This window comes from Acomys russatus, chromosome 19, assembly GCF_903995435.1.
Source record: "Acomys russatus chromosome 19, mAcoRus1.1, whole genome shotgun sequence".
Lineage (NCBI taxonomy): Eukaryota > Metazoa > Chordata > Mammalia > Rodentia > Muridae > Acomys > Acomys russatus.
This window is the reverse complement of record NC_067155.1, coordinates 18318956-18456247: the sequence shown is the minus strand read 5'-3', so window position 1 is coordinate 18456247 and position 137292 is coordinate 18318956. Positions and strand designations below refer to the sequence as shown.

The 137292-nt window shown below is 54.6% G+C and overlaps 5 protein-coding genes across 9 annotated transcripts in view; 2 read left to right on the top strand and 3 right to left on the bottom strand.

Annotated features, from left to right (window-relative positions):
* Positions 1-17703, bottom strand: part of Map4k1 (mitogen-activated protein kinase kinase kinase kinase 1) — a 24304-nt gene extending 6601 nt beyond the window's left edge. Inside the window, 27 exon segments of the mRNA XM_051162051.1 lie at positions 641-721; positions 1652-1736; positions 2859-2865; positions 4229-4305; positions 4307-4337; positions 4423-4541; positions 4544-4579; positions 4694-4700; positions 5228-5269; positions 6025-6069; positions 6283-6299; positions 6301-6327; positions 6419-6480; positions 8429-8470; positions 8473-8506; positions 8696-8812; positions 9650-9731; positions 9824-9886; positions 11279-11410; positions 12746-12818; positions 12936-12978; positions 13217-13264; positions 13368-13423; positions 15804-15868; positions 16769-16859; positions 17015-17072; positions 17244-17703. Coding sequence (XP_051018008.1) covers positions 641-721; positions 1652-1736; positions 2859-2865; positions 4229-4305; positions 4307-4337; positions 4423-4541; positions 4544-4579; positions 4694-4700; positions 5228-5269; positions 6025-6069; positions 6283-6299; positions 6301-6327; positions 6419-6480; positions 8429-8470; positions 8473-8506; positions 8696-8812; positions 9650-9731; positions 9824-9886; positions 11279-11410; positions 12746-12818; positions 12936-12978; positions 13217-13264; positions 13368-13423; positions 15804-15868; positions 16769-16859; positions 17015-17072; positions 17244-17342 — 1639 coding nt within the window. The 5' untranslated portion in view covers positions 17343-17703.
* Positions 17704-18700: 997 nt separating this feature from the next.
* Eif3k (eukaryotic translation initiation factor 3 subunit K) lies at positions 18701-29749 on the top strand. Its single transcript, XM_051162750.1, has 8 exons — positions 18701-18829; positions 20936-21034; positions 24266-24386; positions 24993-25067; positions 25798-25864; positions 26382-26459; positions 28228-28353; positions 29685-29749. Exons 1-8 carry the CDS (start codon positions 18771-18773, stop codon positions 29714-29716), a joined length of 657 nt encoding a protein of 218 aa, XP_051018707.1. The 5' UTR covers positions 18701-18770; the 3' UTR covers positions 29717-29749.
* A 6741-nt stretch (positions 29750-36490) lies between these two features.
* Positions 36491-101308, top strand: Actn4 (actinin alpha 4). 5 transcript variants are annotated; one of them, XM_051162786.1, is made up of 22 exons: positions 36491-36670; positions 78947-79061; positions 79179-79298; positions 81048-81134; positions 82032-82119; positions 83231-83309; positions 84213-84294; positions 84954-85039; positions 89251-89343; positions 90675-90905; positions 91493-91640; positions 94044-94194; positions 96192-96300; positions 96406-96546; positions 96650-96832; positions 96960-97094; positions 98138-98317; positions 98813-98959; positions 99511-99591; positions 99818-99883; positions 100281-100439; positions 100555-101308. In XM_051162786.1, exons 1-22 carry the CDS (start codon positions 36506-36508, stop codon positions 100711-100713), a joined length of 2805 nt encoding a protein of 934 aa, XP_051018743.1. In that variant the 5' UTR covers positions 36491-36505; the 3' UTR covers positions 100714-101308. The 5 variants fall into 5 exon arrangements, with proteins under 5 accessions (XP_051018743.1, XP_051018742.1, XP_051018741.1 ...); XM_051162785.1 differs by lacking the exons at positions 84954-85039; positions 99511-99591 and adding an exon at positions 86752-86837; XM_051162784.1 differs by lacking the exons at positions 84954-85039; positions 99818-99883 and adding an exon at positions 86752-86837.
* A 559-nt stretch (positions 101309-101867) lies between these two features.
* On the bottom strand, positions 101868-114338 carry Capn12 (calpain 12). Its single transcript, XM_051162790.1, has 21 exons — positions 113751-114338; positions 113318-113387; positions 112986-113104; positions 112600-112733; positions 110172-110340; positions 109500-109574; positions 109321-109406; positions 109107-109181; positions 107982-108145; positions 107653-107888; positions 107036-107047; positions 106521-106729; positions 106208-106250; positions 106063-106122; positions 105508-105565; positions 105232-105302; positions 105073-105135; positions 104094-104172; positions 102207-102323; positions 102075-102133; positions 101868-101993 (listed from the first exon to the last, which is right to left on the bottom strand). Exons 1-21 carry the CDS (start codon positions 114003-114005, stop codon positions 101967-101969), a joined length of 2181 nt encoding a protein of 726 aa, XP_051018747.1. The 5' UTR covers positions 114006-114338; the 3' UTR covers positions 101868-101966.
* Positions 114339-131815: 17477 nt separating this feature from the next.
* Lgals7 (galectin 7) lies at positions 131816-133638 on the bottom strand. Its single transcript, XM_051162050.1, has 4 exons — positions 133552-133638; positions 133315-133460; positions 132447-132648; positions 131816-131951 (listed from the first exon to the last, which is right to left on the bottom strand). Exons 1-4 carry the CDS (start codon positions 133636-133638, stop codon positions 131838-131840), a joined length of 549 nt encoding a protein of 182 aa, XP_051018007.1. The 3' UTR covers positions 131816-131837.
* Positions 133639-137292: the final 3654 nt, after the last annotated feature.

Sequence of the window (137292 nt, the reverse complement as noted above, 5' to 3'; positions counted from 1 at the left end):
CGCCACCCCACTCCCCGGCGCTGACCCCGCCACCCCACTCCCCGGCGCTGACCCCGCCACCCCACTCCCCGGCGCTGACCCCCACCACCCCACTCCCGGCGCTGACCCGCCACCCCACTCCCCGGCGCTGACCCCGCACCCCACTCCCCGGCGCTGACCCCCCACCCCCACTCCCCGGCGCTGACCCCGCCACCCCACTCCCCGGCTCTGACCCCCCACCCCACTCCCCGGCGCTGACCCGCACCCCCACTCCCCGGCTCTGACCCCGCCACCCCACTCCCCGGCTCTGACCCCGCCACCCCACTCCCCGGCACTGACCCGCGCCACCCCACTCCCCCCCGGCGCTGACCCCGCCACCCCACTCCCCGGCGCTGACCCCGCCACCCCACTCCCCGGCTCTGACCCCGCCACCCCCCTCCCCGGCGCTGACCCCCCCCCCCCCCTCCCCGGCACTGACCCCGCCACCCCACTCCCCGGCGCTGACCCCGCCACCCCACTCCCCGGCGCTGACCCCGCCACCCCACTCCCCGGCTCTGACCCCGCCACCCCACTCCCGGCGCTGACCCCGCCACCCCACTCCCCGGCACTGACCCCGCCACCCCACTCCCCGGCACTGACCCCGCCACTCCACTCCCAGCACTCACCATTTCCAGTGTGGCTTCCTGATCGCTCCTGTTCAGTGTGAAAATGGCCTTCCTCGCAGCCATGAGCAAGTGCTGGTCTGGGTGGGCCAGACGAGGAGGGTGTCTGGGGCTCTCCTCCCAGAATCTTTGTCCAAACTGTCCTCTACCCCCAACCCCACCCTTTCATACCAATTCTCCCTGCAGACTGACGCCCCCTGCTTCCGTCTCCTCAAATCTGAACTTAACCCCTACCCCTACTCAGGCCCTTAAACAGTCTCCATAGTGTCCCCCACTCGTGACTTGCCAACACCTGGCAGCTCTTTGTCACTGACCCTCCAGCCCTACTTTCCCACAGCAGCTCTCTGAGCCCTGCCCCTCCTTTCCATGCTGCTCTCCGGTTACTGACCTTTGACCCTGGATCCCCAATATGGCCTTTTCTATCCAGTGTAACTGCTCAACCCTGGTCTCTCTCATTTTGTTTTGTTTTGGTTTTTTTGTTTGTTTGTTAGTTTTTTTTGACCCAGGGTCTCTCTGTGTAGCCCTGGCTGTCCTGGACTCACTTTGTAGACCAGGCTGGCCTCGAACTCACAGCGATCCGCCTGCCTCTGCCTCCCAAGTGCTGGGATTACAGACGTGCACCACCACGCCCAGCGCTTAATAACAGCATTTTAAAAAGACATTTAAAAATAAAAACATAAGTCTTAAATAGCAAAAATAAAATAAAATAAAAAGAGCCTCCTGGGTGTGGTGGCTCAGTGGTTAGTTAACAGCACTTGCTGCTCTTACAGAGGACTTGGGTTCGGTTCCCAGCACCCATGTCAGCCAACAACCAGTTAAGTTTTAAGTGCAGTGCCGACACTGCATGCATGTGGTAGACACTGCATACATGCTGGTGAAACCACTCGTATATAAAATTAGAACAACAACAAAAAATTGTTCCTGAAGCCATTAGTGCTTTCACTAGGCCCTTGTCACTCCACCCCCCAGCCCCCTCACCCCAGGCGATCCTGGGCCTCCTGAGCACCCACCTTTAGTAGAGGGATGTGTCCAGGCGACCGTGCTGTGGATCTGGAGGGGGCAGCCATTGAACAGTTTCACAAGATGGGCACATCCCTGCGTGGCCATGGCCAGCGGGCAGCAGCAGTGAGCAGAGGAGGACAGGAAGGTGTAGTGGTTAAGACTCAAGAAAGAGTACAGGGTTCAGACTCTGCTTATGCCTCAGAGGCACATAACCCTGTGCCCCCCCGGCCTCAACCCCCCAAGGCCTGAGGCCCCCTAAGGCCTCACCTCCCCAGGCCTCACTCCCCCCAGACCTCAACTCCCCAGGCCTCATTCCCCCAGGCCTTATCACCCCAGGCCTCACACCCCCAGACCTCACCTCTCCCAGCCCTCAACTCCCCCAGGCCTCACCCTCCCAGGCCTCACCCCCTAAGTCTCATCCCCCCAGGCCTCACACCCCAAGGCCTCCCCCTGCCAGGTCTCAACTCCCCAAGGCCTCGCCCCCCCAGGCCTCATTCCCCAGGCCTCACCCCGCAAAGGCCTCACCGCCCCCAGGGCCTCATTCCTCCCCCCCCCAGGCCTCACCCCCTCCATCTGTGGTTCTGGCCCCCTACCTTCTCATTAACCATGGCTAGGCATGGTCCAAAAAATGTTACATGAAAGATTTTTTTTTTAATTGTCTTGTCAGGGACTAGAGAGATGGCTCAGCAGTTAAGAGCACTGACTGCTCTCCCAGAGGTCCTGAGTTCAATTCCCAGCAACCACATGGTGGCTCATAACCATCTATAATGAGATCTGGCTCCCTCTGCTGGTGTGCATGAAGACAGAGCACTCATATGCATTAAATAAAAAAATAAATCTTAAAAATTATCTTGTCATATATATGTTTTTATATGTTGCATGTATTTTGGAGTATAATATGATTTTTAAAAGACAGGGTTTCTCTGTGTAGTCTTGGCTGTCCTGTAACTCACTCTGTAGTCCAGGCCGGACCTCACAGAGATCTGCTTGTCTCTGCCTCCCGAGTGCTGAGTATTACAGATGTGCACCACCACACGCTCACCCTACAGCAAACCTTTTACTATGCCTATCAGTGAAAACTGCCTCATAGGTACGTACAGCCGTGGAAAATATAGGACTGGGTACTAGCCAGTTTGAGGTACCCGCTGGGGGTCCTGAAATGGCTCCTCCATGGATAAAGGGGATGCCTTCTATACAACCCGAGTAAACTCTTACCTCTCGGCTCTTCTCTTTCTCCAATCTGTGGACGGAAAACAGTCTCGTTATGTACCCCACTTGGCCTAGAAAGCCCCCTCCCAGTTCCTACCTTTGTGGGTACTGGGGATAAAAGACAAGGCTTTGCACGTGGAAGTCTAAGCGTTCTTCTGCTGGCCCCGCCGCCGGCCCCGCCCCCGGCCCCGCTCTCTCTGTCGAACTAGGCAAGCTTGCTAAGGTGAGCCATGGCCCCAGCCTTTGACTACTGGTCAGTCTGTTGTCAACCCAACACAAACGAGAGTCATTTGACAAGAGGGCTCTATACCTAAGCAGATGCTTCTACCAGACTGTGGGACATGTTAACAAATTACTCACTAGGGTGAGAGGGCCCAGCCCGTACTGGCTGATGCCACTCTCGGGCAGGAGACCTGGGTTGTATAGAAAAGCAAGCTGATGGTGGCGCATGCTTTTAATCCCAGCACTTGGGAGGCAGAGGCAGGGATCGCTGTGAGTTCGAGGCCAGCCTGGGCTACAAAGCGAGTCCAGACAGCCAGGCTAACACAGAGAGACCCTGTCTCAAAAAAACAAAATAATAATAATAATAAATAATAATAATAATAATAATAATAATAATAATAATAATAATAATAATAATAATGGAAAAGCAGTGTCCCTCCTTGGCCTCTGCCTCCTGCCTCTAGGTTCCTGGCCTGACTTCTCTGGACTGTGGACTCTGAAACCCAAGTGTGACCCATCTTCCCGTCTCGGCACCCCGAGGGTGTGGCCACCATACGGAGAAGCTGGCGTCTATTTTTACACATGGAGGTCTGCGCTTCATGAAGACCCGAGACCAGGGCTCAGCAGGTAAGCGTACTCACTGTACAACTGTGAGGACCCGAGTTCGGGTCCCTAGCGCCTGAATTTAAAAAGCTGGACACAGCTATGTTTCTCTGTAACCCCGGGAGAGGAGGATTGCCGAGGCTTGCTGGCTCCAGCCTGGCTCCAAGCTCAGGCTGAGACTCTGTCTCAGAGAAATAAGATGGAGGGCTGCAGAGATGGCTCAGAGGTTAAGAGGCGCTGACTGTTCTTCCAGAGGGTCCTGAGTTCAATTCCCAGCAACCACATGGTGGCTCACAACCATCTATAATGAGATCTGGACGCCCTCTGCTGGCCTACACGCAGGCACACATGGAGTGTGACAGTGTGGGACACTGGTGTTCTCCTCTGGCCTCCATTTACCCATCCACTCGTCCGCCTGTAAATACACCCCCCACCCACTTGCACACACATGCCACAAGACCAGTGGTCTGGCCCAGAGGAGGGACTCAATAAATATCACCTATCAGATGTCATGCTATCTTCCACTGGGCCAGCCCAGCCCGTCTTGAGACCGGCAGCTACCTCTCACCTCTCTCCTCATCTTCTCCTTCTTAGGGGGTAGGAGTGGGGGCCGGCCTTGCGCCGGGGCAGGCTGGGCTCCACAGCGAGGGATCTGACAGGAAGGGACATCAGACTAGGAGACTCGCCCCTGCCTGTCTTCCCCCCCCGCTCCCCGCCCCCAGGGCTGTCCTGGTACCTGAGTGGGGCCGTGAGATGGGGGCTGCGGGTGGCTGGGGGAGGTCCGGGACGGGGGGTACGGGGAGGAGGTCCACTGGCACACCGGACCAGCACCCCTGGGCTCAGCTGCCCGTCGTCTACCCCCCAGAGCCAGAACCATCATCCGAGGGAGATCGGAACTTGGGCTATGAGACAGGAGTGAGAGAAACAGATACCAGAAGACAGTGTACTTTGCACCCCGATTCCTGCCTCCCCCAAGACCAAGAATCACCCTGCCTTGGTCCTAACCATTTCCTGACCCGTATCCTCATGAGAAGGGATATCGGCACAACACCAGAAAACAAAGGGTTAATGCTGGACGGGAGGCCAGCTGCTTGCCAGATCTCACTGTACCCACTACTCCAGATACCCAGATACCCAGCCTTGCTTTAAAAAAACAAATTTTGAAGCCGGGCGTGGTGGCCGCACACCTTTAATCCCAGCACTCGGGAGGCAGAGGCAGGTGGATCGCTGTGAGTTCGAGGCCAGCCTGGTCTACAAAGTGAGTCCAGGACAGCCAAGGCTACACAGAGAAACCCTGTCTCGAAAAACCAAAAAAAAAAACCAAAAAAAAAAAAAAAAAAAAAAAAACAAATTTTGATTTTGAGACAGGGTCTCACTATGTCACTGTGTAGCCCAGGTTGGCCTTGAACTCACAGAGGTCCACCTGCCTCTGCCTCCCCGAGGGCTGGGATATCCTGGTTTTGTTTGTTTTTTTTGAGTCCTGGGTTTCTCTGAACATTTAAAGCACCCCAGCATCAAAGGACTTGGCCTCAGGATCCCCAGGGCCTTACCTTGGGGGCAGGGGAGGAGGCATGTCCTCTGTGGGGGCAGGGCTGAAACACAAAGAAAGGGTGAGCAGGTGTGGTATCCCAGGCTGGTGGCCTGCAACTGAGGGATAGTGGGGAAGGGGCGCCTTAGAGTGACTGACAGCCATGTCAGAAACAGCAGTGGCAGCTCTGGGCTGTTACACGGTGTCCACACCCTCTACCCCCATGTACCCATGCATAGGTGAGGCGCAGGCTCGGAGACTGTCCCTGAGCCAGGCCAGGGAGGATGTGGGGTTGGCAGGTAAGCAGAGGCGGTGGAGCCTGGGGAGTGGGTGAGGCACCAGAGTGTGTGATGGTCAGGCCTGGGCTGAGGGCAGTGAAGGACTGAAGGTGGGGGTCAGATAAAAAGCTGTGGAGGATGAGGCCTACTTGGACAGGTAAATACCAGTTACTTAGAAAGCCTAGCCAGAGCCGGGCGTGGTGGTACACACCTTTAATCCCAGCAGAGGCAGGCAGATCGCTGTGAGTTCGAGGCCAAGGCTACACAGAGAAACCCCTGTCTCGAAAAACCCGAAGAAGGACGAAGGCTTGGAATTGGGATTGGGGGGCTCACAAGGGGGGGTCTGAGGTAAAGAGGGTCAATGGGATGTAGGGGACCAGGCACTGTAGAAGAGGAGGATTTGGTAGGGGGAGCTTGCACTGGGTCATCGGAGCTCAAACACTGGGGTGACAGGAAGGTAGGAGAAGCAGGGTTTTGGGGGGATGTTGTGGGGGGGGTTAAGATGCCGAGGGAGCTGCGGTGAGCGCTCACGGGGTCTTACATGTCCACGTCATCATAGTCGTCATCAGACTCTGACAGTTGGGCTCTGAAGAAAGACAGGAGCATAGCCCTCGGAGCGGCTCCCACATAACCCATCGCCCTCCCCTCCAGCGCGGGGTGGGGGGTGAGGTAAGCGGGTGGGGCTGCCCTCCCCTCCAGCCCGGGGGCAGGGGTGGGGTGAGATAGGGGGGTGGGGCTGGCCCTCCCTTCCAGCCCCAGGGTGGGAGGATGGGGGTGAGGTAAGGGGGTGGGGCTGGACCTGGGACTGGTGCAACCGGAAGTCTCCAGGGGGCTGTAGTCGAACCTGTGGGATGAGGCGGGAGTCGTGGTCATGGCACAGGGCAGAAAGCGTGAAGAGGGTTGCCCTGGGGTGCGCATTGGAGGCAGAGTCTCACCGTGGTGTCAGCCGGAGGTCTGGGGTCCATTCCTCTGAGCCTCTGGAACTCCATGTGCTGCCCTGGGAAGTCGGGGTGAGGCGATGCAGTGAGGGGTGGGGAGGGGGGCGGGCAATTGGAGGGGGGGGGGGCCGCCTAGGGGTAGCGACTGTCCTTTGTGGGAGGGGCTTTGTTTGCAGGGGTCTTGCTGTAGGACAGGAGTGGTCTCAGAGAGGTGGAGGGGCTTTATTCAGGTACTAGGGGTTCTGATAGGCTTGGTGTTGGTTCTTTTGGATTTTGAGACAGGGTTTCTCTGTGTAGCCTGGCTGTAGATCAGGCTGGCCTCGAATTCAAAGATGCCCCTGTCTCAGCTCCCACCGGCATGCGCCACCACTGGCAGCCTTTTTTTTTTTTTTTTTTGGTTCTTCGAGACAGGGTCTCTCTGTGTAGACCAGGCTGGCTTCGAACTCACAGCGATCCACCTGCCTCTGCCTCCCGAGTGCTGGGATTAAAGGTGTGCGCCACACCGCCCGGCTAATGCCTATTTATTTTTAAGACAGAGCCTCCGGTGGTCCTGGCCTCTAACTTGCTCCTCCTGTCTCCTCTTCCCATGTGCTGAACTCCACCACACCAGGTGTATTCAATGCTGGGGACCCAACATATGCAAGGCAAGTATGGCAGGCTTGTCAGTGCTTGGATTTGGTTTTGGCAGTTGCCCTTTTTGGGTTGGTTTGATTTGGTTTTGCTGTCATTGTTTTGAGACAAGGTCTCACTGTGTAGCCCCGGCCTGGCTCTCACTATGTAGATGGGCAGCCTTGAGCTCACGGTGGCTATCCTGAGTGCAGGGTCAATGGTGTGTGCAGCCACGATTCTAGATAGAGAGATTCTCAAGGTCTGTTTAGGGGCAGAGCTGGGGTCTGGAGGACTGAGGAGAGAGGACTCGGAGCCGACCCTCGGTCAGTCTGAAGGTTACACGGCTGCACATTTCTTGGAATTGAGCCCCTGCTGGTCAGACAGTGGGCTAGGGAGGCCAGACCATAGGGTTCTCAGGCAGTGGGCTAGGGGGGCCCAGACCGTAGGGTTCTCAGGCAGTGGGCTAGGGGGGCCCAGACCGTAGGGTTCTCAGGCAGTGGGCTAGGGGGCCCAGACCATAGGGTTCTCAGGCAGTGGGCTAGGGGGGCCCAGACCGTAGGGTTCTCAGGCAGTGGGCTAGGGGGGCCCAGACCGTAGGGTTCTCAGGCAGTGGGCTAGGGGGGCCCAGACCGTAGGGTTCTCAGGCAGTGGGCTAGGGGGCCCAAACCGTAGGGTTCTCAGGCAGTGGGCTAGGGGGGCCCAGACCGTAGGGTTCTCAGGCAGTGGGCTAGGGGGGCCCAGACCGTAGGGTTCTCAGGCAGTGGGCTAGGGGGGCCCAGACCGTAGGGTTCTCAGGCAGTGGGCTAGGGGGGCCCAGACCGTAGGGTTCTCAGGCAGTGGGCTAGGGGCCCAGACCGTAGGGTTCTCAGGCAGTGGGCTAGGGGGCCCAGACCGTAGGGTTCTCAGGCAGTGGGCTAGGGGGCCCAAACCGTAGGGTTCTCAGGCAGTGGGCTAGGGGGCCCAGACCGTAGGGTTCTCAGGCAGTGGGCTAGGGGGGCCCAGACCGTAGGGTTCTCAGGCAGTGGGCTGGGGGGCCTAGATTGTAGGGTTCTCAGGCAGTGGGCTAGGGGGGCCCAGACCGTAGGGTTCTCAGGCAGTGGGCTAGGGGGGCCCAGACCGTAGGGTTCTCAGGCAGTGGGCTAGGGGGGCCTAGATTGTAGGGTTCTCAGATAGTGGGCTAGGGGGGCCCAGACCGTAGGGTTCTCAGGCAGTGGGCTAGGGGGCCCAGACCGTAGGGTTCTCAGGCAGTGGGCTAGGGGGCCCAGACCGTAGGGTTCTCAGGCAGTGGGCTAGGGGGCCTAGATTGTAGGGTTCTCAGATAGTGGGCTAGGGGGGCCCAGACTGTAAGGTTCTCAGACAGTTGGTAAGGGGGCCCATAGCATAGGGTTCTGCACTCACGACAGCAGTCTGTGTCTGGGATCCCCAGTGAGCTGGCCCGGGGGTAGATTTGATCCGCCGAGGGACGGCAGGAGGTGGCTGCGCAGAATATATCCGTGTCAGGGCTCACGGCCTCTAACGTCCTCCATCACCTCACCCCCTCGCTCTTCTAACCTTCTGCATCCAGCCGTGCCAGGCCTCCCGTCCTTATACCACTGCCTCCTAATGTGAGCCCCCAGAGGCTCTCCTGGCAGGAGGGAGGTCCCCACTTCCTTCTCTGCCCCTCACCTCAGGCTCCTCATCCTCAATCTCACCGGCGGGCGGCCCCTTCCCAGGATTCCTCATTTTGTCAAGAAGATCCAAGACCAGACCTCTGTTCAGCCCTGGCTGGGACACCAGCTGATGCTGAGAGAGGGGGTGGGGGTCAGAGGACTGGCAAGGCGGGGGAGAGGGGAGAGGACGGTGGCCTGTAAGGGAAGGCTCTGAGGAAGGTGCCGGCTGAGGGAGAAGGAAGGGGAAGCTCGGAGGCTCAGGGGCCCAGAGATTCTGAGAGGTTTTAGGGGATTAGAAGAATTTAGGGTTCTCAGGGTGGAAGGGAGGAATTGCAGGGTGACATAGAAGCAACCAGGCTTGACGAACCCTCTCAGAGACAGACACATGGAGGCCTTTGGGACTTGGCGCATTCCAGCAACTCAGGGAACTTGGAAAGGTCTGGGGTCTGGGGTAAGGCCAGTATGTGGTTTCGTGCCTGTAATCCTGGCCCTTGGAAGATGGAGGCAGGAGTTCCAGGAGTCCAAGGTCATTCATGGCTATATAGCAAGCTTATGTATGAGGCTAGCCTGGGCTATGTGCATATGAGACCATAAACAAAACAAACAAATGAAAAAAGCACACACACACATACCTACAAAACAAGCAAACAGAAAAGAAATAGTCCGGGTATTAATTTGGTTTGAGTTCCATTTTTTCCAGACAGGGTCTCGCGTAGCTCAGGCTAGCCTCGAACTCTCTATTTAAGTAAAGGTGGCCTTGAACTTCCGACCCTCCTACCTCTGCCTCCTCAGTGATGAGACTTGGCTTGTGCCACCAGGCCTGGATCTCTTGGTACAGTCTGGAGGGACTAGGGGTTTTGAACGGGTCATATCTAGATCTTGTGAGCCGTTATCTAGATCTTGTGAGCCGAGGAATATTGGGTAGCCTGGGGTTGGGGACGGGGGGACAGGGAAGGGAGAGGTGGCTTACAGTGAGCATCTTGGTGGCACCGGGACGTTTCTTAGGGTTCTTAGTGAGGGTGACTTTGACAAAGTTGTGGAAGGCGGATGACCTTGAAGGGAAGAGGCCACGTCAGGGTTGAGGGGATCGGAGTCCTTCTTATACCACTCACTCCTCCGCCCGCCCTCTGGTCACCTCCCTTACCATCTCCCCTTTTCCTTTAGCCGAGGAGGCTGGTAGCCGCTCTTGGTCATGAGGAACAGAACCCTAGATGAGCAGGGAAGAACATGGGGTTCAGACCTCATAGCTTTAGGAATTCACACACATACAGGTGAGTTGGGAGCGATGCCTCAGCAGCTGTCGTGCAAGCTGGAGGACCTGAGTTCAAATCCCCAGGCCCCCTGTAAAAAGCCGGGCATGCCTGTGCCTCTAGCGTTGTAGGGGCAGAGACAGGAGGATTCCTGGGACTTGCTGGCCACCAGCCTAGCTTCAAGATCAGAGAGAGAGAGACCCTGACCCAAGGGAAAGATGGTGAAGTGGGATAGGACAGGTGTGTGTGCTCACGCGTGAGCCAAATGCACAAAATGAAGACAATTTTAAACCATTTTGGGGAGCTGGGAATATGGGCCTGTGACACGGCTCAGTGGGGAAAAAGCACCAGCTGCCATCTGAGGACCCCGAGTTCAATTCCTGGGGCACACAGAGTGGAAGCAGAGAATGAATTCTGTAAATTGTCCTTCGACCCCCACCTGGGTATAAACAAATATCCCTGGTGTGGTGGCGAGCATATAATCCCAGCACTGGGGAGGCAGAGGCAGGGGGATCGCTGTGAGTTCGAGGCCAGCCTGGTCTACAAAGCGAGTCCAGGACAGGCAGGGCAAGTCTCAAAAACTAAAAAGAAAAGAAAAGAAATACAGCTCCTGCTTTAAATTCAATATGCCCAACCCCCTCTTTGTTGGTGCATTGTGTTATGTAGGTCGGGCGATCCTCAAGCCTTCTGCCTCAGCTACCTGAGTGCTGGGACCACAGGGCAGCCATGCCTGGATATGAAGGCTCCTTCTGAGAGAAGCTGTTTATGACATGCCTCCAGGTTGGGGATGGAGGGCCACCCCTGTAATACCACCATGTGGGAGGCTGAGGCAGGAAGATCAGAATCCAAAGCCAGCCTGGGCTATCTAGTATAGGTCAGCCTGGGCTACACAGTATAGGCCAGCCTGGACTATATAGTATAGGCCAGCCTGAGCTACATAGTATAGGCCAGCCTGGGCTACATAGTATAGGCCAGCATGGGCTATATAGTATAGGCCAGCGTGGGCTACACAGGAAGATAGGGAGACCCTGCCTCAACGACAAACAGAAGATAGACATCCCTAGACCTGCAAGAGGCCAAGGCGAGAGGATCTGGGATGTATAGCCACGTAGGGAACTGGAGGCCAGCTGTGCCTCTAAACACCCTGCCCCCCAAAAGATGGCACCCACTGAGCTGGAGGCCTTGCCGTGCAAAGCTGAGAAAAGGCTTTCTGTGCTCGGGCGGCCACAGGAGTGTCCCTAGGAATGGAACGTTTGATATGACATGGGGACACGGACTGAAGGGCGGTCTGAGGGTCAGGCCCGGGCAGGGCCCCGTGAGCAGCAACCTCGGGCCACCCCAGCCTTTACCTGAGAGGGTGCACGTCAAAGAGAGGGGGCTGGAGCTCGGCCAGTTCGATGGCCGTGATGCCGAGAGACCAGATGTCACAGAGCTCATTGTATCCACCCTTCAGGGCCACAGCTGCCACCTCTGGGGCCATCCTGTAGGCACAGACCCTCAGAGATCAAGGAAGGAGGGGCCCAGGGACAGGAGAGCGGTGGAGCAAGGGAAAATGGGGGTACAGACAGAGCCAGGGGAGAGGGACACCAAGGCAAAGTGGCAGAAGAAGTTAGGAAAGGAGAGTGGGGGGAGGAGGAGCTAGAAGGATGGTTTAGCGGGTAAGGGCACAGACTGCTCTTCCAGAGGACCTGGGTTCAAATCCCGGCATCTACATGGCACCTCACCCCTGTCTGTAATTCCATGATCTGACAACCTCACACAGACGCACATGCAGGCAAAACTCCAATGCACATAAAATAAAAATAAATGTTAAAAAAGAAAGAAAAGGAAAGGAAAGGAAAGGAGACTGTAGGAACACTAAGGGTCCTGGCACTCTAGAGGCTAAAGCAGGAGGTTAGGGCCTGAGCTACAGAGTGAGACACTACCTCCAGAAAAGGGAGAGAGCTGGGCGTGGTGGCGCACGCCTTTAATTCCAGCACTCGGGAGGCAGAGGCAGGCGGATCGCTGTGAGTTCAAGGCCAACCTGGTCTACAAAGTGAGTCCAGGACAGCCAAGGCTACACAGAGAGGCCTTGTCTCAAAAAAAAAAAAAAAAAAAAATATGGGGAGAGGGAGGAAAGGAGAAAAAGAGGCTGGGAGTGCGGCTTAGTGACACAGCAATGGTATTAGACAGGCTCTACCTTCAGTCCCTACAACAAATTAGAGCAAATCTGGATCTGTAATTGAGAGAGACAGAAACAGACAGAGTCACAGGCCCAGAAAACACAGAAATAGATGGACTTGGGGACAGATAGGATCAAGGTAAAAAAAAAAAAAAAAAAAAAAAACTAACCCAAGCTGGGCGTGGTGGCGCACACCTTAATCCCAACACTCGGAGGCGGAGGCAGAGGCAGGAGTATCGTTGTGAGTTCGAGGCCAGCCTGGTCTACAAAGAGAGTTCCAGGACAGCCAGGTCTATTACATAGAGAAACCCTGTCTCAGAAAAGAACAAAACAAAACAACAACAAAACCAAGCTGGGTGCCATGGTGGTAACATGCCTGTAACCCTAAAACTCAAGGAACTGGAGACAGGCGAGTCAGGAGTTCAAGGCCAGCCTGAGCTATGGGACACACAGACAGACATACACGCACAGACACAGCACACAGACAGGCACACACACAGACACACACGCTCACACACAGAGGCACGGGTGAATGGAAAACTCAAAACGGAGTCAAGTAGAAGGAAAAGGTCTTTACTAGGAGGCGGAGCCAAGACCTCCGCGGGGGACCGAGATGCCACTATTCCCACCCAGCCGCCCAGCCAGCACCCCTCACCAGTACGGTGTCCCAATGAAAGAGAGGCGCCTGGCCAGTGTCGCCCCGATCTGGGCTGAGATCCCAAAGTCGGCTGGAGGCAGAGACAGAAACAGGGTGTGTCTACGTCATCCCTTCCTCAACCTCCCAGGGCTCCCTGGGTGCCCCCCCACATCCCCCACCCCCCCCAACCCCCATGAGCCACACTCACCCAGCCTAACCTCCCCGAAGTCATTGATGAGGATGTTGGCCCCCTGGGGACCACAGGAGGGATGAGAAACTGTCAGCAGAGAATCCCCTCCCCCAGCTCCGCTCCAAGGCTCCCACCCTGTGACCCCAGCGGAAAGCCCAAACTCTCATGGGTTCTAGCCCCGCCCCGCCCCGCCCCACCCCCAGCGTTCCACCTTTCGCATCCCCTGACCCCACGTAAAGCCCAAACTCTCATGGGTTCGAGCCCCGCCTCCCCCAGTGGCACCCTTGTCCCTAGTCCACCTTGATGTCTCGGTGTATCTTCTTCTGTGAGTGCAGGTAGGCCAGTCCCTGGGGAGAAACGTGAACGCGGGGTTGGCGTCCACTAACAGCATCCTGCTCACTTTGCGGGGGGTGGGGTGGGGGGGGGGAGCGGGCCCTGGCGCCTTCTTACCTGGAGCACTTCCCGGCATACATAGCTGATCTGGAGCTCAGACAGAGAGCCAGTCACTGCAAAAGTCATCCCAGCCGGGCCAGGTGTTGGGAGAGGAGTCAGGAATCCTGGCTCGCTGGGGTCCCCAGCCTCCCTCCACCCCTGGCATCGGAGAGAATGACCAAAGAGGAGGGGACCCTGGATGGGACAAGTAGAAAGGGGAGAGAGAGGGTGGTGGCTGCCTGAAAGGTGATGAGCCAAGCATGGTCGCTCTTGCCTGTCATCCTATCACTTGGAAGGCTGAGGCAGGAGGGTTACCCTGAGTTTGAGGGCTAGCCTGGGTCATATACCAATATCCAGGCCAGTGTCAGGGCTACAGAGATAGGCCTGTTCCCAAAACAACCAAGAGTGTGTGTGCATGGCAGGGGAGAGAGAGATAGATGAATATGCAGCTACAGGTGGAGAGAGGCCGTCACTCAGCAAAGTCACACCAGTCCTACTGTGTGCCGGGTCCTGGAGACACAGCTATAAACCAGATAGTCATCCCAAAAGGCTGGGGGCGTGGCTCAGTGGTAGAGCCCTGCCTAGAATCCCCCAGTGAGGGGCTGGGGTGTGGCTCAGTGGTAGAGCCCCTGCCTAGAATCCCCCAGTGAGGGGCTGGGGCGTGGCTCAGTGGTAGAGCCCCTGCCTAGAATCCGCCAGTGAGGGGCTGGGGGTGTGGCTCAGTGGTAGAGCCCCTGCCTAGAATCCCCCAGTGAGGGGCTGGGGTGTGGCTCAGTGGTAGAGCCCCTGCCTAGAATCCCCCAGTGAGGGGCTGGGGGTGTGGCTCAGTGGTAGAGCCCCTGCCTGGAATCCCCCAGTGAGGGGCTGTGGGTGTGGCTCAGTGGTAGAGCCCCTGCCTAGAATCCCCCAGTGAGGGGCTGTGGGTGTGGCTCAGTGGTAGAGCCCCTGCCTAGACTCCCTAGTGAGGGGCTGGGGTGTGGCTCAGTGGTAGAGCCCCTGCCTAGAATCCCCCAGTGAGGGGCTGGGGTGTGGCTCAGTGGTAGAGCTCCTGCCTAGAATCCCCCAGTGAGGGGCTGGGGTGTGGCTCAGTGGTAGAGCCCCTGCCTAGCATGTGAGAGTCTCTGGTTTCATTCCTAGCAGGAAACATGTGTGGGAAGTGTTGTAACACATCACAGGTGCTGGTCAGCATGGCTACTCCACAAAGCAGGAGCGAGGACATGATGGGTCGCATTCTGCAGGAGGGAAAAGAGTGAGGGCCTGAGGCAGGGGACAATGTGAAGCGAGCAGCAGCTTCCCCTGAGGACACTGGGAGTCCTGGAGTCTCTGGCTGGGGTGCTGCCAGGGCAGGCAACAAGAGCAAGGGCAGAGATAGAGAGGCGGACCCAGCGGTAGGGCAGAGAAACAGACAACAGAGACCAAATGCAGGCAGACAGCCATAGTCTGGGAGAGAGAGACAGGCAGGGTTAGTGAAGGGACAAGAAAAAGATGAGACAGAGGGTGCTGGGCCGACAGCAGGTTTTGCACAATGGCTGGAGGAGTCACTTCTATCCGCGGGCCTCAGTTTCCCATTCTGAGGAAGGTTTTGTGTTGGCCGGATAGAACCAGAACCTCAATCCATCCTGCCAGGCAAGCCTTCTACCACTGAGCTCTAGAGCTCAATCTTTTCAGACATTTGAGGCCTTGGGCTACGGAGGCAGTTAGACAGAAAGACAGAGGTGAATGTCAGAACTTCAGAGAGGGCTGAGGTGGCAGCTACACAAAAGGCCGGGGTAGTGAGATCTCAAGTTCAAGGCCAGCCTGGGCAACTCCATTGAGATTCTGTCTCAAAAGAGTAAGTCAAAAGAGGGTTAGGGCAACATCTAAGAGAAGATGAGGGAATGTGATTAAAAAAAATTGTATACCTATAATTCTCAAAGAATAGATACATTAATTTAAACTTAGATTATCAGCTGGATGGTGGTGGCGCACACCTTTAACCCCAGCACTCAGGAGGCAGAGGCAGGTGGATCACTGTGAGTTCCAGGCCAGCCTGGTCTACAAAGAGAGTCCAGGACAGCCAGGGCTACACAGACAGACCTTGTCTCAAAAAATAAATTAAAAAGAAAAAGAAAAGAAAGACAAAGAAAATGCAGAAATGTCAACCCAACCCAGGAATACATTTTGACAAGGAAATATAGACACCCAGACAAAGAGACATGTAAGTAGAGGGGATTTGTTGCCTGGGGAGAGATAGGCAGGACCAGAAGGTGCTGGAGGCCAGGGTCATCACAGGGTCTCCAGCATCACTCTCACTCAAGGGGGGGGGGCAGTCGGGGGGAGTGGAAGGAGGCGGGGCCCCAGGGAGGGGCTCAGGTGTAAAGTGTGGAGCAGGAAAGCAGTTCCCAGGACACAAGCACAGAGAGACAGGAGGGCAGGTGGTGAAGGGGGCCTGGGTGCCCTTGTCTTTCCTCTAACCTTGGTAGATGTCCTGGAGGGAACCAGCTCCACAGAACTCCATGCAGATCCAGAGCTTCTGCAGCCTACGGGCCCCGGCCCAAAAGAGCAAAGATGGCAACCATAGTGACGCCTTCCCTGCCTCGAGGCGCTCTCTCTCTCTCTCTCTCTCTCTCTCTCTCTCTCTCTCTCTCTCTTTCTCACACACACACACACACACACACACGCCACCCTCCCCCCCCCTCCAGCCCACCAGAGAAGTGTCCTCTTCTCATGACAGAGGACGGGATGTGCCAGGAAGTATGCGCACTCTGGAGCAATTCGACTACAACTTAGGTCTTCGGGTTCCAAGCCCAGGGCGCCCCTCTGCCATCCCAGGCTAACTGAGGGAACGGAGCTGAGAGCTCACGGAGAAGCAGACAGAACAGAGAGCCCAGGGTTTGAGGAGCAGATGTCATTTTGGGGGAGGGGGCAAATTCTTTGGAGCCAAAGAATTTGGGAGTTCATGTTAAAGAAGCAGAGTGAAAATGAGGGATGCAGCCGGGCAGTGGTGCCGCACGCCTTTAAACTCAGCCCTCCGGAGGCAGAGGCAGGTGGATCGCTGTGAGTTCGAGGCCAGCCTGGTCTACAAAGTGAGTCCAGGACAGCCAAGGCTACACAGAGAAACCCTGTCTCAAAATAATAATAATAATAACAATAATAAAATAATAATAATAATAAAAAGAAAAAGAAAATGAGGGATGCAGGGAGCAGACCAAGAACAAAGAAGGTTCTAGATTAGCCCTTAAATTAGGGAGTACTCAGTAAGAAAAGTGGAGTTTCAGATTATGAATAAGGCCAGGATGCCCCAGTTAAAGGTGAGGGTCCTGGGGTTGGAGGTCAGTCAAGTTAGGGTATCTGGGTCACGAATGGTAGTTTAGGACTGAGGACCTGGCTAGGGGTGCCTAGTCAGAAATAAGGGGCTGGGGTTGGGGGATGGGCATCACCAGAGGTAACTGCCATGGTAAGCCACGATGTTGGCATGCCGGCAAGTTTTCAGCATGAGGATCTCCTTCTGTAGGGTGGAGACGTCATCATCTGTCAGGAGGGGCAGGAGAGAAAAGGTGGCCACTGGCGGGGGGAGGGGGCCTTAAAGGAGTGATCCCCCAAGTTCCTTGCAAGTATTTAGGGTAGGGCCGGGAGGGAGGGGGAAGGGAAGGTGGGGGGAGAAGAGTTTCTGAGGCCTTTCTCACCAGGCTCCATCTTCACCATCTTCAAAGCCACCAGGTCCTTAGACACCTTGTCGCGAGCCTTGTAAAGGGGGAAGTTGGCCATCAGGCAAGCTCCATAGTTTACTACCCTCAGCATCTCCCAGCCGAGAGGCCAAGGCCTAGCATCCTCTTGCACGCCCGTTCGTAGGCCTTCGCCCCAGCTCTCTCTCGGGGTTTGACGGGGCTTGAAGGAGCAGAAGGGCTTTCTCACCTTGAAGACTTCTCCATAGGTTCCGCCACCCAGTCGCTGCAGGAGATCATAGTGTTCCCGGGGGTCCTTAGTAAAGATGTCGGGGTCCACAAGGGCCATCCCTGGAGGCCGGGGCTGGGCCAGCGCCCAGGGTTGAGGGGGTGGGGGGCCAGCAGGGGCCTCAGGGCTGGAGCTTTGGTTATTACCTTGTGTCTCCACAAGTCTTGGGCCCGCCTTGACTCTGCGGGCTGTGGCCTTCCCCCTCCTCACTCTCGCTTCCTGCCCCAGCTGCAGGGCTGTACAGAGGGCTCCACCCCCCAGGTCCCTTGGGTTCCTGGGAGCCTGATTGCTTAGAGACCCACGGGACTCCCTTCCACCCCCCCTGAAGGGCACTATGTAAAATAGTATGCAAAAGACCTTAATTGCAACCCAGGGCTAACCTAGCACCCTCTCCGCAACACTCTCCTATTCTGGGAGGAGTGACAAGGTACTTGAAGCTTTGGAGTCAAGCCAGAGCGTTGCGCGTGTGCACGGCGCTGGCCAAGTAGCACACAGGCCTGTTTGTACGCGTCACTTTTAAGTGACAGCTATGCTCAGGGCACCTGCCCACATTGGCACATGCAGGTGCATCGCGCCTCGAGTGTGTGCAGTCTGTAGCAGGCGTAGGACACTTGTGAGGAGCCCCTACCAGGAGCCTGATGGAGACTCCGGGGTGCCACACGGCGGCCCCGCCGGATGCAGGGACCCATTCGCCTTCCTGGCCTCCTAGCAGAGCAGTGTGGCATCCCAGGGGCTGGGACCACGGTCTGGGACTTAATAGTGAGGAAGTGAGAATACTGGATTCTGTCTCAAGCACCCAAGCCCAGGCCAAGAAGGGATTCGGAGAGCACATCGCACCCGGCTGGACGCAAAGAGAAGGCGCGCGCGCGCGCACACACACACACACACACACACACACACACACACACACACACACACACACACACCACACACACACACACACACACACACACACCACACACACACACACACACACGCCTTCCCGCGCCAACACGCGTTTAAGGCTACGCATGCGCCCGCACAACCCTGACGCCTTTGCCTAGACTTCCAGCGCACGCGCGTCCGGAGCTTAAGCACAAGGTTTTGCGCGGCCCGGGACAACTTGGCCCCGCCTCCCTGCGCCTGCGTAGTAAGGCAAACGAGACCTTTTCTCACGCCGTCGGTCCCAAATAAACGGAATGGGAACCGGGAGATAGGGCCCAGGCCAGGGCAAGCCAAGTATTGGTTCAGAACGGGATCCAAGAGGAGGGAATCCTCTTGAACGAAACCAATGTGCGTGTTCTAATTGCGACTGCTGGGGAAAGAGATCACGCGGCAGCCGGAAAACCGGGCGGATGCCGGAAGCGGGTTTCCTATTGCTTTCCTGGCGCGAGGGCGTGACGTAGTTTCCACTTCCTTCGCGTCCTTTTCTTTCCTTCCGGCCCTGGGGAAGTGCACACGGAGCCTGGTGTTCGACTCCCGCCGGGGCTGCGGAAGACGACAGTGATCATGGCGATGTTTGAGCAGATGAGAGCGAACGTGGGCAAGTTGCTGAAGGGTATCGACAGGTCTGAGCTCAGCTGGAGGGCGCGCTCAGGCCAGGCGGGGTGGGGAAGACGGGGAAGCCAGGCAGGGCTGGCCAGGGCTCGACGCTCACCCAGGGGTGGAGTTTCTCCGAGTTTCTCTCCGTTGCTCCCTCAACCTTCCCTTTCCCGCCGCCTCTGACTCTCAGTGTCTCCTTAGTGTCATCCTTCTCCGCTCTTCTGGTCAGGTCAAACATCCAACGTAGTAATGTTCGCTGGTGTCTACCTCGGCTGGTGGGAACCGGGGGTGATGGAGACAGCCGCCAGCCCTGCTGCCCTGCACCCATGCCCCCCGTGCGACAGCCGCTGTCAACAGATAGTGACAGCAAGGGGTGGGGGGCGGCAGTCAGGCCAGGGCAAGGGGTGGTGGGGGTGGTGGTGGGGGGCAGTCAGGCCAGGGCAAGGGGTGGTGGTGGTGGGGGGCAGTCAGGCCAGGGCAAGGAGCGGCGGGGGTGGTGGTGGGGGCAGTCAGGCCAGGGCAAGGGGTGGTGGTGGTGGGGGGCAGTCAGGCCAGGGCAAGGAGCGGCGGGGGTGGTGTTGGGGGCAGTCAGGCCAGGGCAAGGGGTGGTGGGGGTGGGGGGCAGTCAGGCCAGGGCAAGGGGTGGTGGGGGGTGGTGGTGGGGGCAGTCAGGCCAGGGCAAGGAGGGGCGGGGGTGGTGTTGGGGGCAGTCAGGCCAGGGCAAAGGGGTGGTGGGGGTGGGGGGCAGTCAGGCCAGGGCAAGGGGTGGTGGGGGGTGGTGGTGGGGGCAGTCAGGCCAGGGCAAGGAGGGGTGGGGGTGGTGTTGGGGTCAGTCAGGCCAGGGCAAGGAGGGGCGGGGTTGGTGGTGGGGGGCAGTCAGGCCAGGGCAAGGGGTGGCGGGGGTGGTGTTGGGGGCAGTCAGGCCAGGGCAAGGAGGGGTGGGGGTGGTGTTGGGGGCAGTCAGGCCAGGGCAAGGAGGGGCGGGGGTGGTGGTGGGGGGCAGTCAGGCCAGGGCAAGGGGCGGCGGGGGTGGTGGTGGGGGCAGTCAGGCCAGGGCAAGGAGGGGCGGGGGTGGTGGTGGGGGCAGTCAGGCCAGGGCAAGGGGGTTGGGGGGTGGGGTGGTGGTGGGGCAGTCAGGGCCAGGGCAAGGGGTGGCGGGGGTGGTGGTGGGGGGCAGTCAGGCCAGGGCAAGGGGTGGTGGGGGTGGTGGTGGGGGCAGTCAGGCCAGGGCAAGGGGTGGTGGGGGTGGTGTTGGGGGCAGTCAGGCCAGGGCAAGGAGGGGCGGGGGTGGTGGTGGGGGGCAGTCAGGCCAGGGCAAGGGGCGGTGGGGGTGGTGTTGGGGGCAGTCAGGCCAGGGCAAGGGGCGGCGGGGGTGGTGGTGGGGGGCAGTCAGGCCAGGGCAAGGGGCGGTGGGGGTGGTGTTGGGGGCAGTCAGGCCAGGGCAAGCCACTTACTGGTCTAGGCAGGTGGAGGATGGGACTGGGTCAGAGCTGGATCCAGGAGATGGTGGTGGATGTACAGGAAAAAGGCACAAAAAACGGGCAGCAGAGACTGGCAGAGGTTGGAGGCATCCTAGACGCATGACCCGGGGCTTTCGGTAGGTTTGAGTTTTGAGCGCGGTTTCTGGAGATTGTACAGTTGGTCAGCTATCTAAAGGTAGGTCCAGGAGGCAGGCGGATCGCTGTGAGTTCGAGGCCAGCCTGGTCTACAAAGTGAGTCCAGGATGGCCAAGGCTACACAGAGAAACCCTGTCTTGGAAAAACAAAACAAAACAAAAAGGTAGGTCCAGTGGGGAGGGGGAGGAGGACTAGCTTTATTTATTCCCAAGATCGAGTGGATGTCGACTTATTAAAAGAGATATTAAGAGGAGGAATACCCCCTTGGGCCAGATTTAAAGCTGTCGGAAGAGAGTGATTTCAGGTTAACATTACGGTGTCTTGTTGGGCCCATAATGGGACTGGCCTTTGTTCTTGGCATCGCTCTGTTTACCCAATCTGTCTGTCTGTGTTGCTGTCTCCCTCTTTCCTTTGAGACAGGTTTTCACTGTATAGCCCAGTCTCAACCCTGCAATCCTCCTGCCTCGGCACGCACCTCCACGCCTGCCAGTTTACTTCGTCTTGGTTCCCTTCCAGGTATAACCCAGAGAACTTGGCTACCCTGGAGCGGTATGTGGAGACACAGGCCAAGGAAAACGCCTATGACCTGGAGGCCAACCTAGCCGTCCTGAAACTGTGAGTGCCCGCCCCCCTCCCTGCCCTCGCCCAGCAGCTAGCCAGCGGGGTGCGGAGACGCTGCAGGATGTGGCTTCTCCGTGGTGCGCAGGCTAGGAAGCCGAGAAGGTCAGGGCAGGGTTTTTTGTTGTGTTTTGCCTTTGACTTCAAAACATACTAAGCAGTTCTGTTGCTTGACGCATTGCCGTGAACAAATCTTTTTCTCGCTCACATGCCCGGCCCCATCAAACCCCCAGCTTAGGTAACAAGCACCGTTGAGCCCTCATGGCTTGCCTTTGGGTCCTTGGGTCCACATCAGCTGCTTGCACACCTGCTTGCCTCCAGATCAGCTTAGCTCAGCCGTGCTTGCTTTCAGCTCCGCTGAAACCGTGCAGCACAGGGCCTTCTGCACCAGGCATCTTCCTCTTGGGGCTGGCTAATGCGGCCTTCCTTTGTTCTTTATTTTCATGTGTGTAGGAGGAGTAAGTGTGTGCCTGTGCGTGTGGAGGCTTTTTATTCCTTGAGTTGGGGGGGGGGTGCCTCATGAATCCCAGAAGTCACCAACACAGCTAGTCTATGCTAACCAGCTTGTTTGTGTGTGTGTGTGTGTGTGTGTGTTTTTTTTTTATTTAATTTTAATTTATGTATGTTGGTGTGAGGGTGTCAGGTCTTGGAGTTACAGGCAGTTGTGAGCAGCCATGTGGTTGCTGGGAGTTGAACCCGGGTCCTTTGGAAGAACAGGTAGTGCTCTTAACCACTGAGCCATCTCTCCAGCCCGTAACCAGCTTGTTCTTGGGGTTCCCTTGTTTCTACTTTCAGAGACTGGAATCCCAGCCAGGCTGCCATGCCTACCTGGCATAAATATTTGCTTTATTCCTTTTTGTTGGTGGTAGTGTTTTTGTTGTTGTTTCAAGACAGGGTTTCTCTGTGTACCCTTGGCTGTCCTGGACTCACTTTGTAGACCAGGCTGGCCTAGAACTCACAGCGATCCCCTCCCTGCCTCTGCCTCCCAAGTGCTGGGCACGCAACTGCTTTATTCCTTTTAATTCGTTCTTGCTTTATGAGTGAGGGTAAGCATGGAGGTCCAAGGACAGCTTGGAGAGGTCAATTTTTGCTTTCTACCTGTTTTGTTTTGCTCTTTGACACAGGGTCTCTACATATCCCTGGCTGTCCTGGACTTGTTTTGTAAGGAAAACTGGTCTCCAGCTCACAGAGATCCACCTGCTTCTCTTTGCTTCATGAGCACTGGAGTTAAAGGCGTGCCCTTGCCCAGCATTTGGGAGGCAAAGGCAGGCGGATCGCTGTGAGTTCGAGGCCAGCCTGGTCTACAAAGCGAGTGCAGGACAGCCAGGGCTACACAGAGAAACACTGTCTCGAAATCCCCCCCCCCCCCCCCACGAGTCCAGGATGGCCAAGGCTACATAGAGAAACCCTGCCTCGAAAAAAACCAAAAAAAAAAAAATCCCCCCGCCCCCAAAAGAAGGAGCGTGCCCTCCACCTCTTTCAGTTCCGGCCTCTGAAGGCTAACTGGCCTACATACTTCTAGAAGATTTTTTTCTTTCTTTCTCCCCCCTCCCCCAAGACTGGGTTTCTCTGTGTAGGAAGATTCTATTTTCTATCTCACTGTTTATAAGTCCTGAGATTGAACTTGAGTCACTGAGGGATTTACACAGCAAGAGTTTTGACTGGCGGAGCCATCTCTCCCATCCCTTTTCTGTTTTTGGTTTTGGTTTTTTTAAGGAAGGGTCCTGTCGCTCTCACTGGCTTTGAACCTGCTATCAAGATGACTTTGAACTCTTCTTCTTCCCTGGGACTGTGAGCGGATGCCACCAGGCTTAGCTTCCCCCTAGACCTGCCCTGTATTTTACTGTATCGCTGAGGCTGGCCTTACACTCCTGGGGTTCTCCTGCCTCAGGCTTGCACTGCTGTGATCATAGGCGTGGGCTAGCACACCTAGCCGTCCTCCTATACTTTCTCGACACACTACCAGCTGTAGAACTTAGTTTTGCTGTTTTGGTTTGAATTGGGGGGTCTCTCACTATCAGTTGTTGGTTCTACAACTTTTTTTTCTTGGTTTTTTTTTTTTTTTTAAATTTTTAATTTATGTGCATTGGTGTAGGGGTGTCAAATCTTGGAGTTACAGACAGTTGTGAGCTGCCATGTGGGTGCTAGGAATCGAACCCGGGTCCTCTAGAAGAGCAGGCGGTGCTCTTAACCACTGAGCCAACTCTCCAGCCCCAACTTTTTTTTCTTAAAGACTTATTTATTATGCATACAGTGCTCTGCCTGCATGTTCCCCTGCAGGCCAGAAGAGGGCACCAGATCTCGTTATAGATGGTTGTGAGCCACCATGTGGGCTCTGGAAATTGAACCCTGGTCCTCTGGAAGAGCAGACTCTTAACTGCTGAGCCATCTCTCCAGCCCCCCAGAACTTGTTATGTAGACCAGGCTGGCCTTGAACTCACAGAGGTTCACCTGCCTCTGCCTCTGCTGTTAGTATGTACCAGTTTATGTAGCCTTAGCTTTCATGTCTTTAAAATGGAGACGTCACAGCCCGGCTAAAGAGCCTTGACTCCCACTCCAAAATGCCGCTTCTGTTTGTGTTCCTTTGAGAGTTACGTGGCTGGGTCCACCCTGTTGTGTGGCTGTGAACATTACCTGCCCCCCTGGTCCAGAGCAGGGAAGGAAGTTAGTTACATAAACAATGCAGTTGGGGCCCTGGAGAATGGCTCAGCAGTTAAGGGCACTGACCGCTCGTCCAGAGGACCCGGTTCAAACCCCAGCACCCACATGGCAGCTCACAACTGTCTGTTACTTCAGGATCTGACACTTTGCCGTAGACATACATGCAGGCAAAACACCAATACACATAAAGTAAAGGTAAATAAGGGAACTGGAGAGACGGCTCAGCCATTAAGAGCACTGCCTACTCTTCCAGAGGTCCTGAGTTCAATTCCCAGCAACCACATGGCTCCTCACCACCATCTGTAATGTGAACTAGTGCCCTCTTCTGGCATGCAGCAGAGCACTGTATACATAATAAATAAATAAGTCTAAAAAAGTAAAATAAGCCAGGCGTGATGGCACATGCCCTTAATTCCAGCACTCGGGAGGCAGAGGCAGGAGGATCGCTGTGAGTTTGAGGCCAGCCTGGTCTACAAAGTGAGTCCAGGACAGCCAAGGCTACACAGAGAATCCCTGTCTTGAAAAACAAAAATGTACCATTGCTGTGTCTCCGACTGTCCTCCTCAGGTACCAGTTCAACCCAGCCTTCTTTCAGACCACAGTCACCGCGCAGATCCTACTGAAGGCCCTCACCAACCTGCCCCACACCGACTTCACTCTGTGCAAGTGCATGATTGACCAGGCACACGTATCCTTCCAGCGGCGCGGCGTGGAGGAGGGCTGGGAAGCAGGCCCTGGTGGGGTGTCTGTGCACGCCTGGGATGGGGCGGGGGTGGGTGGGCGGGGCTGCTGCCTGTCCTGGCATCAGCTGGATGCTGGCCAGCCTCGGGTGCTGTGAGGTACTGCTGTGTCTCAGGAGTGTATATCAATGTCAAATTCAACTTGTGGCAGTTCTCCACACCCCCTTTGGGTTCCAGGGTTGCAGTCACGGTGTCTGCCCCAAGTGTTTGCCCGTGCTGGACCATCGTGCTGCCTCAGAATTTTTCATTTATTCCTATTGCTGTGTTTATTTTGAGGCAGACTCTTGCTGTATGACCCTGGCCGGCCTGGGACTTGCCATGTTAGCCCAGGCTGCGCCTGAACTCAGAGATGCTCTGCCTCCCAAGTGATGTCAAAGTGTTGCCCAAGCCCTCATCGATGTGAGGCGAGAAGGCAAGGGCCGTACTACCGAGCCTTGTCCCCATGCTGATAACCAGTTCTTGCGGGGAGAGGATGAGCAGCGGCGGAGGGGTGAAGAGGGTGGGGCTAGACCCACTGGTTCCTCTGCTGTTTCTTTAACGCCTCCTGACGGCAGCAAGAAGAGCGGCCCATCCGACAGATCCTGTACCTCGGTGACCTGCTGGAGACCTGCCACTTCCAAGCCTTCTGGGTAATGTCCTCTGGCTCCATGCTGGCTGGAGTGCTTGTCTAGCACGTGGGAGCCCCTGGCCACCATCCCCACCCAGCACTTCATAGAGCAAGGCATGTCAGCACAGGCCTGTAATGGCAGAGCGTGGGGAGGAGCATCAGAACAGCACAGAGAGGCCAGCCTGCGCCGTATGAGCACCTGTCTCAAGCAAGCAAAAGCAGCGGTGTCTGCTGGGTAATGGGCCCTGCCCTCACTTACTCTCTCACATAGAGCCAGGACTGAGCGAACACGTGGCGCAGGCTGACCCCGTCCCATTGCCCGGTGTCTTCAGTTCAAAACAAACCCTCTCTCATCTGTCTGAGCACGCTGCCTACCCAGCCTTGACATGGGCAGCCACCCAGGGCAAGGCTGTGCTGGGCGGGAGGCCCCGGCCTGAGACGTCAGAGCCCCAGGCCAGGGCCCACCTCACAGGGTTCTGTGAGAGCCTGCACCCAGGTTGGTCGCTCCTGCTATGTAGCTGAGGCTAGCCTTGAGCTCCTGACCCTGCTTCTGTCTCGGTACTTGCAGCGTCGCTGCCACAGCCAGCAGTAGGTTTGCTTGCGTGTTTGGTTTTGAGGTGGCTGTGCTGTTCGCCAGGCTGACCTGGAGCCCGAGATCCTCCTGCCTCGGCCTCCAGAGCGTCTGTGCGCTTGCTGAGAGCACTGGCGGTAACCCTGCTAGTGTTAATTCCGTGTCATTGTCCCTTGTGCAGCAAGCCCTGGATGAGAACATGGACCTGCTGGAAGGCATAACTGGCTTTGAAGACTCTGTCCGAAAATGTGAGTCCTTCTCAGTCCTCCTGAGCCTGGGTTCCTGAGGGGCCAGGGAGGGCGGCAGTGGCAGAGGGTCCTGAGAGATGGCCTCTTGTCACCATTCTAGAGATGGTGGGACCCGGGAGAAGGGAGCCTAAAAATGAGGCAGGCTTAAGTCTCATGCAATAGCCAATTTTATTTAGAGCATCAGGCAATTTACATTTTGAAAGTTAAGCAGGATCTATGAGCAAAGTTCACACAGTTCAAGCCATATCCAGTCACAAGGATAAAGTGTGCTTGGAAACGCTTTTTGAATAAAGAAAGGAAGCCGCTGTGTGTAATCTGAAGCAAGCCCTTTCCTATTTACGTACCTGGGAGGGGCAGGAAAGCACATTCCAAGACCAAACCCGAGTTTAGAAGGAACCGGAACAGGCCACAAGCCTCTTCCGGGTTCCTTGTAGTCTTCTCACAAGCATTCAGAGTTGTCACACAGCCTGGCGCCTGTGCCCGCCGCCCCTGACAGTCTTCGTTTTGGCTTCTGCAGTTATCTGCCACGTGGTGGGCATCACGTACCAGCGTATCGACCGCTGGCTGCTGGCGGAGGTGCTTGGAGATCTGACCGGTGGGTGAGGCCTGGTGCCGAGTACATCTGTCTGAGAGGCACGGGGGGTGGGGCCCAGGGCCGCAGCTCAGAGAAGCCCGGCATGATGCTTCCAGGCCATTCTCTGGTCCAGAGACTGGGTAAAGGTTTGGGATAGCGTGCTGCCCTCTGCGTGTCCTGTGAGTCCAAGGCCAGCCAGGGCTACGTAGCGAGATGCTTCCCCAAAGACGTTGCTGCCCTCACCAGGTGTGGTGGTGTCTACCTGTAACCCCAACAATACGATGCAGGAGGATTGTCTGGTGTTCCAGGCCAGCCTGGGCTATCACCTAGGACTGCACCAACCAGTTCCTGAGTTGAGTGACTGGGTCAGACAGTGGTCCTGATGCTGATCCTCGTAGTGAACACAAGAGCTCGGCCCTTTTATCTTTTTGTTATGAGACAGGGTTTTTCTGTATAGCTCTGGCTATCCTGGAAGCTCATTCTGTAGACCAGGCTGGCCCAGAACTCGCAGCGATCCGCCTGTCTCTGCCTCCCGAGTGCTGGGATTAAAGGCGTGTGCCACCGTCCAGCTTAAGAGCTCAGGCCTTTTTCATAGATGGAGCACAGTGGAAGTGGTGGGTGTTTGCATCTTGAAGTAGCTGATACTGCACAGGGCAGAGGCTGCTTTAGAGGGACAGCATTTGTTAGGGCCCCCGTGCCTTGAGGTGGGCACCCCGAAAGGAAAGCAGGTACTGCTTCCCTGCCTATTGTGTGCTGAGGACCCAGAGCAGCATGACTGGGTGAGAAGGCAGGCTTCCTTCCCGTCCTGTGGGGCGCTTGGGAGGACTGTGGTGATCTGTAGTGATCCTGAAGGCTCTAAGGGGGTTGGCCTTGGTCACAATGATGTCCTTAAAGGGTCCCTCCAAACAGGGGCTGGACAGATCGCTCAGTGGTTAAGAGCACTGTCTGTTCTTCCAAAGGGCCTGAGTTCAATTCCCAGGCTGTAATAATCTGATGCCCTCTCCTGGCCTGCAGGTGTATAGGGCAGAGCAATGTATACATAGTAATAAATAAATCCTTAAAAAAAATAAAGTCCCTCCAAATAGAAAATGTTGACATATTTGAGCTTGCAAAAAGAAACAGGGCGGGGCTGGAGAGATGGCTCAGTGGTTAAGAGCTCTGCCTGCTCTTCCAAAAGACCTGGGTTCAATTCCCAGCACCCACATGGTAGCTCACAACTGTCTGTAATCCAAGATCTGACACTTTCACACTAATGCACATAGATTAAAATTAAAAATAAAAATGTTGAAAAGAAAGAAAAAGAAACAGGGCAGCTGGTAAGAGGGTCTAGTGGGTGGGAGCTACCCTAGCACCCATGGTGGGCAGTTCACAAGCTCCAAGGAGTTCAGCACACTCTCTGGCCCTGAGAGACCTGTGTACATTCACACTTGCACACACACACAGGAAGGTTGTTTAAAAGAAATAGAAAGGGGGCTGGAGAGATGGCTCAGAGGTTAAGAGCACTGACTGCGCTTCCAGAGGTCCTGAGTTCAATTCCCAGTAACCGCATGGTGGCTCACAACCATCTATAATGTATACATAAATAAATCTTAAAAAAAAAAAAAAAAAAACCCACTCTATAATCCCCAGTGCCCACCTACATGGTACTGGGCTACATGAAATTCCCCTTCAGAAACCCTATGTGAATAGGATAGAGGCCAATGGCGCCCTCTGGTGGCCACGTGGGGAACGCGCCCCAGAGGGCCGGCTTTGCCCTGGAGCCCTGATTGCCCTGCCATGTGGCCTGCAGACAGCCAGCTGAAGGCGTGGATGAGCAAGTACGGCTGGAGCGCCGACGAGTCCGGGCAGATCTTCATCTGCAGCCAGGAGGAGAGCATTAAGCCCAAGAACATCGTGGAGAAGATCGACTTTGACAGTGAGTGGCCTGGGGCCGCGGGACATGGCGCCCTCGGCAGAGCCGCGTGAGGGGGCTGAGATTGTGTGCACCGCACCGTTGGCTGCCGGGCGGCCTGCCCTGCTCTGAGGCCTCCCCTGGCTTGCTCGCTGTCTTTGGTTTGGGTTGGGTTTTAAGAGGGTTTCCCTGTGTAGCTCTGGCAATCCTATAGGCCAGGCTGGCCTTGAACGCAGAGATCTGTCTCCTCTCCTTCCCCAGTGCTGGGGTCCCACCCCACCCTTTCTAGGTCTTTCTGGGACTCAGTGTCCTGTGCCTGCTGGGCCCAGGGCTGCCTTAGGCCCGAGGCGCTGCTCCTGCTTCCCAGCCTCCTGGGCCAGGTAGCCTTGCTGCTCTGTGCCTCCTTTGTCACCTCAAAAGGCAAGCCTCCCGTTCCTCATGAGTCATCCGGGAGCTGACAGAAATGTCGTGGCGCCTGTCTCCTATCGTGTAGGGCGCTCAGCCAAGGGCACAGAGCTCAGTCAGTGTGGGTGACAGCAGCCAACGTCATACCTTGAGTAAACAGACTTACCCAAAAAGAGCAAAAGGCAGGTGCGGTGGCAAGTGACTTTAGTCTCAGGAGGCGGGAGGTTCAGGGCCAGCCTGGGTTACCATGTAAGCTACTGCCTTTAAGTAGTAACTAAGTACATTTAGCTAGGTGCCTGCACCACCCTTCTGTCCGTCTGAGCAAATGTCACAAAGGGAGGAAGGACAGGGCCAGGCTTCCTCCTGGGTCTCCTCATTCTCCCAACTGTGGCTCTAGTGAGTGACCCAGCCAGGGTGAGCATCAGTGAGCGGTGTCACTTCCACTGGGCACCCTGACCTGTACAGGCCGCGTTCACCATGTTTGGGTCTCAGCGTCCATTGGCAGCTCGGTCTGCACTGCAGGGAGCTAGGACAGGGCGAACTGCGCACAGTGCTTGGTACTAGACGTGTGTTCCAGCGCTTGGCTTGGCCCTGTGATCCTGTACGGTAGACCCTGTATGCAGATGGGGAACTAAGGCGATGAGCTAGTAAGTGACAGATCCAAGACCTCCAAATGCCTTTGTGCTGACCGACCTGGCCCTGAAGGGTGTGTGGCTCCTTGGGAGTGGCTCTGCCCCCCACCCCAACACATTTACCATTTTATAGCCGGGTGGTGGTGGCGCAAGCCTTTAATGCCAGCACTCAGGAGGCAGAGGCAGGTGCGTCTCTGTGAGTTCCAGGCCAGCCTGGCCTACAAAAATGAATCCAGAATAGCCAAGGCTACACAGAGGAACCCTGTCTCAAAAAAACAAAAGGAAACTAAATTTATAATGTTCTCTCCTTCTCAACAGGTGTGTCCAGCATCATGGCCTCCTCCCAGTAACTGTGTGCATTTAATAAAGCTGTGCTCACTCCACCCTGTTGTCCCCCGCCTCTGTCCTCAGAAACCCAGCTTGTGCCCCAGCTGGGTCCTTCCCTCTCGGGTGTCCCCCGTGTCACTTCCTCCTTTGCCCCACCCTGCCGCCTCTCCCTGCCCTCCTTCCTGACCTGTGAGTCACCGCAAATGAGGTAGGCAGAGGGAAGTGAATGACCTGGAGAGCTGCCGCCCTGGGGCCCTGGGCTCTTGGAGAATGGAGAGCAGGCTTTGTGTCCATGACAAGTCACCCTGCTTCTGAGCATCTGTGTCCTTATATGGCAAAGAGTACGGAGCCCAGCTGGGTGGCGCACGCCTTTCACCCCAGCACTCGGGAGGCAGAGGCAGGTGGATGGATGAGAATTCGAGGCCAGCCTGGTCTACAAAGCACATCCAGGATAGCCAAGGCTACACAGAGGAACACACACACACACACACACACACACACACGGAGAGAGAAAGGCATCTCCTTAGGTAGCAGGGGTGGCTTCTGGTGAGCTTAGGGCTGGGAGCAGCAGCACTTGGAAGGTGCAGCCAGGGAGGTCAGAAGTAACAAGTTACCTTTAGCTGCGTCAGACTCTCTCTTTCAAAGGGGGGGGGGGAGGGGGAAGTTCAGTCCGTAAACTCAACTGAATTAAAAAGATGTGGTGCCTTATGCTTTTTACCCGCCAGCACTTGGGAGCCTGAGACAGGAGGCTCCCTGTGTCTCTGACCCAATTGGTGAGCTCCCAAGTTAAGGGAGGGACCCTGATTTAACTGGGGCCACAGCTGTAGTTGACGTGGGTTCAGTCCCTGGCATCACAAGGAACACAGCTTTATTAATTCCAGTCTTTGGGAGGCTGACCCCCATGTGCCCGTGTGTGCACACACGTCACACTCGACTCGAAGTCCCTCTATCGGCCCCTTTGCCTGATCCAAAACTGGAGTCACCAAGGAAACAGACCAGGAAGCAAGCCGGAGCCATCATGCCTTTTAGACTGAAGATCCCTCACCAGGGTTGTTGGCTGGCCTTTACGGTAGGATTGGAAAGGTTACCAGACTGCCCGCCGAGTCAGCTACCTAGTTCTTGTCACACCCAAAGCATTACAGGAATTCTGACCAAGTGACCTTGAGCAGTTTGAACAGTTGATTTCTGTGTATGCAGGGACAGGGGTGACATGAGTGGAGATAAAAGTGACCCAGTAGATGTTCATCCCGGGCCACTCCCACCTCCACTGGGCCCTGCTCCGTTGTCCTCACACCTGGGAAAGGACTGCTCGCCTGCGGAACCCTCCCTTGGAGTCAGCACTGACCCAACATAACTAGGAGGATCCCGCCCTGGAGAGCCAGGGTGGGGCCAGCACCCTTTGCTCAGGTCTTCAGACCAACCTGAGCAGCCACCAGGAACTAGAAGGCGCCCTCCTAGCCTTGGGGACAGTAGATATAGGACTGCTGTTCCTGAAAGTCAGCTGTGAGGAGCTATAGGAGGGAGGCCTGGCATGCTGCACCGCCCGCCGCCAGCCATCTTTGGAGCCATCTCTGGGCGGGGTTGACAGCCAGGCCTCCGCCCGCAGGGACTTGTGTAGGATGTAACTGGAACAACTGGGCATGGCTGCTCAGCTGGAGAAATGACCTCCCGTCCTTGGGCAGTCCCGGCTGGTCCTTTCTCTAGCCCTGACCAAGGACTGCCTGAGCAGTCACAGACCGGTGGCTTGTGAGCTTTGGTTTAATGGCTGGAGTGGTTGTGTGTGTTCTTTTGAGTTAGTTCCTACGCCACGCCGGGAGCAGTGGCGCGCACCTCTAATCCCAGCACTCGGGGTGGGGTGGGGGGAGAGGTAGGAGGATCGCTGTGAGTTCGAGGCCAGCCTGGTCTACAAAGTGAGTCCAGGACAGCCAGGGCTACACAGAGAAACCCTGTCCCAGGGGAAAAAAAATAAAAATAAAAAGAACATTCATTTGTGTGTGTGTGTGTGTGTGTGTTTACTCGCAAATGTGTACCCATGCCAGACATATGGAGGTCAGAGGACAATTTGCAGGAATCACTTCTCCTTCCCCTGTGTAGGTTCTGAAAATCAAACTCAGGTCATTAGGTACACTGGATAGTTTCATGTCACCTTGACACAAGCAGGAGTCATCTGAGAGGAAGGAAGCCTCAACTAGGGAAATGCCTCCTAGCCCATCGGTGGTGGCGCACACCTTTAATCCCAGCACTCGGGAGGCAGAGGCAGGCGGGACGCTGTGAGTTCGAGGCCAGCCAGGTCTACAAAGCGAGTCCAGGACAGCCAAGGCTACACAGAGAAACCCTGTCTCAAACCCCCTGCCAAATAATAAATAACTAAAGACAGGAAGATGGGGGGGGGGGGGAAGAGAAGAAGAAGAAGAAGAAGAAGATGTCTCCTGAGCCAGGAGTGGTGGCATATGACCTATAATTCCAGCATTCAGGAAGCAGGTGGATCTCAGTGAGTTCGAGGCCAGCCTGGTCTACAAAGTGAGTCCACGACTACACAGAGAGACCCTGTCTTCAAAAACAAAAATAAATAAATAAATAAACTCCAAGAAAATGTCTCCTTAATATCAGGTTGTAGGCAGGCTTGTAAGGCGTTTTTCTTAACTAGTGATCCATGCAGGAAGGCCCAGCCCATTGTGGGTGGTGCTACCCCTGGGCAGGTGGTCCTGGGTTCAGATGCCAGGCAGTGGTGGCGCACGCCTTTAATCCCAGCACTTGGGAGGCAGAGGCAGGTGGATCTTTGTGAGTTCAAGGCCAGCCTGGTCTACAAAGTGAGTCCAGGACAGCCAAGGCTACACAGAGAAACCCTGTCTCAAACCAACCCCTCCCCCAAAAGAAATAAAAATAAAAAAGAAATGTGGACAAGACTGGTCCTGGTATGGCTGAGGAGGAGGTTTTTTGTTTGTTTGTTTGTTTTCCAGCATAGCCTTGGCTATCCTGGAACTCACTTTGTACACCAGCTGGACTCGAACTCATCACAGAGATCTGCGTCCTCAGTGCTGGGGGTACAAGTGTGCGCCATCTTGCCCAGCTAGAGGGAAAGTTTGTATATGCAGTTATGAGGGAAGAGTACAGCTGGAGGTGTCTGGAGGAGTCCAGAGCTGGGAGAGAAAGTCGTAGATTAAACATGACTGGTAGATGGAAGCAGGCCATGGGGCGGGGGGCGGGGAGAGGAGAGCAAGAGAAGGGGACGCAGAGAGGACCAAGAGCCAGAGGACACGGACTCAGCAGGCCGAGGTGGCAGGCTTGGAGAGAACCTGGAAGCTGGTGGAAGGGAAGGCCAGCAGCTGGAGGAGTTTAGGGTCCGGTGAGGGTGAGAAGAGCCACAGGACTAACTACTGAGTCTACACAGAGAAACCCTGTCTGGAAAACCAAAACAAAAGAAAAGAGCCGGGCGTGGTGGTGCACGCCTTTAATCCCAGCACTTGGGAGGCAGAGGCAGGCGGATCTCTGTGAGTTGGAGGCCAGCCTGGTCTACAAAGTGAGTCCAGGATGGCCAAGGCTACACAGAGAAACCCTGTCTCAAAAAACCAAAAAAAATCAGCCGGGCGGTGGTGGCGCACGCCTTTAATCCCAGCACTCGGGAGGCAGAGGCAGGGGGATCACTGTGAGTTCCAGGCCAGCCTGGTCTACAAAGCGAGTCCAGGACAGCCAAGGCTACACAGAGAAACCCTGTCTCGGAAAAAACAAAAAAACAAAAAAAAGAAAAGAAGAAAGAACTGACTGGGTCTACAGGCCAGGTGCCCTTTGGTAGGCTAATTGATGCCATGGTTAGCCATTTGCCCTTAGTTTCTCTTGGACTTGACAGAAACCCATTCTTCTTGTGCAATTACTACTATTATTATTATTATTGTTTTTTTTTTTTTTTTTTTTTGAGACAGGGTTTCTCTGTGTAGCCTTGGCCATCCTGGACTTACATTGTAGACCAGGCTGGCCTCGAACTCACAGCGATCCGCCTGCCTCTGCCTCCCGAGTGCTGGGATTAAAGGCGTGCGCCACCACGCCCGGCAATTTTTTTTTTTTTAATTTAAAATTGTTATGTGTTTCGTTTTGTATAAGAGCACATGTGGAAGTCAGAGGGCAACTTTGGAAAGTGGTTCTTGTACCTTACGTGTCTCAGAAATTGAATTATGGTTGTTAGTCTTAGCCACCAGTACCTTTAATCTGCTGAGCCAGCACACCAGAGCATCTTATTTATTTATTTATTGGTTTATCAAGACAGGGCTTCTGTGAAGCTTTGGCTGTCCTGGATTCACTTTGTAAACCAGGCTGGCCTCGAACTCACAGCAATCCACCTGCCTCTGCCTCCTGAGTGCTGGGATTAGAGGCCTGCTCCACCATGCCTGCCTGGCCACACACCACATTTTAAATAATACAAAAAATTTTAAACTACTAAGGAAGGTGGGCCTAGACCCGTAGCCTGCCCAGCGTACCTGTACCTGACTTTGATTTCTCTAACTATAGAGACACACAGGGCTCTGATCTGAGCAGGGAGGGTCATGGTCTGACTCCAACGTGAGCAACCAGGCAGTGGACCCAACAGCACTCTGCTGAAAGCTAAGGCTGTTCTGAGTTCCCTGCTAGCCAGGGCCAGATACTGAAATCCTGTTAGAATAAAAGACAGAGAACACTCTGGAGGCAGAGGCAGGTGGATCACTATGTGTTCAAGGCCAGCCTGGTCTACAAAGCGAGTCCAGGACAGCCAGAAACAGCCAGGGCTACACAGAGAAACCCTGTCTTGGGGAAGAAAAAAAAAAAAAAACAAAACAAACAAACAAACAAAAACCCCAGAGTGTGCTTTCATTTTAATCCCAGGTGTGGAGCTACTTCGGACTGTCCTTAGCAGCTGACTAAGATCGGCCTGGAGCTCCAGCAGAGGTGTGGTTTTGCCAGCTGCAGATAGTTTCTGAGATTGTGTGATGTTTGGAATTCTGGGAATTTTTCAGAGGGTAGCTAAATGCTAAACCCCGTTAGGCAGGGTGGGTTGGTCCTTCAGGGTGATTGTTTGCGGTTTGTCGTTTCTTTCTTTCTTTTTCTTATCTTTTCTTTGTGTGTGTGTGTTTTGTTTTGTTTTTTTTCAAGACAGGGTTTTTCTGTTTAACAGCCCTGGCTGTCCTAGACTTGCTTTGTAGACCAGGCTGGCCTCAAACTCAGAGAGATCTGCCTGCCTCTGCCTCACGAGTGCTTGCCGTTTGTTAGTAGTCATACTCAAGAAAGAAACAAGAAGAAGAAGGAAAAAAAAAATAGATTCAAGGGATCTCCCTCTCTCCCTCTCTCCTACCTCTATCCTCCTTTCTCTCCTATCTACTGATGGGGGGTGAGAGGGTTGAGAAAAGTAGAACCCACAAAGTTGCAAAGTTCAGCTACAAGCCTGGGCTATATAAGACCCTGTCTCGAGTTCGAGGCCAGCTTCCTCTACAAAGTGAGTGCACGACAGCTAAGGATACACAGAGAAACTCTGTCTGGAAAAAAACAAAAACCAAGAAAAAAAGAAAGAAAGAAAGAAAGAAAGAAAGAAAGGAAGAAAGAAAGGAAGAAAAAATAGACCCTGTCTCAAAACAAAACCAACACCTCAGCTGGCAAAAGCATTTGCAGCCAGGCCTGATAACTGGGTTTTGTCCCCAGGACCTGAGGTCACAGATGCAGAGTACCAACTTCGACCTCCGCAGGTGGCATGCGCAGCCTTGTCCCCCACACAATAAATAAATGTAAATTTAAAAAATCAAACCCAGAGCCAGGCGGTGGTGTCGCACACCTTTAGTCCCAGCACTCGGGAGGCAGAGGCAGGCAGATCTCTGTGAGTTCGAGGCCAGCCTGGTCTACAAAGCGAGTCCAAGGAAACAAAGGCTACACAGAGAGACCCTGTCTCGGGAAGAAAAGTAAAAATCTACCTTTCCCATGAAGTCTACCCTGAAGATTTTATAGATCAGGCCATCCTAGAGTTTCTTTTATTTATTTATTTTTAGACGGGGGTCGGTCCTCCTGCAGCCCAAATTCACCTAGGCTGCTGTGTATCAAATCTGGCCTTGCAATTCCTGATCCATCTGCCCACACTTCCAGTTGGGATTAAAGGCATGTGCCACCTTGCCGCGTTTTAAGCTCGATTTATTTACTTAAATTGAGACAGGGAATCTCCCTATGTCGGGTCTCCAACAGGTTGTCTGTCCTTCAGTCTCAGAGGCCGGAGGACAAGAGACACCTCCCGGTCCGTGGAAGGTGAGTGTCGAGAGGGTGGGGACCATTCCTGGCTTCTTTAGTGCCGAGGCATAAAACACCATCTCGCACACAGTAGGCGGCCAATAAATCTCGATTAGGTCTGAATGGCTTGAACGGGAAACTCACATTCCACCGCCGGACAACGGAGCCCCGCCTTATGAATCATTCATGAGTTGAGCCACGCCCACACCGCGGGGAGGGGAGAGGAGGGAGGGGGAAACGGGGCGGCGGGGGTGGGGGGGGGAGGGAATGACGCGCGCGCTCACGAGAGAGACGCGCCCGGGGGCTCCCACGCCAGGCGGGCGGCCGGAGGTGCGGCTCTGCGCAGGCGCCGGGCTCGCCTCCGCGGGTGCGCGCGCTCGCGGGCGCGGGAGGGCGGCGGCGGCGCAGTGCGCAGGCGCAGGCGCGGCGAGCCGACTGCGCACGCGCCAGCCGTCTCGGGCGGGCTCAAAGCAGCTGAAGCGGCGGCCCGAAGTCGGAGGCTCCGGCACAGGGGCGGGAGCCGAGGCGGGAGCGGAGCGGACCGGCCGGCGGGCTAGCTAGCAAGAGGCGGCGGGATGGTGGACTACCACGCGGCGAACCAGGCGTACCAGTACGGCCCGAGCAGCGGCGGCGGCAATGGCGCGGGCGGCGGCGGCAGCATGGGCGACTACATGGCCCAGGAAGATGACTGGGACCGGGACCTGCTCTTGGACCCGGCCTGGGAGAAGCAGCAACGCAAGGTGCGTGGCCCGTGGGCCGAGCTTGGATGGCGTCCTGCCGGGGACGGCGAGGCGCTGGGAAACAATTGGCGGGGCCGGGAACGGGTGTGTGGAGTCCCAGAGACGGATCAACAGAGCTCGAGGAAGCAATTGGGAATTCAGGAGGTGGGGAGGGGGGGCTGGGGTGGGGTTAGGGAAAGAAAAGTGGCGGCCAGGTATGAGATACGGGAAACCTTGTCGAAGGCTGTGGCAGGAAGGCTGCGGGGCGGGGGGGGGGACTGGGGCTAACCGTGATGATGATGATTCGGGAGGTCGAAACGGAGCTGGGTTTTAAGGCGGGATTGCAGGGTCAGAGGGAGGAAACATTGGTAGGGCCCAGGCAAGCAAGCAGTGGGGTCCGGGGAGGGAACTGGTGAGCTTTGGATAGTCTCGGGGCGTTTGGGAGTCCCGGTATGGGGGGAGGTGGGTCGGGGGTGCGGACGGAATGTGAAGGAGAGCTTGGAATTTCGGGAAGCCTTAGTGTGTGTGTGTGGTGGGGTCGGGGGGGCGCGGGGGGTCGTGCTAAGAGGACGAGAAGAGTCAGGGAAGGTAAAGAGGGGGCCACTAAGAAGAGGATTGTGGCGTCTGGAGAGAATAGGGGTGGGAGCCTCGGGGAGTCTCCTTGGGCTTGGGGTGGGAGGTGGTTAGGGCTGTTAAGATGGCCTGTCTGCTGGGACTGGGGGGGGGGTCTGGGAAAGCTAGGTGTTTAGGGGGAGACGTTAGAGACCTAGGAACAGATGTTCACCAAGAGGGTTCAGATGTATCGAGGTTGCCCTGTTGTAAAAAGGAAGAGGATTGGAAGCGTAAGTAGAATTGATGGGTGGGGGGCGCCCAACAGAGTGTTGGTGGGTGCTTTGAAGAAGGGAAAGGTAGCGAAAATAATGGCAGAGGTTCCAGGCCCACGAGGGAAATGCAGTCCCGCAAGGGTGAGGCTGGTGGAAGACCGTGGGGGCTGGAATGGAGGATACCGGGAAGACGTTAGTTTGGGAAAATGGAAGTCTGGCTATATAAAGGTGATTCGGAGCCCGAGAACGGAAGAGGGTTTAATTCAGTGAGGAGGAAATGGGTGCCTGGGGCAATAGGGTCTTTTGATGGGGGGCTGGGGGGGAGAGTGGGATACTAAAACTGTATTTTCTGATGGTGCTTTGGGGAAGCCACAGTAGCGAGGGGAGTATAGAGGAGGCGGCCAGGAATGGTGCTGTGTTGGGGTGGTTGAGAGGGAAGCTCAGAGTGGGGGTGTGTGTGCAGGAAGAGCTCTAGAAGGCTGTGCTGAGTGGGTGAGAATGGGGGCGGCGGCTCACAAGTGTGTGAAGCGGGTGGGAGGTAATTGAAATTAGAAACAGTTTCATGCCTTCTAGAGGTTGAGACATTCTTTCCAGATTTGTAACTAATTGATGGGCAGGGTGGCATCGGATAAGACCTTTGCTCTTAGAGCACTATCGGGTGTAAAACCGGAGGGGGTCAGGACGGTGCCTTTGGTGACTCTGCAAAGGGGATTGTGACTTTGGGATCTGGGACCCCGGGAGCCAGTTAGGTGACATTTCCCAGAAGCCCCCTGGGGCAGACTCCAGGGAGTGTGTGGTAGTGGAAGGAGCTGCTGTGCTTGAGAAGCCCCAGGTGGGGCCTGGTGTAGGCGTGGCCTGTGTAACCAGTGTCACTCGCCCCGGGGTGGAGGGCAGCAGTGGTGTAAGGGGGTGTCTGACGCCGAAAAGTGGGTGTTGTGTGGAGGTGGAGAAGGAATGACTTCATTTTGCAAAGAACGGGAAATACAGTCAGGATCACAGCAGTAACGTACTGCCTGAGGCCATACGAGATTGGAAAAGGTTGGAAGTTGCCAAAAGACTGGGAAAGTTGGAAGGAAACTGGGTCACAGCGTAGGCTTTGAGAATGCATTGGATCTTTCTTTTCTAGTTTAGGAAAAAATGTGCCATGCCTCCTTTTTCCCCCCTTAGATGACAGGGTAGAGCGAGCACTCTCCTCTCACCATCTTGTCCCAGCCTCTGGCACCTCCTTGGGGTTTTTGTTTTTCTTTTTCTTCTTCTTCTTCTTCTTCTTTTTTTTTTTTTTTTTTTTTGGAGACAGGGTTCCTCTGTGTACTCTTGGCTGACCTGGAGTTACTTTGTAGACCAGGCTGGCCTCAAACTCCCAGGGATCTGCCTGCCTCTGCCTCCCGAGTGCTGGGATTAAAGGCGTGCGTGCCACTGCCGCCCGGCCTCCTCCTTGTTTTTCTAGCCCACCCTTCGGGCAGCTAGGGTGTGTGTTTCAGAGCCTGCGTGGTGAGGCTGGTGTACATTGAGACCCTGGACAGGAAGCAGGACTCACCAAAACCCCCGTTGCTCCCTGTGTCATTTTCCCCGCTCCTTCCTTCCCAGCCAGGAAAGGCTGAGGAACAGGGTGGCTGGCTCACCCAGTTCTGACTGCAGTTGTTTTAGCCGCCCTGTAAGGGCCGGGCTCTAGTGCGCTCGCTTTATAACCTGCTCCAGCAAATATTTACACTTAGCTGTCTGTAGGGGAAAAGTATTGCTTCACCTCTACACCCTGTCCTGCACAGGCTAGAGCTCCCTGCTGCTGTGGGGGAAGGAGGAAAGAAACAGACCAGTTGCTGCTCTTCCCCCCTCCCCACCTTCTTATAAGAGCCCCCAACCCAACCCCCAACAGGACGGCTAGGCCTTTCCTTTTATGGCTGGGCCTTTGCACTGTTCCAGTGCAACTTTTGTGAATATGAGTGACAGCCTGCCTTTCTTGCCTCTTGCTCCAAGGCATTCTCCCAGCCCAGGGAGAATGACAGTCTTGTATGTGCCTGTCCGCACACTCAGATTCTGTGGCCAGAACAGCTGAAACAGAAATTGGCCCCAGTCAAGCGTGGCCCTTTGCTCTGAATTCTAGGGGCCCCCATACCTAAGGCATTGTCAGTAAGAAGGCTATGCAACAAGTGTTCCTCAGGGCAGCCTTGAACACTGTGAGAGGATGGGGCACTGGTCTGCTCTTTTAAGACCTCTTATTACTGTTGTGGTGGTTTGTTTGTTTTTTGTTTTTTGTTTTTTTGGAGACAGGGTTTCTCTGTGTAGTCTTGGCTGTTCTGGACTCTCTTTGTAGACCAGGCTGGCCTCGAACTCACAGCGATCCACCTGCCTCTGCCTCCCGAGTGCTGGGATTAAAGGCGCGTGCCACTACGCCCGGCTTATTATTGTTGTTTTAACCTAGGTTTATGCCCAGGCTGTTCCTGAATCCTGGGCTCAGGTGATCCATGAGCCTTAGCCTCCTGAGCAGGCCGGCAAGCAAATTCTTACTTATTTAATTTGTGTATACAGTGCTCTGCCTGCCAGTACACCTGCAGGCCAGAAGAGGGCATCAGATCGCATTGTAGATGGCTGTGAGCCACCATGTGGTTGCTGGGAATTGAACTCAGGACCTCTAGAGGAGCAGCCAGTGCTCTTAGCCTCTGAGCCACCCCTCCAGCCCCTGTAGGCAAATTCTTGAGCAATTAAGAGTACCTAGTTCCCGTCCCCAGTTTGTCCTATCCGAGTACTGATCAGGCCTGACCCTAGGATGGTGTGGCTGTGGGCCACTTTCCTAAAGTGGCTTTAGTAACCTCCCCCTGCTCTTGTGGAAGGGTGAAAGCTACCCCCAAACCTCCTCACAGAAAGTAGAAATGCCTTGTTCTGAGCTGAGTGTTCACTGGCACGCCAGCCATTGCTTACGGACCTCAGAGTTTAGACCCTGACCTTTGGCTCAGGCTGTGTTAAGTGCGAGTTAATTATTTGAAAGTTCTGACAGGGTTTTGTCCTTCTCCCCATCCCCGCTTTTCTTTTTGACTGACGATGAAGGTCCCAAAGTGGCCGTGTGCTAGTTTGCTCCATTACTCTAATTGCTCCAAGACTAACGGTTCCTTAGCACCTTTCAAAACTGAATAACATACTTACATTAAAAACATTTTTAAAAGTCACTAAACTGGGTTGTCCTTTGGAAACAAGATAAGCAGGCGAGCTGGCTGGGTGCTATGTGCTGCATGGTGCGTGCCCGCTGGGAGGGGAGGAGGAAGCACCTCAGCTGCCAGTGTCCTGCTTCTTCCTCCCCGCTGGAAAGTGTGTGGTGTTCTGTAAGCCCAGCGGCACTCGGGATCTTGAGTCAGGCCGAGCTCCAGCTCAGGCCTGGCCAGCATGAGTAACGCACAAGACCCTACTTCAAAAAGCAAGAAAGGGAATCTGGGAGGGCAGCTTCTTCACACTGGGGGTTCAGATCTGCGTGTGCGTCTGCCACTTCACCTAGATGGAGCAGGGGGTTGCCTTCCGCCCTTTGAGACTACGCCCTCTCTGTTTCCAGCTTCTGAGACCAACTGGGGAGGTTTCTTTGGCAGCCGGGACTGACTCATCCTCCAGTTGGAAGTCAAGCTAAAAGCTTTCATTTAATGGCAGCCAATTGCTTGGCCTAGTGGGGAAAGCTGGGTGAAAGTGTTAGTGGAAAAAAACGACCCGGGAGAGTACAGCACCACAGCTCGCGCTCAAAATCCCAGCACTTGGTGTTCTGAGGCTGGAGGATAATTGAGTCCTAGGCCAGCCTGAGTGACCTAACACATTCAAGGCAAGACTCTAGCTGAACAGGGTGGCACACTGGACACAGAGGCAGGAGGATTATAAATGACTTCAAAGCCAGTCTACATAGTTTTAGGCCTGTTAGAGCTGCGTAGCAAGACCCTGTCTTAAAAACAACAACAGCAGCAAAACAAAAACAGCCAGGCGAGGTGGTGCCTGTGATCCCAGCACTAAGGGAGGCAGAGACTAGCAGCTCTCTGACTTTGAGGCCAGCCGGGTCTACAAAGCAAGTCCTGGACAGCCAAGCCTACACAGAGACACCCTGCTTGGGAGGGGGGGGCGACGACCAGAAAAACAATAACATCAAAAGAAACCAGCAACTAAAAGCCCACCAGGAAATGAGGGTGGGGTACTTTGTTTTCCAATCCCAGGGAGAGGCTAGCTAGTAGGGAAGGCCAATTAAAATGTGTCTTCACACTTAACATTTCCACCTGTCACCCGGCAGGGGAGCAGGGCCTAGTCTTTGATTCCAAGCCTAACCCTAACAGGCAGGTAAGGAGAGTTCTGCCATTCAACACATGTTCTGCTCATGGCCGACTTTGGCCAGACAGCGGCCTTTCCAGAGTTAAGTGACTGCATAGTACAGGTTGTCTGGCAGTGCTGCCCAGCAGATGACAGCTGGGCGGAGGGCGCCAAAAAAGCATCAGTCTGGGAAAGCCCAAGGAATTTGCGGCTGTTGAGATGAACACACTAGGCTTTTGCCGTACTGATTTATAGCGTGCTGGGAATTGCACATGCCTTTGACCAGATCTTCTTTTAAATTTTTTTTTTTTTGCCTCGCTGCCACTGCTGCTGGTATCTTGAAGGGGAGAAAATGAGCCACCAGCTGTTTGCTGTCGTCCCACTCGCCCATTCAGCTCCTCTGAATAGGCAGATAACCAGGGCGCTGCTCTCCCTGTGCAGCTCGCATGGTTGGCTCAGTGTCCACGGCTTACCCTTCCTTACTTCCCTTGCTCTCCATGGCCCTGTTCTCAGCATTCGGCTCCCTTCCTTCCCTTGGTTTCCTTCCGCTGCCTTTATTTGTGTGTTTAGTTTTACAGAATAACAAAAACACTCATATTACATTGCTGAAGCTTTTTTTCTCTCTCTCTCCCTTTCTCATGGAAATAAGAGGCCAGTGATATAGCGAGCTGGCAATCCAGTGACCAAGGTAACTGAAACACTGACCTATTAAAGGAGAGATGAAAGCAGACAAAAAAAACCATCTTCCCTGGACCAGTGAAAGAAGCCTTTATCCTGGGTAGTTTGAGACCTCAAGATTAGAGTCCTTTTAGCTGTGTGGAAACATCAAAGAGGAATTATAAGGAAACATAGCTACAATGTTGCAATGTAGGCGGCGGGATTTGTTGCAAAGTATCTGAAAGTGGCAGAACAGCACTTAACACTTCAAGGTTCATGAGCAACTCTGTAGTCAGCTGCCCAGGTATCTGGAGTCTAAGGTTATTGAGTCAAAGAGAAACAACTATTTTTAATTGTAGCCTCTTTTTAAAGAGGAGGCGAGCAAACCATCAGTCAGGGAGGGGCTGCCTGGCAGAAAGTGTCCTCTCTGTATAGATGAGCAACCCCCTATGCCCTGACCTGAGTGCTTTGGGGTTTCAGCCCAGGAGCAGCCTCCCTGAGACACTTTTCTCGATGCTATGCCTTTTTTTGGTTGTGTGTGTGTGTGTGTGTGTGTGTGTGTGTGTGTCTTTGTGTCTTTTCCACATTCTTGCCTTTTCTTGTAAGTAGCCAGAGGCATTAGCTCGGACTGCCCACGTAGAGTCTTTTGGCTGGTTGATGGAACTTGGTGCTGTCTCTTGAGTTTGCAGCACAGTTACTGGGAGGCTGCAGACTGACCTCACAGGTCTTGCTACTTCCCACCTGCTGTGCTTGCTCCTCTGTTCTTGGAATGGCCTCTCCCGCCCATACACCCTCTGACCAACAGGTAGGAAACATGTGCTCGAGGGAACCTGGCCCAGATAGTCCACACTTCTCTCTGTCTCCTAAAGTCACCCTGCTTTACGCAGGTAAACATCTTTAAGTCTCCTGGAAATTTTGTAGGTTTTAAAAATAAACTAAGCCAGGCTTAGTGCTGCACGCCTGTAATCCCAGCACTCGGGAGGCAGAAGCAGGTGGATCGCTGTTGAGTTTGAGGCCAGCCTGGTCTACAAAGCGAGTCCAGGACAACCAAGGCTACACAGAGAAACCCTGTCTTGAAAAACAAAACAAACAAGAAAATTGAAAGCTGAACATGATGGACAGGACATGCCTGTAACTTGGGAGGTGGGGGGCAGAGGAAGAAAAAGTCATCTTTAGCTACTGCTGAGCTTATGACCAGCCTGGGCTATAAGGATACCCTTTTTTTTTTCTCTTTCTTTCTTTTTCTTTTCTTTCTTTTTTTTTTTTTTTTTGAGACAGAGTCTAACTATGCAACTCAGATGAGTTGGAATTCACAGAGACCTGCCTGCCTCTGCCACCAGAGTGCTGGGATTAAAGGAGTATGCCACCCTGCCTGTTCCTAAAAACCTTTTTAAAAGTTTAGAGAACCTAGGTTCAATTCTTAGCACACACATGGCAGCTCACAACTGTCTGTAACGCCTGTTCCGGGGGATGCAACACCCTCACACAGCCATGACACCGATGTATGTTTTTTTAAAAAAAAAATTATTGAAAAATTAAAAAGGGCATGGAGTCTGACAGATTTGGTTTCCCTGGCCATACATAAAAGGAAACTATAAAAATAAATTCATAGAGAACAAAAGAATGTTAAGTTCCAGTGGAGCTCTATTCCAGCCAAAGGCTCTGGCCCACGGCCAGCTCCCGTTGGTCATAGAGTGGCACGTGCTAGTGGGTATTGAGGACCCGTGTAGCAAAAGACCTCTGAAGTCGTCAGGTTAACCAGCGACTTGCAGGGACTAACTGCTTTGTGGCTCAGGGCTCCACAGAGGATGTGGACCATCCTGAACATCCCTGTGTGCTGCTGCACTCAAAACTAGCTCATCTGACCCCAGAAACATTTCTGGAAGTGGGCAGAGCAGCGGCTCACCCAGGGCTGTTGGATGATATGGATGCATCTTTGCTCAGCCCTCTTCCTCCTCCTCTTCTTCCTCTTCTTCTTCGAGACAGGGTCTCTCTGTGTAACCTTAGGTCTCCTGGATCTCTCTTTATGCCACGCTGGGACTGGAACCTAGGACACCATGCTTGCCGGGCTCATCTCTAGGTTACCTTCCTAGATGATGTGTGAGCCGGGATGGCCTCAAACTCCTGCCTGTGCTTCCCGGGTGCTAGGATGACAGGCCCGCGTTACCACCCCAGACTATAGGAATGTGAGTTGTCAGCTGCTCCACCCATAGCTTCTCTCCCAGGCTCAGCGTTCTCAGGACTGCCCCGCTGGCCTCCTGGCCACCGCTGTCCCAGTCAGAGGACAACAGTGCTGTCCTGAGGAGTAAGAAAGGCTTACCAAAATGTTTTCCCTCCAATATCAGAGCAGAACAGACTCTTTTGTGTTCAGTGGAACCGTGGGCACGGGGCAGCAGCAGTTGGAAGTGGCTGTTCCTGCCCTGCGGAGCGCAGTGACGTCATCTTGGGAAATATCCTTGTAATGGTGTCGCAATGACCGAATGTGGTGCAGGAACACTAGCAGCACAATAGCATTTGTGTCTTTGCTGCAGAGAGAAAGAAAGGCGACATTGTGGTTTGTTTTATCCTTTTTTAAAAAAGTTTTTCCCTCAAAGGTGTGGGGCTGAGTGATGTCCGTCACTGGCTTTCTAGTGGCTTCTCTCTGACAGTCTGACAGTGGGTGGGTCCCTGGCAGCAGGTCTTGTTGCCTCTTCTCCCAAACCCTACACACACAGGTGCAAGGTGCAAGTGCAGTGGCACACCCCACGCTCGCCGCCATAGTAGAGGAAGCCGGTTGAGGTGGACAACATCATGGAAAGAAGCTTGCAAGTGATTCAGCCTCCAGAGGGACGCTGACTGGACGGGGGTGGTGAGGCCGCTTCAGGGAGTGTCACAGGCAGGAAGAGGCGTGGGTCCTCTGCCTCTGTATTGGAATAGCAGGCATTTGACCACTCAGTCAAAGGCAGTGCTGGAACCTGGCTCCAGTTTGTGTGTGTGTGTGTGTGTGTGTGTGTGTGTGTGTGTGTGTGTGTGTGTGTGTAGATTAACACATTAAGCACATTAGCACTCTTGACTAAGTCTGGTGTGAATAGAAGGTATTTAATTGCTCTCACCATGGAAACCCAGTCTGCTTACTATTTGGGGGAAAATGCCGCACCCAACTGGGGGCGCTTCGGGGGGCCTGGGCAGAAGAGATGCTGCTACCATGTGGTCTCACAGGAAAATGCCCACGTGTCTTGCACAGTGGCCATGCCCAGAGGGGTGTGAGTGGCTCTGTTCCCTGCCAGGGACAGGACTTGGGCCGGCCTGCTTTGTTGATAAGGGCTATGCACAGCGACTGCAGGCTTTGTGGCCACTCTAGGGTCTGCATGCTTTTTCTCTGGGCATTTAGAAGTGGAATTTCAGCTATGTGGCCTTTTGTTGTTGCAGTGCAGGGGGTCGAACCCAGGACCTCACATACGTTAGGGAACAGCTCTTCCCCTGAGCTGCCCCCCACCCCTGCCTGAGATGTGTCTTCATCTTTTGCCTGCTTTTACAAACACAAATTAAAAACTCTAAAGTTCCCATAAGACCCCAAGAACAAATAAAGAGCACCATTAAAAAACAAAACCCCCTCCACACTTTCCAGCTCTGAGAACACCCCTCTCCTTTCCTTTAAAACACATGGCTCATTAAACTCCTGATGAAACTAAAATACTTCTGAGACTCGCTGCTGCTCCGCCTGTCGCTGGCATGGCTTGCTTTGGGAAGGGTCGGGTTTTCTTTGTTGTTCCTTTTCCTTTCTTTTTTTTAACTTTAAGAAAACATAATCTTCTAGTTTGGGCCTATGAAGTAACCCCAGTTTCAAAATTCAAAATGCCTGGAAGCAGTGACTTGCCAGGCTGGTTCAAGGGCAGTCTGATGAATTGGCCCTTCTTCCAGGCTGCCTGCGAACCAGTCATCATTCAGATTTTCAAGCCCTGGAAGGTGTCCAGACAGTAAACATCACCAGGATTGTGCGGCAGTTACTTTTTTTTTTTTTTTTTTTGATCGTTTGAGCTGTGCTGCCAAGGCTGTGGTAGATTTGACGTTCTGTAAAACAGAACGGCCTGTATCAAGATGTCTTTTTCAGACATGTTGGCTTTAGTCACCCAGCCCTATGGCTCTTGGTGAGGTGGCCAGGAAATGCCTACACCCCTGAGGGGAGGGTCTTCTTAGCCACTTGGCCCCCTCCCTCTTTTCAGACAGGACCTCGCTGTGTGCTTGTAACTGGCCTGGGACTCACTGTGTGGATCAGGCTGACGTCCAGATCTGTCTGCCCCTGCTTCCCAAGGGTTTGACATTAAAGGCACGTGGACACCACCCCCTCCCCAGGCACCTGCCGTCGCCACTTCTTAAAGCTTTTCCTTCTTTCTTTTTTCTTCCTGATACTAGAGATTAGATCCAGGGCCTCATGAGTTCTCCAGACTTCCTCTGTGCTACATCCTGCATGCCAGCCGCTCCCCCTCACTTTGAGAAAGGGTCTAGAATGAAATCCTGATTAGACAGTTACTCCTCCTGTCCGAGCCTCTTGTGTGCTGGGATTACAGGCTGCTACGCCCAGCTTCTGTGATAGGGGTCAACTTTTCAGTCCACTGAGGACTGTGAACGGTTCCTGGATGGTTGGTTAATGGGTCTTGTCCCCAAACTGAGGAAGGTGTGGAAGAGACACTTGGCTTCTACCGCCACACGCGAGCACCCCAAGACTCAATGGGGGCCAGCTTTGACTAAGGATAGACACCGTGTTCCCTGGGCGGCTACCTTAGACTTTAGAAAATTCTGGGCCTTTCTGATAAACAAGCCCAAGGCGATCCTTGCCAAATACGGCCTTCTGTAAGACTGTAGGGTTAGCTTAGGAGACTACTTTTCTCGCCTAAAAATAAATGCCTGTTCCTATCAAACATTCCAAGCATAGTTGGAACATGAGATTTCTGAGGAGTGGCAGTTTAGGCTCTGATGGGTTCAGTTTTGTCAGGAGTCCAGGGCCTTTGGGGACTGCTTTGGGATTGGTCTGTGACCACTGAGGAAGTGGGGAGACCAAAAAATGCAGGCCGACTTCCACCTCATTCTATCTGTTCTAATTCTCTTGGAGGTTGGAGGTCGCTAAGCATGAGAGATGGTTCAGGGTTAGGGTGCGTAGCCATGGCAACACATTTCTGTAACCATAAGGTCCACACGTGCAGGGAGACCGGCAGCTTTAGGGGGCTTGCTGACCAGCCAGTGTAGTCAGGGCAACAAGTTGCATGTTAAGTGAGAGACCCTGTCTCACCAAGGCTCAGTTCCCAGTGCTCACTTGGCTCACTTGCCCACAACACCAGTTCCATGGACACCCTCTGGGCTCTCTCTCTCTCTCTCTCTCAGAAAAGCAGGCAGAGAAGCAGTTGAAGAAGACATCACAGTGTCAGCCTCTGGCCTGCACAGGTCACAGGTCAGCATGGACACACAGAGGAAACAAGGCAACTTCAGGTTGGATTGTGCTGTAAATTAACAGGCGGCCAGCGTTGCCCTCTGTGGTGCCCTGACCACCCTCCTCCAGAGCTGCTCTACAGTAGAGCTCAGTAACAAGGGCACAGAACAGAGCCAAACCTTTGCTACAGGGTCTCTCTGTGTAGCCCTGGCTGTCCTGGACTCACTTTGGAGACCACACTGGCCTCGAACTCACAGCGATCCTCCTGCCTCTGCCTTCCGAGTGTTGGGATTAAAGGCGTGCGCCCACGATGCCCTGCCCATTTCCCCTTTAAAGACAGTCTCTCTTAGCCTAGGCTGGCTTGAACTTAGGATCCTTCTGCTTCAAAGTCCTCAGTGCTCCGATTAAAGATATCTGCCATTCCACCCAGTTCACGGCTCCACCGCTGCAATGTGAGGAGATTGGGACTAGCTCTGGAGGAGGGCGCTAAGGGCAGGTGTACCTGAAGTGGAAGGGAGGAAGGCCTGGGTGCCAGAGCCCGCCTGGCACAGTGGTCTCAGAGCCTTCTCCTGAAGTGCAGTCTTTTCCTCCTGGGCGCCCTAACAAGCCAACCAAGAACTGACTTCTAAAGCGGGAACCCCCAAACTGCAGGAACAAAGGCTTCAATTATCTCTGTGATCATCACTGCATAGGCACCTGTGTTTGATTAAAGCACGGGTGACTCTGGAGTTTTACAGTACTGTGTGCTTGTGCTTTGTAGTGTGACTGTCTGCACCTAACTTTTACCACATGAGCAGCTTCCCCCAGCCCCCCAACTGTTCAGTGTCTCTTTGAAGCCTGAAGCCTGTTTGTTGGTGTTACTACTGTTGGTTTATTGAGACAGGATCTCACACACTTGCCTTCACCGCTCAGCTGCTAGGAACCAGGCACATGCTACCATACCCTGTCAGAAGTCTGACGATTCCTACCCCACCCCCCCCCCCCCCCACCCCCCACCCCCAAGACAGGATTTCTCTGTGTAGTGTGACCCTGGATGTCTTGGAACTAGCTCTCTACCCTGAGGATTCTGGGAATCAGGTCATCAGCAGTCACCTTTACTTACCCATCTTGCAAGTCCATGGAGTCTCAGTTTTGGTTTGGTTTGGTTAGGTTATTCAAGACAGGGCTTCTCTGTGTAGCCTTGCCTGTCTTGGACTTGCTTTGTAGACCAGGCTGGCCTCGAACTGACAGCGATCCGCCTGCCTCTGCTGGGATTAAAGATGTGCGCCACCACACCTGCTCTGGAGCCTCAATTTTAAGAGAGCTCTTCCATGCTCTTTTCTGTAAACCCCCACCCGCTCCATCTCTCTTCCTGGCCACTCCAGTTCAAAGGACCTTTTAGGTGGTCACACCTCAGCACCTCTGCCTTCTGTATCCTGTTGGAAGCCAGTGCAGGGCAGTCCAGTTTCCCTGGGCCCATGGCTCCACGGTCCAAGGCTCAGCTTGTCAGACTAGTTGTGCGGCTTTTACTCCCCGGAGGGAGGAGCAAAGACTGAGAGCTTGGGGCTCTGGGGGAACACTTGCTTCTTTCTATGCACTCTATATCAGAGGGAGAAGGTAAGTTCCTGGATACTCTGAGCGTGGGTCTGGACCCGCCCTGCTCCAGGGGGTCCTGCAGCAAACACGTCCCTGTCGCAGGAGGGAAAGAAGTGGGGGGACCCCAGACTGTCTCAGGCAGCTGGCTGCTTCAGTGGGCCTCTGCCCTGTTGGCACCCCTGTGACTTATTAAATCTTTCAGTAGCTGTGTGGCAGGGCAGCTGAGTGTGTGTGTGTGTGTGTGTGTGTGTGTGTGTTTATCTTCATCCCTTCAAATCTGAAAATAAAACTTCCTCTTGATAAAATTGACTCAGAGTGAGCAAAAAGGATACAGCGAATGGCAAGTGTGTCAGAGCCCAGTGTCTGTCTGTCTGTCTGTGCCCCCTGGTGCAGGCTGCAGCTGGTTCCCATGGTGGGTAGCTTATTATACATTTATGCTCACCTGAGCCTCCTCCAGGCTGCTGCTGCGGATAGAGAGTTACTAATAATCTTTGGATGGGGGTGGAAGCTGTGTTTCCATTATGCTGTGAGATGAAGGAAGGTTTCCTGAAAGTGTCCACTTAGCAGAATGAGGGGCCACTGTGAGTAGGTTTGCACTTTATAGCCGACTGGCTTCTTGTGTAACTTGAGTTGGGGCTTCGTGGGCCTGGAGTCTGGTACTTAGGTAGAAACATGACCGCCAGGGCCAAACAACAGCCCTCGCTGGGCCTCCCTGCTGAGGGGAGCCCGTGCAGGGCCCTAGGGGTGTGAGAGAAACCGGAGCCCCAGCCGGTGCCTTCGAGGAGCTCACAGGTAGCTGGGGAGAAAGCAAAGCTACGTGAGACCTCAGAAGGCCACAGAACCGCACACCGGCAAGCCACGGCCCCCTAGCTGTGTCCTGGGAGAGGAGAGGGTGACTCAGGGCAGGTGAGGCCGGTCAGTCATGGAAACTTTCATAAAGGAGGTGAGTGAGCTGTACCACAGATTTGGGCAGGTTTGGGGGGCCAAATGTTAGAGCTGCATGCATAACTGCCTCTTGCAAATAGTGTTTCCTCTGATGAATGTTGTCTGTCTTTGGGGGCGCTCCAGGTTTGAGGCTGTGGTACCTTGCTTTAGCTCAGCTGTGTTACCCTCTGAGTAACAAGACCCTAGATTCTGAATTCAAGTCCACGAGGGACCCCTTGCTCTCTACACATAGGGTGTTGTAGGTGGCCAAGCCCAGGTAGGGATCTGCTCTGGCTGCCTTTGCCTCTGTAGCTGGGCCTGGCTTCACGTTTCTAACAGTTGCCCTTCACAGGTGATGAACACCTGTGACCCTGGTGCTCAGGAGGCGCTGGGTGATTAGAAGAAGTTCAAGGTCATCCTCAGCTTCATAGTGAGGTCACCATACTGAGCTTGGGCTACAGGAGACACTATCTCAAAAAATTCAAGCAAACCAGGAAACTGGGTATGGTGGTTCTCCTGAGTTCGTGGCCAGCCTGGTCTACCCAGTAAGGTAGGGGACTCTTGGGGCCACACGGAGAAATCCTGCCTCAAAAACAAACAAACATGAATAGCAGCAACACACCATTTGTGTGTCCAGTAGTGTCCACACATCCTGTGCAAGGCTGCACACTGTGGCTTGGTACCGATAGCCACTTAACCCTAGGAACTGCCTTTCTGTATGGTGACCTCAGAGATGGGCGAGGCCGGTCTCTGGTAGGCTGGCCTGTGGGGCATTGTACAGGTGATACATTGCCCCTGCAGTGCCCAGGAGTGCCCTATCCCAGGAGTTACTTTTACTGCCAAGCTAAACTTCCAGGAGCCAGTAATTGAGTTGGCTTGTGGCATCTAAGAGATCCCGTCCCAGGAAACAGCTGCTCCTGGCCAACTGTGTGACTCAGACACCGCAGTGCCCTTGATGCGCTTTATAAACAGACATCTCTGGTCTCTGTGTCGCTAGCTGTGCCTTTGTCCGGGTGACATCGTCCCCTCTGCAGGTGGTGCTGTCTCCTCTTCCTCTACCTGGGATTACAGGGTTTGTTGCAGAGCCCTCCTGCTGAGGTAGTCACTGTAGCCTGGTGCTGTCAGGTCCAGAGGATGGAGGCTGTTGCACACAGCCAGTTTCTGTTTCCTTTTCCACCTGTCGAGGCATCCGGTCGGAGCTCCCCGGCAGTCTTTATGAGGTTTCCATTCTCCCCTTCATGAAAGGCAGAGAAGTTAGGGAGGCAGCTCTCCTATCAAAAGGGAACCTGGGAGTGTAGAGGAGTGTTAATTCAGAACGTGGCTGTTCTGGCAAGAGATCCCATCCAAAGAGGTCTGTGCGATCTGGCTGGAATACAAACACGCCTTTAACCCAGGAGACAGGCAAGCAGATCTGAGTTCAAGGCCAGCCTGGTAAAGAGCGCAGGCGTGGTGGTGCATGTCTTTAATCCCAAATAAAAGTAAAGTTAGTTTGTAGAAGGAAGCACATGAAAGTGATGTCTAATTTAGTGGCAGAAAAGATGACGAATCATATAAGATTTGACAGAATAGGATACGCCCAACTCTCATGAGAAGAGAGAGGAAAGAGAAGCTACTTAAGAGGCAGTTCTACAGAGAGAGGATGGAGTTTTACCAGGACAGTAACAGAGAAACAGGTTGCAGAGAGAGAACTCAGGTGAAGACATCCGGAAAATGAGAAGCCAGGAGATTAGAGCAGATCGCTGAGTTAGTCTGAGGTCAAGCAGGGCAATTCTGGACTGAGAGAAGCCAGACTAAATAAGTCAGCTGGGATGAGAGTTGGAGCCAGAACAGCGGGGTTGAACCAGCCAGCCCAGAAGACAGTGTTTATTGAGCAGACCCAGGCTCCTGTCAGGATGCTTGCCGGGCAAGTGGGTTAGTCGAGCACTCCCAGTTCATCACTAGACACAAGAGGCAGCTCAGATGGCACCTAACTCAAGCTGTCTCCTGGCTTCCCTGCACTTGCACCCTGGGTGGCGGTCGAGTTGGATCCCTGTGGGTGGGCACTTCTGACGCCGCAGTCCACGCCTTATCCCTGCATCAAGGCAGGAGGCCGTGCAGTGTGTGGGTGGGGGCAGGCGGCTTCAGAGCTGTTCTAGGAAGAAATCAGATCCCGAGTCCCACCCCTGCTACCTTCCTGCTGTTTGCCCTTGGGCAGGGATCGGGGTTAAGGCTCAGTGTTGTGTTGGAAAGGGGCATCCCATTACCTCACAGGTAAGGCTGAGGATTAAACAGTGATGCAGAAGCAGGCTGTAGGTGTCCCGCCCTGCATCCACGCAGTGTTTGCTGGTTTTGCCTCCTCTGCAAAGGGGTTGAAAGTGCTGTTGAAATTTGCAGCTCAGTGGAAAGCCCAGCATCACCCCCTTTTTATTTAGCTCTTCCCCAAGGAAGCTCTAGAGCCTAAATTCTGTCAATGACTTCAACTGAGCACCCTACATCAAGTGGTAACCTGCACCGGGCTGCATGTAGCACAGGCTAGCTCTCTCATGTCCACCTGTGCCTCACTATCTGGGAGGTGGCTGATGATCGGTTCAGAGTTGAGTCCTGAGCAATTTTCTGTATGGATGAGCTACACAGACAGTCCCAGCAGAATCAGTGCCTCCATGGCCAGTGCGGCCAAACGGCCAAACTTGCTGTCAGCCGGCCAAACTTGCTGTCAGCCGACACTTTCCCGGTTCTCCTCCTGCCCCACCCCCCACCCCCCACCCTCCGTTCTTCAAAGCAAAAGGGGGGAATCTATGACCTCACATAGGACACGGACACACACACAGACACGCGCGCGCTGCAATCAGCAGCCATTCCTTCTAAGGGATGTTGGAGCAGGAAGGCTTCCCACTGATAACCCCCAGTTAATGGCTCAGAAAGGCTTTCAGCACGGCCACGAGGTGCACAGGAGCCTCTGCCCAGACGTCAGCCCTGAGAAAGGGACTCACTCTGGAGAGCTCAGCAGGACTGCCGCCCGCCCCCACCCCACCCTGAGAAGGACTTCTCATGCCTGCTGCTCCTCTCCTTTCCTCTTTCTCAGCCCCCCTCCTTTTCCTGTGGCTACTTCCTGATGCCATTCCTCAACTTGGCCCCTTCCCCCCCAAAGCAATCAAGCCCACAACCTAATAAGGCAAAAGAACGAGGGGAATGTCGCCTCCCAGCCTCTCCCAGCAGGCTCAGACCAACAGCAAATTTGGAAAACGTTACAGCAGAGTGACAGCTGACTGAGGGCTGGGGTGCTGGGTGGCTGTACGTCACAGCCATTCTCAGGGGCTCCCATTGTTGGCAACAGAATGGACCCCGAGGGGGGGGGCCACCCTGCTCGCACTTTCCAAACCAGGCTGTTGACACGCCTGTGGAAAGTAACAGCCTGAGTCAGCTGCACCTTCAGGGCTGGGCTCACACATCAGGAGAACGCTAAGTACAAACTTAGAAGTGCAGTGGGAGCGAGCGCAGCCACGCAGAGCCAAACACTTCTTGCCTCTGAGATGAGTGGTTTTCTTACCCTTTACTGTGCCAGGGTTAAATTATCCTCAGTGTTAATTAAAACTTGTCAGCATTTAGAGTGGGGCCCCTCAGAAATCTGTCACCTCTCCCACATCATTATCCCAGCAAATCGAACCCTCCTGAAGCCACATCCATTTTAGATTAAGGAGAGGGAGGGCCAAGCCTCTCCGTAGCAGGATCCCTTGGAGAGGGGATCTCTGGGCCAGAAACTTGTTTTGGGAGGTCAAGCTTCCTAATTAACCTGAACTGGGGGGGGGGGGCAGGGGGGGGGGAGAAGCATCTGAGGGGTGTGCCAGCTCTTCACGTTGGTAATTACCAACAAGCATGAGGTCATCCGTAAATATATCTAATTCTTCAGTTTATAATTAAGGTGCTCGTTAAAAGTGCAAGAGTGTGTTTGTGTGTGTGTGCGCGCGCTTTTAAAGGGAAAAGCGTAAAAAAGTCTTTGTTTCGCCCTGACAGGATGGCTCAGATCAGGCAAGGGGCTGAGGCACAGGGCTGGTTTCCTGTCTTCAGAGCCTTTGCAGGAAACTCAGTGTGAACAACACTGGTGTCCTTGCCAAAGGCCCAACACTTGGATTATCATTGTTTTAGGTTAATAGTTCTCAAGCAGTGGGTCTCAACCCCTGTGTGTGTGGGGTGGGTAAGTGTGGGAGGATCTAGTTTCACGGGGTGGGGGGGGTCCATATCAGACATTACATTGTGATTCGTAACAGTAGCAGAGTTACAGTTATGAAGCAGCAATTAAATTGTTGTGTGGTTGGGGGTCACCACAACATGAGCAAATGTATTAAAGGGCCCCAGGCCACATTAGGACTGTTGAGAACCACTGCTCTAGTTGACAGCGCCAAGTGTCTGGCCTGACGTGGTGTGTGCAAGCATGCATGTGTCTTGGGGGGAGGAAGGGGTATCTGCCTGTCCCTAAAAAAAGGAGGTCAAACGGAAGAGAATTGTGGGAGGCAGAGGCAAGTGGATCTCTTGAGTTCGAGGCCAGCCTGGTTTACAGAGTGAGTTCCAGGACAGCCAAGGCTACACAGAGAAACCCTGTCTCCAAAAAAACAAAAACAAAAACAAAACAAAACAAAAAGAGATGGAAAGAGAAAGGGGGGAAAGGGTCTGTGTGTGTGTGTGATTCAATTTTTCTAAGTTAAAAAACAAAACACCATTATTATTCTTTCTCCTCAATGCTGTTTTTTCAGAGACAGCATTTTCTGGTCCACTCCCCATCCATTGGGTGTCTTGGGTAACTGGCAGCTCCCCTAATGAAGTACTAGGTAGCCGCTCCCACCTGCACTAGGGAGGATGCAGCCTGACACAAAACTAGATTGATATGTCCGCTTCCTCCATGCAAGACATTTCAGAAGAACTGCCCATGGCCGAGGGGCTGGCGTCCTCATGTGTTCATCCTCCACGCGCCTCCAGGAACCGTCTGGATTGTCCCTGAGCAAAGGACAAGCATTGCATCTTGTTGTTTCCACCCTGGCTGGGAGTCAAACAGAGAGGCACAAACGCAGCCTTAAAATGAAAGCAACAAAAATAAACTCAAAGCAGCCCCACGCAAGGACATTAATGGAACACATGCAGGCTGGCTAGCTGCTGCTGAGGTCGGAGCCATCCTGAGAGGTCGGGGAAGTCCCCATGCCTTCGCACTGCAGACACCCAGGTGGGGCTAGACCGGTGTCGCCTTCGTGCTTGGCACAGTCTACCTCTAAAGCCACCGCAGGCTCCTGATACAGTTAGTGTGCCCCTCCTAACAGTCCTCAAAGGAAGTGTGAGGATTAAACAGAGCTATGGACGTTTACTGTGGTTCATATGGTGTGTGTGTGTGTGTCTGTCTGTCTGTCTGTCTGTCTGTCTGACATTTACTCTGAAGCCATGTGAGGACTAGAGAGGGAGAGAGAGAGGTTGAGAGATTAAAGTCTAAAGCCTAATTATGGCCTTAAAGCAGTTAAATTAACACACACACCAGTGCTGGAATGGGCCCTGGGCACGCTAGGCTGGCACCCTGCACGCTGAGCCTTACTCACCCCAAGCCCCTCATGAGCCCCAGCGCTCGCAGTTAGGTTCTGAAAAGGACGAAAATGTTTACATGACGCAGAGTTGAATTCATGCTTTGGCTCAGCCCGTGCTGACTGATGTGCGTGCGCAGTGCAGTTGCTGCTGCCTCTCGGGGTTCAGAAAAGATCGTAGCTGTTGAGGGTCCCCACCCTTACACATGACCTCCAGGTGTGTCCTGGTGTGTGGCTTCACGGGTTCCCTCAGCCACTTTGAGATCCAAACTTTTTTTAGTTCCTCTCTTGCTAGAGAGTGGAAGACAGACCATCACCTGGGCAAGGCAGCCTGAGTCCTCAGCCATCTATAGAGCCTGTACAGGGAACGGCCTAGTGGCCTGCCCGACACTGGAGTGGGCACAAATAAATCGCTGCCACTGTCTGGGGCTGTGGTTGCCCTTGGGCTCCTCGGGCCGCTGCTAGCTGCTTCTGTCCTAGTGCAGTTGGAGGACGCTTCTATGGTGACTGCCAGGAAGCTGGTCCCAGTGTGGTGATGGGCGGGAAACAGTTCCAAGGCCGACACTGTCGTGCCTGGAGCCTTAGGGTTTTGTTCTGTTAGGCGGCCACTTGGGAAAGTCTCTTGGGAACTGTGCTTACGAGTTGATTCAGCAAGTAGCTTGAAACGAGAGGCGGGGGAAGGAGGGAGAGGCGCCCAGTCTCCAGTGTGTGGAGGCTTAGGCCTTCTCTAGTCTCTGTGGAAATAGCTGTCCTCTCTGAACACCAGCTGGAAAGTGTTGGCCCTTACAGGGGTTTTTGCTCAGACCTGCTGAGCCAGGATATCTGGTGTTTGGGATATTTTCTTAACCACACCTTTCTCCTCTTTGTGCCCCGTCCTAGCCTCTGAGCACCACTATTTGGACAGGGTGCTTGGAATGCCTCCTGCATCCTTGAGGAAATGCAGCGTTTCCTCTCACTTGAGTTAGAGATCACACAGCCCCTCCATGCTTCCCTGGGCTCCTGGGCCATCTGTGGAAGGCAGGAGCACGCCTGCCATAGAGGTCAAAGGAGACCAGAAACTGAGCCCAGGTGCTCTACCCTCAGTGCCCTTTCAAAGACAGCCCAGGTGTGCGTCCATCTCGGATCTAGTCATTCAGCGGGTAGGCCTGTCCTTTGGGCTGCCCTTGAGGGGAACAGATGTGAACTCTTTTGGGGGATGAGGGACACTGGTCCTAAATTATCATAGGATAGGTGACCCACAGAAAGGTGCAACGGCCTTTGCAGCCCCAGGAAACCCCCACTGATTGCTATGAGATGAGAATGGGTCCTGGGATGTCATATTCCAAGACTGACCGTCCGTCCGTCCATCCGTCTGTCTATTGTTTTTCAAGACAGGGTTCCTCTGTCTAACCCTGGCTGTCTGGAACTTACACTGTAGATCAGGCTGGCCTAAAGCTCAAGAGATCTGCTTGCCTGTTCTGTGCTCGGATCAGTGGTGTGCTCTCCCACCACTGGCTTAATTCAACTCTTAAACAGCCAAGCCCACAGGGGTGTTCTGTAGGCCGCTTGCCACCACCTGCCCCTCTGGCTCCACGCTCCTGGCCCTCTGGCTGCCTCTCCATTTTTCCCTCCTGTAAGTTGTTGCTTCAGAATCCTCTTTGTGGGGGAGAGAATCCGCTTCCCGTGCTCCTCAGTGGCAGCCCTCCATAAAGGGGGAAGCAGCAATGCTCGGCTTGATGATGGTGTGGACTCTGTCCGCTTTTACCTTAGGCAATCACTGCGGACTGGCAGACACGTCTCATACAAATATCCACATTTCTAGGCTCTCTGTCCCTGTGTTTATGTGAACAGAGATGCAATGGGAAGTTTTTTTGTTTGCTCATTCTAGAAGGGCCTAAAATACATACATGTGCACCCAGGCAGCTTTTGCATCACAGCAGCCTGGGGAGCAGTACCAGCCTTCACACAGCCTGCCAGCTCAAAATCTACATGCAGATGACATGGAGAAAGGCTTGTTTAGGATTGGCCATTTAATTTTGAGCCCTGGAAGAAGTTGACAGTCCCTGTTTAGAGACGGTCACTGCCAAGCTCAGTAGAAGGAACACTTAAGCACAGTGCTTCCTCCTGATGAATCCCAGGAAAGCAGGCTGCAGTAGGTATTCAAATGTGTCCACTCCTGATAAAGAAGGACACTGACCCTGAGAAATTATTATTTTTTTCTAAGCTCTTAATTGAATCCTGTGCTAATTCTATTAGCGGCCGTAGTGTCTTCATCAGACTTTACTTGGAGCTGCCTGTGAAAAGCCAGGAAATGTCTCCATAGAGGCAAAGCCCTCAACTTTTGACTTTTTTTGGTCTCTGTTGCCTTTGAGCTGGTCAAGTGTTTCCTGATTGGATTGTTTTCTCAAGCTGGCCTTGAGTTCTTAAATGTTATTTGTGTGCCTAGAAATAGCTGGAGGGGAATGGTTGCCGTGCTTTGCATTGCGCTCCACTTCCCCCGTGTACCCAGAAAAGTGGCCACACAGAGCGGCCTTCATCAGCCGCTGGCTGTCTTATAATCCTACAAAGGGAATGTTTCTAAATCCTCATGGGTTTGCAGCCCAGGGAACATCAGGGCAGGGATCAAAGTGCAGGGGCTTCTTGTCATGGCCTTCGATGGCAGCTGTGTTGGTCACATAGCAGTGCGTGTTCCGTGAGGCTTTAGTGGGCTTTTTGTTTGTTTGTTTTGACAGAGTCTCAATAAATAGCCCCGACTGGCCTGGAAATTGCTATGTAGACCAGGCTGGATTCAAATTTTAGATCCTCCCGCCTAAGTTTCCTGGGTTCCAAGGTTCCAGGTGTACACCCACCACACCCAGTTTTATAAGTGTGCCCTCCCCCCAATGTGCCTCCCCCCCGTGTGCACCCCCGTGTGCCCTCCCCCCAGTGTGCCTCCCCCCAGTGCCTCCCCCCAGTGTGCCCTCCCTCTAGTGTGCCTCCCCCAGTGTCCCTTCCCCCCAATGGGTCTGGAGTGAATGGAGGAAGACTGGCACTGACTCAGCAGAGGGGAGCAGCCATCTTACCAGCCTCATAGTGCCCTTGTGGAGCTGACGGTGAGCACCACACAGCGCGCCCAGATGACGCAGTGCTCAAATGTGCAGTGAGGCTGGGAAGGGGGAAACATTGCCTCCTAGGGAGGCGGGCCAGTGGTGGACAGAGAAACCAGAATCATGCCCTCCTGAGTGGTCTTGGATTTTGGTCCGAACAGGCCCTAAACTGTCAAGCCCACAGGCATTTGGTCAAGGTTTTAGGCACTGAGTCTACAGTGTAGAAAAGACCAGAAGTAGGCTTGCCCCTGCGAGGCTCCCAGGCCAGAGGAACAGCACAGGAACACGTGTCTCCTGGTGCTGGTACAGACCCGCGCACCAGCTCAAGAACAGTTCCCAGTGTTTGTTATGAATTGGTCCCTGGTAAAGCTTGGGATTCAGGCATGTGATGGCGGCATGTCCAGAGGACCGGGTGTGGTGAGGAGAGAGCGGGCCACGTCTGGTTTCATAGCTCACTTCACTGGTCCCTGGGCCTCTCAGGAGAGCGGCATTTGGCTGATGGTTGTGTTGGCAACCTAATTAAGTGGTGGGGAGTGGGCAGCTGAGCCAGACCTTCTGACCTGGGCTGCCTATATATGGCGTGGTCTCAAGGAACAGGTGATGGCAGTGGGAGGTAGTTGTCTTCTGTGTTGCTAGTGGGAGGTGCCCAGGAACATTCCTCTGTAGACAAGCACAAACTAGATAGTTTTGAAATTGAAGGTTTCAAACCAGCCAAAGAATTAATCCTGGTCTGAGAAGCGCATGGTGAGAGCACAGCCAACCTGGATTGGGTGTGGTTTTCTTGACTGTTGCTTTTTAATAAGCCCAGAAATATCTTCCGAGAAGGAGGGTCTGGGTCATTGCTGCATTCTTCAGAGCCGACCTGGGAGCCTCCAGCTGTCCGAAGGGCTCAAGTCCATGTTCCTGTCACAAGCACTTTGTCTAATGCGGCACCTGGCAGAGGTTTCCTGGTGAAAGTTCAGCGGAGCGAGCCTTGCGAGGTGCACCCATTGCACCCTCCCCAGAGGCCTGACCACAGGGGCCATGTGTCCCTGTGAGCCCTGCTCTGTGTGCCTTTACCCGACCACGCTGTCAGGTCCTGAGTACTACGTCACTCTTGAACTTGGTTCCCAGGGATACTTGCTGCAAGCTGGAGAGCACCGGATGTTCCTTCTGCCTGAGGAGAAAGAAGCCTTAGTTTCCTCACTTACAGAATGATGTCCAAGTCAGGATCTGGGGAGGGGATGCTGTCAAGAGAGATTCAGGGTTGTCAGGTTAGAAGCCAGCTGCTATGGAAGGCTGAGCTCCAGTCAGTCCAGCAGCTGGACTGTCAGCATGCCTTCCTCATCCCACCTCAGAGCTCGTGGCGGATGGAGCCAAGTCCGAGGCAAGAGAGGGCAGCATCCTGGATAGCAGTGTCCCTGGAGCCAGCTGAGAGCCCGTGGCTCCCAGAGCCCACAAGCCTCTCTAAGCACATGCTGAGCTGGCACACGTCACGCAGAACACTACACATATGTAGCCTCTTCCTAGGAAGCCTCAAGCCAGTAAGGCCTCTAGACCAGATATCAGGAAGTACACAGGCAGCTCTGCTCTGCCACAGACAGGCCCAGAAAAGCCCAAGCTGTAGCTTCTCATCCCAGGAAGCCCTGAGGGCCCACCAGTTCTCCTGAAGCAGCCTCTTTGTCCCATTGTAAGAGCATAGCCAGGCGCTCAGGTCCTGGCACCAGTTGGAAGGACTGCCTTGGGCCCTGTGAGCTGCTTTCATAGGGCTGAGCATGGTCCTGCTTGGACTCTTCCTAGGTACCCTTGTTCCCGACGATGGGGCCCCGTGGAGCATGTGCTTTGTCCAGTAGTCTTTGGAGTCATGGCCACTTTGTCCCAGACACAGCTGTCTCTGTCATTTTCCCTCCTGCCTGGCACTGTCTCAGGCCTCTGGCGCAGCCTCTTTCCACTCCAGACCCTGCCTTCTCATCCTTCTCCAGACCTCAGCTTTCTCTGTCCTACTTGTAAATTGGTCCTTCCTCTCTTTCCCTCCCTTCCTCCCTCCCCCTCTTCTGTCTTTCTTTCACATTGGTATTCTGCCTACAAGTGTGTCTGTGAGGGTGTCAGATCCCCTGGAACTGGAGTTAAAAGACAGCATAGGCTGCCATGTCATTGCTGGGAATCGAACCCAGGTCCTCTGGACGAGCAGCAACTGCCCTTAACATGGCTTAGCCGTCTCTTCAGGCGCCTTACCTCTGCTTCCCTCCACCCTGTTTTTTGTTTTTCAAGGCAGGGTTTCTCTGTAGCCCTGACGTTGTAGGCCAGGCTGGCCTCAAACTCAGGTCTGTCTCTGCCTCCTGAGTGGTGAGATTAAAGGTGTGTCTCACCACTCCTGGTTTCACTTCTACTTTTCTAAACTTATTATTATTAGTAGTATTATTAGTGTTATTAGTATTAGTAGTATTAGTACTAAGTAGTAAGTAGCAGTCTGTGCATGTGCATGTGATGTGAGAGAGAGTGCAGGCACAGGCAGTGGAGGCCAGAGGCCAGCTTTGAGGATTTAGTACTCTCCTTCCACTGTGGGTTCCAGGGATTGAACTCATGTGTCTCACCCACAGTAAGCCATCTTCTACTGCTTAACGCCATCCTCTGCTCTCCGTCCGCCATAAGACTATTAGCATTTCAAGATTAGAGGCAGTGTTTGGTCCAGTGCTGTGCCCCAGCGTGTGGTTTGACACGGGTGCTGGGTAGATGGATAAGTAGCCACGCAGACTGCCGTCCGTCCGCCTGTCTGTCTGACCTCCTTCCTAGAACAGCCACTCAGGGTTAGGGTGGGGATTGGTCTACCCTGGGCCTGCCTGGCTTACTCCTACAGGCCTGCTGTGACACACCTAACAGCACTGTGTCCAGTGTCATAAGAAGCCCCAGCATGGCAGCCAGCTGTTCTTACAGAGCTCTGCATGAGTGTCTCGCCTGTTGTGAGGCAAGCAGCATACTTTGCCAGCAGGCAGAACAGGAAGCTGTTGTTTTTCATCTAGAAAGGTGGGGCTCTCATCCTGGTTGGGCATAAATATTCACTGGGGGACCAAGCAGTAGGGAGACTTGGATGAGGGTATCTGAGGGTCCTGCCCTCAGACCTTTTTTCGCTGCTGTTATTGTTCCTTTGAATAACTTTTTCTTTGATACAGAAATTGCTGCCTCTAAGTAAAATTTACCGAGTCATAGACAATACAGTGTTTTGTTCCTAGGGACAGCTAAAAAAAAAGTTAAAGTGTAGTCCCACAGTTACCTGGCTGAGCACCTTCTTAAAACCTGGCCTCCAGTGCCCCAGGTTCCGGCCCCACCCAGCCCTGAGATGAGCCGCACAGGAAGGGAGGAGCATGCCAGGCTGGTCTTTGTCATTAATGGGCCACTGGCAGAGAAGCCGGTACCATGGAAAATGTGGAGAGAGAGGGAGGGCCATGTGGTATGGCCGAGCCGAACCTGATAGCTCCTCGCTGTCTCTGGGCCATGGGACCCAGAGCCACACAGCTGCTCCCCTTTCTTTCTCTGCTGTCTGGCTTTGGTTGGGGCTTTGTCTCCCATGTCCCTCTACACCTCCTTCACAGTCAGTGGTGACCCATCCTGGGGAACTGGCTGCTCTGTTCCCCAGCCCTTGCCCCTGGGGCCTTAGCTGTTTGGGAGACAAAACCTGAGACTGTTCTACTTTTAAATGCAACCTTGCTCTGCAGGAGAGGGAAGAAAGGGGTGGCTTGTTCAGTGATCATGGTGGGTGTGCTCCCCTCTGCCTTCGCAAAGGGCACAGCCTTACCCTAGCATCCTTTGCTGGGTAACAGATGCCAGGAAGAGAACACAGGGAGTTCAGTGTGCATTTGGAGTGTGGGCTGGGAAAGTCCAGCTGTACCTGGGGACATTCGACTCTTGTCGCGCTGTGTCAGTGCAGCAGGGCCCTCAAGCTGGACTAGATCTGGGAGAGCTATGTACTTGGATATTGGTTCTGCTGTGCTGTTAGACCATAAACCTTTGCCAGAGGAACCATCTTTTCACTTCCTGAGTGCTTTTTAGTTACCAGTGTCCACTGAGGCTGGCTGCTCCATCACAGAAGTACATGTGTCTTCAGCAGTGTCCCGGCCTTGTTCTCAACTTCTCTGCCCTACAGGAGACTTAAAGACCTTATGCGCACGAACACACATCAACACACGCTGATCGGTGGAAATAATCAGGTATCCATCACAAAGCATCCATGATTATCAGTGTCTTGCCAGGCTCCTCAGCCCCCACCCCTGCCAGGCTGCGCTGCCTACAGCTTATCAAACAGCCCTGGGACCTATTTGGCCTTGTTCTTACAGTGCTGGGGGTGGGGTCCAGGCCTAAACGTCCAAGTTAGACAGTCACTGTGCCATTGAGTCGCACCCCAGCTCCTAGGCTGTCTGCACTTTATACAGATGCCAGTTACTGTTCCTGCTCATCCTCTGTCCCCGAACGCGCCTCACCCCCCTTTCCTTGAGGTCTTGGGGTTCTTCCCTTGGGCTGCGCAGAGCTCATCTGTGATGTGCTTGTCTGTGATGTGCGCCTCCAACTTCTTCTCCTCACAGGTGTTTTCAGACCCGGGTGTCTCCCCTATTGGACATGGAAAGTTCTCTTTCTCCCCTGTGTCCCTAGAGCCTGCAGCATGGCAGGATGTGTTTGGATGAGTGTGCAGTGAAACCACACGTGAACAGATTCCCCTCTGCCAGCCTCAGACACACGCTTCCACGTGCCTCTGCTGGTCTTGTGGCACTTGGGTTTTGGCGCTGTGCAGTTGCTGTTCCTCGGTTCTCCGCGCCACACTTTGCAGTGTCCATAATCGGCGCCTGACTCCTCGCCCTGTAATATGTAACGCTGACTTTTCTGTCTTTCTCTAGCCAGCAGCTCTAACCCTGTGGCAGGGCTTCACAGGGGTCACTTAAGACCATGGGAAACATACATATTTGTATTACAATTCATAACTAGCAGAATTACAGTTATGAAGCAGCAAAGATAACTTTACGGTTGGAGTCACCACAGCATGAGTGGCTGTATTAAAATGTGGCAGCATCAGGAAGGCTGAGGAGTACTGCTTAGACTCTTCTAGAATCCTGGCCTTTTTCCTATTCTAGAATGTTCCTTCCATTGCCCCATATGGTGGGTAATAGAAAGTGCAGATTCTACAGCTGCAGCCACCCTCCGAGTGAGAGCCGCCCTGCATGCCTGGTGTGCAGGTCACGGCGGGGTCTCACTGCTCTGCTTCCTCCTGCAGTGCCCCACCTGGCTTGACCCCACTCTCCCCGATGGTCTTGATTCCTTGCTGAGCATTATCTTTCTGAGACTATCTAATCAGGTCGCCCTGAGTTAGCCTGCTCTGCTCCCAGCTGCACAGAGAACAATCCTTGCTTTCCTCAACTTCTCTCCACTGCGCGCGCGCGCACACACATACACGCTGATCTTTGGAGAGTTATCAAAATGTCTGACTCCTTAGGTGCTGAGCCCTGCCACCGCTCTCTGGGGTCCTTAGCTTCTGTTCCCTTGTGAGTTCCTATCAGTGTTCTGACTGTGGGCGACCTTCGTCCCAGGCCACCACGCATCAGCACAGCTCCTCTTTCAGGTCCTATCAGGTGTCGGCTCACCTCTGTCCTTGTATCACACTGCCCTGCAGTGACCAGCTTACCAGCTTCTCCTTCCATGTCCTGAATCTCAGCTCTGGTAGCAGGGCAGCTGACGACTGCAGGCTTCCCCTGGGCAGCTGCTCGGCGCCCCTGAGGGGTGCTTCTCTTTCTTCCTCTCACTTTGGCTCTTTGAGGAGAGGGTGTTGAGGCTGGAGAGGTGGTCATTGCAAGAGACTATCTCCCCCTGAGAAGAAGGGTCCCCGGCTTAGCAGCTCTGCTGTAGAGCCAGGCTGCCCCTTCCCCACCTCTCCTGTCAGGACCCAACTGTTGTCCCTGGACCCTCAACGGGGTTTGAGACCTTCCATGCATAGGGGAGTGGCCCGGGCCATGGAGGCCTGGGTTGCAGTCTGTGTGGTGCTTGCCACCTGTGTAGCAAAGGAGCAGAGAGGCTGGGGAGGGCGGGTACCACCGTGCTCCTCACCTCCCCAGGGGGATACAGGCTATAGCCTGCGAGCATCTAGAACAGGTTTTGTATAGAAGGCTTAAGGCTCTAAACTAAGATGTCACAACAAAGCAGCCGCTTTTCAAATTGAGTCTCACGTGGGTCTGCCATGTTACAAATTAGACAAGAGCTCCTGAAGGCTGGAGGTGTTCCTCGGGTACAGTGCTTGCCGAGCGTGTGCAGGGCCCTGGGATCAGTCCCCAGCACTGCAGAAACAAACGAAGGAAGACACTTAAGACAAGAAACTACTGAGGTATAGGGCACTGGGACCCTGCACCTCATTGTTGGAACAGTTTTAAGATTCACTATTAGCTGGGTCAAGGAGAAGGTTATATATATATATAATATTTAAATATATTTTACAGTTTTATTTCCTATGTAATGGGTGTTTTACTCACATGTATGTCTGTGCATTGGCATGTGTGCCTGATGCCCGGGGAAGCCAGGAGAGTGCATAGAATCCCCTGGAATTGCCAGGTGGTGGTGGCGCACGCTTTTAATCCGAGCACCCAGGAGGCAGAGGCAGGCTCTGTGTAAGTTTGAGGCCAGCCTGGTCTACAGAGTGAATCTAGGACAGCCAGGGCTACACAGAGAAACCCTGTCTTGAAAAACCAAAAATAAATAATAAACAAACAAAAGTCACTGTTATGGCTTCATTTTGCTGCCGCTATTGCTCCTGGCCCATTGGGGTCACTGGCTGCATGAGGTGGGTGAGTCTTGGAGCCACTCACTGGGTGCACGGGGAGCAAAGCTGTACAGAAGTCTCCTAGTGCCCTTGGCTCTCGTAGGGAGAGTTCTGCAGAAGGAAGCTCTGCTCCGGCTGTCAGCAGAACGGACTCCAGTCTCCCAGGGTCCCATCCTCTTCAGGAAGTCTAGTCCAAGACATTCCGCTTTGCTCCACCCACCCACAGGGGAGGCACTTTCCTCTTACTATACACCTGCGCCTGTTCTTCCCTTAGCACACCTTCAAGGGCTTTCCCTTGAAAGCCTAGGGTAACTAGCATAAACCCGCCTGGTGTGAGCCAGCGCCACGGTGTGAGCCGCCACGGTGTGAGCCAGCGCCACGGTGAGAGCCAGCGCCTAGTGCTCCCTCTCTGCTGCTGTGGGTTTCTCTGTTTTGCTCTTTGAGTGCTTGTGTATACACACACACACACACACACACACACACACACACACACACGAATCGTGCCTATGGCAGATGTTGAGCACCTTTGTAAACTGGAATGAATGGAGTCTGGCTCAGAGTGGTGGTTCCTTCTAGGGACCTGGGGCTGTGGCCTGGGGTAGCTCTGAGGATCCCTGCAAAGCCCAGCTGGCTTCTTTGGTTCTTACAAGTATCTTTTTATTTATTTTGTTTCGTTTTTAAGTGAAACAAAGGCCCAGGGTCTTTGTGTAGCCCAGGCTGGCATGTGTAGTCCTGTAGTCTCGGTTTCTTGGATGCTGGTCTCTTATGAAGGAGCCCTGTGCTTACACTGCCCATTCTGTCCTGTCAGCCTGGAGAACCCTGCCTTCCGGCAGGCACCAGGCTCTCAGCACCCAGAAGAGATGTGCTGTTCTAGTGCACCCTGAGCGGGTTTCCTCAGGCCTTAAGCCAGGTCTCCCCACCAGGTGCCAGACTGAGCCTCTTGGTCTACAGGCCACTCCCCCCTCCCCCTGTCTAAAAGTCACATAAAAGCCGTGAGTCACTGGCCACAGGCTGTCATAAGTTGTTATTTCCTATACTCGCAGAGCAGCTTTATCTGGTGTCGCCCGAGCAACCTGGACTGGATTTGATGCAGGGTCAGTTAACACATTGTGTTGAAATCTGTCGTCGTTGTGCCCATATAAGGCAAACTCCTTGGGTTACTTTCACCTTGGCAGAATCCCAGGAATGTCAAGGTAACCAGGCTACCTCAGGAGCTCTGATTCTCACCTGGTCACCCGGCTTGCCCTCCCTCTGCCGTGATTCACCCTGCACCCTGCACCGTCTGCGCTGGGAATCTGCCTGAGGGCCTGAGACTGCCACTGGGCCAGTGCCCTCCTGGGCGTCAGTGGGGAGCCTAACGGGAGACTGAGGCAGGTGGCTGACATTGTACAGTAGTCTTGGCTAGTTAGTGGTTGGGGGCCTTACCTGTAAAACCACAGCCTGGGCGACAGATCCCCCACACAGGGAGGCTCGAGAACCACGGGCCATTTGTATAATTATGCTTGGGTTAATGCAACACCCCACCCAGTCACAAAACACCTCTCCGTAGCTTTGAGGGTGAGCTTAGGAGGGCACAAAGCCCTCGTGCCCAATGCCTTCCTGTGTTGAAATGGAAAATTGTGCCTGGTGCCATCCTCAGAGCAGAGAGGGCGCCAGCCTGCCATGCTGCGGCCAGCTGTGTTCTTTGCCCCAGCATACCCGAGCCCCCTCCTCCTCGGGCAGCCAACGAATGGTCTGCTCACATGCCAGGACCAGGCTGGGAAGGTGTGTGGGCAGTGCGAGCCAGGGTGAGTCAGAGGCTTCAGCCGCTCCCTGCTGGGCCCTCCCTAGTCCTGTAATTACTCTCTGACTGTAGAATCTGATCTTGGTTTTTCTTTTTTAAAATTCTCCCCAGACGCCATTCTATTGTTGGTGTAGGTTTTACATCCTTGGAGTCTGAAATAGACTGAATATGTGTGCAGAGGTGGGGAGACCCCTAAACCCAGAGTGCTTAACCCACAAATTGTGTACCTTACAGCATCTCCAGACCAGGGACCAGCCCAACCCCAGTCACCCAAGGCTGAGGCAAACTTGGATAATGCCTAGCTCCAACAGTTGCCTCTTGGCAAACTGCACAGGAGGGGTGCGGCTTCTTCCAGGTGGACAGGGCTCCCTCACTTTCACCAGGGCTCTCTGAGGGGAGGCATGCTGGTCAGCAGGACCCTGGGCCCTGCCGCTTGTCCTTGGACGGATGCAGAGGCAGGTGTGGAGCCCTGCATTTTCCTCGGGTTCTAACCTTGTGACCTCAGGCTCAGAGGACAGGAAGGCAGTGACAGCAGCATTTGCAAGACATCTGTGCTCGCCTCCTGTGTCCCCTGAGGGGTTCAAGGCCACAGACCTCTAGACTCTTTTTTTCTCTGCCATGGGCTCTATGGGCCTACGTTCCACCCATGTCCAGGTGGCTCCCTTGGCTCCATGGGCCCACGCTCCATCCAGGTCTAGTCTGATGCCACTTCCGCAAGAGAATGCTGTGAGCTGGAGTCTGAATATCCCCAAAAATGGGGGGGAACCAGCCACTGAAATTTTCCTTGCAGAGGTGAACCCCGTCCAGTTGTTAACAGTCCCCCAGTCTCCCGGAGCTGTGAGCACCAGCAAAAAGCACATTCCCTGCTGGTGTCTGGATGGACAGAGGGAGTGGGTGCTTGCTCTGGTCCCTGCGGCCCTGACTCCCTGGCCAGTGGCACTTAGGACCTACGGGGACTTTCTACATCACAGCCCATCAGCGCCTGTCTGATTTCATCCCGTCTTGTCTGGATGAGCAAAGCCTGAATTCTAACACTGGGTCTCTGGTACCATAGTGTCCAGGTCAGAATCAGCTGCCTCAGCTATCTTTTTGAAGGATCAGAGTTTAACCAGATATTTAGTCCCCAACCCTCACCAGGAAACCTGAGCTCAGCTGAAAGCATGGAAGACAAATGGGCTTTTTGTCCTTGGAGCTAGCTCCCTCTCCTCCAGGTGAGAAGGGCCCTGCCTGAGGGCCTTCCCAGCAGAATGCCAGGGGGAGTAGGCAGGGTCCTACTTTTAAAACCTTAGGGAATGGAAGTTTCGTTTTCAGCCTAGCTCTCAAGGTAGGCCTCACCCATTTCCTTCCCTCTGGGGGAAAAAAATCATGGTGGCCAGGGCTAAATCTGCCTCCTCATTCTGTCCTCCGTCCCCCTCCTGACTCTAAATCAGGCTAGTTTCTTCCTAGACAGGTGGACTTTGCCTTGGGAGGCTGACACATCTCCTTAGGGAGGACCCAGCTCTGTGGCTTGTAACCTGAATAGCCTTGGGTTGCTTGACTAGTTCCCTCTGTGTGACCTGGCAGGGACAGTTTGAGCACCTTCCAACCCCAGGCTGCCTGTCCCTGCTCCACCTCTTGGATCTCCTGGTCTCACGAGCCCAGTAGCAAGTCCTCTTTGCTGAGGCTCAAATCCCTGTGTCTAGAAGAGCAGGCTAGAGTGGCTTGTCTCAGCCCTGACTTCCTGTGTCACCTGATGAGTGTTGTCAAGTGTCATTGTCTGGGATCCACCGCTAGGGACTCTGACTCATTTGGCCTTAGGTAAAATTCTGGGAATCTTTTCTATTAAATGTCTTTAGTGTGTGTGCACATGCCATGGCACGCCTGGGAAGCCAGAGAGCAACCCCGAGCCAGTTCCCTCCTGCATCACATGGGTCATTAGGCTTGGCGGCAAATTGTCTTTACCTACCTACTGAGCCAGCACTAGGGAGGAAGAGGCAAGCGGAACTCTGAGTTCAAGGCCAGCCTGGTTTACAGAGCAAGGTCTAGAACATCCAGGGTAACACGGAGAATCCCTGTCTCAAAAAACCAAGGGAAGGAAAGGGGGCCGGGAGAAAGCAGAGCTCCCCAGGTTCCATACATCTATGGTTAATTGGTTTTTAGATGCAAGACAAATAGGGAAGAGAACAGTGTCCGGCTGTCCCCCATAGGGGCTCTCTGTGTAGCCCTGCCTGTTCTGGAACTCACTCTGTAGACCAGGCTAGCCTCAAACTGAAGAGATCTACTGCCCCTGCCCCTGGAGTGCTGTGACTAAAGGTGTGGGACACCACCACCCTATTAAAGAATCATCTTCCAACAAATAGTGCCTGAACAGTTGAACACCACGTGCAGAGTGGTGCTGCATCCCTCATCACACCCCAGAGGCTGCTCTCTGTGCCTCAGAGCTCTGCAGTTAGGTGGCGGTGGTTAGATACGGCAGGGAGTCCTCAGCCCAAAGACATTACGAAAACGACATGGCGTTTCTGTTAAGTGTCATGCAAGTGTCACGCAGACACGATGTAATAACCTGCACCTTAGCAATAAAAATGAAAATTTAAAATCAGTGTGCCTTTAAAAGCTAAACAAGTGTCCAGGACACCCTTGTCCAGGTGTTTGACATCAGCAGTGAGAGCAGGAGGTGCGGGGAGAATAGTTTCAGGTCAGGTGCCTGCCAGCACGCCCCGGGCCCTGGGTTTGACCCCAGCACCGCCACAGCAAAACAGAAGCCCACAGCGAGATGCCAGGAATAAAAGGGCCAGGCAGGAGCGCCGTCTGGCGAGGAGCTGGTGGGACTGGAATTCTTGGTAGGAGTGTGAGATGCCAAAGTCTCTTTGGGAAGCCGTCAGCCCAGAACCCCCACTTGTTAGATCTCAAGGATGACTTGACAGCCACTGTCCATAGCCACGTGGCGGAAGGCTTTTGGAAAGGGAGTGTTAGCAGATGCATACATGACTCAACGTGACCGAATCCTGATGACATCCTAGGAAGAACCTAGCTCGGAAAGGCTGCACGCGGTCTTTTGTATGCAATGTCCAAAAGAGGCAACTCCACAGAGATAGGAAGTGGGCTGCTGCTGCCTCAGGGCAGTGACGGCTACAGTTTTCAGTGACGCAGATGTCCCGGAAATAGATAGATGGTAGAGACACTTGCATGCTGAATATGACCATGAGATTATAAAAGATTTATTATTTATTTATTATGTATACAGTGTTGTGCCTGCATGTATGCCTGCAGGCCAGAAGAGGGCACCAGATCTCATTATAGATGGTTGTGAACTCAGGACCTTTGGAAGATCAGTCAGTGCTCTTAACCTCTGAGCCATCTCTCCAACCCTACCATGGGATTTTTTTAAAGCTAAATTTTTATTATTTTCAACTATATACCGTGTGTGGGTGTATGCGCCTGAGTGCAGCTGCTGGCCAAGTGCAGAAGTGAGGCATCCCTCTGGAGCTGGGACTTGAGGTGCTCATGAGCTCTCCGGCTGGGTGCTGGGTGCTGAGATCCAGCCCTCCACAAGAGCAGCACATCTGTCTGTCTCTGTCTGTCTCTGTCTCTGCCTCTCTCTCTCTGTTTTTCAAGACAGGGTTTCTCTGTGTAGCCCTGGCTGTCCTGGACTCACTCTGTAGACCAGGCTGGCCTCGAACTCACAGCGATCCACCTGCCTCTGCCTCCTGAGTACTGGGATTAAAGGTGTGCATTACCACACCTGGACTGACTTGAATTTTTAAAGATTAATCTTAAATTATGTGAATTACATCCCATAGAAGCAACACTGACTCTGCAAACCATGTATTTTAAGAAGCGTGCATAAGGCCAGGTATGGTAGCACATACCTTGAAAGGCCAGCACTCAAGACGGAGAGGCAGCCGAATCTCTCTGCATTTCAGGCTTGTCTGTCTGGTCTACATAGTGAGGCCCTATCTAAAAAGAAAAAGGGCTGAGGAGAAAGAAGAGTCCAAATACGCCGTGGTCTAGAAAATTCCTTCAGTCATAGTCTGGGTTGATGAGAAAGGGAGACGTGCTGGCAGGTGCTTCTCGCACATCGCCACGTGGAAAACTACCGGGTTTGAAGGATCTTTCTGAATGTTTCTCTCTAGCCCAGACCTGACCCTCCTGCTCCAGTGCCCCGTGGGTGTCCTCGAGCCGCCCCCCCCCCCCCCCCCCCCCCGTGGAGCTCAGCCTGGGCCCTTGGAAACAGGAAGCACACAACCCTGACCCTCTTTTGTCTTTATTGATTTACATTTCCCCTTTGTTTATTTTGTCTGTTTGTTTCATATAGTCCAGGCGGTGTAGCCAGGGGTGACCTTGAGCCCCGCACACACCCCACCCCGCCTCTGCCTCCCGAGTGCCAGTGTCCTCTGTTTGTTTGATAGCACAGCCAACAACTTGGCAAACCCCAGAAGGGCCTGGCTTCACCTGTGGCGCTGGCACTGAGGATTGGCATGCTCCAAAGCGCTGCGTGGTAGCAATGAACAGCGCCTCTACTGATTGACCCCTAACTCTACCAGGCATGGGACGGTGCTGGGTTTTCTTGGTTTTTGAGACATGGTCTTACTCTGTAGCTCAGGCTGCTTCTCCTCCATTGGAGTGACAGACAGCATTGTCTTCCCTGGCTTGCTTACAGAATATATATATTTCAATATTATTTTTGTGACTTCCTGTAATTTTATCCCCTCCATAATGATTCTGCTCAGTATAGGACAGGAAGAGAGACGTGAAGTCCAGCCTGATACGGGGGTGTGTCCGGCCTGGCATGGTGGTGCGAGCCTGTGGTCCCAGCACTTGGAAGGCTGAGGCCAGGAGCGTTGTATGTTTGAGGCCAGCCTGGGCTTTGTGAGGCCCTGTAACAAACAAATGAGCTAGCAAACAAATAAAAGCAAAATGGCTGACTGTGAAACGCCCCAACCCTGACCTTCCTCACAAGGCACCATTCTCCCAAAAGGGTCCCCAGACACAGACGCATCAGTTCTTGTATGTGGTGTGCAAACTGCTTGTGAACAGGTAGTGCAAGTTCCAATAATAGTGCTGTCGATAAAACACAGTAAAGCGATAGCTTGGTAGAGGTTGTCCTCAGGGGAGGCCTCCTGTGATGGTGGCATGGGAAGGCGGTGCTGAGTGACACTCAGTCCTCTGACAAACCAGAAGAAAGGCTTGGGCCAGCATTTCTCATGAGGAAGGACTGCACTCCAAAGTCCGTAGGGGCGTGCGTGCTCTCTGACACGATCGAAAGAGACTGGCCCTGGCTGGACCGCCGGCTGGGGGCCGAGGGCTGGTTCCTGGACAGACACGCAGGACCTTTGGAATGCTCACAACTGCAGTCGGCAGTGTTTATGCCTCCTCCAGAGGGGAAGGCAGTCAGCCTTTCCATGTCGGCCGAGAAAATGCCGAATAAGGCAGCTTCAGAGCAGGACATGAGAAGCACGCCATATTTCACTGCGATTGCTTTCAAGTTAAGCTGTGTTGTCATGAGGCGGCCAGGCCACAACCTGCTCTTGCCCTGGTCCCTGCTGCAGGGGCTGTCCTGTGCTGCCGCGACCTCCCCTTCCAGGAGTGACCATGATCATGCTGTGATGGCTTTACCTGCTTGCTTTCTAACTGTGGCCCCTGGGTTCCGTCCCCTCTGGGATGCGGTGCAAGTAATGGAGCCACACATGGCTCACAGGTGCAAGCTTACCCAGTTCGGAGGCCCCGTGGACCAGCCAAAGCAATCACCTCTTTGCCTGGGCAGCTGGTAACCTAGATTCCAGACGGCTGAGCCCTGAAAGCACCTTTATAGTGGGTGATGAGGCCCAGGGCCCAGGAGCAGTCTCTGCTTTCAGGAACTGAAAGGCTGTCTTGCTGGGCCCAGCATGACCTGAGGCCTGGCAGTAGCCTGACAGATGAGCCAGCGATAAGAAAGGTGGCTGTTTACCCCAGAAATAAATAACTGCGCCTCTCCATGCCCAAGCCCTGGACCTCCCTTCTGAGGAACCATGGGCTCTGTCAGAGGCCTCAGCAGACCAGGTGGGAGCTCAGGAGGTGGGGCGGCACCCCAGTGGAGCTGCAGACCCAACACGCCCAACACGGTATTTCAGAGATGAGGTTTGAAACCCTAGGACCCTAGGCTGCTCTGCCTGGCCTCCGTGCTCCCTGGGGAAGGTTGCTGTGGGCAACTGCAGCTCACCCCGGGCTGAGGGAAAGTATAGCCCGGTCTTCTGGGTCAGGAAGTAGCAGAGCGGGCTGTCGAGTGGGTGGCAGTGCACACAGTGGAAGGAGGGGGTGGGATCCACATGTGTGGTGTGTCGGGGCCGCCCAGACGCCTTTGTCCCTTCACAGCAGGGCCAGCACGTGCGCCTCAGCCTTGGGACACATCACAGCTTGTCTCTTTAAGTCCAGACAGCTGCCACAAGGGTTTCTGTCCTGTGCTGAGTTTTGTACTAGCAAGGCAGAGAGAAAATGGAAGGGCCACTTCAGCCGGCCGCTGCGTCCTGTCACAGGCCGTTCTTATGTTTGCTGTCCCAGCCTGCTGTGGCCACACTGGGCTACTAGCTTAGGGAGTGCTTGCTTCTTGCACAGGGACTACTGAGAGAGATGAGAGTTCACCTCTCTGGGTTGGGGGAGGCGTCATCATCAATGAAAGGCTCATTAAAGTCCACTGCTGCCACATTCCGGGCCGCTTAAGTCACCTCCCGAACAATATCCATCATTCATTCACCCAGCCACACCACATCCTGGTGGCTGGGAGGGGTCCCTGTGACACAGGAAGGACTTTATGACCAGTGATGCGAAGCTGCCTTCCCCTCCCCCAGCCCTCAAGCATGACAGCGCAGAAAACCCTAGCTAGGGTCCCCAGGAGGCACCCCGCTCACCACTGGCCTTGCACCTGAAGCCCTGCCGCGCGCAAGGCCTCCTAAAGCTTGTTGCAGGCAGGGCAGGCGAGCTTCCACGGGCCTTCTCAAAGGCATGCAGCCCACATCCTTCCTCCCAAGTTAGGCCAAAGGCCAGGGATGGCTCCCTTCATGGGGCGGCTTCCTCTGTGGGGAGTTGTGACAAGCCGAGGGCAGCAGGGGCAGCACCTTCCTGATGAAGTCTCATAGTGGCTCTGGTTCCTCTGTGGTGAGACCCAGACATGAGTCACAGGAGTCCCTGACATGGCTTCCTGCCCTCCTGTTCCTTGTGCACAGGAGCAGCAGTCCATGTGGTCCTTGAAAGACCCGGGAAACTGCCCCACCAGTGCCGTTCCTTCGTCTCATTCCTGTCTGCCACAGGGCCTTTGCACAGGTCTGTGCTGCTGCCGCTACGTGTTCACACCTCGCCCTGTGCACCTGCTGTGCTTAGAGGGCCTGAGGCCTCAGCACCTGCACACATCCGGGTCGGCGGGCAGCTGCCTCGGCTGCATGCTCTCTGTTTCTTCTTCTGTCAGATGGGAGCAGTGACAGCGCCTGCTTCACTAAGCAGTGCGAGCACGGAGATGCTAGCATGTGACAGGTGTGCGGGGTGGCCAGGGCAGTGAGCTACCTGTAACTGACCTGCCATGGTGGCTGTTGCTGCTCGTAAGGCACGCTTGATGTGAGGTATGGCTGCTTTGGCCGTGTATTGGTCCCGCTCAGGGTGAGGGTCTGACAGCTCAGCTTCTATCAGGTGGTGTTTGGTTGGTTGGTTTGTTGGCTTGTTTGTTTTGAGACAGGGTCTCCACCTAACTCTGGCTGTGTTGTGTAGATTACAAAGATGGATCCACCTGCCTCTGGAGTGCTGGGTTTAAAGCCTCCATGGCCATCTTTTCTGTGGGGGTTTGGTTTCTGCTAGGCCTTCCACGGGCCTGGCCTGGAGACATTTAGCAGATGGCTGACTCCAGGCAACTGGATCGTTGCAAGCAGGCCTGGGAATTGTGCGTGGTGGAGGAAGTTAGGGTAGGCACATGGATCGAGGCCTCCAGCTATAGAAACCACCTCTGTCACCACCCCACAGTGCTAGTCTGAACTGAGGAGAGAGAGGAGGAATCTGAGCAGAGTGTTATTTTTGTAACCAAATATAAAAAGCAATGAATTTTTAATGTCTTTTTTCCAACCCTAGAGCCCCCTTGCTAGTCTTGCTGCATGGAGCAGTGGTGACTGCAGTTGCTTGCTCCCCGTATGTCCCTGCCCTCAGCTCAGGACAGGAGAGCCGCACATTAGCAGACAGCCCTTGTTCCCTGGAGTACTTCAGGCCGGAGAGGAACAGCTCATCTCTGTCCTCTTGCTGGGTGTCCTCCTGGCACCTGCTCTGTGTTCTGCAGTCAGACCAGCAGATGCGCATGGTGCAGCTGCTACTCATCACAACAGCCTTTGGCATGTGCCCGGCATGGAGAGCCTCCTGTGCCAGGCCCAGTGCAGGGTGACTGGCTCACATCACTCCGGGCTAACCCTCATCTTAAGAGAGATCACAGCCACCGCTCAACTCTCTCATTCTCCCAAGGTTATGGCAGTTTGCCTCAGCGGCAGAGGCCAGACTCCCTCATTTATTTACTAGCCAGGGGGGATGAGGAGAGATGGAAGGTGCGTTTCAAGGGCAAGTAGTGCAGCAGCGCCTGTGAGGACAGGTGGCCTACCTATGACCAGGAGGTCGATTCATCATCCCCATGTGTAGGAACGGCACGTCTGCACAGACAGTCTCATCTCATCTCCCTTCTAAGCTGCAGGAGTGGGCCAAGGATCTGTAGAGAGAAGGCTGGCTCGGAAAGAAGCCATCAGTGAGCAGGATTCGACTGGCACTGCCTGTCTGCCAGGCCCCTGGTGCTTCGTCCATAGGGCAAGGGCAGGAGATAGGCTCTGCTCACTCCATCCCACAGCCAGGGGTGAGCTCAGTGGTAAAGTCATGGTTGGAAACAACAGATACCAAAGCCGCTGGCACCGTGACCCTCGCCTATGCCCCTCCCGCAGTGTGCTGGAGCAACCCATGCAGGCCCAGGGGCACCCTTCTGAGCAGCACCTCACTACCAGAAAGCTCACCCACCGTTCAGAAACTGCCCTCCTTCCTGCATGCTCGGGTAGGGCGTGACTTGGTTACTTTGTGGTCCAGCAACATCTTTCACACACGTCAAAAGCAGAGACCCGGCCAGCTCAGCCCTGGCTGCTGCTGCACTCTGGGCCATGTTCCTCTGACCGTCTGTCTTGAAATTAGCAGCGTTCCGGACAAGACCCAAGGCCTTTGGTGTAGCAGGCAGGCTGTCCACCACTGAACCATGCCTAGGCCATCCTCTTGAGTGCTGTACCTGCCCACCGTGTTTTGGACAGTAAGAAGGATGTGGGATATACACGTTTACACGTGTAGTGTACACGTGGCAGGAGCGTGGGGTGTGTGCCTGCTGGAATCCGTGGGACGACGTAAAGGCCAGGCATGGTAGTTCATGTGTGTCATCCTAGCACTTGGGAGGTGGAGGCAGGACGACCAAAACAGTTCAAAGCCAACGCTGGAGAGATGGCCAGTGGTCAGGAGTGCCGACTGCCCCCAGAGGGCCTGCGTTCAAATCCCAGAGCCCACAGGACTGTTCCGTTTTGTATAATTCTAGTTCCAGAGGGTTCGAATGCCCTCCTCTAGCTTTCAAGATAAAAAGAGTTCAAAGCCAGCCCCAGCCACACAGTGAGCAAGAAGTTAGCCCCGCCCATCTGCCCACTCCCCTTCCTCCCAAAACAAAACAAAATAAAACAAACCAGGAAAAACTATAGGCACGTGGATGGGGAATGCTGCGCGATGCGGGCCACGGTGGTCCAGGGCGGACAGAGCGGCCGCTTGTGGGAGGCACAGACCAGATGCCTCAAGCCAGGAAAGGAGGAGAGGTCGAGCACGGCTGTGCCCTCCACAGCCTCCGTGCGCGGTGTTTCAGCCTAATCCTTTGCTCCAGCGGCATCTTCGTTGCCACAGCACAGAAGAGAGAATGGTGTGAGGGGAGGCTGGGAAGCCGTCTCCCAGGGTCATAGCGCAGTCAGAGCATGGGGAAGGAGCAGGGGAAAGTGGGCTGCAGGGGGAGGAGATGGGCCAACTGCTCGAGATAGCCTGCCCGAGTCCCTTGGAGGACCACGCAGCTGTGGGCAACACCTGTCAGAGGCCAAGAGGTGCTGTGAGGCCCACATAAAGCTGTCCGAGTGGCACCCTGTCAGAACCAGACTGGGAGAGCGGGTGGAGCAGTCCTTAGGAGGAGCCGCACTGTGGGCTGGATTTAGGGTTTGGTTATTACTATTTTTTAATTTTTATATTATTCTTGTTGTTATTATTTTGAGGCCGATTCTTGCTATGTAGCCCAGGCTGGCCTCAAACTATGGTCTTCCTGCCCCAGCCTCCTGAGTGGTGGAATTAAAAGCATGTATGTACCACCACACCCCCACTGGCTGCGTTTTGAGTGATGGGTAAGTGGTGGTTCCATCGCAAAGCTACAGAGTAAGCAGAGGCCTGGTTAGTTGAGAAGCAACAGTTTATAACCAGGAGGGGCCTTTGTGTTTCAGGCAAGGAACTCTGCATGGCAGCAGGGGTGGGGTGGGGGTCTGGCCACTCCACGTGCCCCCATTTGCCGAGTCCTCGCTGTAGGCTGGTGTATTATTAGGCAGTGTCTCGGTCTGGGAGGCGCCCAGTGCCGAGGCTCCATGGAAGAAGCCTGTGGCACGCTGTGTGGCCTGTGCTTACCCCTCGGGCACGGAATGTGCTTCTGCATGTCTCTGGCGGGGTGCTTATTTCTGTTCTGGGGGCTCCAAGGAAAGCAGAGGCTTGGGTTTTCCCAGACCCCGCTGTGGGAGGGAGAGGGCCAGCTTCCCCAGAAGACGCCCAGGCTTGTTGGCGTTAACTGATCTGAGGCGCTTCTGTGGCACAGATAACACGCCCCAGCTTGCAGGCGCTCAGTGGCCCTGCGCTTGGGTGTTCTGTCACCATTTTCAGTGTGGTGGGGTCTGGGACTGCAGCTTCTTGCTTTGCAGGCCTCTATTCCAGAGATTTCGCCTTCTGCCTGGTCTTCAGAAGCTTCTCAGATATGGCTGCCTTCCACTCACCTTTCAGCCACCCCTAAGGAGCATCCAGTTTCCAAGACTTGGACGCATGGGCCATGGGGGTGGCGGGGAGGCAGCACACTACAGCACAGATTGGGGCTCAGGGTCCTGACCTCACGGTGGGCGCCTGGGCGGCTGGGCGACCTCAGCTCCAAGAAAAGCCGGTGCGCCTTGGCTTGTAGGATGCTTTGCTCTCCAAGTGCCTCTCCTGTCCTGGGCCCTCTCAGCAGGGCGCTAGGTTAAGAAGGCCTACTCCCTCTGTGCCCGCGGATGCCTGCCCGCATCACTGCTGAGATCAGGAAAAGACTTTGTAGCCACATTCACGTGCGCTCAGCACTTGGGCGGTGGAGGCAGAGAGACCCGCGTTCGGGGCTAGCCTGGGCTGCGTGAGACCCTGTCTTCAGGCTTCAGGGTCTGTCCTGGTTGGTAGGAAGCCCCGGTGCTGGCTCACTCTCCGCCCTTCCGTCTTCCCCTTCCCTAGACCTTCACGGCCTGGTGCAACTCCCACCTGCGGAAGGCGGGCACTCAGATCGAGAACATCGACGAGGACTTCCGGGACGGGCTGAAGCTCATGCTGCTGCTGGAGGTCATCTCAGGTGAGGCCCGGCCCGCGCGGCACAGCCCCCCCTCCTTCGGCCTGTGTGTGGCAGGGCTGCCGCGGCTTGGGCGGCTGCACAGACCCCCCCCCCCCCCCCCCCCGCCTGTCTTCCCAGGGGAGCGGCTGCCGAAGCCGGAGCGCGGCAAGATGCGTGTGCACAAGATCAACAACGTGAACAAGGCCCTGGGCTTCATCGCCAGCAAGGGCGTCAGGCTGGTCTCCATCGGGGCGGAAGGTGAGCCACTGCCCTCGACAGCACGGGGGGTCCACAGCCCCTGCAGCCTTAAACAAAAGCTGGCGTGCACCAGGCGTGAGGAAAGCCCTGAGAATTGGCCCTGGACACAGGACCTGGTCTATGTCTGCCAGGAACACCGCTGCCTGGTCCATATGGGGAGAAGGGAACACAACGAGAAAAGGGAGCTAATAGCCTGAACAGAGCATCGGAACAGGGCGCGCAAGGTCAAAGGTCAGCCCTAGGCTTTGCTCCAGCTGCACAGGCAGAACAAGGCTCTGGACACCCAGGATCCCTCTGTCCTGAATGGATTCCCAGATCTGTGCCACCAAGCCCAGCGAGCCCCTCCTTGGAACACAGGCTCCTTAGGGCCCTGGGGTTGAGTTTCCAGGCGCCTTTGGATGAGGCGTGAGGCCCACAGAGCCCAGAAGCTGCCAGCAGCCGGGGCTCCCAGCTCTGCGCATTACTCAACATCCATGTTGTCCCAGCTTTGAGAAAAACAAAGAAAACTAATTGCCGTTAATGACAGGGCTGAGAATTTGGCAGGATGATGGGCCAGAATGTGTGCCTTTTGAGTTCCGAGGCCCCGCCCCAGCCTGGGACCTCTGAGTAGGGTGCCAAGCCTTGCATGCCACAGTAGAGGTAGTTGGTGTTTGTTTAAAAAGCAAAAACCTAAAAATCAGTCAGGCCCAGGGATTTTCTGTCTTCCCATGGATCTTTCCTCCGGGCTCCGCTCCAGCCCTGTTCTCTCACAGCTGCGTTTGTTTTGCTCAGAGCCTCCGTCTGTAAATACAGAGGGTGAGGGGAGGGGCCCAGTTCACGTCCAGTCTCCACGGCATTAGGGGGGGAAGCTTGGTCTGCAAGTGTTTGCTTCTCGCGCCCCAGGTGATTCTGTCCCAGGCCCCATGACTGTCGCCTGCAAAGACGAGGGCAGAGGGCAGCCTGAGGTCTCTGGCCCTGGCCCCTCACGTGCTCTGCCAGTTGAGGGGCATGGCTTCCTCCCCAGGCCTATGAGAGGGGGTGACAGCTGCAGGCCACAGAAGCAGCTGGTAGATGTGTCCCTCCCAGAACCCTGGCCAGCCTGTACCTGTGGCAGCTGAGCAGCTGGCTGTGTCCCCTGACGGAGGCAGCCTGGCCCTCTTGCAGCTTAGCTTAACTTTTCTGGTGGGAGAGCCATCTTGGCCCCGGGCTGTAGCAGGGCCAGCAGCCTGCATGGTGTCTGCATCTGTAGCTGTGGAGCCTGGGAAGACTGGGCAGATATTGCATTCCCCCGCCTTCCCTAGAGTGCTTGCCTCACACTGTTTACTGCAAAGGAGCTTTAAGTAGGGGTACCTGCTGTGCACAGGGGCAGGCTGCAGGGCCGCTAGGAGCCAGCGTTGTCTAGAGATCCTGTGACTGAAAGGAAGTGGCTCGTTCTTAGTACAGTCAGTAGACTGACCAAAGACCCACTTAACCCCGAGTGCAGGCTGCTCACATAAAGGTGGAATTTCACCACAGTAGTGGGTGACAGGTTTAAGGTGAAGACCATAGGCTTGTGGACCACCTTGAGAGGCGCAGTGCTGTGAGCTGGCCAGTGGGAACGCCTTGGTGACCAGGAAGCACCTGTACAGAGACCCCAGGACAGCGCCCCAGGCTTCCGCGGCAGCACTGTCTACAAATGCTCAGTGCATCCTCCTGGCAAAGTGGGGGTGAGGTGGGGAGCCTGGCGCTCGCTGACTGTTTTCTCCTCCCGCGCCCTTGTCCTGTATGCAGAGATTGTGGACGGCAACGCAAAGATGACTCTGGGGATGATCTGGACCATCATCCTCAGGTTCGCCATCCAGGACATCTCTGTAGAAGGTAAGGAATGCGGGGTGCGCCTCCCTCTCCCGGGACGGGGTGCCTGGAGAAAGTTACGTCTCCACGTTCCCGTTCTCTTCCATGCTGCGTGGGGCGTCTCCTATAGCCCTTCCTGGCTCCAGCTTACCACAGCTGGCAGAGCAAACTCCAGAGGATACCCACTGGGCCTGTGTGTCCGGGCCTGCTTCGGCCACCCAGGAATGCCACCACTTCCACCTAGCCACTGCGTGCGTGCGTGCATGCGTGCGTGCATGTCACATGCACCACAAAATAAGAAACGCCATGAGGGGCTGGAGAGATAGCTCAGAGGTTAAGAGTACTGACTGTTCTTCCAGAGGTCCTGAGTTCAATTCCCAGCAACCACATGGTGGCTGGCTCACAACCATCTATAATGAGATCTGGTGCCTTCTGGAGTGCAAGCACATGTGCAGACCAAACATTGTATACAGAATAAATAAATTTAAAAAGAAAAAAAAAGAAACGCCATGAGGCCGGTGTTTGGAGGAGTTCCTGTTGTTGGGTCTCCACAACATTCAACACAAGATGGCACTTGATAGAAACATCCTAAGGCTAGTGTCCAGGGCTAACAACAGGCTAGTCTGGATGGGGAGTAGGTTCAGATCCCGCCGTCCTTGTCATTTTCTGGGGAAGTCCCTGTGACAAGGCTTCTTGCAGCTGGGCTCCGTGTTAGCAGATGGACAGGTGGGCAGAGACCATCCATGTCCACGGCAGAGCAGCTGCTGTTGCTGCTGTCCGCGCTGCCTTGGTGTGATGTCTGCTGTCCTTCCTCTGGGGCTTTGTTTGTCCCCAGGCCTGAGCTGCAAGTCCTGTCCAGCCTGGGCTGTTGCTCAGAGCTGTACTTTTGAGCTCACCTCTCTGTCCTTGGATGCTTTGCAGAGACCTCTGCCAAGGAAGGGCTCCTCCTCTGGTGCCAGAGAAAGACGGCGCCATATAAAAACGTCAACGTCCAGAACTTCCACATCAGGTGGGCGCTCCCCCCACGCCTGACTTCACATCCCACATGTGACCAGCCACGTGTGCATGCTGCTGCGGGCACCTGTGTGCCCACTGGAGAGTCCTCTGTTCAGAGAGGAGACTGGAGTTGCTTAACACAGCTGTAGGCTTTCTAGCACATTCTCATACAAGGCAGCCCTTGGAGGCCACAGGCAGGACCCTGCTTCCTCTCGACAGGAGGCACCAGCACACAGACTGCTGCTCTTTAGCTTAAGGAAAGGTTCTCTCCAGCTGCCAGCAAGCGCCGTGTGGCCTGGTCAGGGCTCAGAGAGGCAAAGGGTAGAGGCTGCTGTGACTGAAGGAGGAGATAGAGTTCCAGAGCAGCGAGGGGCTACTGTCTGCCCGCACTGCCCAGCCTTAAACTCATTCAATGCACCGCTTTCCTGGCTGGGCTCTGGGACCCCGTGCTGACATCACTGTGCTGTGTCCTAAAAAGCACATGGTCACCCCTTGGCGGCTCTGCTCAATGTGTTTCTTCTGCTGCAGCCTGCAGGTGCACACCTGCTGCTTCCACACACACAGGGTCACAGCAACAGACTGCCACCTGGGTCACCTACGCTCTAGGTAACCCAGGCACAGGTGGTTGCACAGCTGTTCTAACAGCGAGCAGGGATAGAGACCCATCCTAGAAGGAACCACCCCTTGCAGGCTCTGAGGCTCCAGCTTGCGACTTTGTAGGGATCTGTTTGCTCCTTTGAACCTCAGTCCCAGCAGCCAGGCTCTTAGCCAGCCCCCCTGGCCCGTGCCTCCATTAGTCAGGATCCCACCCACCTTTCCTAGGGGCTGTCCCCTGGTGCTGGCCTTTCCTGTTCTACAAGCCCTCATTGCATGCTGGGCTGCAGGCCTCTCAGTGGCCAGCAGACAGTCAGTACGTGTCACATGTCAGGTTCTGTGCCAGCATCAACTACTTTATCTTCATAGCAACTCTGAGGTGAGGAAACTAGGCGGCTAGTTCTGTGATCTTCTCAAGGTCACACCATCTGTGCCAAATCGGTGCTTTCTGCATACGGGAAGACTCACAGGGTCAACCGCGACACCCAGGCAGCGAGTGCTGACCTCATAACCTCTGCCTTCTCCTACAGCTGGAAGGACGGGCTGGCCTTCAATGCCCTCATCCACCGGCACAGGCCCGAGCTGATTGAATATGAGAAACTGAGGAAGGTAGGCAGCCCCCGCCCACCCGGGAGAGCTACGTGCCAGCTTCCTCCCGGACAAACATCCGTGAGCACCGTCCCGATTCCCTCGATGGCACTGGCTGGAATATTTTAGGGACTGTCTTACTTGACCTTTGAGAGAGAGACAGACACACACACACACACACGCACGCACACACACACTCTGGACTGTCTTACTTGACCTTTGAGAGAGACAGACACACACACACACACACACACGCACACACACACGCACACACACACACACACACACACACACACACTCTTCCTTCCAGAGGAGGGAAGAGGGAGCATCACACCTCCTACCAGCTACCACGTCCTGTGTAGAGTTCTACTCTTACATACAGCTTTAAAGCCTGGTCTCCTGGGAAAGGCAGGGAACTATGTCCCAAGCAGCCAGCCACCTGGGCCGCCCTGGGCCGATGGGCTGCAGAGCGCAGAGCCAGACAGCTGCTGCAGAGTGGTGGTACACCCCTGGAGAGGGAGGGGACCTGCACCCAGCCTGCCTGTGTGGGGACAAGGATTCTGCTGTAGCTGAGAACTGCCGAGAGGAGCGAGGTCGGTCAGGCTTGTTCAGCAGGCCCTCGCTGGTCTGGCAGCCATGGGGTCCTGTGTCGGAGCTGGGGTGTTCTCTACTTGATACCCACACATACACAGTCCTATGGTCTCTAGAGCCTGAGCCGCATCCGCAGAGGTTCAGGGTGCACAGACTGACTGAAGCATGTGGCTGGCTGGCAGTGCTGTGGGGCGCGCGCCTGCGTGTCTCTCCCTGTCTGGCACACAGTGATGAGGATTCCTAAGACCCTTCCCAACCCTGCCCCTCAGGGCTCCTCTGTCTCAGGCCAGCCTTTGCCTGACGGAACTCTCCATTTGCCCACTGCTTCCCCAGGATGATCCAGTCACCAACTTAAACAACGCTTTTGAAGTAGCCGAAAAATACCTCGATATCCCCAAGATGCTGGATGCCGAGGGTGAGTGCGCCCCCCCCCCCAAAAGTTCAGTCCAGCACCGTGCTTCCCAGGGCCTCACCACTCTACACCTTAGGGAGCTAGCTGGCGGAAGGCCGGGTGAACCCAAGGCAGCCAGAGCGGGGCAACATGTGCCAGAGGTGGCCAGGCCTACTCAGGGTGGGAGAGAGGGCGCAGCTTACAGAAAGGGTCAGGGTTTTTGGTCCCACAGATTGTCTAGACTCCCAGAGAGGGGCAGTGAGGCTGAAGAGGCCGGCCCCGGCTTCCTGTGAGCAGCCCTGGCTCTTTCCTGACACCCGAAGGCTGGGGTCTGGAGCCCGACAAACTGGAATGTTGTTTTTTCCTTTTTCCGGCTTTGCTCCATTTCCCTGCCAGGACCCGTGACTCTGGCCTCTGGTGGCCCCTGGAGTTCAGTGTCCTGCGGCCCTCGAGGCTATTCCCCAAGAAAGGAAGCGGCTTCATTCCAGCCCAGTTCCCACAGCTTTGGCCTTTCCGGAGACCGTGGGGATGTTAGGATGTAACGGAGCCCACCCAACTGAACAGCTGGTGTTGAGTCAGCTTAGAGGGTCTTCTCCCTGGCGTGGCCGTGGCTTTGGGCGCCGTGGGTCCTCGTCAGCGGCCCCACCCCGCGTGGCCGTTTAACCCTTGTTGTTCACTTACAGACATCGTGAACACAGCGCGGCCCGACGAGAAGGCCATAATGACCTATGTGTCCAGCTTCTACCATGCCTTCTCAGGAGCGCAGAAGGTACCAGGCAGGGCCAGGCGGCCCGCCGCGCCTCCACGCTCACTGCACTTCTCTTGCAGCCGGCAGTGGCCTCTCTTGGACTGGAAGCCAGCTCCCTCAGTCCCTGCATGGCCGCCCGCCTAGTCTTTGCTCTGTCTATTGAGTGCCTTCCGCACAGAGGCTCTGTTCAGGCAGCAAGGACGCAAGCAAGTCCCTGCTGCAAGGAGGCTTGCTTCCTAGTTGGTGAGACAGACAGTGTGCGTCAGGGTGTGTGATAGGAGGCGCCGTCACCATCAGTCAGAAAGGGGCTCCAGCGGAGCCGAGGCCGCCAGGTGAAGCCTGCAGAAGCAAAGGCGGGGCAGGACAGCTGGGAAAGCTAGCCGGCTGTGGGTGACCTCCACTCAGGGATTTTCTTCTCTTAAAATCTATTTAGGGTTTTTAATTTTCTGTGTGTGAGTGTTTTGCTTGCATGTATGTGTCCAACATGTCCATGGTCCTGGTGCCCAGGAGGCCAGGTGCTAGAGCCTCTGGAACCAGTTACAGGTGGCCATGAGCCGGACGTGGGAGCTGGGAATTGAACCACAGTCCTGGAAAAAGCCAGTGTTTGGGTTTTTTGTTTTTGTTTTTTTGAAACAGGTTTCTCTGTGTAGTCTTGGCTGTCCAGGAACTCTTTCTGTAGACCAGGCTGGCTTCAAATTCACAAGAGATCCACCTGCCTCTGCCTCCCAAATGCTGGGATTAAAGGCCACTATCAACCGGTTCAGTCAGTGGTCTTAACTGCTAGGCCATCTCTCCAGTTATATGATTTTTGTTTGTATGTCTTTTTTGGCGGCGGGGGGGGGGGGTGTTTTGTTTTTGTTTTTGTTTTGTTTTTTGAGACAGGGTTTCTCTGTGTAGCCCTGGCTGTCCTGGACTCACTTTGTAGACCAGGCTGGCCTTGAATTTACAGCTATCTACCTGCCTCTGCCTCCCGAGTGCCGGGCCTGGGTGTTTTTTTGTTTGTTTGTTTGTTTGTTTGTTTGTTTTTTGGTTTGTTTGGTTTGGGGTTTTTTGAGACAAGGTCACATGTACATGCAGTTCAGCTAGCTGTGACGTCCTAATACCCCTTTTGTCTGCCTGCCAAGTGCTGGCATATGCTACCACTCAGAGTTTTTTTTTTTATAGTTTCCTTTTTCTTCTGTCTGTCCTGGAACCCTAGAACTTTCTATATACAAACTAGGCTGGCCTTAAAGTCAGCTGTGACATTGCTGTCTCTGCCTCTCGAGTGCTGGGATTGCCAGTGTGCAACAGTGTGCCCAACTCTGAGACGGAATCTTACTCTGCAGCTCTCCTGCCATAGCCTCCTCAGTGCCAGGGTTACCAGTGTGCAAGGTTGAGCCCAACATCATTAGGGGTGTATGCAAAAATGGCTGTAGTTCAGGTGACATAATGCTACTCAGGCTTTCAGAAAACAGTCACTTAATGTTTGACTTTTCCGGCCCCAAATGCAGCTGCTTTTTCACAGTCTAGTTAGTTTGTTTTCACTAGCCTGTTTGAGAACGAGGCTCCTCCCTCAGAGCCTCCCGGCCCCTTCTGCTCACCATGGCGGGCATGTCTCCAGGTCTGAGGTTCGCTGGTTTCCAGTCCAGAGCAAGCGCTATTCTTCCTGCATGGGCCTCGGGCCGGCTGGCCGCCTCCCTGCTGCCTCTTTCACTCTCTCCTGTCTCTCTCTCTTTCTCTCTCTCTCTGCACAGATATTGTAGGCACTCTGAGGCCAGATGAAAAGGCCATCATGACTTACGTGTCCTGCTTCTACCACGCCTTCTCAGGGGCCCAGAAGGTGAGCCAGGGTGGGAGGCCCCTGGGTGCAGCCCTGGCTCAGCAGCCTCACAGACAGCCTTGCATTTGAGCGTAGCCACCTGTGGTGAATGCTGACAGCTCTGACCACAGACAGGATCACTGTAGATGACAGCACTGGAGTGTGACCTCCTGCCTGTCAGGACCTCTGCTTCAGGGCCACTTACCTGTAGGCCTCCCTTGAGGCCTTTGCTGCCAGGTGCTCAAGAGGCCCTGAGAGCAGGCTGCCTCCCTCAGGAGCTGATGTGAGCAGGCCCGGCAAACCCTGGTGCGTCTCCGTGAGTCCTGCTGGCCTCACATCACCCACGGCTCTTGGCTTGGAGAGTGGCTTGGCCAGTAGCAGTGTTAGTGGCCCAGGTGCTCAGCATGGTGGGTGCCTGTTTTGGGAACTACCTCCCTGGGCTCTCTCCGAGGACTTTACCTGCCTAGGTCCCGGCAAAGCTCCACCACAGAGGGGTAGAGGCAGCTAGACCCATCTGAAGGGCAAGGAAGCTGAGGTTCAGAGATGCCACTGGCTGCTGAACTGCCTTCTTAGAGCCTTCCATCCTGTGGGAACCTCCAGGGTCGGGGATGGGGTGGGGCGGGGCGGTGTATGGCCTGGCCCTGCCTTGCCCTTCTCAGCAGCATGGTCTTGGTTAGGTTAGTTTACCTCAGCTTCCCCATCTATAAGATGGCCCTCACAGGGTTGTCCCGGGCGTGGGATAGTGAGCACATGCTAGCAGCCCCTTGGATCAGTCACCTGGGCAGAACAGTTGCAAGTCTGGGCACACCTGCTAGATTCACCTTTCTCAACAAAGAATGTGCCCCTCAGGGCCCCTTGCAGTGCCTTTACTGTGGCTGTCATGTCCCAGAGGCCAGCTCAGTCTCCTCAAAAAATGGTCTCTGGGTGAATGCAGGCTAGTCACAAAAGCATTCTTTCTTTTTTTCTTTTTGGTTTGTTTTTTTGTTTTTGGTTTGGTTTTTTTTTTTTTTTTTTGAGACAAGGTTTCTCTGTGTAGTCCTAGCTGTCCTAGACTTCCTTTGTAGACCAGGCTGGCCTCAAACTCACAGCGATCCACCTACCTCTGCCTCCCGAGTGCTGGGATTAAAGGTTTGTGCCACCGTGCCTGGCCTTTCTTCTTCTTCTTCTTTTTTTTTTTTTTTTTTTTTTTTTCCTTTAAATTATGATTCTTGTTTATTTTATTTTATTACGAATACAGTGCTCTGCCTGCATGTACACCTTCAGGCCAGAAGAGGGCACCAGATCTCACTATAGATGGTTGTGAGACACCCTGTGGTTGCTGGGAGTTGAGCAGTCAGTGCTCTTAACGTCTGAACCATCTCTCCAACCCTTCTTTTTTTATTTTAATTTTTTGAGACAGGCTTTCCCTGTCCTAGACCCACTTTGTAGACCAGGCTGACCTTGAACTCACAGATAGCCGTCTGCTTTTGCCTCCCTAGTGCTGGCATTAAAGGCGTGCACCACCACCGCCTGGCTCATTCTTTCTTCTTTTACGCACTGAAAGTCACCAATCCTGAGCACGTTCCAGCAGTGAAGTGGAGCGCTTGGCTGGCAGCACCCCAGCGGCAGCGTAGGTTAGAGCGTGGGGTCCCAGCAGTGTGCTCAGTTACAGTGGCTTGTGAGTCTGACCTCTGGAGCAGCCTTGGTGCCGTGCTGGTCCCGGGTGATCCCTGCAGCGTGCTGTGTGCTGTGTAGCACAGGTTCACACCCCCTGTGCCTGCTCTGTCAGCTCCATACTTGTCCTGTGCCTCGTGTGGATGGGAAAGCGCTCCGGGCATGGAGCTGGCTCCCGAGCCTCTGTTCTCCCTCCTCATCACTCTGTAGACCCTCACTCTCTCTGCTCCTGTTCTGTTGCCGTTCCAACTCTTCCTGGACCTTTTCTGTGCTTCCTGAAAGGTACCTGCCTCCCTTCTCCTGTGTGGCACTTTCCCCTCCCCCAGGCTCCTAGAGCTCAGGACCAGGGCCAGCTCTGTGTATCTGCCCTCCCTTTGCTTCCCTTCTGCCTTCCACCTGTGGCCTGTGCCCGCGCGGGCTCCTATACACAGGCAGCCGCACCTCTGCATAGGAGCCAGCATGGGTAGAGCATGCACTGAGTGCTGGGACACCGTGGTGTCAGCATCCCACCTCCAGCCATGTTCCTGCTCAGAAGGGACTCTTTCTCAGTGCAGCCCCACCCAGTCCTGGGCACCAGCCTGGTTCTCAGCAGGGGTGCAGGTCTTGCACAACTCCTAGGACATGGCCGCTCAAGGCCACCGTACCGGGGATGCACTTCTCTCCTTTCCCTCTGTGGGGAGTTCTCTGTGGGTATTGGACAAGCTGCTTTCGGGGGGCCTGCTGATTAGGAGGGGGGTTCCCCAGCGCCAGGCAGCCCTGACCGTGTGCTTCCCCACTTCAGGCTGAGACTGCTGCCAACCGGATCTGCAAGGTGCTGGCTGTGAACCAGGAAAATGAGCACCTGATGGAAGATTATGAACGTCTGGCCAGTGATGTGAGTGTGCGCCGTGCCCCACCATGGGCAGGGGTGCTGGAGAGGGGCTCAGGGTTAGGAGCACGTGTTCCTCTTCCAGAGCCCTGGGGCACTAGGCACAGAAGTGGCATGTGGACACACACGCAGGCAGAGAGTACCTATACACAGCACATAAAAAGTAGAGGTTTGGGGTTTTTGTTTGTTTTTGTTTTGGGAGAGGAGTGCTACACAGGGAGGCAGGAGAAATAGATGGAGTCTGACGTAGCCCAGGGTGGCCTTGAACTTCTGATCCTCCTGCCTCCACCTCCCAAGCACTGGAATAACCAGCAGTGTTTTGCTGAGAAAGTAGCTGTGGCAGCAAGACCTAGAAAACATGGGGTGCAGCACCTTTGGCTTAGTGGTCGCCGTGCTGCTAGAGCTGAGGGTCACACCAAGACTGCAGAGCCAGCTTCCAAAGAGCGTGCGTGTGTTCTTGGAACCATGACTCCTGGACCCGAGGACTTCAAGGTCATTGGTTTTAGGAGCTGGATGGCAAATACCTCCCCCCTCCCCCCGCATGTTAAGCAAGCATGCCCCCCTTACGCTGTATTCTCGGCCCCCGGCTTTAAGATTTTGTGGACTGGGAAAACTAAAGTGGCAACTTCTGCCCAGCTGAGGATTTTGTGGACTTTATACTGGCGGGGCCAGTGCTCGGGTGTACTCCTCGCTGGAGCTCCTGCCTAACCTGCACGAGGCCCCGGCTTCTGTGGGGCTGAGAACAAAAAGGCAGAGCCGCCGGCTGTATTGTCATTCCCAACCCCAAGACAAGCCATCAGTTCATGGTCTTCAATACCGTGCGTCAGACGCAGGCTCAGCCTGCTGCCTCTGCTTTTGGTTTTGCCCTTGCTGTTAGGAAGCCATCTCTGTGCCTACCTGTGCTAGTAATAGCTGCTTTCCCTGTTCTGGGATTGTTCTGGAATGCCAGCTGGGGCCTGTTGATATTCTTCCTCGCCCTGTCAAAGATCAGAGTAGGTGTAAGAATGCATGGATTGCTGGGTTTTTGTTGTTCTCCGTTTCCTAAAGCAGTACGCACTGGCCACCCAGCGGGGCAGACGCTTGCCGGCGGCCACTGTGCTGCTGCAGTCAGCAAACCCAACCTGAGCAGAGTCTCAACAGACAGGCCTGCTGGGAGGGACAGCGGTCCTGAGCCACCCACGCCAGCCAGGGCAGGATTCCCAGGACTCTGCTGTGGGGTGCCTGCAGAGACCATGGAGAAACTGGGCTTGAGAGCAAGGCAGCCCTGAGGACCGGCTGGTGTGCATGCACTCCCTGTGGCAGCACTCTGAGCGCCATGGCATTCTGTGGGCCCACAGCTTCTGGAGTGGATCCGCCGCACCATCCCGTGGCTGGAGGACCGCGTGCCGCAGAAGACCATCCAGGAGATGCAGCAGAAGCTGGAGGACTTCCGCGACTACCGGCGCGTGCACAAGCCGCCCAAGGTGCAGGAGAAGTGCCGGCTGGAGATCAACTTCAACACGCTGCAGACCAAGCTGCGGCTCAGCAACAGGCCCGCCTTCATGCCCTCCGAGGGCAGGATGGTATCGGTGAGTGTCCCCCGCCACCGCCACCACCATCACCATGGGTCCCAGGAGCATGGCCTGCCAAACAGACCACCTCAGGCACAATGCTCGGGTGGCATTGTCTTCAGCCAGCTTCCGAGGTGGGTGGGGATGGTGGTGGGCATGCCTCACCGTGCCCTACTGTTGCTCTGCACTGCTACTCTAGTCTGCCAGGACTGCAGGGCTGAGTCTGAGACTCTGTGTCTGAGACCCTTTAAGGGGAGGGCAGCAGGCCAGGCACCCTTCCTAGTCTGCTTGCAGCGACATTGACTTGCCCACCCGCCCACACGTGCTGAGCCCCATCCAGGTAAACCAGAGACTAAACGCTTGTGCTGCTGGAGATGATCAGTGCTTTGCGTGCTCGCAAAGGGCCTGAGTTCATTTCCCGTGTCAGGCAGCTAGCAACCACCTGTAACTCCTGCCCCCGGGTATTCAAAGCCATCTCATGGCCTCTGGGTACCCACACGCATGCCACACATCATCAGCCCATGTGAACAGAGTGCAAGGCAGGGTTGGGTCGGCCTCTCCGCCAGCATCTTGTTGAGAGCCCTGCTTTCTCTCCTGCCCCTCAGGACATCAACAATGGCTGGCAGCACCTGGAGCAGGCAGAGAAGGGCTACGAGGAGTGGCTGCTGAACGAGATCCGGCGCCTGGAGCGGCTTGACCACCTGGCCGAGAAGTTCCGGCAGAAGGCCTCCATCCACGAGGCCTGGACCGACGGTAAGCTTCCGGCACTCTCCCTCCTCAGCTGTTGGCGCACAGTCGTGCCATGTGGGTCTGCCGAGTTTCTTCCTAGCCGCAGAAATGCCGCTTTGGGCTTACGGAGCTGTCAGCAGCAAGGTCTCCCCTATTCCTCCATGCCCCTCTCTGGGTTTTTCCCTGTACTTGCTGTACCTCCTCCAAGAACGGTTTCCAGCCCCAGGTTCAGCCCACGACGCTGACCCAGCTGTGTGAGTCTGTCTCCAGCCACCTCCCGGCTCCACTGGCTCTAGTCACCACCGGTCCGTCCCAACGCACTCCCCAGCCGCCCCACAGCTGCCTGGCTCTGGCTCTGGATGTGGAATTCTATCACGTCCTTGGCCCTTGGTGGAGGCCCTACCACTGAGGCTCCAGATTCCTGGGGGGCCTAAATCCCTCAGAAAATGAGGGCAGAAAGCAAAAGACATGACACAGCATACCCACAGGGGAGCTGTCGCTCAGTGGAGGCCCTGGGCCCAATCCACTGTGCCGAAACATGAGCCGCCCCTGTGAGGTACCATCTCCCCCTCCCATCCCCATCCTCCACACCACCACCCCATGGCTCCTCAGGGCACCTCCTCAGCTGTGTGGACACAGAGCCCCCACTGTAGCCAGACGCCGAAACAGACCCCCCTCTGGAGATACTGGCAACAGCACCACCTCCTGCTGTTGTTGAGAGCAGGCCAGTCTTGGAACTCACAGCTCTAGCCAGATGTAGCAATTCATCCCTGTAATCTTTGTACTTGGGAAACTGAGGCAGGAGGCCTCAGGTAAACCTGGTCTATATAGAGGGCGTCTAGACAGGTGTGAGATCCTACCTTGAAAATCAGAACAAAATACCACGCAGGCACCTGGCTGTGCTTGGCCCTATACCTATACACAGCAGTTTCCCTGCCCTGAGAAGACTGAGGCACATATGCTTGCTCTCCTCTTGTGAGGCCCTAAGCATGTGAGGAATGCTGTAACACCTGTGCCCTGTGCACAGCTAAGGCACTTCCTGCTATTGTCCTCTGAGGCGTCTTGCCTGCGTTTTTATTTTTTATTTATTTTTAAGTTTGCACTGTAGTTCTCACCAAATGAGTTAGAGTGCCCAGCCTAGGGCTGTGGGAGGTCTGGAGGGCTGCGGGAGGCTTGGCGGCTGGGTTCATGAGCTGGAGGTGGTGACCACTCAGCTCTGTCTCTGGGGACACCTGGGGACAGGCTTGCACTGCAGAGACTTGTGGGTGAGCCTCAGCTGCAGCCAGGCCTTCACACATCTGTCCCTCGCGCCAGGCCAACCACCCACCCTCCTCCTCAGCATCAGCCTGCGGTCTGGGTCACTGTAGCCTACTGGGGTAGGCTGCCTGGGAGAGAGGGGCTCAGAGGAGGCGGGGCCAATGTGGGTGCTTTCCCGAGGGACTGGGGATAACAATGCTGGTGAGTCCCACGAACGCACGCCTCGTGGCTGCCATGTGGGCCACGCTTGTCAGTTCTCCTCTGAAACAGCTGAGGCCTGAGGTTTTCTCAGCTGCTATTTCTGGTTCCCACCCTTGGGAGAAAGCAGCTTGGAAAAGGGAATTGCAAGCTTGCCTTGTGGTTACGCCCTCCCACCCGCTGGTGCCAGCCCCGGCCTGGGGGTGGCTGGCTGCCAGTTGCTTGAGAGCCGCTGAGGTGGAGGTGGCACCAACTAGTTCCATTCTTAACCATCACCTTGATAAAATTCAGGGTGGCCCACGGCTGCATAGGTGCTATTGCTGCCACTGGTTTACAAGGAGAGATTGGCCAGGGAGTGCCAGCTGTTTACCAGATACTCTGGGTGCCCACCTGAAGGTGACCCTAGACGCCATTGGGCGAAGGGCTCCTTGAGGCAGAGTGGAGGCCTGGCTGCCATCCTGGTCGGCGTCTCCCTCGGTCCACAGGAGTCCCGTGACTTACCAGCAGGCTGTTGGGCTTTTGCTCTGGGCATGTAATTAGCCTGGCTCCAGGACTAATAGTAGTGTTTCTCCCTTCCCACCCACTATGCCGAGAAAGCGGGTGGGGCAACAAGACTGGGATAGGACCACCACCCAGGAGAGCTGGCACAGGCACCCCTCCTGGCCCCAGGCCCCAGGCCCCACGCCTGTCCCTTGTCTGATCCCGTGGGCCTGGCTACAAGCCCAGGAGCTTCTCCCAGTCACTGTCCTCCACCGATGGGTGCCTGTAACTTTCCTGTTGGTGTCAGCCATCCTGTCCTCTGCAGCTCCTACCAGGAAGGCAGCACAGGCCTCACCTGTGCAGTTTCTTCTAACCCTGCACAGAACTGCACGGGGCGAGCAGAGGCCTCCAGGAGCTCCTAGGCTCCATCCTTTGGGTGTCTCTGCACCTGCCCCCCTCAGACACATGCTCTCTGCTCTGCCACACCTGCAGGGAAGGAGGCCATGCTGCAGCACCGCGACTATGAGACGGCCACCCTGTCAGACATCAAAGCCCTCATCCGCAAGCACGAGGCCTTCGAGAGTGACCTGGCCGCACACCAGGACCGAGTGGAGCAGATCGCTGCCATCGCCCAGGAGCTCAAGTACGTGCGTGTGCGCCTGTGGCCTCAAGTGCTGTCCCCAGCTCTCACCCCTCCTCACACACACACCAGGAGAGCATGGCAGGACGATCACCTGCGCTGTCTCAACACCAAAGAGGTTCTTCAGCACAGCGATGGCGTCTGGCTGCTTGTCCTGAGACCTGAGGCCCTAGGGCCCCTCTCTCTCCAGCCTGTCACCCCGTGTCGCTCCTCAGGCCCCTCCTTCATGTGGGGAGTTTTGGGAGTACAGTGAGTCTGTTGTTCTCCCTGCCCCTGTCCCTCCTGCTCAGAATACACCCACTGTAAGGGCTTATAGGCGGCCGGTGTCCCTCCCTCCCCCGCCAGTCACATAAATTTGTGCACACAGTTAGTACACTGCGTCTCCAGAGCCAATGAATGGTGCCTTATTCTCCCACTACAGTGGCCGGCAGCAAGGAGTGGGAGGCCCAGCCCATTACCTCATGGAAAATCCACAGGCCCCGGAGGCGCTCCCGAAATAGCTGTCTGCTCCAAAATAAGACCCTTGGCAGACACCCCCACCCACTAGTCACCCCAGACTTCAGCAGTTGTGGGAGGTCTTTCCACCCGTGCCCGTGGGGCCTCAGGAGCGGGGCTGGCTTCCTCCTGCTTTCTCACCTCTGTGGGCCACAGAGAGCTCGTTAGCACACCAGAAGCAACGGTACTGGGGCCAGTAACTTTGTTTGGTTACCCTCCAGAACCCTGCTTGTCCAAACCAGGGGACACAAAGCAATAGGCACTTTGGTATTAGTGATGAGGTGCCCATGAAACATAGACTTGGAGGGCCGGGCTAGCCTGCTCTTCAGATACTAGGTCCCAGCCATATTAGGCCTTTCTCCCTGAGGCAAAGTCGGGTAGCTCCAGAAACAGCATTCTAGACAAGGCCCTAGAGGCAGGAAGGAGGCTACCTGGGCACCATCCATTGCCAGGTACATAGCGGCATCACGGTTTAGCCCCAGGCCAAGCAAGTACCAGGTATGTCATGCCCAAGACAGGGTCTCTCTGTGTAGCCCTGGCTGTCCTAGAATGCACTTTGTTACCAGGCTGGCCTCGAACTCACAGCGATCCGCCTGCCTCTGCCTCCTGAGTGCTGGGATTAAAGGTGTGCGCCACCACCACATCCAGCTGTAGAATACTTGTGTAATGAGCATTAGCGAGCTCATTGCTTTGTGGATTCTTTTTCCCACCTTTTATTCCCCCCCCCCCCCCCCCCCCCGGCTTCTGCCCTAGAACAAGCTGGGAGAGAGAAAGGGGGGAGGGAGATTTCTGAACGTATTTATCTCCTCTTGTTTCTTCTTTGAGCACAGCCCCCACCTTGCCTGTAGCACTTAGAGACCATCTATCTGAAAAGTTCCCAGAATGCATCACACAATGGCAGAAACTGTGCAGCTGGCGAAGCCTCTGCTAGAGCACAAGGCACATCATAGTTGGCGCCTGCGGGCAGTGCAGAGCAGACCCACATATATAAAGAGACCCTCTCAGCCCAGCCCCGCCGTGCCAGTGCCTTCAGACTGCAGCAAGTGAGGCTCGGCCGCTATGCCGGTGCTGATCTGCCCCTTTGTTTTGTTTTGTTCCTGACGACCCTGAGTTCTGTGGTTCAGCTGTGACCTCTGCTTTAGCTTCCTTGGTGTTGGGGTTACAGTTTGGAGCCAGGAAAGTGGCTCAGCGGGTCAAGGCGTTTGCCTCCAAGACCAGAGACCTACGTTAGATTCTGAGACCCACAAATTGTCCTCTGACCTGCAGCACGTACTAAATAAACAAATAAGTAAATAAATGTGCAAACAGTTTAGGAAGAAAAGAGGGCTGGAGCCCGCTCGGTGTGAGAGTGTAGTGTGTGCTACTCTCGGTACCTGCGCCTGGCAGCTCACAGTGCCCGTGACCCCAGTTGCACGGGGTCCCCTTCCTGGCCTCTGTGAGCTGCTATGTCTCACCCTCTCTGTCCACATCCACTGTGGTTCTTACCCTCCCTGTCCCCGCCACAGCGAGTTGGACTACTATGACTCCCACAACGTCAACACGCGGTGCCAGAAGATCTGCGACCAGTGGGACGCCCTGGGCTCCCTGACCCACAGCCGCCGGGAAGCCTTGGAGGTGAGGAGCAGCGCTGCGTCGCCAGGAGCCCAGCGCCCTCTGGGGTGGTGGCTATGCAGGTCTTCTCAGTGGCTGACCTGTCCCCATCCCTCTCTGACACTGCAGAAAACAGAGAAGCAGCTGGAGACCATCGACCAGCTGCACCTGGAGTACGCCAAGCGGGCCGCACCCTTCAACAACTGGATGGAGAGCGCCATGGAGGACCTGCAGGACATGTTCATCGTTCACACCATCGAGGAGATCGAGGTCCGCCCCCGCCTCTAGGGGAAATGCGCGCGCATACACACACGCGTGCACGCGCATGCGCGCGCACACAGGCGGGCTGCACTCACTTCCATCTTTCCTCCAGGGCCTCATCTCAGCCCATGACCAGTTCAAGTCCACCCTGCCGGATGCCGACAGGGAGCGCGAGGCCATCCTGGCCATCCACAAGGAAGCCCAGAGGATCGCCGAGAGCAACCACATCAAGCTGTCGGGCAGCAACCCCTACACCACCGTCACCCCGCAGATCATCAACTCCAAGTGGGAGAAGGTGGGCAGGCCTCTGCCCTGCAAGGGCTGCACTGTGGGGGGAGCGGGAGCTGCGCCCTGACCTCTGCCCTGCAAGGGCTGCACTAGTTGGGGTGGCTGCGCCCTGACCTGTCATGCACACCCCACAGGTGCAGCAGCTGGTTCCGAAGCGCGACCATGCTCTCCTGGAGGAGCAGAGCAAGCAGCAGTCCAATGAGCACCTCCGCAGGCAGTTTGCCAGCCAGGCCAATGTGGTGGGGCCCTGGATCCAGACCAAGATGGAGGTGAGGCTGCCCCTCCCTGTCAGCTAAGAGAGCCAGGTGGTTCTGGAGCTCGGGAGGTCCCCGTGGTCCCTGTGGCCTAGGCTGCAGCCTTCAGCCCTGATAGATCTGTCCTCCGCTCTTACTGGCCAGCAGCCCTGGTGACCTCAGGGGCTTTGCAGCTGAAATGGTGATGTGAAGATGGAAGCCTGGCTAGAGACTGGCTAGAGCCAGCTTGAACCTGGAGCTGGCTTGCCTTCTGCTCCTTTGCTCCCTTCTCCGGAGACAGCATTCCCACAGCAAATGGCCTTTGCTCACCACTCTGTGCTAGACCCTGTGAGGGCTGCAGCGCAGCTGCACAGTGACCAACACCCAGAGGGACATTCATAAGACAGCCAGGAACAGTGCTTCCTGCTCACGCCCACGTGCTCAGTGCGCCAGGCAGTGGGAGCCTGGGGCACAGCAGCTCAGCCAGCACCCTCCGTTTGTTTGTTTTAAGGTTTATTTATACAGTACTCTATCTGCATGTACACCTGCAGGCCTGAAGAGGGCATCAGATCACACTATAGATGGTTGTGAGCCACCATGTGGTTGCTGGGCCATCTGAGCCATCTCTCCAGCCCCCTATTTTTCTTTTTCTTCCTTCCTTTTTTTTTCTTTTCTTTTTTCTTTTTTTCTTTTTTCAGACAGGGTCTCTCTGTGTAGCCCTGGCTGTCCTGGACTTGCTTTGTAGACCAGGCTGGCCTCAAACTCACAGCGATCCACCTGAACTCTGCCTCCGGAGTGCTGGGATTAAAGGCGTGCGCCACTATGCCTGGCTCTATTTCTTATTTTTAAGGAGCAAAGGAGTTTTGTCTTAGGGTGAAGGTGTGTGCACTCAAGTTGTGAGTGCAGTGCCCGGTCACTGGGTCTCCCCTCTCTACAGTCACGCTGTCACAGTGCAGGGCCTCCCATACAGACTGACAAGGGCAAGGCGAGGTCAGATGTGAAAAGCAGCCTCCCTGCCATCTCCAGAGAGCAGCACAGTAGCCAGGGCCCGCATCACCTGGGGGCCTCCCTTCCTGCAGGAGATCGGGCGCATCTCCATCGAGATGAATGGGACCCTGGAGGACCAGCTGAGCCACCTGAAACAGTACGAGCGCAGCATCGTGGATTACAAGCCCAACCTGGACCTGCTGGAGCAGCAGCACCAGCTCATCCAGGAGGCCCTCATCTTTGACAACAAGCACACCAACTACACCATGGAGGTGGGCTCCTCAGCAGTGGAGGCAGGGGAGTGGGAGGAGCTAGGCCAGCCTGGACCACACGGGGAGTGGGGGAGTGGGAGGAGCTAGGCAGCCTGGACCACACATGCAGTGGGGGGAAGCTAGCCAGCCTGGACCACACATGGAGTGGGGGAGTGGGAGGAGCTAGGCCAACCTGGACCACACATGGAGTGGGGGGAGTGGGAGGAGCTAGGCCAGCCTGGACCACACATGGAGAGAGAGACCCCGTCAAAACAGCAAAATTTAGAAAAGAAAAGATGGAAGGCTAGAGTACATAGACATTTGAAAAACCGAGGCCCCCTAAGTTCCATTCTAGAAAGAGTCTCATCCACCCCCACCCCTACCTGTGGTCTCAGCACACCAGAGTCAGGAGGCTGTTGCACTAGAATTGGGGGTCGAGTTCCACATTTCGCTGTGCCGACCCATGGTGCCACAGACCACCGCGGGGTTCGGTGACCAGTATCCTTCCTCCCTCAGCACATTCGCGTGGGCTCAGAGCAGCTGCTCACTGCCATCGCCCGCACCATCAATGAGGTGGAGAACCAGATCCTCACCCGGGACGCCAAGGGCATCAGCCAGGAGCAGATGCAGGAGTTCCGGGCCTCCTTCAACCACTTCGACAAGGTCAGCCCCTCCCCCTCCCACCCCCGGGCTGCCACAGAGTGCCTTTCCTCTTCCCGGTGTCACGCATCCTAGCCTGCCCTCCCATCCACCCGTCCATCCCATCAGCTGCTGCCCACAGGATGGGCAGGACGCCAGAGCACACACAAGGCCAGGTGGGGGGTTCCAGGACTCTGGTCCCTGTGTGCAGTTTCTAAAGCTTGGAATAGACTGGTAGGCTCCTTAAAGGGTTTGATTGCCTCCAGATGACCCTTTGACCAACGCCACAGCTGCACTGCAGCCTCTTATGCTCCCCTGTGAACACTGGGAAGGCAGGGAGAGGTCCCCTCTGTCTTTGAGGCCTGGGCGTGGCCCTCCGTGCTGCCCCCTGAGGCCATGGACACCTCACGCCCCTCCTGTCCCTAGCTGCCACCTTGTTGGCATCAGCTCTAACTGTGTGTTTCCCTTCCCCATGTGCCCTCCCCTGCCCACTGCATGTGGTCTGGCCCCTCTCCCTCTCCTGTGGCCCCGACTCCGCACCGCCCCCATACGCCTGCCTTCGATGGCCCCCGCAGGACCATGGCGGGGCACTGGGGCCTGAGGAATTCAAGGCCTGCCTCATCAGCCTGGGCTACGACGTGGAGAGTGACCGGCAGGTACGCGCCGCGGGCCCAGCAGGCTGCATTAACTGCTCTTCTCTCTTTCTCTCCTCCCTCTCACCACCCCACCCTGCCGGTGTGTGCTGTCCCCTGGCTCTCTGGCCTCTGGCCACTCTCCCCCTTACCTGGTCTCTCCCTGCTTCCTTCACTGTCCTGTCTGTCCGCTGTGCACATGGGGCCTACTCTGGGCCTGGCCTCTGCTATGCCTGCGTCCCGGGAGCAGAAGCAGACAGGCAGCATGGACTCAGATGACTTCAGGGCCCTGCTTATCTCCACAGGATACAGCCTGGTATGCAGCCTCTGCTCCTCCTCCTCCTCCTCCTCCTCCTCCTCCCCTGGCCCTCACTGCTCCCTCCTGGGGACACTCCTCCACCTCCAGTGCAGCATGGCCAGCCTGCCTCCTCTGCTCTGCTGCACTCCCCTTCTTCCCACAAGGACCCAGGGGACGGTCCTCCGCTCTCTCCCCTTCTCTCTGCTGCTCCTTTTCTCCCGCCCTCCAGAGTTAGCTTAAGCCAGAGCTGGGGCAGTGGACCCAACCCCCTGCTTCCCCAGACTCAGGGGAGGAGGCCAAGGGGCAAACTCCCAAGGCTTGGCACTGTTTGGCCAGGCTGTGCCCAGCTGACTTCTGTCCTTAAGTCTATACGCAGCTCTGCTAAGTGCTGTGTCCCCGCCTGCCCCGCCCACAGGGTGACGCTGAGTTCAACCGCATCATGAGTGTGGTGGACCCCAACCATAGCGGCCTTGTGACCTTCCAAGCCTTCATTGACTTCATGTCAAGGGAGACCACAGACACAGACACAGCTGATCAGGTCATCGCCTCCTTCAAGGTCCTGGCAGGGGACAAGGTGAGCAGGACCCGCAGAAGGGCTAGGGGACCCCTGGCCAAAACCTCAGCCGGCACTCGGCACGGGGTCAGGCGGGCGTGACAGGGCGGCTCAGAGTCCTGTCCTGTGCCTCTAGAACTTCATCACCGCCGAGGAGCTGCGGAGAGAGCTGCCCCCGGACCAGGCTGAGTACTGCATCGCCCGCATGGCACCCTACCAGGGGCCAGATGCCGCTCCTGGTGCCCTTGACTACAAGTCCTTCTCCACAGCACTCTACGGGGAGAGCGACCTGTGAGGCCCTCAGCCACCCTGACCAGCCTCCCTCGGCCTCCTGGAGGGGCTGAGGAGCCCTGCCCCCACCCTGACTCTGTATCTATGCAAAGAGCTCTTTGTGGTCCTTCTAGGGGTCAGGCAGAGAGGGAGGGGCTAGGCAGGCCTCTCGGTCTTGTGGGGTGGGGAGGCAGGTGTGGAGATCAGCACTTCTGGTCTGCTGAATATATATGCTGTGCCGTGGGTTTTTAACCTATATGGCGGGGGCAGTGGACCCCTGGGCCCCATCTGTGCCCCCAGAGGCACCTTTCCAGACCCAGGTCCCTCCTCTGCCCCTGGGGCCCCCTCAGGGCCTCTTAAATCCAGGCCAAAGCCCCATGTGCCTTGTCCGGGATCCTCCTGCCCTCACGTCCAACAGAGGGCACCCAGCTCCCCTGGACCAGACCCCCAGCATCCCTTCCCTCTTCCTGTTCCCTGTGTGATCACCCCTCTCTGCCTCAAGAGTGGCCGCTAAGGCACCCAGCCTCCGCCCACCTGGCCTTGTTTCACCTGGGCTCTGGGTCTCAGATTTTTCTAAGGACCAAAACCAACAAAAACACAAAGAATGGAACAGAAACAAAAGAAAACAAAACAAAAAAAACTCTTAAAAAAATTAAAACTATTAAAAAAAACTATAAAAAATGTAAAACTTCCAGAGAATTACTATTTACTTTATTAACTTACGGATTTATTATATAAATATATATCCATCTAGCTGCATATCTCTGCCACCTCTCTCACTCTTGTAATGAAGACATAGCTGATTCGATGCCCTCCCCAGCCCCTGCCCAGTTCCCCCCTTACCACGGTGGTCGGGGGTCTTGGGACCTCCTGAGGTGGAGGTGGGCTGCTGGCCTGCCTGCCTGGTAGTTAAAGGGTTTCTCCCCACCCCCACCCCCTTGAGTTTACTCTGATGATTTTTATTTTCTTGGTTTCTGGATAAACCACCCTCTGGGGATGGGAGAATAAAACGTGTAATATTTTTAAGAAGGGTTCTAGTGTTGTATATGCTCCCTGCGATCCTATTGGAGGGCCGCCCGCCATGCCTGTGCCTCTAGGCAGGGCCTGACATGCGCACAGGCTTCAGAAGGAAGGGTGGCGCGGGCCCAGAATCCCAGCGCTTGCGGGGCTGAAAGTGCAGTGGTGGGTTGGGCCTCAGACCCTGGCAGGCGCTTGCTCATCCACGGTCCGCTTCCACCGCTGGTGCCCAGGAGGGCGACTCAGGCCTGGCGCGGGGTCCTATGAGAACGTGGCCACCTCCGACCACTGGAGAAAAGGAAGCGAGAGCCTTGGGGCACGGACCTCGGGACAGCGCCGGAGCCACGCTGTCACCTCGCGCCAGCTCACCTGTTTGTGCGTCAGGCAGACGACCCCCTCGCCGCCGTCCAGGTGTTGGCTGCAGTGCCCTGTTTATGAGGGGGCAGAGTGAGCCGCTCGCGCCACCCAGCCACACCCCACCCGGCCAGAAGCAGCACTCACGGAAGATGCAGGTGAGGCGGGCTGCGCAGGACACGAAGCGCTCGAAGTCCACGCGGAGCCGGCTGTCCCGGTAGCGGCTGGTGAGGGACTGGGTCAGCTGGTTGTTGAGGTGGAAGCCTAGGAGGAGGGCTGCGTCTGTGGCGTTCACAGGATCCCATGTGTGCTGGAACTTTTTGTTTCTACTTCAGGGGGCGGTGTGTGTGGTGTGTTCACATGTATGGGCTCGTGTGCAGATAGAATTGGCTTCCTCGGTCACACCCCGCTTGTATATGGAGGCGCTCTCGCCCCAATCCAGACCCAAACCCGATTGCCTTCGCTAGCTTCCGGCTTCCTCTGGAGGCCACTTGTCTCCTCCCAAATGCTGCGATTGTAGGCAGACCACCGTGGCCTTCACATGGGAGGCCCTCACACGTGACTTACTTTACCTAAGTCATTTCCCTAGCCCCGTGTTCTGTTTTGTGCTGTGCTGTTTGCAGGAAGCTGGCCTCCAGCTCCAACGTAGCCGAGGCTGGTCATCAACTCCTGATTCTCCCTGCCTCCACCTTCTAGGTGCTGCGGTTTTAGCCTGTGGTAGAGCTCAGGGCCTGCAGCCTGCTAGATGAGCACTCTCCAACTGCTGTGGGGGCTTCATTGCTGTTTTGGGGGTGTTAGAGGCGCTCTCTCCGCAGCTCTGTGCCCTCAAGCCCCTCGCTGGTGGGGCTCTAGGCGTGATCTCCTACTGAGCCACATACCCAGCCCTTGTGTACTTTGTGAGGCACTAAGTCCTAGGGCTGCAACTTGCCATCCTGTCTCTGCCTCTCAAGGTGCCAACAGGAGCAGCTCGCTTTGTGGTGGTTCCTGCAAAGGCTGGAGACTGTCTCCCTGCCCCCCAGCACCAGGAGAACACCGCTGTGTGGCTCCTCTTCCAAGGCCACACCTAAAGTCTAAACATGGCCTCTGTCATATCACAAGGAGTTCCTAGAAGCCCCAAGCTGGGAGGATTTGGCCCTCCCAGCTTCCATGTGCCCCATACAGTCCCAAAGACACAAGTTTGTGCCACACACACACACAAACACCACACCTAAAGCTAGGTGGCCTGAGGCAGCTCACTGTCCGTCTGGTGTTCATGTACCCTGGTATATTGGGCAGAAGGGAAACTGGCTATGTGGGGACAAAGGGCCCCAGAGCCCTTGGCCAGCCTGCTAGAATTCCTGTGAGCCCCCAAGAAGACATTAGGTGCCTTGTGTCCAGAGCAACGTCTGGCATGCGCCAAGCACTTTGGGCAGACGGATGGCTGGTGCGATGAACTCCCAGCCTCCCCTCTGTCCTACGTCCCTACTGCTTTGGGTTCAGCCTGCTGGCCCCAGCCTTCTACCGTCATGCCTTGGGCATCACATCACATGTTCCTGGATGCCTGCCGCTTTTCCAGATCTCATGCTTGTAGCCTCTCATTCTCCCCCACTGGTCAGCTGTTCCACGCCCTCCCCCCACCCCACCCCGCGCTCCCTGGTCCCCTGTACTTAGTGGTCACGGATGAGCCCAGCTGGAAGTATGGAGCCAGATCATCTTCCAGGACTTTTCAGTAATCCCACCCAGGCACCCTTAAACACATTTCCCGTGACTTAGGTCTTGGGTGGGATTTCCTTCCTCTGCCATGATGCAGCAGCCTCAGAAGGGATTTTGGGGATGGCTGGGGGTGGTCCTTGGCACCAAGTGCTGTCCAGTGGCATTCTGAGGGCTCCTTGTCACAGATAGGAGCAGACAGGGCTTTGCACCCAGAGCCACCACATAAGGAAGCTGCGGGTGCCGGGCCTTGCGGACAACCCCAGTTAGGGATGGCCAAGCTGAGGGGTGCATTCAAGAATTCAAGGAGCTGTCCCTACAGCCGCCCCAGTTCCTTAGCCATACCTGCCGCGTTCAGTGCCAGCCTCAGCTCGCAGGAGTCCATTGTCCCAGAGGTATCTTCATCAAACTTGTCAAATGTGGCCTGGAGGATGGAGAGGCAGGTGGAAGTCAGTGTCCCATTTCCAGACCCAGAGCATTGTCCCTGCACTTGGAAGCGGAGAGGGCCTCTGAGGCCAGACAGGTTGGGCTCAGGCCCAGCTCCCCTGGCTCCTAGGCTCTTGGGAACAATTTCAAATCCACCTACCCACAGATGCTTAGGGTGGGCGCAATACCAGGGAGTTGCTGCTATGGGCAGGTCTGGGAACCTTCGGCTACCCTCTCCTCCGCTGAAGGAGTGCCCATGGGTAGCTAAGCAAAGGCTCTTCGGAGGAAAGGGGACAGGCCTGACGTCCCCTGACAAGGAAGGAGCGAGTTGGGAGCTGAGAGTCAAACAGGAACCGGAGGCAACTCTAGATCAGCCTATTTAGTGCCCTTGGGGGGCCACCGTAAGGTGAGAGGGACTTTATCCATCTCACCCCCAAGTTGGCAGTGCCCCTCGGTGACCCACAGGACACCGGTGTCTAGGAGGAAGCGGCTGCTCCCAACCTTCACCCACCGGCCATGCCAGGAGATGGCCCCAGGTCCCAACCCTCACCCACCGGCCATGCCAGGAGATGGCCCCAGGTCCCAACCCTCACCCACCGGCCATGCCAGGAGATGGCCCCAGGTCCCAACCCTCACCCACCGGCCATGCCAGGAGATGGCCCCAGGTCCCAACCCTCACCCACCGGCCATGCCAGGAGATGGCCCCAGGTCCCAACCCTCACCCACCGGCCATGCCAGGAGATGGCCCCAGGTCCCAACCCTCACCCACCGGCCATGCCAGGAGATGGCCCCAGGTCCCAACCCTCACCCACCGGCCATGCCAGGAGATGGCCCCAAGTCCCAACCCTCACCCACCTGCCATGCCAGGAGATGGCCCCAGGACCCAACCCTCACCCACCTGCCATGCCAGGAGATGACCCCAGAGTTCCTGGAAGTGATGTAGGGTCAACCTTTGCCCATGCTGCGGTGAAGACATCTGATTACAATCAATTTTCCCTAAAAGGCAGGGGAAACTCCAGCATCCCAGTCCCTCCTCCCCATGCACTGCCTCACGTACCCCAAAACACTGCACAAGCTGCTCGCAGGTCCTGAGCCCGATTTCTCCAGGCTGCCTGGTGTTGCCCCTAGCTACAAGAAAGAAAGAAAGAAAGAAATCAATCTAGCACCCCTCGCATGTTAGGCCAACACTGCAAGAGCTTTGCAGACTAGCTTCCTGCAGTGGGCATTTTGTAGGTAACGAGTGCAGAGAGTTCACGCCTGAGGAAACCGACAGAGCTGGGGTTCTGTGTCTTTGCTCATGGTGCCTCTTAGAGGAAGTGGACCCCCGACTCACCAGGCTCCAGGGCAATGCTTATTAAGGTCTGCAGCTGAAGGGCATCCAGCTCCTCCTCCTTAATCAGGAAAAGAACCACTTGTGAGGCCACTGGCTCGAACATGTGGTGGACAAACGCCCCGGGCTCTGCCGGGCTCAGGGCACATCCCCAGAGTGGTCAGGACAGCGACGGGAGATACACCAGGGCGGCCCACAGTGGGCAAGTGACGATGTCTGAGTCTGGCAGGGGATGTGACCGACCCTCCAGGGAGAGGTGTAGGCGGAGCAAAGACAATCTGAGCACCCCCAGAATACAGAGGGAAAGCCTCGTGAGATGTAAAGCCGAGACACCCCCAAACCCCAGCTAGGTGGCTCAGGTCTGTAACCCCAGCATTGGGTACCTGAAGGAAGCTACCGGGAACATAGTTGTTCCTGGATACCCTGGTCTACAGTATTTGGGGGCGGGGGGAAAATTGGTTTAGTTTGGGTTTTTCTTTTTTAAGACACCTAGGGAGAGAGGGGAGCTCAGCGTCATCATTTGGCCGGACACCCCCCAGTTCCCCCGACCCTCCTCACCTCTCCAGCCAACTCTAAAAACAGCTGTGCCAACTCCAGCTCCAGGGGCTTGTAGGGGACCTGTGAGGTGGGGGAGTTCAGTTCCTTCCCAAAGCGGACCCCAGATTCCTGCCCCGCCCCCCCCCCCACACACAACAGTCCGCACCTGGAGTGCATCCAGGTCAGCGCTGATCACGTCATCGATCTCCCTGCAAATTACCAGGGGAGGGTGGGAGTGGGGTCCTCAGCAGAGGAAAGTGGGTGGAGTCAAAGGGCAGTGAGGTTTTGTCAGCGCCAGGTGGAAGGTGGGGAAATCCTTGGGTGGGGTGTGACTGGGGTTGAAAGGGTGGGGCTTTGTGGTCCCTGGGTGGGACTTGGTGCCAGCGGCGGGAGGGGGGAACCTATGATTCTAGATTGAGGTCCCTGGGCCAGGCTCGGGGTGCCCCTGGAAAGGCTTGGGAAGTGGGGTGCCAGCTCACACTGCGGTGTGGCTCCGCTCCGAGAAGATGCGCAGCGTGAAGTCAGCTTCATCACCCACACGGGAGGCGCTGGGTACCACCAGGTAGTGGCCGGGCGGCAGGCGGCAGCGGCGGCTCACGTCGCGGCGGGCGCAGAAAACGGAGCGGTCGGCGCGCAACAGTCCCGGTAAGAGCGCGCGGCTGCGCGGGGAGTCCCAGAGGCCCAGCAGCTGCGGGCAGGGTGCCATGACCACCACCACCACCCACCTGAGCTCCCAGCCCAACCCTCTGGTCCTCCCCCAACACACACACACACACACACGTCTGGCCAGGCCCTCCCGTGTCCCCGGCGGGGTGCCATGACCACCTCCACCACCCACCTGAGCTCCCAGCCCAACCCTCTGGTCCTCCCCCAACACACACACACACACACAGAGAGAGAGTCTGGTCAGGCCCTCCCGTGTCCCCGGCCTTCCTGTTCCTGAGATGGTCAACGGAGCCCTAGGGCAGGTCAGGGGCCCGCATCTGAAACCCACCTCCTCAGGAATCTGCAGAAAGGAAAAGTCAGAGGGGGTGGGGGTAGGGGAGCGTGCAGATCCCCTCCCTGCCCCTCCACACCTCACCCACTCCTTCTTTCTGGTTGTTTTGTTTTGTTGTTTTGTTTTGTTGGTTTTTTTGTTTGTTCGTTTCTGTTTTTCGAGACAGGGTTTCTCTGTGTAGCCCTGGCTGTTCTGGGCTCACTTTGCAGACCAGGCTGGCCTCGAACTCACAGCGACCCGCCTGCCTCTGCCTCCCCGAGGACTGCTGGCATTAAAGGCGTGCGCCACCACCGCCCGGCTCCACCTTCTTTCTGAACCTTTAATATTTCCCCACCCTAATTTCTGACCTAGGTCCCCTCTGACCCCTTCCCCAAACCCACCCTTCCCTTCGGTGTCCTCTTCCCTTCCCCGTCCCTTTGGTCCCCTCCTGCCCTCTGACTCTCAGCTTTTTTATTTTATTTTAATCCTTGTACCTGAATCCCTCTCTCCCATTCTCCCTGCACTGGCTCTCCTCTCTGCACCCCCAGTACCCCGCTGCCCGAGAAAAAAAACTGTGCCCTTGTGACGACCTTCCGCACCTCCAGACCTCAATCAGCTTGACACCTCGGCCTCACCTGGAACACGTGGAAGCCCACGGTGAGGTAAGTGAGGCCCTTGGCCCGCAGACACCGGCGGTTGCGCTGGATGAGCGACAGGAGAACCGTGCACTTGGGGATGCGGCCTCCCCTCGCTGGGCCCCGTGCCCCAACAGCTCCCCAGCCCCCCCACGGTCCCTCTTCGTCGTCGTCATCCTCTTCCTCATCAGGCTCCAAGAGCGTTAGCCGGAACTGGGGGTTGGTCCAGAAGTTTTCTGATGGAAAAGAGGGCGGTGGGGTGCCCAGCCTGCCCCCCCAGGTCCCTACCGGGCAGCTTGCTTCTCAGGGGACCTCCCGGGGGTCCTCACCAGCACTGGGCTGGCTCCCGCCAGAGTTGAAGCCTCGTACCCAGCGGCCCTGGAAGATGTGGATGTGCCAGCCGCCGCCAGCGGGGTTGGGGCCCAACACCTCAGGGCTCAGCGAACAGATCTGGACCGTGTTGAAGTGCGTGAGGAAATCCTGAAGCTCCATCCTGAACAGGGCGGACCATGAGAGGTGCCCGGCCACCTCAGGGCCCAGCTCGAGGCACCCCGGAAGTGGGCCCCTACCACAAAGCCCCCCAGTTTCTTGTTTGTTTTTCGAGACAGGGTCTCTCTGTGTAGCCCTGGCTGTCCTCGACTCGCTTTGTAGACTAGCCTGGCTTCGAACTCACAGCGATCCACCTGCCTTTGCCTCCCGAGTGCTGGGATTAAAGGAGTGCACCACCACCGCGCCCAGCTCAGTTTCTTAAGTACTGTCCAATAACTCCAATTTCCAGACCCCACACACACACACACACACACACCAGCCTTCAGGCCTTGCGCCAAGATTGACAAGTTCTCACAGATAACCCCACCTCTGTGGAGATTCACAAACTCCTCTTAGTATCTTCAAATTCGCCTTAGAATGTCCTCAGATAGGGCTGGGAAGCTGGCCGAACCGATAAAAACTATTGCCCTACAAGCCTGGCCAACCTGCGTTCGATCCCTCCATCCACCATGCATGCCTCGTGCACAGACACCAATAAATATAAAACTAGGAAAACAGCTTTTAGCTTATACGTATGCAAAGCCCCAAATGTCACCAGGCCTCCCCAGATCACCCCTAATTATGATTCTGTTCCCGTTAAGCCCCCCCAAATCGGTGTCTCCAAATTCCTTTAGATTCCCTCTTGCCTGCAATTCCAGCATTGGGGAAACTGAGGCAGAAAGATTGCGATGAGTCTGAGCCTAGCCTGGTCTACATAAATGAGTTTTGGGCCAACCTAATCTCAATGTTCTCCCTCTAAGAAACAAATGCCCTTAACAGTTATTACTGATTTCTGCCCTTACTTTACAAAAATAGATCCAGACGCCGCCACCCACCCAAATCACAGTCTGCCCCGTGAGTTTCTGTGTCCCTTCTGGTCCTGCATCTAAGGCTCCTTCCACAGTAGAGTGTCCCTCAGAACTCACCAGAACTCACCATCCTCCTTTTTTACAAGCAGGGCGTCTCGCCACTCGGAGGGGAGCATGTCCCAGCGTGGGCAGCTGAGGAGACCCCATGTGAGATGTAGGCATGTGGGGGCCAAGCCCCACCCACCCGGTACCAAGCCCCGCCCACCAGGTATCAAGTCCCGCCCACCCAATGCCAAGCCCCGCCCGCCCGCCCACCCCAGTCCCATCCCACCTGTCACTCCAGGGCCCGGACCACTCCACGCGGCCCCAGGGGTTCCTCAGCCGCAGCAGCCGCACCTTAGTGAAGCCCAAGAACATCTGAAGACAATTGGTCATCGGTGAGGAGGATGGGATGGGGGGCATCGTGGAAGAAGGCAGCACTAGCCTGGTCCAGCGATGGGAGTGACTCACCTTGTGCGTGCCCGTGACAGAATAAGCGTGTCCCTTCACCAGCCCCTCATCTGTGCGGATCTCACCCCGATCACTCTGAAAGGGGGCCAAGATCGAGAGGCTGTGACAGAAGCATCTGTCGCTAGCATCCCAACCCAGCCTCACGCTTCTAACCCAGGAGCTATCCAAGCTGCATAAAAATAAAATAAAATAAAACAAAATGTCAAAGGAGCCGGGGCGGCGCACGCCTTTAATCCCAGCACTCAGGAGGCAGAGGCAGGCGGATCGCTGTGAGTTCGAGGCCAGCCTGGTCTACAAAGCGAGTCCAGGACAGCCAGGGCTCCACAGAGAAGGCCTGTCTTAAAAAACCAAAAAAAAAAAAAAAAAAAAAACCAGAAAGGAGAGGGAAGAAGCCAGGACACAGCATCACAGGCCTGGGATCCCAGCTACACAGCAAGCTGAGGCAGGAAGGTCAGGAGTTTGAGGCCAACGTGGGTAACTTAGACTCTGCCTCAAAGGGAAATGTAAAAATCAGAGACTGGAGGAGTGTAGCTCATCTGTAGAGCACCGGCCTAGGACCTGCCATTGAGGATCTGGGGGGAGAAGGTGAGGAAGACATTGGACACTGTTCCTCCCACCACATCCCTGACTGTGCTGGTCTAGCGGAGGTCCACAAGGGAGCTTAGTTCTCACCAGGGCCGTGGCGCCCACAAGGGACTCCTTGGCCAGTGCATGGCGCAGGGCAGCAAAGAGACCTGGAGTGTTCTGTCTCAGGTAGAGGACCTCACCCACGCCGCCTGTAAAGTCCACAAACGCCTCGTTCATGTGGCCTCCTCTCATTACCTCATAGGAGCCATGGAGCCTGTTGGAGCAGATGGAGGTGGCTCTGAGGTACATAGGGACATCTCAGCCCTTGGGTCTCGGGGGGACTCTATCAGGGTAGGGGTTCCCAGGACCTAGCCCCACGTGTGTGTGTACGCGCGCGCGCGTGCGCGCACGGTCTGGTTTATTTATTTATTGGTTTTTCGAGACAGGGTCTCTCTGTATAGCCTTGGCTGTCTTGGACTCACTTTGTAGACCAGGCTGGCCTCGAACTCACAGCGATCCACCTGCCTCTGCCTCCTGAGCGCTGGGATTAAAGGCCTGCGCCGCCACCTCCCGGCTGGTTTGTTTATTTTTATATGTATGTTTTTGCCTGCGTGTATGTCTGCGCACCACATGTGTTTAGTGTCCAAGGAGGCACGAGGTCCCTGGTACTGAAACTACACACAGTTGTGGCTGGGAGTCAAACCCAGATCTTCTGGAAGAGCAGCCTTAACACTGAGCCACCTCTCTGGACCACCCCCACCTCCCCTTCATCTTGTTTTTGAGACTGGGTCTCATTCATATAGCCTTGGCGGGCCAGGAAGTCATTCTCCAGACCATGTGTGCCTCAAAGTCATTAAAAAAAAAAAAAAATCCACCTGCGTAAGCTGTCAAGAGTGCTAGAAATCGAGCTGGGTGTGGTGGCGCACGCCTTTAATCCCAGCAGTTGGGAAGCAGAGACAGGTGGATTGTTGTGAGTTCAACGCTAGCCTGGTCTATGGAGGGAGTCTAAGACAGCCGAGGCTACACAGAGAAACCCTGTCTCGAAAAACAAAAACAAACAAACAAGCAAAAAAAAGAGCTAGAAATCAAGGTGTTCTTTATGCTCAGCTAACCAGGTTTGTGTTGTTTTGGAGACATGGTATCACTGTGTATCCCGTCAGTCCTCAGGCTTACAATCCTCCTGCCTCAGTATACTCAGTACTACCGTGATTACGGGTGTAGGTGACCATTCCTGGCTTGATCCCCCTGAAATATTCAGAGATGAGGTTGCGAGTGAGGGGACGGGGTGGGGTCTGTGGTCTCTAGGGTAGATGAGACTCTGCCGTCTGGAGGCCATGGGAGGGGCTGTGCCAGCATTCTCAGCCCTTCAGGGACCTAACGGGCTCCGGGCGGCCATGAAGGCCATGGCCTTTGGGGCTCGTTGGTCCTCTCAGAGCCTGCGATGGGAAAGGAGGGATTGGGAGGTTAAAGGCCCTTCAGGGAATAAGATGTGGCAAATCCAGGTCTGATAGGTCAGGGGATTTGTGGGTACTCAGCGGGGGTTCTAGGGATGTCTGTGGTTAATGTCAAAAGAGAGAGGCCTTTAAGATTTGAAGGTTCAGCCAGGCATGGTGACACACACCTTTAATCCCAGCACTCGAGAGGCAGAGGCAGGTGGATCTCTGTGAGTTCGAGGCCAGCCTGGTCTACAGAGTGAGTTCCAGGACAGCCAAGGCTACACAGAGAAACCCTGTTTTGAAAAACAAACAAAACAAAAGATGTGAAGATTCACAGGCTGAAAGTAGTATGCCTCACTGGTAGAGCCCCAGCCTAGAATCCCCAGTGAGGGGCTGGGGTGTGGCTCAGTGGTAGAGCCCCAGCCTAGAATCCCCCAGTGAGGGGCTGGGGTGTGGCTCAGTGGTAGAGCCCCTGCCTAGAATCCCCCAGTGAGGGGCTGGGGCGTGGCTCAGTGGTAGAGCCCCTGCCTAGAATCCCCCAGTGAGGGGCTGGGGCGTGGCTCAGTGGTAGAGCCCCTGCCTAGAATCCCCCAGTGAGGGGCTTGGGGCGTGGCTCAGCACACACAATACCATGGGTTCTGTCCCGGGCACATAGACTCCCTTCCTAATCCACATGCACAGGAGTACAACAAAGGAAGAGTGCGCATTCCAGGCCAGTCTAATGAGCAAGGGCTGGGGGCGTGGCCCAGCTGGTAGAGAGCTTACCTAGCAGGCATGAAACCCTGGGTTGGAGCCCCCGCAATGCATAAGCCTGGTGCGGTGACACACACCCGCAACCCCAGCCCTCCTGAGGTAGAGGCAAGAGCGTCAGTTCAAGGTCCCCCATCGGCTACATAGCTAGTTCCAGGGCAAACTGGGCTGTATGCAAACCTTTCTCCACACAACCCCACAACATGAAAAGTCCTTCCAGGACAGTGCTGCGACACTAGGGCCCTGGTGGCTAAGACTTGATTTAGGCTCCTCGTCTGGAGCACCCCCAGTTGTCAGCACCCGATGTCACGGCCGTGTTCCCGGCGGGTCGGGACTGTGGTCCTTACTTGGCATAGGCCTTTTCCAGCAGAGGCGCCCAGAACTCGTTCCTTTGCTCCGAGCGCACGAACATCAGCTTCCCCCCACGCACGGGCAGTTTGTCATCTACCACCACGTCCACCCAGCGGCCAAACTGCCAGAGCTAGGGACCAAAAAAAGGGGGCAGGCGTGGTGGCCTCAGTTTCCAGACCCTGCCCGAGTGCTACCTCCAATCCCTGGCCCCCACCCCCGCCCCCAACTCCGTTCTGCCTACCACCTCCCAAGTTCTGGGATCCCATCCTTTTCCCCTCCCCGAGACGGAGCATTGGGTGGGGCGGGGGGGATATGTGAAACCTATCTCATCATGCTACCATGGGGGGAAACTGAAGCATGGAGAGAGGGGACTGAGCTCTACCTGAAAATGGAAGACCCCCGCATAGCCATGTTGGAAACTTTGCCCAGGGGGGACCACCCGGTACAGGAGTCTGGGGTACAGCGTAAGGGAGGCGGCCGCTGCAAGAAGCCAACAGTTTCCTGGGAAGAGAGGCTCAGATTAGATGTATGTGGGTTGTCGGGGGCGGGGGGTGGGTGGGTGGGAGGAGGGAAGGGGAACTGGTGGGGGGGGGGGACCAGAGACCAGCAAACTGGGAATGATGGGGGGCGGGAGGAGACAGAGGTGTGGAGCAGTCCAAGTCCTGGGTCTAGGGACTCAAGATGGCCACAAAGGGGCCGGGAGGAGGGGCTCACCCAAGCTTCCCTGGCACACATCAGTTCGGCTCACGTCCTCACAGATGAACTGGGGCTCAGCACAGAACTCCTGGAACGTAAGTAAGGGTTCCCGTGAAGGCAGGAGAGAGAGGAGGTGGGCATCGGAGAAGATAGGCCCAGGTCCCTGGTACCAGCATCCCAGGTGATGAGGGCCTCCAAGCCTGGGGAACCCCGCGGGTGGGAGGTTTACCTTCCTGGATCTCCCTGAACCCAATGGCCAAGGCTGCTCTCGTCCCCCAAATTCCCGTTTCCTCAGAGCTAGGATTTCACACCCCAGCTTGCCTGTCTCAGAGCCAAGGGTCCACGTCCTGGCCTTGGTGACTCTGGCTGCCCGTCGTCCCTCCACCCTCAGACCCAGGTCGCCGCACCCTTCCTCCCTCAGACCCAGGTCCCAGCCCAGCCCCTGCTTTACGTGGGGCCTCTTCCATTCCACCCCTTTGGCCTTCTCTGAGTCCGGTCCCAGCTTGTCATAGCCAAGGGCGTCAGGACCAGCAGGAAAGCAAGGGTCACGGAACAGGATCCCGGAATCCAGGCAAGCTGCTCGGATGGCTTCGTAGTTCTGCCCTTTAAAGAGCTGTGGGCCCCTGGCTCCAGCCCCGGAGGCCCCGGCGTGGTCGTCGTCCACCAGCTGGATAGTGATCTTCCTGTCGCCGCTGCAGCTCGCCATCCGGAAACTCTGGACTCACAGATAGGGACCCAAGCCCTTTAACCTCCTGAGCCAAGAGGCGGAGCTTCTGCCCCATTTGCACCCCGCTGGGGGTCTTTAGGTAGCGAGGAGCATTCTCTCTTGTTAATATTAATTGATGGTTTGGGGCGCCAGGGAGCAGGGACGCCTTTTCAGTGGTTTCCTCCCTGGGGCGTGGAGCCTTCAGTTGTGGCCAGTGGTTTAATGACCTAGAGCAAGACGGAAGGTAGGACTGGCAGGACCTAGAAGGACCAGCCGCCACTATGGCAGTGCCAGGAAGGAGGTCAGTGTGGGGGTGTGTTTTTGTGTGTGTCAGTGTTGCCACATTTCAGCCCCACCCTAGCCTCCCTGGCTCCTTATGTGTTCTGGGGGGAAGACCGTGCTGAAGGTGGACTGGCCCTGCGTGCTAGGCCAGAACTATACATCTCTTTCTCTGTTTGGTATTGTTTTGGCTTTTGGTTTTTCCAAGACAGGGTCTCTCTGTGTAACCCTGGCTGTCCTGGACTCGCTCTGTAGACCAGGCTGGCCTCGAACTCACAGTGATCCTCCTGCCTCTGCCTCCCGAGTGCTGGGGTTAAAGGCATGCGCCACCATGCCCGGCTTGTAAGTTTTAACTTTGTTTATGCTTGTTTTGTTCTGTTGTTGTGGCGAGGTTTCGCTATGTAGACTAGGTCGGCCTTGAACTCACAGAGTTCTGCCTGCCTGGCATCAAAAGGCATGCACCCCGACACCCAGCTTCTACATTTGACTTTGTCTCCCCGTCTCCGGTCCTGTCTGTCTGTGTCGTCTTGCTGTGTCATCATGTACCCCACATGTGGCCTCAGCCACTCACCTTTAGCACCCTGGTTTCCTACCGGCTCCCTCTGCCAGCGCTCAGGAAGGTGGACCAATGCCAGGTCACCCAGGCAGAGCTGACTAGGGGAAACAGGTTCAGCTTGATCCCGCCCTGTGACTACAGGAAATAGGTTATGCCCAAAATGTGGGGGAGGGGAGAGGGAGGGAGAGGAGGAAGAGGGGCAAGGGAGGGGAAGGGGGAGGGGAGGGGAAGGGGGAGGGAGAAAGGTCTGTAAGGCAGATGGAGGAGTCTAGTAACCTTAGTGACAATGAAATGTCACTCACGCTCCCAGCACCCATTGGCCCTCAGTGCAATTCTTATTTTTATTTTTTGTTTTTTCGAGACAGGGTTTCTCTGTGTTAGCCTTGGCTGTCCTGGATTCACTGTGTAGACCAGTCTGGCCTCAAACTCACAGCGATCCACCTGCCTCTGCCTCCCGAGTGCTGGGATTAAAGGCGTGCGCCACCACCCCCCGGCTCCCAATGCAGACTCTTCGCTGGCCTCTCTCTTTTCTTGCTGAGTTGGTCAACACGAGCATCAAACCTAAGTAGGCCTCGGAGGATGAGAGTGATACACAGGCACAGCCAAGCATGGGGAGACCCGATTCCCCCCAAGTGTGAGCCCCTGCTTGAGGCGTGCAAGTGCGCTGAAGCCCCGCTGGGTTTGCTAAATAGGTCACTTTGTTTTCGAGAGGGAGTCTCCCGAGGCTAGCCTCCAGCTCAGAGAGATCCGTCTGTGTCTGCCTCCAGTGTCCTGGGATTAAAGAAGAGCCCCAGCTCACTCAGCTGTAGGGAGACCTTTCCCTCAAAACAAATTACCCGGTAGGGAAACCCTGTTGGCCACCCAGTGCTCTCCGAAGCTGCCGGTACCTACCAGATCTGATGCTCGCATGGGACTAATTTGGCTCAATTCACAGCATTAAGCTTATGATTAGAGCCCGGAGACCTAGCTCAGCTGGTAGAGTCCCCGCCCCCCGCATGTGTGAAGTCCTGGGCTCTGTCTTAGCAGCACAGATTCACCCCTGTAATTCCGGTACCCAGGAGGGGAAGGCAGGAGGATCACCAAGTTGGCCACACGGATGGTATCTGAGCCGAGTGAGGTGATGTAGACCCGGATGACACACACAGGCACAAGCACAGCCACACCACCTGTTCTGCAAGTTGATGTGGTCTGTGGCGTTGGCTCTGAACGCGCCTTGTGTACAAGGTTCGTTTGAGGTCAGCTTGCTGGTGCCCTTGGAAAACCATATTACCTTGGAAAACTAAGGTCAGGGGTGCCTTAGTCCCTCAAGGCCGGATTGTTACAGTGCACAGCCGGTCCCCAAGGGGGCACTGGATCCCTGTAATCCGCTCGGAGAGGGGCAACAGCATCTCAAACATTTTCACATAACGACTTCACTGCACTAATTAATAAGCCAGTGAGTATGCAAATGGAAGCCCTTTTCGAAACGCCACCATGTTCACCCGTTAAGGCTGCTGTTTCTGACAGCTGAATAGAGGAACCCTGGTCACAAATGTCCTTTTAGCTTTCAATATTGGTCATGTGAGTGCCGGGCGGTGGTGGCGCACACCTTTAACCCCAGCACTCGGGAGGCAGAGGCAGGTGGATCGCTGTGAGTTCGAGGCCAGCCTGGTCTACAAAGTGAGTCCAGGACAGCCAAGGCTACACAGAGAAACCCTGTCTCAACCAAAACAAAACAAAACAAAAACAACACAACAACAACAAAAAAAACAAGACAAGGTCTCAGTTAGTGCAGACTAGCCTCACTGGCCTGCGGAGATGACTTTGAACTTCTGCCGCTCCATCCTGAGCGAGGCATTCACAGGTGTGCAGCAGCACCCTGGCCTTATAGAGAGATCTACCCAGGACCTGGAGGAGGCTACAGAAACGCTCTAGCACCGGGCTACATCTGCAGCCCCTCCACTGTCAACTGACTCATAGCCACTGCACGGATTCATGAGGCAGAGAACAGTTACTGGAGCCGCAGTTTGCCACTCAAGAGCCAGGGTTCTAACCAGGTCGGGCGTGGCATGGCGTGTCTAAAAGCCCAGCATGAAGGAGGCCGAGGCACTGTGAGGCCCAGCCAGCCTGGGCAACTGATTAGGACAAGACCTTTCACATACCAGGTGTGGGGGCACACGCCTTTAATCCCAGCACTGGGGGTGGAGGGGTGGGGGGGTGAAAGCAGAAGCAGGTGGATTGCTGCCAGTTCGAAGGCCAGCCTGATCTACAAATTGGGTCCAGGACACCAAGGCTACACAGAGAAACCCTGTCTCGAAAAAAAACACAAACAAACAAAGAAAAAACAAATACCCAGTAAAAATTTGGTATCTCACCTTCGGTCAGAAGAAACCAGCCCTCAAGGAGCAAAAAGAGCCTGTCTCAGAGTAGCATTGCTTCCCGGAGTTCCTAGGCGCGGCTAGGTATATGCCCCTGATTCCAGAGTCAATGGCCCCTATATGCCGGCCCAAAGCAAGTCACTGAGGCCCTAATCTGACCCCAGGTGCTCATTCATGACTGTCATGAGGTGAAAGGCAAAACCAAGTCTGTGAGAGCTGCAGTGGTTACCTTAAGAGGAAAGATTTGGGCCTCAACCCAGAGAGCAGAACTGGACAAACCTGACCAAGGTTGTCAGATGAGGAAAAAGAAAGCCCACACGCCATATACACGGACAGTTGCTCTGCTTTTACTACCAGGTGTGTCCACGGTGTGATCTATGGAGGAAGAGGGCTTCCTGCCACTGGGAAAACGGACATTAGAAATGTTGGCCTGGGCTGGAGAGATGGCTCAGAGGTTAAGAGCACTGGCTGCTCCTCCAGAGGTCCTGAGTTCAGTTCCCAGCAACCACATGGTGGCTCATAGCCACCTCTAAATGTGATCTGATGGTCTCCCCTGGCCTGCAGGTGCGCATGCAGGTAGAGCACTGTATACATAATAATAAATAAATAAATCTTTTTTTTTTTTTTTTTTTTGGTTTTTCGAGGCAGGGTTTCTCTGTGTAGCCTTGGCTGTCCTGGACTCGCTTTGTAGACCAGGCTGGCCTCGAACTCACAGCGATCCGCCTGCCTCTGCCTCCTGAGTGCTGGGATCAAAGGCGTGCGCCACCACCGCCCGGCAAATAAATAAATCTTAAAAAAAAAAGAAGAAAAAAAGCTGGGCGTGGGTTTCCTTACAAATTGTTGTCCCCCGTTGCCAGGCTCCTCAGCTGGCTGCGTGACAAATAGCTCTAAGCCCAGCGATGCCTATTGATAGCTCAGTCACATGCCAGGCCCCAGTGTGCTGTGTTGGCATATTTTTTAAAAGGTATTTTGTGGAATTCTTATATCTCCACCTCCCTTCCAAACCTTATTCCACCTTAATCTCTTCCAGCTCCCCAATACTAGTTAGGAAGGAAAGAAAGTTAGAGAGGAAAAGGGGCGTAGACCTTTATAGGCTAATTCCTGCTGATTAGGACATTGGCTTCCTTGGGGCAGGTCCAATCTTTGTCATCAGAATGTCCAGCCATCCAACAAACACAGCAGGAAGGTGAATCAGCAGCTGCTGCCACAGACCCTCTCCAGGCTTCCCCCATCCATACCCTCTCTAGAGTCCCCAGAATTAAACTATCTTCAGCTATCCGTGCACGCCCCTGCTAGTGCACAAGGCAAATTGTAACCACCAGCTGTGACTCAGCCTCTTATCCCACACCCGAGATTAAAACAGGACCAGATTCACATAACATAACTGTTTGTTTGAGACAGGGCTCCTCTGTGTAGCCTTGGCTGTTCTGCACTCGATTTGTAGACCAGGCTGGCCTTGAACTCGCTGAGACCTGTCTGCCTCCCCGAGTGCTGGGATCAAAGGCGTGCATCGTCAGGGCATCCATCTGCAGACTACAGGCACAGAGTATCTGGCAGACTTTTCTGTCAAGCAGGAATTTTGAAGGACTGGCTTACCTTATCTCTGTAAAGTTGGGCAGTCTACTTCCCAGTGTCCTGCTTGTCCACAGTTCGGACAGTCTGCCGTTAGCAGTCAAGGTAAGGGCAGCTTTTGCCCAGTGGCTAGCTTTGCCACATACGAAGCGAAGTCCATATGGCAGTCCTTTGGTGCCCTTCATCTTCTTTGAAGTAGACTGGGGTGTGCTGCCAGGAGAAGATGTGTTTCTTTGTCAGAAAAGCCTTTTTTTTTTTTTTTTTTTTTTTTGGTTTTTCGAGACAGGGTTTCTCTGTGTAGCCTTGGCCGTCCTGGACTCACTTTGTAGACCAGGCTGGTCTCGAACTCACAGCGATCCGCCTGCCTCTGCCTCCCGAGCGCTGGGATTAAAGCTTCAGAAAAGCCTTTTAACATCAGCAACATTATCATCACCATCATCATCATCAATGAAGTGTTCTGCATGCATGTATGTCCAGAAGAGGGCACCAGATCTCATTATAGATGGTTGGTTTTTTTTTTTAAGATTTATTATTTATTTATTATGTACACAGCACTCTGCCTGCATGTACACCCGCAGGCCAGAAGAGGGCGCCAGATCTCACTATAGATGGTTGTGAGCCACCATGTGGTTGCTGGGAATTGAACTCAGGTCCTCTGGAAGAGCAGTCAGTGCTCTTAACCTCTGAGCCGTCTCTCCAGCCCACCTTTTAACATTAAATGCCATATTCTGTTGGATCTAGGAAATGTTTGGGGGTCACCTTTCTATCTCAGTATATCTAAATGGACAAATATTGCTTTTTTCCCCCTAGATATTTACTTTCTACTTAACTTTGAAAACATATACAGAGGCTAAATAAAAGCTTATTTCTGAAATTAACTAAACTAGTACATAATAAGGCTACAAGTAAGAATTTATAGGCAATTAACTACTAACTTGAATTTCTTTCATTTTCTTTTCTTTTTTTCTTTCTTTCTTTCTTTTTTCCCCCGAGACAGAGTTTCCCTTTGTGTAGCCCTGGCTGTCCTGGAACTCACTTTGTAAACCATGCTAGCCTTGAACCCAGAGGTCTGCCTGCCTCTGCCTCTCAAGTGCTGGCACTAAAGGCATACGCCACCGCCCTTGGCCTAACTTGCATTTCTAAATACCCTACACAGTTTTCAATAGTAGCTTTCATAAGCCTAGAACTTTACATTACATTTTAAATGAATTGCGTATGTACAAATACGTTAAGCAAGAGTTGAACAAAATAAGCTTAAATTTCTATCAATATACATAATTCATACCAATGTAAAACAGTTGAGACTGGTATATTCAATAATCTACCTTTTATCCTATCATCCTTTATCCTACCTTTAAATGTATATATACCTTTTTCCATTCCCTCATCCCCATCTTCCCCCTAACACTAGATAGGAGAGAAAGAAGGATAGAGGTGACAGAGACAGACAGACAGACAGACAGAGACACAGAGAGAGACAGAGACACAGAGAGACAGACAGACAGAGACCTGATTCTAACCTCCTTTATTCTGTGTCCTCCCTGACCATGACCAATAACAACTTATAACTGACTCCCCCTCCCCCTAAATGACAACAAACATCCGTAACCCACTGAGACTGAAAACCACCCACCCAACCTCTTGTGAGCAGGGGTGCCAGGGTTCTTAAAATTACCTCCTGCTGTCTGGGGCTGAAGGCATCTTTTGGGGGGCCCTAAGAAAACTGGGATATTGGCTATGTCATGGGAGGGCTAGTTGTGTCTTCTGCTGTGCAGTCTCTGTAGCATAGAAAAGTGCAGGGCTTTTCTTCACACACATGTCTTTCTACTTTAATATTTGGAGTTGCACCCACACAGCTCAACTACAATACAAGGTTTTACTTCCAATACTTTGAAAAGTGCAATTGTAGGCTGCTTAGGATAATTAAGTAATACAAATTAATTGTTACTTGATCAGATCGCAGTCATGTCAATTACTAGACTTTTTTTTTTAGATTTATTTATTTATTATTATGTACACCTGCAGGCCAGCAGAGGGCGCCAGATCTCACTATAGATGGTTGTGAGCCACCATGTGGTTGCTGGGAATTGAACTCAGGACCTCTGGAAGAGCAGACGGTGCTCTTAACCACTGAGCCATCTCTCCAGCCCTACTAGACTATTTTTATCTCAGGAACACACATCGTAGGTGTGACAGAACAGAACAGATATGATTCTATGACAGATAAGGTGGAATAGTTAGCTAAGGCCTTCAAAAACCTCAGAGACCTACAGAATGTGACACTTAAAGATGTTTTTTATTATTTTAAATATTCTTCGACGATAAGACAGGTTCACTCCTGGCGACACCCAGCCTACCACAGAGAAGATGACGAGCATCAAAGAACCTCCTTATGGAGATGGCTTCAAATGTGGCAAACAAACCACTGGGCAAAATGTCCTTGTTTCCTACCACAGACAGAATTCTCCCTAAAAATGGGCAAGTTTGAGCCGGGCGTGGTGGCACACGCCTTTAATCCCAGCACTCGGGAGGCAGAGGCAGGCAGATCGCTGTGAGTTCGAGGCCAGCCTGGTCTACAAAGCGAGTCCAGGACAGCCAAGGCTACACAGAGAAACCCTGTCTCGAAAAACCAAAAAATAAAAATAAAAAATAAAAGGACAAGTTTGGACTCAGGCAGAGTCAACGGCCAAACTCTGCCAAGACAGGGTAAGCAAGTCCTCAATGGTTCCTGCCTCACTAGTATGTCTGTCAGATACACTGGGCCACAAGGCTGAAGATGATGCCCCAACGTTATAGAGAGTTTTGGGTGACTGTTCAGGCAGCAAACTGTCTGTCATTTTATCATTTGGGAAGTTACTAAACAGCACTTCCTGTCTGCTCGGGTAATTGCCTTCCTTCTCAAGTCTCCGATGGGGTTGGAGACCAGATAGTTGAATTTTACAATTAAGCTTCGTTGTTTAGGGGTTAAGACGTCTTTAGGTCCAGATAAATGTTTTAAGTTAATAGAGACGAGATATGATAGACGTTGATTTACATTCACAATTTTATAGTCACCAAGACAGGAAAGATGTTTTCCTCAAGTTTGCCAAACACAAATAGCCAAAACACTACAAACGTAACATTTATGTAATTCCCGATTGTCTTGTGGTTCTTCTTACTGTAGATAGCTTACTGTATACATGTGTAATGATATATGTAAAATATATATGTAAAATATATATGTAAAAAAGAAAAATAAAGCCGGGCGTGGTGGCGCACGCCTTTAATCCCAGCACTTGGGAGGCAGAGGCAGGCGGATCGCTGTGAGTTTGAGGCCAGCCTCGTCTACAAAGTGAGTCCAGGACAGCCAAGGCTACACAGAGAAACCCTGTCTCGAAAAACCAAAAAAGAAAAAAAAAAAAGAAAAAAAGAAAAATAATTTAAAAAGGAAAAAGAGAGCATAATTGATATTTTCCAAACTAACGTCCTTCTGGACACTGCAAGGTGTAAAGGTCTTGTGAGTTCTACCCTGCCCTTTCTCTTTTCCTTTTTTTAAAAAAACATTTTTTTATACAGTGATACCAGCATATACACCTGCAGGCCAGAAGATGGCGCCAGATCTCACTATAGATGGTTGTGAGCCACCATGTGGTTGCTGGGAATTGAACTCAGGACCTTTGGAAGAGCAGACAGTGCTCTTAACCTCTGAGCCATCTCTCCAGCCCCTCCCCTGCCCTTCTGACAGCTGCATCACAGCTTCACGCTTGTCAAGCCAGCCTCATAATCACGTACACCAACATCTTGCAATCCATCTGATGATATAGACAGGAGAAAAAGAAAAAAGAAAGAAAGAAAAGTGCAGGGCTTGAGCTGGGCGTGGTGGCGCACGCCTTTAATCCCAGCACTCGGGAGGCAGAGGCAGGAGGATCGCTGTGAGTTCGAGGCCAGCCTGGTCTACAAAGTGAGTCCAGGACAGTCAGGGCTACACAGAGAGACCCTGTCTCGAAAAAAAAAGAAAGTGCAGGGCTTAACTGATGTCCCGGCTGAAACAGTCTGTGAGGCTGGACCATCTGAGCTAGCCATTCTGAAGTTGATTTGGGTGTACATTTTTTTTGTAAATATTTTTATTTAATCTTAATTTATGTGCATTGGTGTGAGGGCGTCAGAGCTTTGGAGTTACAGACAGTTGTGAGCTGCCATGTGCGTGCTGGGAATTGAACCCGGGACCTTTGGAAGAGCAGGCAGTGCTCTTAACCACTGAGCCATCTCTCCAGCCCTGGGTGCAGATTTTTGAGGAAGCAGTAACTAAAGCTGGATCATCTCTGACACCTGCTTTGTCCTCATTAGTGTCTCATGGTCTTTTTGCTCTGAAAGCACACACACTGTGTAGCCTTGTCTGTCCTGGACTCGCTTTGTAGACCAGGCTGGCCTCGAACTCACAGCGATCCGCCTGCCTCTGCCTCCCGAGTGCTGGGATTAAAGGCGTGCTCCACCACGCCTGGCTTTCCTTTTCTTTTTGTTTTGTTTTGGTTTTTCGAGACAGGGTTTCTCTGTGTAGCCTTGTCTGTCCTGGACTCCCTTTGTAGATCAGGCTGGCCTCGAACTCACAGCGATCCACCTGCCTCCGCCTCCCGAGTGCTGGGATTAATTTTTACTTTGTTTATGTGCTAAGAAAATCAATTACATAATACTATCTTCCCTTTGCATAATAAGCCCAGTATGAGAATGAGTTGAAGGGAAAATAACCAAGCTATGATCAAGTTCGGGATCTATGGAATCCGCGTATGCATGCTGCAGTCTCTGCTCTGCCAGAGCAACCCTTTCTCTCTGCTTCAGCCGTTACACATCCTGCACTGTTTAAATCCAAATTTTCTTGTAACATTTGAAACAATTACTTAATTGTGGAGTAGTTAATCCCTGTGGTGGATCAAAGCGAATTAATATCCCCCATTAATTTGTGAAAATCATTGAGAGTTTGCAGCTGGGGCTGGAGAGATGGCTCGGAGGTTAAGAGTGCCGCGTGCATCGCTGTGAGTTCGAGTTCAGTCTGGTCTACAAAGTGAGTCCGGGACAGTCAAAGCTACACAGAGAAATCCTGTCTCAAAAGACCATAAAAAAAAAAAAAAAAAAAAAAAAAAGTGCTGCCTGTTCTTCCAAAGGTCCTGAGTTCAATTCCCAGCAACCACATGGTGGCTCATAGCCATCTGTAATGAGATCTGGCGCCCTCTTCTGGCCTGCTGGCTCACATGCAGGCAGAGCATTGTATAAATAATAAATAAATAAATCTTTTAACAAAAAAAAAAAAAAAAAGAATTTGCAACTGACCTCTACAGATCTGTACCTTTTGTGGTTGAATTTTTTGTTGACTTATTTTATAACCTAGATAGTTAATAGAATCTCCTCTCTGCCCTTTCTTTCTTTTTCTTTCTCTTTCTAAATCTGTAACCCCCAGCACGGCAGAATTCTTTGTGCTTCCTTAAACATTTTCTCTCAAATATCTCCATCAGACTCAGCCAACAAACTATCATCCATGTAATGGTAAATGATACATTGGGGAAATTGCCTACAAATTATTTCTAGTTGCACCAAATATTGATATAAAGTTGGACAATTTAATATTTCCCGTGTAAGCATTCCCCGACGGTATCTCTTCATTGGACAAGTATTATTACAAGTGGATACTGAAAAAACAAACCTTTCCCTAGCAGGCTCATGCAAAGGGATTATGAAAAGCAATCTTTTAAATAAATTACTATCATAGGCCATAACGTAGGGAAGAAGATAAAGGAATTCCAGGATGTGATTATTCTATTCACTGCTCTTAAATCTGCCAACACTCTCCTTTTGTAGACTCAATTTTTTTTGTTTTTGTTTTTGTTTTTTGAGACAAGGTTTCTCTGTGTAGCCTTGCCTGTCCTGGACTCACTTTGTAGACCAGGCTGGCCTCGAACTCACAGCAATCAGCCTGCCTCTGCTTCCCAAGTACTGGGATTAAAGGCGTGCGCCACCACCGCCTGGCTAGACTCAATTTTTTTAACCAAAATATTTTATTAACAACTTATTGACCGAGCCTATGTCATTTATAACCAGATTAACCAAAACATAGGAAATGAGGATTAATTGACACAACAACAAAACCTTAAGGAGATCAGTCCCGAGGAACGATTCTCCAGTCCGGAGCCGCAGGATTTCTTCCACTGGAACCTGGGGTAACCAGACCCCAGAGCCTCAGCAGGAGCCGGAGCTCTGAAGCCTTCCCTCGAGTGGTTTTCTCTAGGAGCGTCTTGAAGGGCAGCGGTGAACAGCCAAATCTATCCCAAGTCTCCTATCTGCCCGCAGCCACTTCTGGGCTCATTTATATAGCTCCTCCCAGAGTCTGGTCACGGGCTCTTTTTCATCTGGTAGCAATTAAGCTCCTGCACGAGGTGGTCGCTCGTCTAGTGAATTAACATCACCTGGTCTCTCACTAGACCATTCGATCCCACACTTGGGATCCTAAAGAACAGGTTTCTCTCCTTCACCTTTTTCCTGATTTCTGTTTTTTTGTTTTGTTTTGTTTTTCGAGACAGGGTCTCTCTGTGTAGCCTTGCCTGTCCTGGACTCACTTTGTAGACCAGGCTGGCCTCGACCTCACAGCGATCCGCCTGCCTCTGCCTCCCCGAGTGCTGGGATTAAAGGCGTGAGCCACCACGCCCGGCTTCTGATTTCTGTTTTTATAACAAACACAGGGGAATTGCATGGGCTGGTGGAATCTTCTATATGTTGAGCCTCCAGCTGCTCTTGTAACAGCTGTTCAGGTGCCTGCCATTTTTCTTTAATGAAGGACCATTGCTCTAAAGGTGTGCGCCGGCTGGAGATTTATTTTTTGAGACAGGGGTACAGAGTTTATAGTTCTAAGCATGTACTTTGGCTAGTCCCCTTGGTTGCTAGAAACGGGAGTTTCCATTGCAAAACTGGGGTTTTAAAATTTAAACTCAACTGAAAAATTCCTTTAAAAAGATTCTGGCCTTTGGAAAACAGGAAAAACCTGGGGATTCAGACTCTGTGCCACAGGAAGGGGCCCTGGGGACAGAGTTAATCATCCCCAGCCAGGACTGGTGGTTCTGTTCAGACAAGGGCCCCACTCCCCTAAACCCCCTCTCCCACTCCCCTATACCCGCCTCTCCCACTCCCCCATCTCCCACCCCATCCCCCGATTCCCACCCCCATCCCCCACTCCCCCCATCCCCCACTCCTCCATCCCCCACCCCCACCCCGATTCCCACCCCCCATCCCCCTACCCCTTACTACACAGGGACAGGAACTAACCAGACAGCCCAGTAACTGACAAAGCTCACTGTGACTGGGGACTTATAAGGAACTAAAACTTGTCTTCTATCCAAAACCTTTCACCTAGGCACTCCCCCTTACCCCATGCCAGCTAGTCTGCCTTGCAGGTTAACTCGTATGGATACCAGCAATATCCCTGAGCCCCTGAGCCCCTGGTGGGCATGTACTGATGGTTTGACTAAATGTGCCTCTTCTGGTGTTTTCCAAACTAAACAGGTTGATTAGGACATGGAGGTGTTAGCGCAAGTTAGATATTCTCTCTCTCTCTCTCTCTCTCTCTCTCTCTCTCTCTCTCTTTTTGTTTTGTTTTGTTGGTTTTGTTTTGTTTTGTTTTGGTTTTTGGTTTTTTGTTGTTGTTGTTTTGGTTTTTTGAGACAGGGTTCCTCTCTGTGTAGCCTTGACTGTCCTGGACTTGCTCTGTAGAGCAATGGTTAGATTCTCTTACAGAAATGACTACAAAATTGGAGAGGCTTAGGCTTACTTCTCAGGAGACAAAGGAAGTAACGTCTGGCTTTGGGAAAAACCTTGTTGTTTCTATGCTAATTGATCAGAAGTAATTAAAACAACAACAACTTGCCATGGTTGGGGAGAAAAAACTCAAAAAGAGAAAGAGGCAAAAACATAAATCAGAGGATCGGTACCAGTCTCTGCTCTGTGGCTGCCCCTGGCTAACTACTGTGCTGTCCGCACGGAACCATGGGGTCCCGCATCTTAAACTGTATGGCCAGTTATGTATCTGCTCAGTAAAATTAGTGCTCCTTCCGACCAATCCCACCTATTTAAAACAGGATGAGTCCACCGTTTGACTAAGACCAGTGGGGAATGCAACACAGCCCCTGACCTTAGCACAGCTGACTCCATGATGGAAGAACCACCCAGACCGTAAAACTCGGCACTCAGACAGCACCACCCGCCAAAACCAAAACAAAGACCTAATCCGCCAAAGCCCGTCGTTCTGGCCTTTTGGCTTCTGTATTTTTCTGGTTCTGGCTAACTGCTCCTGTTAACTGAAGGACTTCAACCCGGGACATGGCTTTTGTGCTTAAAAGCTCATCCTGAGAAAGGCTCAGTGGCTATACCGAGACCCAGAGAACCCAGTGTAGTTGTTGGCTAGCTAATAAAGACTTTCTTTTCTTTTTCTTTCTTTCTTTCTTTCTTTCTTTTTTTTTTTTTTAAAGATTTATATATTTATTATTTATACAGAGCTCTGCCTGCATGTGAGTCAGCAGGCCAGAAGAGGGCGCCAGATCTCACTATAGATGGTTGTGAGCCACTATGTGGTTGCTGGGAATTGAACTCAGGACCTTTGGAAGAGCAGACAGTGCTCTTGACATCTGAGCCATCTCTCCCGCCCTCTTTTTTTTTTTTTTTTTTTTTTCTTTTCTTTTTCTTTTTTTCTTCTTTTTACAGTTCTACATTTTATTGCTGGACAAGACACACCCCTAATTTAGACATGACCAAGCCCCCAGGTTAAAAATGCTGAACCCCAGGCTGGAGAGATAGCTCAGCGGTTAGGAGCACTGACTGCTCTTCCAGAGGTCACGAGTTCGATTCCCAGAGACCACATGGTGGCTCACAGCCATCTATAATGGGATCTGATACACTCCTCTGCAGGTGTACATGCAGGCAGAGCTCTGTATACATAACAATAAATAATAAATCTTTTTTTAAAATGCTGAACCCCATCTGGTAGGATCAATCAAGGACTGTGACTCAGTATAAACCCCCAGTCCTGCCGCCCTGTGGATCCAGTCACAGCTTGGCTCTCCTCCAGTGTCTTCTCTTATCCCTGATTTTGTTAGCGGTTTTAATCCGAGTCCACTGAGGACCAGGACCATCTTGCTTCTGTTTCTTGGCCAGGAATCGCTTGATTCTGAAAGTCTTGTGAGAAGACTTGGCGAGAAGGGAGTCTGGTGCACAGCGCACGATGGTGGAGGGAAGGAGAAGAGCTAATAAAGACTTTCTGTTGGCTTAACCCCTGCCCAGCCAGTTGTTGCCTTGTTTTTCAAGACAGGGTTTCTCTGTGTAGTCCTTGCTGTCCTAGAACTCTCTTTGTAGACTAAGCTAGCCTCAAACTCAGAGATTGGCCTGGGGGAAAAATTTTTATTTATTTTTATTTATTTATTTATTTATTTTGAGCCCTGGCTGTCCCGAACTCACTTTGTAGACCAGGCTGGCCTCGAACTCACAGCGATCCACCTGCCTCTGCCTCCCAAGTGCTGGGATTAAAGGTGTGCGCCACCATACCCAACCTCTTTTCTTTCTTTCTTTTTTTTAATAATTAATCTCCATATTAGTTATTCCTTTTAAAACATTTATTTTATGTAGATGAGTGCTCTGTTTTCATGCATACCAAGGGAGGGAATCTGATTCCATCACAGATGGCAGTGAGCCACCATGTGGTTGCTGGGAATTGAACTGAGGACCTCTGGAAGAGCAGCCAGTGCTCTTAACCACTGAGCCATCTCTCCAGCTCCAACTGTTTGTTTGTTTTTTATTAAAACAAGGTATCTTTATGTAGCTCTGGCTGGCCTGGAACTGGCTATGTAGATCAGGCCGGCTTTAAATGCCTCTGCTGCCCCCAATGCTGGGATTGAAGTCCTGTGCCAACACATAGAGTGAAAACAACTATTAAACCGGTTACAGTGGCGCGTGCCTTTAATCACAACACTCAGGAAGTTGAGCCAGGAGGACTAAATTTGAGGCCGGCTTGGCCTACACAGAAAGATTGTTCTCACAAAGGAAACCAAAACAAAACAAAACTAAGAGGTTGTCTGCAGCACAGCCAGGTCCATGGTGGCGGAAACGGGGAGTGTTCATCTCCCAAATCAAGGCTGGTGGGAGGGCGGTGGCCCAGGGAGTTGCACCATTGTCTAAGACAAGGTTACACAAAGCATCACAACTTCTACTCTGGGCAGCCTCTCGGGGCATGCGGGGAAGACACAAGTGACCCATGTCTGCGTGTCTCCACAGCGTCCCCCAGCTCTTTGGGAATGCTGTACAGGGCTTGGCTTCAGTGCGCAAGCGCGAGGCACTGCGGGACGATGCAAGCGCGGAAGGCTTTGTGGGCGATGCCACAATGTTGCAAAGCCGGAGAGGCACCATACTAGCAACTAGATAACGCAACAGAATGAGCGTGGCTGAGTGCCAATAAAACTTTATTTGTGCACATGAAAGTTTGAATTCATATAATTTTCAGTATCGCGTAATGGAAGTGTTCTTTGATTTTTTTTTTTTTCCCCCTACCTCTCTACCTATTTAAGCTTGGAAAACTCATTCTTGGTTCGTGAGCCATAGGAAGTGGGATGGACTGGCCCCGATCCATAGTGTGGCACTGTCTCTAACCTCCACTGACAAGAGCAGTTCCGAGCCACCACCCAGAAAGTCACTCCCAAATTCCTAACTTTGGATACCAAGTAAGATAATTAGTGGGGCTAAGTTTTTGGGGTGGCTTGTGGTCCAGCAATAGATGACCAACACATCCTCAGACAGGATGAGAAAACCAGATCAAATATACGTTGTCTACTTTTTTTTTCCCCCTTGGTCCCAGTGCTGCAGAGGCAGAGGCAGGTGGATCGATGAGAGTTCCAGGCCAGCCGAGGCTACACAGAGAAACCTTGTCTTGAAAACAAAAAAATAAACAAAACAAAAATACAGGGCTGGCTGAGGTTAAGAGCACTGAAGGGTCTTCCAGAGGACCCAGGTTTGATTTCCAGCGCCCACAGCCACCTGTAACTCCAGTTCCAGGGGGTCTGGTCATCCCTCCGACCTCCAAGGGTGCCAGGTGTGCATAACGGTGCAAAGACACAGGTGCAGGCAAAACACCCATCGCACAACAAATAAATAAATAAATAAATATTTTAAGGAGCCGGGCAGTGGTGGCGCACGTCTTTAATCCCAGCACTCGGGAGGCAGAGGCAGGCGGATCGCTGTGAGGTCGAGGCCAGCCTGGTCTACACAGCAAGTCCAGGACAGCCAGGGCTACACAGAGATACCCTGTCTCGGAAAAACAAAAACCACAAAGCAAATAAATATTTTAAATGATTTAAAAAAATTTTTTTAAGTATATAGCCAGGCGATGGTGGCACACGCCTTTAATCCCAGCTCCCGGGAAGCAGAGGCAAGCGGATCACTGTGAGTTCGACGCCAGACTGGTCTACAAAGTGAGTCCAGGACAGCCAGGGCTACACAGGGAAACCCTGTCTTGAAAAACCAAAAAAAAAAAAAAAAAAAAAAAAAAAAAAAAAAAAAAATACTTACCACACTTCCTCGCGGTGGACTTGCGGGTGTCCAGAATTCTCTTCTACCGCTGGGGGGCGCCAGTCCTTAGCGCGGTCTCCGGGTATTCGGGGTGCAGGCAAGGCAAGGGGTCTCCACCGGAAGGTCCCAAGGGCAGCGATCTTAGGGTAGAGGAAGGGCAAGATCCTGGGGATCCGGCCTCCGAGTTTTCCTGGGCTCGCCTTCATCTAGGTGGCAAGGCGGGCGGCGGCCGCCAGAGGGGGACTGTCGTTTGTGTTCTAGGCCTAGGCACAGACTTGTGGTGCGTCCCTCTTGGGTGTGTCTCCAGAAGAATGTTCTGGAAAGAAAGGAGACTTGGAGCTGCAGCCTGCTGGCCTACGTGGTCTGCAGAGGGGAGCGGTGCTGCGGCTGGTGCCTCCGAGAAAGAGCCTGAAAGAAACTTGCTAAGCAACCCAGAGGCCAGGCAGCGTTACTGACCTGGTCTTTGCCGCCAAAATAGCTTATTTCTAGCACAGCCGGGGATGAGGGCGGGGGTGGGAGTGGGGGGTCGGGATCTTTGGGTCAAGGACGAAGGGGTGCCCGGCTGCCACCGGGACGCAAGCCTGCCCCGGCGCCACGCCCAGCTGCGGAGTATCATCTGCTGGAGACACTGCGTCTGCCCTGGGGATGTGTGCGAGTGGGGACCTGTCCGGATGCTGGGAGCCGCTCCCAGCGGGATGCCCTCCTCCCACCCCCGCCTTCCCGGGACGCCTTCAGGGGCCCCAGGGAGTGTCAAGTTTGGGATGCCCAGGTGTGAAAGATAAGGCTGGCCTCGAACTAGGGCACGCTTTTGCCTCAGCCTCCCTGAGTCTCCTTTTTCAGAAGGAGGCATTTAGGTGACCTTTGTAAAGATGACACAGTGTCATACGAAGGGAGGGTAGCTCCAAATGCTAGGCAGGCTGCCCCAACACAAAGGGCTTGCTGTCCAAAAGGCACTTGCTTGATGCTCTTGCCTTTGGTCTGAGTTCGGTTCCCAGCACCCATGTCGGGCACCTCGCAACTGCTTGTGACACCATGTCCAAGAGATCTGACACCCTTTTTGCTCCTGTGCACCTACTCCACACAGATACACACACACACACACACACACGCACGCACACGTGCGCAGGCGCACAGACACTCGCTTGGGAGACTGAGGCAAGAAGATGGCTATGACTTTGAGGCAGCCCTGGGCTACACGGCAGGGCTATGTTTATCCCTGTCTCTCCTGGCCCCCGCCCCCCGCAACCCGGCTGCTCCCCAAAGGAAACCCTGCTGGCCTTCTGCTCAGCTTCATCCTTGGCCTGAGGCTTAATGGCGTCTCAGACACAGGCTCTCTTTGACCTTGGCTTACTCTGTTTCTATCTGAGCCTCAGTTTCTTCGGGCCATACAGAAAGCACACAGAACAGAGTCAGGAGCTACAGTTACTTTTTATTCGCTGTCCACAGCCCTCCTCTAGGACCCTCCTCCCACCCTCACCCCCTGACGCCCACGGACCCTCCTCAGAAGATCTTCACGGAATGGAGCTGCACGTCTCCGCCCACCTCCACCATGCGCACGCTCGCCGGCGGCATCCTGTGGCGGAAGTGGAGGTACTCGTCGTCCCCGACCACTGTCTGCGGGGGTGGGGGTGGGGGGAGAGGGGGGGTGGTTGAGAGCCTAAATCAGGCTGCGGCCCTGGAAGATCCTAACCACACAGCGACTCCCCTCTCCTCGGAGAGAAAATGGCTTTGATGCCCATTGTAATGGGGGCACAATGAGTTCTGATCCACACAGTACGAAGGTGGTTCCCAAGTGTGGGCGACTGATGTCAGGATGACAACGTGAGCGCACCAGTGTCTGATACTGGGATGCTAGTCTCAGACCAACAAGGATATTGGTTTGTGTTCCCGCCACCCTACTAGGACACCCACCCACCCCTTGTGCACCAGGAGAAAGTCTGTGGAAGCTCGCTCCCACCCCCCGACCCCACCCCCCCACCCGCCTTCCACCCCCTCCCCCGATCCCAGCACCCGGGGTGCTGGAGGGAAACCTCCATCCTGGACAGCAGTTCAGTCTCCAGCACTGAGCTCTAGACCTGGGGTCTGGCCAATTCCCCTTCAAAGGCGCACCTTGAAACCTTGGTCTGTGGCGATGAGGAGCACTTCAAAGGGCTGCCCGCGCTGGAAAGGGATGCCGGCGCCCCGCTCCTCCGAGCCCCACTTGCCTTGCTCTTTCGTGTTGAACACAACCTCGGATGTATCCAGCCTCGGGTTAAAGTGCAGGGCGGCGTCTGCCCCCTGCTCCTCGCTGCACAGCAGGTTTACATGGAACCTGCCAGGGGCAGTCGGACTCAGGGACCTGCAACCTCCATGCGCAACCACGGACACACCCACACCCACGCAGAGTCCCTGCTTATCCACAGGATAAGCCTCATTTCCAGAGGCTGGATCTGTCCTGGAGGGTCGGCTGCCATGGCCCGCTCTTCCCGCGTACAGGGAATCCCATACCCCAATAATCCAGGTTCTCAACACTGCCATGAAGACCCAAGGCAGAGTTTCAAGCACCTGGAAAATTGATCATGGAGATCCTAGGACTAACCAGGAACTTTTGTTCCTGGACTCACTTTGTAGACCAGGCTGGCCTCGAACTCACAGCGATCCACCTGCCTCTGCCTCCCGAGTGCTGGGATTAAAGGCGTGCGCCACTATGCCCGGCTAAATAGGAACTCTTGATGTTGCCCTAGGACCCTAAATTTTTAGGGAAACTTGGGCACCCACCCATGACATGGGGAGGAACGTCAGTGAATTCATCCACATTAAGATAGCAACAGGGAATCCAAGGCCCCACTGGGCAGAAAAGACCCCCAGGGACCCCATGTGTGGGCTGTAAGAAACAAGGATCCACTGTGCCAGGAGATGCCCCACCCTCCCCTCCCCTCCCAACCCCCGACCCCCGCTTCCCCACCCCCCTACCCCCCGCTGGAACTGGGGAATCAACCTGCTGGCCTGCTCAGGGACAACACCTCGAATTCTCATGACAGTGCCCACGCGGACGCCCTCGGGCAGAGAGGCCTTGTGATGGGTGGCCTGAAAGATTTGGGTGGGGCAGGGGGAGACAAAGAAACAGTTGGGGGGAAGTCCCAGCTGGGGGCGCCAGGGACAGAACACGAGGCAAGAGGAGTTCCGATTAGAGCAATGGTGGAACTAGGCACAGAGATGCTACAGAGACAGTTACCAAGAAGGAAAGCAACCGGACGCGGCCCCTGAGGACGGGCTGGTGAAACCCACGAGATAGGTAGCTCTCAGCTCTCCTGGTGCCCATCCCACGCCCCCCACCCCCTTTTCTTTTCCTTTGAAAAAGAGGTTTCAGCCAGGCCCAGTCTCCCGTCTTGGCCCTGCCTTGGCCCCAGCTCCCCCAGCTCTGGGCCCCAGACCACTTACTGACATGGTTGGCACAGGGATACAGCAGCAAGGGTAGCCAGGAGCTTGCTGGAGGGGACCTTAAGTACAGGCAAGGGGGTGGTTCGGCTCCGCCCCTTCCACCAACGCCCACACCTGGCACAGACCCCTGCCCTAGGGCAAAGCTGTCAAAACTGGGCAAGTCGCCTCCTGCCCTGCCCCCACACCAACGGAGGGGGAGTTGGGGTGGGGTGCGGCTACCTCCTCTTTTTCCTAGGCTTGTAGATAGATAGGGACAGCCTTTAATTGGGGATGTTTGCCCTGTGCTCCCATCCCTCCTTCCAGCCCCCTTCTCCCCCTCCCCACTCCCCGCCAGGCACAGGGCTTCTCTGTCTGAGGTTCCTGGAGACCTGTTGGCTGAGCCTTGACCAACTCTTAACAGAAGGAGGCTCATTCTGAGGGCACAGGCTGGCCTGCTTTGCTCAGCCCAAGTTTGCCTCTGCCCTTTGGAGGCAGGCATTCATTGGGGCCCCCCGGAAACCCATTATTCCTTCTTGTCTTGTGCTGCTGGGCCCCCGCGGTTACCAGAGTGTACCTGGCACACTTAAAGTGGCCAGTAACGGAGAGTGAAATTAAGAAGGTGTGTACACTAGCAGTGACCCGGGCTGAGGTCTCTGGGTGTCCAGATGGATCAGAACCTCTGACGTCACCAGGATAACTGCAGTGTGGCTAGGCCACTGTGCTGACAGGTACAGTCTCCGAATGCCTCTCTCTCAGTGGCTCAGCACACACGTCCTGTTTCCCCCTTTCAAGTCTCTAGCAGGTCCTCTTTGCTTTTTGTTTTTGGTTTGGTTTGGTTTGGTTTTTGGATTTTCGAGACAGGGCTTCTCTGTGTAGCCCTGGCTGTCCTGGACTCACTTTGTAGACCAGGCTGGCCTCGAACTCACAGCGACCCGCCTGCCTCTGCTTCCCGAGGGCTGGGATTAAAGGCGCATGTGCCACCACCGCCCGGCTTCAAGCAGCTCCTGTTTGAAACGAGCCAGCTTCCCACCCAATTGGGTTAAGGCAGAATATGGGTTAGTGGGTGTCACAGCCCCCACCCGCAGCCACCACCCAGATCAATGAAACATAAGGTGAGCAGTGCTGATGGCCTAAGTTTTAGTTTCCTTGGACCAAGACTCTAAAGAAAGTGGGGGAGAGGGGAGGGGAATAAAGGATGAAAAAGGAAGTTTCTGGAAGGCAGGCAAAGAGAGCCAGAGTGCTGAGGCACTCCCACCAGCCCAGCAGCTTTCTTGGAAGGTCTATTCCCATCCCTTTTTCCCACCATACTCCTCCTGCCCCACCCACAGGTGGCGGAGGCCCTGGGCCACTTGCATGCTGGGAGTGGAAAGTTAAGGCAGAGAGCGGGAGACTGCTTTCTCTCTGGCTCCTCCGCCCCAGTATCCCAACGCCACCTCCCATGCCTACAGCGTTCATCAAGGGCACCCATGAGGAGGGTCCAGTGGGGGTGGGGGTGGCATGGGGGGAGAGCAGAAGCCGGCTCCCACGAGGAGGTCCAGTGGGGGTGGCATGGGGGGAGAGCAGAAGCCGGGCTCCCACGAGGAGGTTCAGTGGGGGTGGGGGGTGGCGTGGGGGGGAAGCAGAAGCCGGGCTCCCACGAGGAGGTCCAGCGGGGGTGGGGGGTGGCGTGGGGGGGGGAGCAGAAGCCGAGCTCCCACGAGGAGGTCCAGCGGGGGTGGGGGGGGGCGTGGGGGGGAGCAGAAGCCGAGCTCCCACGAGGAGGTCCAGTGGGGGTGGGGGGTGGCGTGGGGTGGGAGCAGAAGCCGAGCTCCCACGAGGAGGTCCAGCGGGGGTGGGGGTGGCATGGGGGGAGAGCAGAAGCCGGGCTCCCACGAGGAGGTTCAGTGGGGGTGGGGGGTGGCGTGGGGGGGAGCAGAAGCCGGGCTCCCACGAGGAGGTCCAGCGGGGGTGGGGGGTGGCGTGGGGGGGAGCAGAAGCCGAGCTCCCACGAGGAGGTCCAGCGGGGGTGGGGGTGGCATGGGGGGAGAGCAGAAGCCGGGCTCCCACGAGGAGGTCCAGTGGGGGTGGGGGGTGGCGTCGGGGGGAGCAGAAGCCGGGCTCCCATGAGGAGGTCCAGCGGGGGTGGGGGGTGGCGTGGGGTGGGAGCAGAAGCCGGGCTCCCACGAGGAGGTCCAGCGGGGGTGGGGGGTGGCGTGGGGGGGAGCAGAAGCCGGGCTCCCACGAGGAGGTCCAGTGGGGGGTGGCTGGGGCATGGGGGGGCAGAAGCCGACGCATAGCTGAGCAGCACGCCCCCCCCCCCTTGTACAGACTCCAGCTGGGCAGGACTCACATCTGGACCTCAGCACTCAGAGGTGAAGGCTGGAGAGTCAGCGCAAGGTGTTTGAAGCCGTCACGGTTTTCTCTCAAAAACCAGCACATGCTTTTTTTGGAGTGTTAGCGCACGCCTCTAATCCCAGCACTCAGGAGGCTGAAGCCGGTGGATCTTATGAGTTCGAGGTTAGCCTGGTCTACATAGCTAATTCCAGGATATCCAGGGCTACCTAGAGAGACCCTGTCTCAAAAACAAAACAACAGTAACCCAAACAGACGAGAGCTAGAGAGAGTCCTCGGCGGTTAAAGTCACCGCTGCTCTTGTATCGGACCCTAGTTCAGCTCCCAGATCGGGGGCCTCACAACTGACAGCAACTCCAGGCCCAGGGAGTCTGATGCCCTCTTCCGGCCTTTTCAAGTTCTCACACACACATGTGGCACATACGCTCTCTCCTCTCTTACACACACACACACACACACACACACACACACACACACACACACTTTAAAATTCTTTTTTTTTTTTTTTTTGGTTTTAAAGGCGCCACCACGCACGCCCGGCTGTATTTTGGCGCTTTTTTTTTTTTTTTTTTTTTTTTTTTTTGGTTTTTCGAGACAGGGTTTCTGTATTTTGGCTTTTTGAGACAGGGTCTCTCTGTGTAGCCTTGGCTGTCCTGGACTCACTTTGTAGACCAGGCTGGCCTCGAACCCACAGCAATCTGCCTGCCTCACTTTAAAACTCTTTAAATACAAACAGGGCCCCTACCCAGATCTAGCCAATGGACAGGACATTCTCCACAATCGAGTGGAGAGTGGGGTCTGACTTTCACACGAACTCTGGTGCCCCATATTTGACCACGTCCCCTGGAGGGGAAGACCTGATGGCACTCAGAGGAAGGACAGCAGGATACCAAGAAGAGACTTAGCCGGGCGTGGTGGCGCACGCCTTTAATCCCAGCACTCGGGAGGCAGAGGCAGGCGGATCGCTGTGAGTTCGAGGCCAGCCTGGTCTACAAAGTGAGTCCAGGACAGCCAAGGCTACACAGAGAGACCCTGTCTCGAAAAACCAAAAAAAAAAAAAAGAAAGAAAAAGAAAAGAAAAGACTTGATACCCTATGAGCATACACAGGGGGAGGAGGTCCCCCTCAGTCACAGTCATAGGGGAGGGGAGTAAGGGAAAAGTGGGAGGGAGGGAAGAATGCGAGGATACAAGGGATGGGCTAACGATTGAGATGTAAGAAGAATA

Coding starts and splice junctions, on each gene's coding strand:
- Eif3k (XM_051162750.1), top strand. CDS start 18,771: ATGGCGATGTTTGAGCAGATGAGAGCGAACGTGGGCAAGTTGCTGAAG. Junction 26,460..28,227: donor GGTGCTTGGAGATCTGACCG/GTGGGTGAGGCC, acceptor TGTGGCCTGCAG/ACAGCCAGCTGAAGGCGTGG. Junction 28,354..29,684: donor GGAGAAGATCGACTTTGACA/GTGAGTGGCCTG, acceptor CCTTCTCAACAG/GTGTGTCCAGCATCATGGCC.
- Lgals7 (XM_051162050.1), bottom strand. CDS start 133,638: ATGGGCACCAGGAGAGCTGAGAGCTACCTATCTCGTGGGTTTCACCAG. Junction 133,461..133,551: donor TCCGGTTGCTTTCCTTCTTG/GTAACTGTCTCT, acceptor TGGCGCCCCCAG/CTGGGACTTCCCCCCAACTG. Junction 131,952..132,446: donor CCACAGACCAAGGTTTCAAG/GTGCGCCTTTGA, acceptor CCACCCCCGCAG/ACAGTGGTCGGGGACGACGA.
- Actn4 (XM_051162786.1), top strand. CDS start 36,506: ATGGTGGACTACCACGCGGCGAACCAGGCGTACCAGTACGGCCCGAGC. Junction 99,592..99,817: donor ACGTGGAGAGTGACCGGCAG/GTACGCGCCGCG, acceptor TCCCGGGAGCAG/AAGCAGACAGGCAGCATGGA. Junction 100,440..100,554: donor AGGTCCTGGCAGGGGACAAG/GTGAGCAGGACC, acceptor CTGTGCCTCTAG/AACTTCATCACCGCCGAGGA.
- Capn12 (XM_051162790.1), bottom strand. CDS start 114,005: ATGGCGAGCTGCAGCGGCGACAGGAAGATCACTATCCAGCTGGTGGAC. Junction 113,388..113,750: donor TGGAATGGAAGAGGCCCCAC/GTAAAGCAGGGG, acceptor CTTACGTTCCAG/GAGTTCTGTGCTGAGCCCCA. Junction 109,575..110,171: donor TTGTGGGCGCCACGGCCCTG/GTGAGAACTAAG, acceptor GCCCCCTTTCAG/AGTGATCGGGGTGAGATCCG.